Below are 144,179 nucleotides of genomic sequence, written 5' to 3' on the forward strand. Positions count from 1 at the left end.
GGTTCCTGAATTGTTGATCTACAGCTGATGGTCATGACAAAGCTTGTCCATCAGAGCAGGGAGTAAGCACAACCACGTTTTTAAAATTTATGAGCGTGGCCACATCATTTTGATTTAACAGATACATTCTATGATGAATATATGTTGTCTGATCTATGTCCTGTATCTTCAGGTAGACATAGGCTCCTTGAAGGTAGGCTGGTCATCTGAAGAGCTAATTCTGTATCTCCAGCACCAGGTTTTAAAGGAATGAAAGGAATTCAGAGCTGGAAAGGGGCCAAAAAGGTAATCCAAACTCTTCTTTTCAAAGCAAGGAAATTCTTTCTAAACACCAAACTGGTAAAGACCTAATGGTAGCTAGGAGTGCCCAGCAGTCCCATGGGATGCTCCTACGGAGCGGGGTCCCTGCCTTAACTTCTCAGTGACACAACCTACCACTTCCCCACAGTGCCCGGCAAGAGAAGGTTCTCAATAAATATCTGTTGGATAAAATGTCTGGTTATCTGCAGAATTGTTAAAACAAACTTTTTGATCAATCTTTGTTAGAAGCCGAATATTATACATTTAGAAAAGAAGGTACCAGTAATTTGGAAAACGAGACATTCCTTCTCTCTCCACCATCTGTCATTCATCTCTGCTTGCCCTGCCTTTTGTTCTGATTGATTATAAAACCTGCTCCTGTCTTATAGGGGCATAAATTAGTGGAATTACTGTGCTAAACATTACTCCTGGTAAATGGTCCTTGTATCTATAAGGTTTTCTCCTTTATTGTTCTTATGAGTGATTTCGACAATTCTCAGATTTTCCACAATTAGCTAATTAATCAATTAATCTGCCCATCAGGAACATAATTCCGACTAACACTGAGCACCTCCTACAGTATATCACTACCAGAGTTCAAAATAGTTGCTGAACAGCAACCCAAGATTTGGCGACATCTAGTTTATTTATCAGAACTGAGCTGAAAAAATAAGTCGGCACTGTCAAATGATGCTTTTAAAAGGCAGAAGCAGAACTTTGAAACCTCTGCCTTTAGCATTGGCTGGGTCCCTCTCCCTCATCCCTGAAAAATGACAATGACTATGAGACTACAGATCCAAATAATAGACATACAAGAGCATTGGGGAAGTAGCAAATCCCAAGGAGAGATTGTCCAGAATCCTCAGGACCACTCATATGTGTTGACTCTTTTTTCCTCAAAGAGAAATATTATTTGTTCCTCTGTCTGTTTTACAGATTCAAGGCCTATTTCTGAGTGTTGGATCAGGACATGTATTAGGGAGCTATATACAGCTCCCAACAGGGATGGCATCTGTCTCATGGGTGCACGAATCTTCAAGGTCTTTACTGAAGCACTGCTTTATCACTTCTCTGAACCAGTGAACATGGAGATATCGATAGGAGCACATGTACTATCTTTGAATGACTATACTGCAAAGCTACCTGGATATTAAAACAGCTATCAAAGAATTGATTAAGTTCTTAGCAACAACAGATGATCTGGGGAGTTTCGCAAATGGAGCCCTTCATAATCCTGACACACATCTTTCGCTGTGTGTCAGAAAAGCAGATTCCATTCTCCAAATTCAATGAGCAACTTCTGTAACAACATGGTCTTTTGGAGTATACAGAAAGATGTGAATATTATAAAGGAATTGTATTGATTAAAAGGATCAAACTTCTCTATCTTATAGAGTAAGAAGTATTTTATGCCTTCTGGAATTACAAAAACCACAAATTCATGTATCCATAAGGATAGCTTATAAATGTATCTGCTTTAATATTTTGACATCACATACCAACATTAACACTTAACAATTTAAAAATATGTCAGTTCTGTGTCTAGCATATTTCCTTGTATTAACTCATGACTTTCATACCCATTTAGTAATTCCTTTGGTTCATCTTACATTTCTCATCTCTACTGGAAACACAATGATAATTTCATGTTCAAAAGAGCCAAGAGGCCTGACCATTATACAAAGTTTCAAAAACATTTTTCACAAGACAGGGAAATGACACATATCACCATTTCTCTTGGTAGAGACAATGTGTTTATGATTTTGACAGCCCAAGTAACCAATAAATATATGGATAAGTAAATAAATAATTCCAAAGAAAATAAATCTTAGAAAGAGAACTTATCTCTAACCATGTTTATTCTAGAAGGAAAGAGATCAACATAAGTTGTCATCTTTCTCTCTTCAATAAAATCCTGCCTTAGGAAAGTTAATTACAAGATCCCACTGAGTCTGACAAGTAGTAGGGTAATGAAAACATTTTGGTTCTAGAGAATTACAGTACAGTACACAGTGCTCACAAACAGAATGAATAATTGAAATCCAGAGCTTTTATGCTTTAATGAAAAAGAAACAATATTTCATGGCACATAAACTTATTCAGTTTATTTGCATTAAGATTGAATGATCAAAGCACTGTCCACAGGAAAATAGTGATGGTACCTTGATTTAAGTGAGATGAGCGTTCATAAATATTCTTAGGAAGCAAGATGTACCTACATTTAATCAGCACTTATTAAAATTTTATTCACTATAGTTATTCAACAGGATCTGTGGTATAAAAACATAATTACAAAAATCAGATTTGAGCTCATTTGACAACAGAAGGGTTTTATGGTGACCTATCTCCAAATGTTCCTATTTGTAATTAAATGCAGCGATCAGCAGTAAGGATTTTGAAGCTGTTTTAGTAGTTCCGCTATTCTGCTTAACATGTGGCACCCGTAATAATTAAAATGATACTAACACATGCACAATTTTATGGCCCTTATGGTGCAACCCATTATGCCAAATAAGGGCCTCTGTTTTCACAGCATACTGCACATGGTCTCATTACACCCACTTTTCTTTTCCTGTCTTCACACTAACAACTGTTAAAGTGAATCAACACACGAAACGTACTATAACAGCTTAGTGTTTATGATATGTGTGCTGTTAGTCAGTGAACAGGAAAATCTAAACATTTACTGTTTATGTAAAGAATAGCGTTAGTGTTAGCGAATTGCTCGGGTCTGCTTACTTTATTATCTAGATCACAAACGTAATGATGGGTTTCAATGGCATCTATATTTTCACTTTGTTTTGTTTTTCAATGCAGATGTCCATAAAAAAAACAGAAGAATTTAGCATTTACATATTTTGGAATATTTCTTCTGAACCGTAAAATAATTTAGGGATTGCTTAAAATAAGAGATAAATCAATAGGAGTGGCATTGCCTTTAAAAAAAAAGAAAGAAAAGAAAGAAGGGGAAAAAAAGAAAAGGAAGAATGAAAGATTTACACCTATTTGGAGATGATTTACCCCACAACATTCCTAGGCTGGATCTGGATTATCTAAGGTGTTAAAAAGCTATAAGCCATTTTTATGTGGTACCATACTAAAATTTACAAGAAACTGGGAATTTGAGATTAGTGCCATTTTATCATGAATAATTTTGTAATTAGGAAGCTCCTCAAAGACCTCCTACACTCATTTTACAGTCATCAGTTCCGAATGGTGTTCAGTCTTTTTGTTCTGGGACACAGTCCAAAGTAGGTCCCATTGGTAGAACACCAACGGATTGGGCAAGATCTCATGTCTGCATTTTACATTACCATTTTCCTGAACATTAGCCGAAACTTCAGATAAAGAATAACAACCTTTCTTCATGTTTTTCCTCTGGAGTCAAACTCGAGCCTGTCCATTTTAGGATTTTTGCTATATCGGCGCTAACGAGAGTAAGCTGAGCTGAGTAGGCCTTGAATGTTACTGGCTTAATAGCTCAATTGATTGCAAAGATACAAAAGAAAAATGCTCACAGATTGCAGCTTTCACATGGTTTGGCTCTGAGATCTCATAAACAGTGTGACGTCGACCAGGAGAGAACCATGTGGATGCTGTATGAGGACCATGCGCTCGTTATGGAACTGTGAAAATTTGTGGGACCGCAAAATGAAAATTATCAGCCAGGGGAAAAAAAAAAAAAGCCAAGACAAGAAATGATAGGAAGAAAGCAGCTTGTGAAAGATCTAACACATTCTTCTATTCAAACCTCTTAGTAGAAAGACAAGCAACATTTAACGTTATGTAAATATCATCACAGGTCCAACAAACAGCAAGAACCCCAGCCACCTGGGCTCGGAGCGTCTCATTCTGAGACACTACTTGGGGAAGATTTCATCTTTGTTTGGACGCATTCTCCACCTCTGCTGCTTGCAAAAACAGAAAATCCATGCTCTCCAACAACTAAAGAAGGAATAAAGCTTTCTATCTGAACATGAAGAAAGTTGCATTCCGCGATCCCTATTCTTTGATTAAAATAGGCGTTTGTGATCAGTATTAGTATTTACTACCCTATGATCAAAAACAAATAACCCACTTTGTTTGTTTCTTACTGCAAATGAATTAAATTAGAAGCCATTAGGAGGACTCGCTGTTTATATCCTTGTTTCATCGGTGGTAGTATTTGAAGTTTCCTGCGGTAAGTTCATTACTCGTATTTTGTCCAGAATTAGTGAAGCGTGCTGAAAATTGCTAATGACAGATGTTTCTCCACTCTGTCACACTTCTTGTATCATTTGATTTGGAAAGCAACATACGGTGTTCTGCTCTATCAGTATGTCACAGACTGTCTGTAAACAGCTGGTCATAACTCAGTTCAGTGAAAACCATTACTTTCCAATGAAGGGCTGGACACCCTCCAAATTGCATTTTGGCATGGCCTCGGCTGCATAATGCACAAAGTTCCTCTGTTCTGAGGCTACCTAAGGAAGATTTCTCACTTTCCCTACTTGCTTTTTCTGTTGCAGAAAATAAGAGGGTTTTCTTAGCAATAGATAGAAGATCGAGAAAATATGAAAAAATACATTTTAATGATTTTATCAAGCCCTCAGAAAATCTGTGAATAGTGCATTGCAAAAGACAACACAAACCCCACCCAAAATGTATATCTTACCATTTCTACGTATGTCTTCAGTCGAAGGGAGCATGCTTTCTTAGGGTCAGGACCCACAAAAATGATATATTTAAATGTCTCCTATAAAATAGCCATGGCATATAAGCATGACCAAGTGGCTATTCCGTAATATCTAGTCATAGTGAGAAATACTAAAATTGTTCCCCTGTCATTTATTTGATGGTGAAATTCAAAGAAAATGGACTTGCTGTTTTTATCTGAAACTTATCAAGCCAAAACACCAATTGTAAAAATCATGTAAGTACAAGGCCACATGTGCTATTTTTTAACATGACATTTTAAAACATTCTAACAATTACATTAACAATGCCAAGTTATTTAAATAGTCACCCTATATTTGATACAGACAAATCATTAGCAACAACTTTCAGAAGGTTTGGGGTATAGTCTCTCCATGGAAATAAAATTTCTCACTAAAAACCTCTGGAGAAAGCAGAATGATAAATAGATACTGAATGTCTTTAAAGTTACATGACACTTCCAGATCCATAGAGGCTTTCCAATATTTATGAAGGGACCTAAACAGAAGGAATTGAGCCTATGTGAGGGACGGAATGATAGAGGAACGTGTCCATCTCAGTTCAGCACTTGTTCAGTCAACTATCCACCAACAAATATCAAATACTTGCATAAGCCAGATCATTGCTGGAATTACTTTGGTGGGATTCTTTTCCACACATGAGGACAGAGGCTTATAAACAATGAACTTTGAAGTACTCTCTTTTTCACCAGGCAAACCACACTTCATTTTATATTAGGCTTACATGTCAATTCTGACGCTGCCCCCAACTCCCCCAGGTAAAACTGGCCCACATCCAGGCCTTTCCCACACACTTCTGTTAACTGTACTGTAGTATTACAGATAAAGTGGAGCTGGAGCCTGGTAGAGAGAGTCATTCACTCTGTGAGAGTCAGGGGAGACTTCAAAAGAGGTGACATTTTGACTGGGACTTAGAGTAACTCACATAAGCAAAGTAGACAACACTTTGGAACATCCCAATTAAGAGATACGTCCTCAACTCATGAAAAAAATGCAACACTCTGCAGATTAAATGACATTAGAGTAGAAGCTAAAGGTGTGAGGAAATTCCAAGAAATAAAAACTATATACACCATGAAGAATCTTTTTATACTTGATCTTAGCCAAAAGGCTGAGAAGTGATGAAGAATCTTTTTAAAACAGGATATTTTACCTGGATCTAATGTTTTCTCATTTTCTTCTAGGCCAGGGTCTTAGAAATAGGTACCCTTTTCTCTCATAGATAAAAATCAATAGATTCTGTGTATGAAAAGAGAGCACAACAGAGGGAGGATTCAACAATTGGACAAAGATAATTTTTAAGTGCAAACACACATACTTTAAAAGTCATTTTACTCATTATACCACGGAGTACAATTGGTTTCCCAAAATTTTAGTATTTTAGTAAGAGATCTTTCCATATGATTCCTAATGTGTAACCATTTATATCAGTCTTGTTTTCATTAAAACATAAAAAATAAAAATCTCTGCCTGTAGTGGGATGTGTTCAGCCTTATGAAGAAAAGGCTCTTTGCAGTTGCTGTAATGTAAGTTTCTTGGCTTAGTGTTTATTTGCCCAACTGAACTGGGCTGAGCCACAAAAGAATTTTGTTATCTGTAAATGCAGTAGCAGAAGAAGTTAAAAAGGTTCCTGTTTGTCAGTTGCAGAGGGCTTTACCTTTTTAAGGAATATAGCCAGCTAAGAAAACATGGGTTGATGACCTTAGATGCCCAAAGCTAATGAAAGAAAATTAGAAATAGAGAAATGTTTTTATTACTGTTATCTTTTCCCCATCCCTCAATGCTGTCTTTCCTTCTTTGGATATTTGCCCCTATTTATGGTGAATCCCCTTCTGTAGCTCGTCTCACTCCTTTGTTTCCGCTAACATACTTAGTGAAGGGCTACTGCTTTTCTGTTCTAGAGAAATATGCTCCCCTATCATTAAAAGTAACTGCCTTCTCATTTTTTCAAAAGGTTGTACAGGAGCCCCTGTAGATTGATGATGCCAGGTGGCTATAATATAAAATTAGGACTTTTGCATGAATATTACAAAGTGACTTGTCCTCCTTGTTATTGTGGCTGTATTTGCTGTTATTTCAATGATGGTCTTTTATTCTCTTTCTACTTCTGCTGATGGTCTTTTTTCCTTCACTGTAAGTAGTGCTACTTCTAAATAGGAGCTATGGCTCCAAGAGCAGATGGGTGAGAAGAGAAATAATTTCCACCCTATAACTTGTTAGAAGAGCTTAGTGCCTTGCCAATTGGCCAGGAGCTTTAGTACTCAGATACAAAATACACAGATTCTCAAAGATTGGTCCTCTATGTGGTTCTTATGTGAGTGTCTTGAAATCTCAATAGGGCCAAAAAATTGTTCATTGAATTTTTACTAATGAAAATTGCAAGTTAAGGCCAACATCCTATTGGTAGTCCCCTGTTATCCTTCTGGTCAAAACCCTGGCCAATAAAAAAAAAAAAAAAAAAAAAAGATACCCTTTCTATCCAATATATCCAGAGAAATCAAGGCCACTTGTAGGCATATTTCTTAAGAAAAAAAATTATTTTAACCATTTCAGGGAAGAAATATTTTGCAATAATACACAACTAGAGCTTTGAAGGAAACAGCAGTGCAAGTATAAGAAGGCATAAAACTTAACTTAGTCTGCCAAACATGTAAATTTATAATGACATACTGGCTCCTCCTAGTTTGTGAACTGGAAGATAAGCTCACACAAATTATCCCTGATGGAACAACTTAACAATTTTATTTTATTTTATTAAATTATATTCAACAATTATTTATTGAATTCTACTAAGTGGAAAATCCCTTCAAGGCTTTGAGAGAAAATAAAGAGGACTGTATTCTCAACTATAGAAGAGTGCTCTTAAAGAGGTCAATGGAAATAAGTGTACAAATAGCTTGAACGCAAGACAGTATTATAAAATTGTCTTACATATGTGTGGGTGCATAACCTCTAAAAAGGTGTTAATACATTTTATAATTGCCAATTTAAGTAACTAGATCCTCATCTTCCAACAAAACAGTATTTAAAAACCCTAAGTTCCTGCAATTAGACTGCAAATAGCTTTTGATTATCTAGGGCCTGATTAATAGAGCGCCTATATAATTTATCATCCAAACAAGGACACTTTGAAAGTGAGATGTGGTGCTATTAATAATTATGCCAAGTCACTAGGAATAAACTGGGACTGTCCCAGTCAAATCAGGACTTACGGTCACCCTATTGATTACCTAATTACAGTATTATTAAGACAATATTGTTTTCCTTTTTCTGCTTCTTACTGCTCCCTGCCTTTACTAGATCATTTTATTTCTTATTAGATAGTAGTCCATGAGAGACTAGCCAGGAATAAAATGAGACCATGTCCTTCAGATCCATCAGTTTTACAACAAAATAAAGACTGGATGGGAGATCGTTTAATGAACACTTATTGGGTTAGATACTACCAGGTACTTGTAACACAAAGATACAAACAAATAAATTTCTGCTCCTGTTTTGCTCCAACAAAATTGGAAGAACTTATCTAAATTAGTAAAATTTTAAGATATTTTATAATTATTCCTAAATATTTTTATTTTATTTTATTTTAAATATTGTTATAAAATATTTTTATAAATAAATGCTTTTTTAAAAAAAAGTTGAAGGGCATATGGTAAGATAAGGAGAGAAAGAAGTAGTAAAATAAATTTTCTGCAAATGACTTTAATTCAATTTTCCCATTCATGAGTTATGATAAATTCCTCCCAATGTCTCTACTTACTTCCTGCCTCCTTTCCCCTTCTCTTTTTACTTTTCCTCTCCAAGTTTACTATAGAGGATTATGGACAGAGGAAGAAACATAGCTATGCAATGAAGGTTACAAGGGCATCATCAAGGTTTGTAGGAAAGGAAGCAGTCCAGTGTCTTTGCACCCCATCTCAAATCTAGGTTAAAATGGCATGTGTGTGTGTGTGTGTGTGTGTGTGTGTGTGTGTGTGTGTGTGTGTGTGTGCAACGAGCTAAGTTAAACTGAAAAGAAACAAAAATCAGTTCTTTAGGAAACCCTTAAGGAGATTTTAAAAATTACATCCATAATAAAATGATATTTAAGGAAGGAAAATATTCAATTAAAAACAGAAAAAGCAGAAAGGCGGAGCTCCAGGGAGCACCAAGTCATAGGGTGGGGAGCACACACACACAGAACAGAGCACAGATAACAAACTCAAAGGCCTACAGGGGCTGAGCAGTTGATGTGAATGAGTGAAGTGATCGAGGCACAAGATGATGAGGGACACATCACAGAATGGTGTGGACTGAGGCTAATTGTAGAGTTGTGCTCTAGCTAAAGGTGGCAGCACCCACTCAGCAGCAGCCTATCATATGAAACTGTGGATCCTGTGTAGCCAGTTCAGCTGACTTTTAAGAAAAACTAGAAAACAAAAGTTTTGTAAATATTATTGAATGTTGGCAATGAAATCAAATGGAAAGCTCTATGAACAAAACCTGGTCCTCAGGGCTGCCAGTCTGGGACTTCAACAAGAAAACCTTTTACTGGCACATGGCTGCACAGAAACACAGGGCTTTTCCTCCCAGATCCAGGCATATTTATTTTTGCCTTACATCTGATCCTTTCAAAAAGGAAAACTTTTACGAGTGTTGTGTGTATGTGTGAGTGTGCAGGCTGTGAAATATTTTAAGCATGTAATATTTTAATACATGTTTATCATGTATTTTTTTAAAAGTATATAAGATTTCAATGTGTAAAATTGCCCTATTAACAAAGTTAAATTGAATGTTACTTAAAAGTGAAGTTCACTTCAAGTCAAGAATTCAATATTTCTATCAATCTTTCTCCACTCTACTTTCTGCTAACAAAATCCATTTCCCATTTATTCATTTGTTCATTCAACAAACATTTATGGAGCACTCTATGTGCTAGACTTTGTTCTAGATGTTGGGAATACAATAAGACAGACAACTTCCGGCCTTCATGGAACTTACACTCTAGTGGGGAGGAGAGAAAATAATTAAACTTAAAAAGCAAATTATACCAAAACGTTGGCATGTGGGTGGGATTCAGATTCAGCAGTTTCAGGGCAAATGTGAAGAATGTCTAAAACGAAAATATAATCCGACTGGTGTTTTGAGAAATCTTCAAATATCAAATGCCAAAAAAGGAGCCTGATCAATTGCCAGCCCTGCTTAGGAAGTGATGTAAAACGTTGAGATCACTAGAATAAGGAAGTGAATTACTGAGTGTGTGACAAGAGAGCAAGGGCTTATGGCAATCATTATATTATTATTTTTCATTGGTTTATTACAATAGTTAATCATTTTGTAAAGTCAATAAAATATTGTCCTTTAAAATTCAAGCAGTACAGAAAAGTATAAAGAAAAAAAATTCATCCAGAAATAGCTATCGTTAGTATTAGATGAACTTCTTCTCTACATATGTAAGGTGGAAGGATGAATGAATGCAAAAATTAACTTCTAATTGTTGGGATCAAACTACATGTGTGTAGTGTTAGAGAATAAATTTAGGGCTAACGTCTTGCCTCGGCCACTTTCTAGAGAATACACTATGACTTAACTACACTGTGTCTCAGTTTCCTCATTTGATAGTGAAGATACTACTCACCCATAGCATGTTTGTAGGAATTAAAGGAAGTAATGCACATACAGCACTTAGAACAGCGTGTAGAACTTACCAAACGTTCAATAAATGTTAGCTGCTATTATTATTTGAGTTACTAGATCATGAATGATATCAGTTTGATTCTAAAATTATTTTCTCAGGCTGGCTGGTTAGCACAGTTGGTTAGAGCACAGCCTTGTAACACTGAGGTCAAGGGTTCAGATCACCATACCGGTCAGCCACCAAAAAAAAGAAAAAAAATATATATTTTCTTATTTCTGTTGGCCCCCTTTCCATCTCATTCTGTTGTTTCATCATCATTTTTGAGCTATTTATATTTTTATAAGGTTGTTCCAAAGTGAGGAATGCTCATGAGGGATTGTCTTTGATTCTTGGACAGAATGCGTTCAGGAAATGTCTCGTTCCTTCTCCTCCGCGGCCCGCTCCTCCCCTTCCTCTTATTCCTTCTTCCTGTCCCCTCGCCTGCTTGCCTTGCTTTTCCCTTTCGCTTTGCTCGGACGTAACTGTTCATCTCTATTCTCTGCTGTCTCTGTGTGGCACGAATGACCTTCCTTTCACATGTCTCTGCACTGTACCTGTGTTCGTTCCTTTCCCTCACACCGATAACTTAGTGCTGAGTATTTACTGTCCCATGCACCATTTCACAGCCTGAGGGGAGGACACCCCTGGGCGAGGGGGACAGCTGATCCCAGGCTCTGTTCAGGCCTGGAGGGGGGACTTGCTCTCTGTCGCCCTTCCTAGACTTTGGGAAATGATCTGGACCACTTGGGTTCACTCTACTTAGTGGCAGGAGGGGAGGATCCCATTCCTATAGGAACACTCCTTGAGTTACGTTATTTCCACATTCAGTGTGCAGCCTGGGGGTCTTCGCCACCACCTGACTCTGCCTCTGGTTTTTACTCCCTCCCCATTATTCACTCTCATTTTCCCAGGCGCTCCCCACAGTTATTTTCTTAGTTCCCCCCACCAGTCAGAAGTGAGAAAAGACAAAATAAGCACTTGCTTTGCCTCCCTCCTATTTGCAGCTATTAGTGAAGAATCTCAGGCCATTGTCAGCTCACCAATCTGATTTTGCATGGCTGGAGGGAGGGCGTGCTTAGCTTTACATAATGCCAGAATCTTTTTTTTTTTTTCTTAGCTTGCTTTTCCACTTTTTAGATTCAGTAGAACTTGATTATGATCTTTTCTTTGTTCATTTACATTTTTATTATTTCTTATTGTGGGTACTGTTTTGTTAGGTACTGGAGGAGGGAGAGTGTGCTCTGGCTTCATTCTTCCACCTTACCTGGAACTCTTTACTCATGGCATCTCCATTCACATGCTAGCACGTGGCAGAATTGATTCCTACTAAGGAGCTAAGATGCAGCTTTTGTGTCCTACCCAAACTGTGCCTCATATGACACGTGCTAGCAATTGAATGAGTGAATGAACTATTCAACTAACAAAAACCTTCCATTTTAATTCTTTGTCTTCCTATCACTTGAGCCCAAACCAAATAATCAGGTAGGTTAGAATAAACATTAACCCAGATAATCTTTGAGGTAAAATCATCAACGTAGGTAAGATAGCCATAAAACCAAAGAATTTCAGCTCAGCACTATTACTGTAAGATTCTAAATAGTACTTTAACTGATCAAGGTGACCTTCACTCGCTTTTCTAACAAATTTTGCCTCTGCAAAAAAAAGGTTCCTCTGCAAAGAATAGTCTTGCAAGAAAAAGGATGATTTGCCTTACTTGTCAGCGCGTTGAAAACAAACTTAGAAACCAAATGCCAATGATAGGGAATAGTTAAAAAGGAGTGGAACATCCTCTCAATAGGATATATGCAACTATTAAGAACTACATTGGCCTTCTGCACCCAGGCCAGCGATGACAGAGCCACTGCCAGCAGCCGCTGTCGCCTGAGCTGTGGTGGGGGGCCTCGGGCCTCAGCCCCGTCTCTCTCCTCCCTACCCTTTCCCCCTCCTACCCTTCCACAACATCTTAAAATGTAAAAAACTTTAATTTAATTTAATTTAAATTAAAAATGCAAATTGATGTTCTGACTAATAAACACATTCACTGGGCCGAGCCCGTGGCGCACTTGGTAGAGTGCTGCGCTGGCAGCACTGCGACGCTCCCGCCGCGGGTTCGGATCCTATATAGGACTGACCGGTGCACTCACTGGCTGAGTGCCGGTCACGAAAAAACAACAACAACAACAACAACAACAACAAAAAAAAACCACATTCACTTAGGATCCCATTCCTATGGGAACCTAAATATAAAAAATATAAAAAAGAATTATATTTACAGCATAATAATATGGTGTAAACTATGTAAAGTTATGTTTATAACATTTACTTATTTATTCATAGTATAGAAAAATAAAGCAAAATATTTTAATATTATCTTTAGATCATGGTATTATGGAGGATTTTTTCTAAATTTTCTACATTTTTCAAAATTTCTAGATTATATTACTTATGCAATTAATAAACAGAATTTGTAAAACACCATTTAAAGTGAAAGTAACTTTGTTCAGTGGAGCATTTTCAAATGCAAAGTGAGACAGAAAGATACAATTTTAAAAGAACAACACTCTCATATACCAAGGCTGAAAATCTTACTTATTTCTCTTATGACACATAGATTTATTTGGACATTTATTTCTTACTAACATTGGCATTGTAACCCACCAAATATGAATAAGAAAAACCTTTTGTTTGACAAAGTCGATTCTGTGAAATTGTTTGATGATGACTTGGGTAAGAACTAACAGATCTGCCAGTATAACCTCCTCTCCATTTGTCATTCAGCTGGCTATTTGTTCTTTCAAAGAATCATTTTTACCCTAAAGGCCAATTTCAATTTAAAAAAAAAAAAAAGAAGAAGAAAGTATGCAGATGGCTTTTATGATTTTCATGCCTTTTTCCACCTTCTAAAAATCAAACCATGCCATGCAATCAATGTTCTATCTTTTAGGGGTAAATGCAGGTGGCCCCACAAAAATGAAAATCTTAGACTCTGCCTGGTCTTGAAGAAAGTTCCTGCTTATCCAAAGAAAGGCACGAAATCAGGAGTTGACAGAGATTCTCATTCAGGAAAGAATTGTCACCATTTTTGCTGTGCTCTGGCCAGAACAACATATGGCAGCCCAGCTGACAAATATAATCTTTTCCTCTTTTTTCCCATTTCACATGCACATTTCATTTGTGGAATATTAAAACTTCACACAAAGTGCCTGTTAACCCCTTGGCACCACAGCATCCCTTGTCTAGGATGTGCTATTTACCAGAATCCTCACGTCCAGCTGTGAGAGGGTTAAGGCCAACAGAGAGAGACCCAATGGTCAGAGGCCATCTGACTCTTCCCGGCCTCGTTAGGAAGGGCTGACTCTCAGCATTTTAGAGTTGTCTTTATGTTAGAAAATTTATAGCTTCCTGGCTTCAGTGTAAACTGCCTTATTCCCCTGCATCCCAGAGCCTTTCAGTTTCCTAGATCAGAGGTATTTTCAGAAGCAGCTGTCCTTTCATTCTATTGCCCATGGGGACCCAAAATCCAGCCCACTCTTCACTCCACAAGCACACTGCTGGCTCTGGGCCTGAAAGAAGAAAGCCTGCTCACGTGATTTAAATAGGAAAAGCAACTTTGTCAAGTTCTCCATCTTCCTCCCTAGATAGAATATTGGGTTCAGGTTTAGGTATCTTTGTTGACAGAGACAGTGTAGGAGGCCTGCTCAAATCCTACTACGTTATACTGCAGAGCCACACTGGAAACAGGGGCAGCCCCAACATGCTTCCAGTGAGATGTTTCTAGGTATGTGTCAATGTATGATTCTCTAGCTTCTTTCCACTCCACTCCTTCATGTTTGGTTTTCAGTGAGGAAAATTGACCGGCATAAAATAAGACAGTCAATATATATTTGGTGAATTAATTTCAAAAACACCAAAAATGAAAATAATATATGAAACATACCCATGGATTCACCACTAAGACTAAGCACAATTTTGCCATATTTGCATCAAACAACTCTCTTTTTAAAATATGAAATGTTTCAGGAACATCTGACCCCATTCCACATTCATCCTCCACATGCCTAACCACTATTCTGAAATCGGCGTGCATCGTTGCCTTGCAAGTGTCCATAATATGCATGCATGTACTTATAAAAGAAGTATACACTAGTGCTTTGTCTTTTTAAAATTTCCATGAATAATATCATGCTGTACATAACACTTAGATATTTTTTTGCACTTAACATTATGTTTCTTTTTGCAACTTATTCATGTTGATATGTACAGATCCAGGTCACAAATTTTAATTGCTGTATACTTTCTCATTATTTCAATAAACAAAACTTCACATATTTCCCTCATAATGGACATTTGAGTTATTCCACGTTTTTGCTACTACAAACAATCCTGCTTTGAACATCCTCAATCGTGTGTCCTTATGTACACATGCCAGATATTCTCTAGGGTGGGCATTAGGAAGTAAAACTTCTGTGTACTAAACTCTGAGCATCTTCACTTTTACTAGATTGACAAATTGTTTTCCAAAGTGATTATAACACTTCTTGCTTTCACCATCAATTATAAAAGTTTCTGTTTCCCACATTCTTGTCAATATTTGGTGCAATCAAACATTAATTTTGGCCAAATTGGTACTCAGGTGGTAGTTTATTGTTGATTTAGTTTTCAGCTCTCTAATTATTAATAGGATAAAGCAGCTTTCTTATGCTTATTAAACATTTGTTTTATCTTCTTCGTAAATTGCCTTTTCGGATTCTTTGCCTTTTTCTTATTGATTTCTCAAAGTTCCTTACAAATGCAAGTATTACAACCATTTCTCCAAATCAGTCAATAGTTTATCCTTTTACTTTGTTTTCAGTTTCATTTTTGCTATATGGAAAGTTTTTATTATCATTACTTAATATAGTTAAATTTACCCGTGTTTTATAGTTTGTACTTCCTGTGTCTTATTTGGAGTTTCTTCCCATACCTCAATGCTAAAAAAAATACACTGTATTTTTCATATCCAGTCAGTTATGCTGCAGTGCTTGTTTTGAAAATGTAAATTTGTTCCAAGACTATTATATAACCAGAAGAAATATGAGCAGAACACAAAGTTCCAGTTTGTTTCTGTGCTGTTTCATCAGTGAGAAACACTAGGTGGATGCAGAGAATTGCATGAGCTTTATCAAGCCACGTAGGAAGACGCAAAATGCATGTGTTTTTAATATGTTAAATGGGGGCAAAGTACACAAATTCTACAACAAATATGACACTCTACCTTGAAAACAACTGAAAGGTTGCTTGTGAGAGCGAATGTCAGAGGGTTTCAACTGCTGAGTTATTGTGAAGCAGAGGAAGGTAGGTTATCTAAAATCTAATGGAAAGTTGTGACTCCAGATATGAATGAGGGGGGATCATAACATCCTGGGAAAGAGAAATACCACATGTTCTCACTTATTTGTGGGAGCTGAAAATATATAAATAAATACACAAACAAACCGGGAGCGGGGGGTGGAGGGCAGGGACAAAGATACAACAAACACAATTCCTTGAACCTGTTAAGACAAGTGAACAGATATGATGTTGATGGGGGCAGGTGGGAGGGGGACGGAGGAATTGGTAAAGGGACAGGAAAATCAACTACATTGTATATTGATAAAATTAAATTAAATTAAAAAGAAAAAATTGTGCTTCCGGTTACTTTTTTCCTATACCTTTTTAAAAATATCATTAGTAAAGTTTTTGAGTGTAGTCCTCCCAAACCCCACTTCTCCCCTAAGGCCTGTGCTTTCTACTGTGAGATTTTGCACAGTGGAGTGATTTTTAGGAACACATAGGGCATGTTGTGGTACAGCAAACTGATCATAGGGGATTTACTGATCATAGTCTTGTGCTTTACATTAGGTCTTTAATTCATTTGCAATTTACTTTCATGAATATTGTACAACTGAGATTTTTTTTCAAGGAAAAAAAAAGCTACTTAGCCTCCATTTTAATTATTCCATGTTTCTTTTACTTGTTTCATTTCACTACCTAGGACCTCTAGTAGAAAATTTCATTAGAGAAGAAATCAATGCTTTCATTTACTTGTTTGTGAATTTGAATGTTTCTCAAGTTTCATGGTTTAAAATTATTTTTACTGTAGGTTTTTGGTAGATGCATTTTCTCAGGATAAAGAAACTCCCTTTCATTTAGAGTTTACTAAATGAGATTATCATGAATCATTGTTAAATTTTTTGAAAACTTTCTCTGCCTATGGAGATAATCATATTATTTTCATTTTTAATCTCTTAATGCATTGATATATAATAATGGCTTTGTTTAAAGTTAAACTATCTTTGTTTTATTGGGATAAATCCCAATTGACTGTGAAATAGATATACATGATTTGTGTGTGTGATATGCATATTGTGTATTTTTCTATAGTTTTATTTCAGTATAATTTACTTAAAATAAAACTCACTCATTTTACCTGTACAGTTTGGTGAGTTTGGGAGGCTGCATATAGTAATGTGACCACCATGATGATTAAAAAAAATTTCAAAACCTAAATTTTTGTCTTCCTGCAGTTTTACTGTGAGATGTCCAGCTGTGGTTTTCTTGGAGTTTATCATACATGAGGTTCATTGCACTTCTGGGAGCTGTCAATAAATGTCCTTCACCAAATTCAGGAAATTTTCAGCCTTTATTTTATCAAATAATTTTTCTGCATAATTCTCTCTTCTCTTTCTGGGACTCCAGTAACATGTATATTGGAATTATTAATATTAGCTCAGAGATCTCTGAGACTCTATTCACTTTAATTTTTTTTTCTCTTTGTTTTTGGGATTGGATAATTTGTATTAAACTATCTTCAGGTTCATTTATTCCTTTCTGTGATATCTCTAGTATGTTTTTAGTCTGTCTGATGAATTTTTTATTTCAATTTTTACAGTTTCCGCTCTGAAATTTTTGTTTCTTTTCACAGTTTCTATTTTGCTGCTGTGATTCCCTATTAGTTCTCTCATTTTTATCAAATTTTGCTTTAACTCTTTAAGCACATTTTAATCTATTTCTTTAAATATTTCTAAATATACTTTGACATTTTTGTCTGCTACATCCAATATCTGGGCCCAATCAGAGTAAGTTTCTATTGATTGTACTTTTTTCCCCTGAGTAAAGATCACAATTTCCTGTTTCTTTGAATGTCTAAAAAGTTTAGTCAAAACTTGAAATTGCAAATAATACATTGGAGAGACTATGAATTCTCATTTGTTCTTCTGACAATTTACAATTAGCTTCCTGGATTCAAACTGAAGCATTTATCCCTCCCATGGTATGCAGTCACTAAAGTCTCTGCTCAGGTTTTTTTCTTCCAGCTTCTGATTTTTAGCCTGGTACTCTAATGATGCCCTCTACTTCTGAGTAATTCAGTGATAAGCCAAAGATTTGGGAAGAGATAAAGTAGTCCTCCACCCCTTATCCATGGTTTTGCTTTCCATGTTTTCAGTTACCTGCAGGAAAATTCCAGAAATAAACAATTCGTAAGTTTTAAATTGTGAACCATTCTAAGTAGCATGATGAAATCTTGTACCATTTGGTTTCATCCTGCTTAGGGCTTGAATTATCCCCTTGTCCAGCATATCCATGCTGTAGACACTAGCCACCCATTAGTCACTCAGTAGCCCCTCAGTGATCAGATCTACTGTCTCGCAGTGCTTGTGTTCAAGTATGTTACTTAATAATGGACCCAAAGCTCAAAAGGAGTGATGCTGGCAATTCAGATATGCCCAAGAGAAGCCATAAAGTGCTTCCTTTAAGTGAAAAGGTGAAAGCTTTTGACTGAATAAGGAAAAAAATGTATGCTGAGGTTTCTAAGACCTAAGGCAAAAATGAGCCTTGTATCTGTGAGACTGTGAATAAGGAAAAAGAAATTTGTGCATAGTATATATAGGGTTTGAGGTTTCAGGCATCCACTAAGGGTCTTGGAACATATACCCCAGAGATAAGGGAGCCTACTGTATACTCAGCCTGAGTTTTGTGCTGGTTAGGGAATGCAATCTTTCAATGTCCCAGCAAACTCCCATCCTCATTAGGAGCAGTCTTGTCTTTCAAGGACAGACCTCTGTTTGCCTGCTTTTTCCCATTTACATGTGTATCTTAGTAATCCACTGGAGACTTGGGCAGAGCTTTCTCTTAGGTTTTGGATCTAAGTTTTACTGAAATACCTTTATTTTACCCTCAATCTTGTTTTATAGTTTAGGTATTTATTAGATTCTAAGCTGACAATTTTTTCCCCAGTGTTCTCAAGATGATACTCCATTGTTGTCTACTTTCTACTGTTACTAATTTAAAATCTGCTATCAGTTTTTTTCTTCCATTTTAGAAAATCTGTCTTTTCTCTCTGGATACTTTTATAGTCTTCTCTTTGTCTTTGGTGTTCTGTAGATTCATTATGATATTCCTGTATGGATGTCTTTTTATTTACTTTGCTTGGAATATGTTCTGTTTCCTGAATTAGTGGGTTCATGTCTTTGTATTATAACTGGGAAATTCTCAGCCATTGCCTTTTTAAATATTGTCTCTTCCTTTTTAATCTCTTTTTCTGGAACTCCTATTAAATGCATATTGATCTTTCTAATTCTATCCTCCACATTTTTGAAACTTCCTATCATATTTGAACCTATTTGTATCTCCAGATCACATTTGGGGTAACTGAATTATTTCTTTGCTTTCTATTTCAGATGTCTTTTAATTTGCTAATTCTTTCTTCAACTTTGTTTAGTTGTTTTACTAGCTTATCAAGGGATTAACCAATTATTTGTGTTTTTCTGGTGATTTGAATTAGGCCATTATCCCCTAAAAGACTATAGGCTCCAAGAGAGTGGGGACAGGGTCTGACAATTATATCTCCATTACACAGTACAGAGTTTTTCATTTGCAGATGCAAATCAACTGATTAGCTAACAGTTGAGTTTCTAATTTAACAGACTAATTTTCATTTCTATAAACTCTGGTTCATTTTCTTTTTATCTGCTTACTGATTTCTCATAGTGTTCTTTTTCTTAAATTTTAAGCTCCCTCTTTTATATCTTTAATTATTATACATATAAGGTCTTCATCAAATTGTTCAACTGTTTAAAGCTCTAATCTTCCTGTTTATATGTGAGTATGTATGCATGTGTGTTGGCTGAGTCTAGTTCATGATGGATTATTTTCTTATATGTTTTATAATTTTGGTTTATGAGCTCATCTACACTGAGGCTTTATCCATGGAAACTCTGTGTGATGTGGGTTGAGGAAATGTCCCTCCAGAGTTTTATGTTTGCTGCATCCTGGTTCCAAATTTCATGTTGACTTCTTGGCTTAAAAGATCATGAATAATGCCAATAGTATAATTATTAACACTACCCCTCATGAAGTTCAATCTTGGGGTTTTAAATTCTTATGAATACATTATTAGTATTTCAACCAAAGCCTAAGCATGTAAGCATGTGAAATAAACTTCTTCAACTTCTTTTTCTTTTCTTTTATTTATTTATTTTTTTCTATATCTAGGCAATAACAAGTAGTTTTTTTTTTTTTTTCTTGTTTTCATTTTCACTGATGGTGCAGTCTGAACTTTACGCAGACACTTTAGTTCCAACTCCCCACTTCATGTAGTCTTAAGTTTCAAATTAAAACTTAGTTGTCTCATCTTCTGTTCCCACGAAGTTATTAAAACTAAAGCCATTAGATGACTAAAAAGGATAACTCCTCCTACAATAGCCATATCATCAGTTCACATGCTTACTATCTTATTTTAATTCTCATACAAATTTCTAGCACTTGGGAATTTCCATTTTATTTATTAAAAGCTCTGTCACACATATAAATAAAGGTTGTTGCAGTCTATCGAGCATACAAAAATGTTTTTAGCAGGTAAGTTTTCTGGTGATTTTGGACTGTCGTCTTACTAGAACCAGAATTCTCATTTACTCTTCAACTCACTTCAATTTGCTTTTCATCCATATCAACCACTGAAACCACTCTTGTTGGAGACACTATTGACATTCATGTTGCCAAATCCAGTGGACAGTTTTTTGTCCCCTTGCTCAGTTTTTTAGCATTACTTAACAAATTTAACTATTCCCTCCTTTTAAACATTCTCTTGTCTTGGCTTCTGTGACCAAAAAAATCTCTTCTAGTTTTGTAATTTTTATTAACTGCTCTTCTTTGCCTCTGTGTCATACTCTTCTCTTCTGCCTGGCTCAGTTTTAGGAACTCTTCTCTTTATGTACTTTCTCCCTGGGCAATCTCTTCCATTCTCATAGATTTAAATAAGTGTGTTCATGCCAATGATGCCCAAGTATTAACTTCTAGTTCAAACTTCTTTAAACTCTGTACTCATATGTCTAAAGTGTTTCTTTAGGAGTAAACTTAGATGTCTCACAAGCATGTCAAACCTGTTTATAACTGAAATCTTGATCCTCATACAAACAAATTAATTCCTCCCCTAATATTTTTCATTTTAGTCAATGTTCCTTCCCTCCACCTTATGAAAGCAACATACAGAATTATTCTTAATTCCTAATCTCTCTTACCATCTCTCCACATCAAATATATCATCAAGTCCTAGCAATTCTTAATTCTGTGCACTTCTCTTTTTCTTCAGTACCATCACTCCGGTCCAAACAACCATCTCTTCTTTGAACTCCTGTAATCGTCTTTTATCTTGTCTTCCTCCTCTAATTCATTCTCTGCTTAACAGTTGCAGTGCTCATGAAAATTTTAAATTAAATTATGTTACTCCCATGGTTAGAACTCTTCAGTGGCTTCTCCCTGCATGTAGATGACGTGCAAATACCTCCCATGGCCACAACCCTGTGTAATGTGTCTCCTGCTGCCCTCCTACATGCCTTTCATGTTGTTCTCTGCTATGCTTCCTCACTATGCTACAGCATACCAACCAGCTCGAGCTCCTTGAATCACCAAGTGCCTTTCTACATTTAAACAAGGTGTCCCTATGCCCCAAATTCTTTTATTCCTCTTCTACTCATGACTTTCTTCTTTTCATCTTTTAGATCTGTTCATCATCCATGAAAATGCACCTCTTCCACTGTTGAAATATAACCTCTAAGGAGAGATCTTCTCTGTCACGCTACCTCAATGAGGGTTTTCTTCATTATTATCTATTACTGTACCCTGTTGTTTTTCTTTATAGCAATTTCCACACTTTTTTAATGATATGTGTTATACTTTTCTTCATTTTCTCACTCATTTTTGGCTTCCCCAATTAACTCTTACTTTCACGAAGACAGGGACCATATTATTTTGTTCATCTAATAACTATCACAGTGATTGGCACTTAGTTGTCCTCAATAAATATTTGTGGAATAATGAAGATACTTGCTGAGAAAAAAAAGAGAAAGAAATGCATTTGTAATAGTGGTGTTCAAAGCCAGAGGAAAAAAATGTTCCATTAGATTATTAGTTCTCAATGTTTGTTTGCAAATGTACTTGATGAATGAAAGAAAATAGCATTTCTCTGAGTCTCCATAATGAGCCGGGTTCTTGCACTTATGTTATCCCATTTAATCCTCAATTGTTCAAAATGAATATTATTTTACTTAATTCATAGAAGTATCTTGAACAAGAAGTATAAAGATAAAAAGGGGAAGTTCTAGACTTGAAATTAGTTTTCTTGGGTCTCCTGATTCTAAGCATAGACTTCTTTCCATAAGGCAATGCTCCCTTTTGAAAAAAATGGTTGAATTGAAAGAAGCGCTTCATGGGATCTAGAAACTGAAAACACATGACACATTCTTCTGATTGTCACCTTCATGGGCTCCCACAGTTTCCAGTGAAGTTCATCAGCATAGCATGTGAGCCTATTCCTAGACCTGAAATGCAGCATTGAAACAAACTTGTGAAAGAAACATTTTCTAATAGTTCAATATTTCTGGTTAACCCTCTGATTCATTATTAACTTGCATACATTTTCTAAGTTCTTAATATTGTTCATTTTATAGATGTCTTAGAAGCACTAAAGAATTTACAAGATTTTTGATGAAGGAGCTGAGAGAATTTTGACATTGCATGAAGCAACGCTTTTGAGGCAGAGCCTAGAGTGGTAAGACAAGAAGTCATGTTATGTCTTGTTCAAGTCCAGCCATATTCCATGATAGAAAACTGACACAAAGAACACAAATTGAGTTAATAATAAAAAAAAAAAAACTAGATCCTATTTTCAGCAAATTAGGAAATTTATTTATTTGAATGTATTTGACCTATATTGTGCATTGCTTTCTTGCATGGGCGAAAAAAAAAGAAAATGACAACTTAATTTAAAACCAATGGTTATGATGATCACAAAGCTGTTCAAACACCTTGAGAGCCAAATCACTATCTCCCATCAGTAAATTCATCTCCAGGATTCTGGATTAACAAAATCACAAGGATTCTTCTATGGGGAAATAGATTAAAATTCTGGTCTCTTCTTTTTTTAGGTTCAATCACATTATACTTCTCTAATGGGTTAAAATGTTTCTAGCTGAAGTTTTTTGGCAGAAAAGGAAACTAAGTGTCCCAAAGAGGAATATTCCATAAAGAGGCAAGGAATCTAGATTGGGAACCTAGAATCAAAGCCAAGGCTTAGAAGTTCATGAGTGAAAGTGTAGCTGCCAAACATTAACTGATGTTTGTACTCTAGGAACAGTAACAGAAGCTGTAAAGTGTAAATTGAGGCCTTTAACCATGAAAACCTGAAAAGGCAGCGGATGAAGCTAGACTAAACTAAGCCACATCAGCTTTCAGTAGCCAGCCTAAAATCAAGAGCCACCTAAAACAGAGACCAACTGATAAACAACAATTTCCAGTTCTCTTCTTACCTAGAATTTGGAAGCACAAGTCACCTCTTGAGACTGAATAAATGCCTATGGTTATTGGATAATTCAAAGTCAAAAAAAATCACAAGAGGCAGAAAATGAACTTCCTGCTAATATAAGCGGATGAAGGGGATTTCATGATTAACTGGGAAAATAGCAGGGATATGACTGTATTGTTTCCCAGGAAAAAAAATATACAACTCCAAACCATCATTATTCTTATATAAGACAGAGAATTTTCAAATGTTTAAATAATAGCAAGTTAGTTTTGAGGAATAGAGGAATCCTCTCATACGTGGTCTCTGGAGCAGAAAAGCTGTTATTCTAACCAGCCTCCTTAACCCCCAGCTCTACCTCATTGAAGTCCCAGGGACAGTCTGACATACAGGCAGCCATATGGAGAAAGAAAGCCAGTTATAGAGACATTTTCAACTCTGACAAGAAACCTGCTTCGTGGAAGAAAATAAACAGGGAAGGGCTAATTAGTAAGTGTAACACTGGCTCCTTAATTAAAATCTCCCTTTAGATTCAATCTATCCCATGGAATGACATTTAGTAACATTGAGTTATAGTTATGAATGAGTTTGCTGAAATGTTTTCATCTTTGATTAAGATAAGCATTGCCCGTAGAGAAAAAACCTTCCCAAGTTAAGTCATCTATGATTGGAGCTTAGCGCATCTTTTTATTCTGAAGCTCAGATGTCCTGTGAGTATTGCCTACCAAAGGGTACCCTGAGTACACACTTTTCAGAAAGCTACCAAGTGAGACCAGGTGTCCAACACTATTGCCATATACTTTAACAATAAGAATATACATATACATATATTCACATGTATACATGCATATATAGCAACAGAAGATATTCCTCCTTTTAGAGAGCTACAAGAGAATGAGAAAGAATAACTTTTTATTGTAACTTGGTATTTAATAAGATAAGATATATGACAACACTGCCATTTGCCTATGGCATCCTCTGAAACCATGATAGCCAACCTGCCCTTGCATCTACTGAAGTCACTCTGTTGAGGGCAGGCAAAAGGACAAAGAGAGGAAAGAAGTAGTGACAAGTCTTTAGGTCAAAAGTATTTTCTTTCTCTGGAATCAGTTGCTTTGGCAAATAATATTAATGCTCAGATCTTTGTATCTGCACCTCAGTTTCACTTCACTTCCACTGTTATTCATGGTGAACCACTTTCCAGAGGAACCACAGACCCTCTGGGACCACAGGAACAACTGCTATTTCCTATCTGTATTATGGGATCCAATGATATTCCACCAGACACATCAGAAAGTGTCTGATTTTCTGACACATTCAAGACTGGTCAGGTTTTGTTCATTTGGGCTAAAATGTGGCATCAAGGATGATTTTATTTTGATGGGATTCTAGTTAGTTGTGAATTTGTCTAGTTAATGTTCAGGATTAAGAACCATGTTTTATTAATTATTGTATTCCAAAATAAACATCTGTGGAACTGAAATTGGACTATTACCATGATCTTCTAACTAGTCTTCAGTCGCAAGTGACAGAAAATCTAACCCCAAATGGATTATGCAAAGAGGCAATTTATTGGTTCATAAAATTAATAAGGTCCATAATAGTATTAGTTTCAGGGATGGCTCATGTCAGGAACTCGAAGGCTGTCATCAGAACTTGATCTCTTGACTTAATTTTCTTTCCTCTGTGTTTTGGGCATTACTCTCAGCAAGTTCTAGGCTTTTGACCACAAGATGACTCCTGTACTTTTAGTTTCCTGCCCTCTCTGGTTCAAGTACAACAAAACAGAGAAAGCCTGTTTTCTAGTGTCCCATGAAAATCCCTGAGACTTATTCTAATTGAATGAGATTAGGACTGATATTCATCCCTGCATTAATGGTAGCAGGCACGTGAGCACATCCACCGCCCAGCCAGGGCAATGCCCTACCCAGGGGCGTCAGATGATCTTTCAGCAATTTAGCACCATTTTCCCTCTTCTGTGCTCTTCCCCTCACAGGTTTGGAAGCCTGGGAGCTCTGTTGCCTGCAGGGTTCCAGGTTAGATTTTGCCAACCAGAAAACTAGCCTGAGATTTGGAAGTCAGAGGAAATGCTAAATAAAGCCTTTGCTGTTCCTGGGGCAGTATCAGGCAGGTGTGTAGGCTTTGGCAGAGGCTGGCTGTAAGATTTTGATGGCAGCTTCCAGGCATCCTCCTGCAAATCATTAAACTTTGGGGTTTTAAGTACTGAGATCATTGCCAGACGCTCTGTGATTGCAGCACTTCTTGATTTTCTTTCCACTGGGACAGTTCCTGACACTCACATTCCCTGTCCTTCCAATGGTTTCATAAGCCTTGTATTCCTATCTGAAATCCTCTCTTCTTGAAGTCCCTAGAGTGGTTTCTGGTTTCTGTGTGAACCCTAACTGATCCATGTCTTCCCTCATGTCATTCCCCCGACCTACCCTCTCTGGCTTAAGATTTCCACAAGCCCCATATCTTCCTTTCACGTGTCCCTCAAACCTCATGTCATCTTTTCAAATCCTCCTTGCTATGGGTTGAATGTGTCCCCCAGAAGTTCATGTATTGGAAACTTGATCTTCATTGTAACAGTGTTAGGATGGGAAATCCTATCATGGTAATTGAAAGATGGGCCTTTCAGAGGTGATTAGACTGTGAAGATTGTACCCTGGTTAATGGATTAATCTATCAATGGTTTAATGGTGGGCATGGTTCTGATGGCTTTATAAGGAGAGCTAGTGAGCAGGTTAGCTCTCTCTTGCTCAGCCATTCTCGCTATGTGACACCCTTTTCCTTCTCCTTTCTACTTCTTATCAGCACCCACCATGTGTCAGACACAGTGCAGTATTTCAGTTATTTCTCACAAAATTCTGCCATTCACCCCAACCTGTACCTGAAGAGCTGGGCTGGCTTATTATCCCTGCCTCCATATCCCACAGCAAGTGACAAAGCTACTGCTCAGATCCAGGCCCATACCTCCTAGTCAAAAGACGTTCAATCTTTGGTGAAGTGTCTGTGGAACTTACATTCTATCTAGATACGGAAAAAAGGTAAGTCAGTAAGTTTCCCCAGGTCTTTTCCCCAAAGAGACTTATAAACACCCCTCTACCTGTCCCCACTGCAAGGCTCAGACACCTGCCACACATGACTGCCTATCACTAAGGAATTTCTCATTCATGATTTTTCAGCCTGCTCTGCATCTCTAAGGAACCTGTTTTCTTCCACCTTGTCTCTTCTCCTTCCATATCCATCATTTTAAGATATATAATGCTTTCTTCAAATAAAAATTTTATATAAAACTTACAGAAATGCAGTTTGTTACTAATTGTTTAACAGACAGCTTATCTGAACTAAACACTGCCAGGTAAATTCACTGCATTGATACTGACCAAGGACTTACACTCAACATAATTATCACGTCAGGTGTTTGGCAGAGGCTTCTGTGGGCTTAAAAATTCAAAGTAAGTTCTAAGAATGGGTCAGCACTACATTATTAAGACTGCCATTATCACTGTTGTGTTGTTACTAGTATTGTTGTTATTGCTACCTCGTGGCTTTAAAATAAATGATGTCATTAAGTAAAGCTAATGCAATACAATGTTATTCTTAGACAGTTATTTGAACATCAAAATCCACTTGACACTTCTGCCTAAATGCATGGCTTCTGCTGTGGATTGATTGAATTGTGTCCCCAAAGTTCATATATTAGAAGCATAATTCCCCCTGTAACTGTTGAGGGTGGGAAATCTTATAATGACAATTGAAAGGTGGGGCCTTGAAGAGGTGATTAGACTGTAGGACCCTGCCGTAGTGAGTGGATTAATAACATTGGTCAGGGGCTTGGTTCTGAGGGCTTTAAAAGCAGAGTGCGTGAGGAATTGTCTCTCTCTGCTCTACCATTTCCTGCCATGTGAGACCCCTGGGTCACTGTCACCACCACCAAGGCCTTCACCAAATGTGTTCCCTGGACTTTGGACTTCCTAGCGTCTGAAACTGTAAGCAATAAATTTTGTTTTCTTTATAAATCACCCAGTTCTGGGTATTTTTGTTATAAGCAACAGAAATGGACTAATACAGCTTCTCCATGAGAAATACATTTCCTAGCCTGCTTTTTGGTAAATTAAGATGTGAGTGGAAGTAGTGTGTGCAGTGTCCCTATCACTTTCTGAACAAGGGATCCCTTGTCGTGGACATACTGTCCTTCCCCTTCCTATGAGCTGGAACGCAGGAGCGCCTGCAACCTGGGGGTAGAGAAGCAAGCTATTCACCAGCCAGGACAGCTCACTTTGAGACATTTACATGAGCTTACCAGAGAAGGAAAAAACTCTCTTTTTTCTTTAATCTACTTTAATCCAGGTCCTCTTTGTCACAGGAGGGTAGGCATCACCCAAACTAATAATACACATGGACTTCAAACTATAAAGAATTGAATGCCCTTAAACTATAACCCAGTGTAATCTCATATAACATACAGTTGGTCCTCATCATTTAGATTCCATATTTGCAAATTCACCTGTTTGCTAAAGTTTACTTGTAAGCCCAAAATTGATATTTGTGGCACTTTCACCATCATCTTTGGATATGTTCAGAGCAGAGGTGAAAACTCTGAGCTGCCAGCTATGCGTGCTCCCAGCTGAGGCTGAGCAAGACAACGCTCTTCCTGTTTCAGCTCTCATACTGTAAGCAAGTGCTCCTTTCTTTATTTTTTTTTTTAAATTTTATTTTGTCGATATACATTTTGGCTGATTATTGCTCCCCATCACCAAAACCTCCCTCCCTTCTCCCTCCCCCCCTCCTCTCCAACAATGTCCTTTCTGTTTGCTTGTCGTATCAACTTCAAATAATTGTGGTTGTTATATCTTCTCCCCCCCCGGTTTTGTGTGTGTGTGTGTGTGTGTGTGTGTGTGTGGTGTGTGTGTGTGTGTGTGTGTATGAATTTATATATTAAATTCTCTCGAGGTCCATCCATGTTGTTGCAAATGGCAGTATTTCATTCGTTTTTATAGCTGAGTAGTATTCCATTGTGTAGATGTACCACATTTTCCGTATCCACTCATCTCATGATAGACATTTGGGCTGGTTCCAACTCTTGGCTATTGTAAAGAGTGCTGCAATGAAATCCAAAAGACTCTGAACGATAAATGCTGGCAAGGTTGCGGAGAAAAAGGAACTCTCATACATTGTTAGTGGGACTGCAAAATGGTGCGGCCTCTATGGAAAATGGTATGGAGGTTCCTCAAACAATTGCAGATAGATCTACCATACGACCCAGCTATCCCACTGTTGGGAATATACCCAGAGGAATGGAAATCAGCAAGTGCTCCTTTCATGGTATATTCAGTGCCCCATTTTCCCCATTTTTGTGCTTTTTTCATTGGTAATTCCAGTGTTTAAAATGGCTCCCACAATTAGCACTGAAGTGCTTCCTAGGAGGCTGTGAGGTACCTCCTGGAGGAAATGCTGTGTTAGGTAAGCCTCATCCAGGCAGGGGTTATAGTGCTGTTGGCCACGAGTTCGGTTTTAGGGGATCAATTATATACATATTAAATAAAGGGTTATCGAACAGAAACACACACAATCCAACGTTATGTACTGACTGGGTGACAAAAATGTGACCAGAGGCTTGCAGGAAACAAACCCTGTATTTCACCTAGGAGTAATGGTTCAGTTGCTAATTCATGGTGACATTATAGCACATGACTACACAGAATAAACTGTCTTTAATAGACTTGCCCCCTACATCGGTATTTTCATGAGGACCCATTCTAAGTGACACTACCTAGGTAAAGGAAAAACATAAAAACTACCAGCTTTACTTAAACACTTGGGGGTGAGGGAAGCACTGAATAAACAGTAAATAAAAACCTGATTTCCCTGTCTCATAGATGTTTTTAGGCAATAAGTCTGATACTACAACTATAAATCAATCACAGCCATCCCTCTCTCTCCATCATACTCACAGTACAGAAGTGTAAATGGAAGCAGACTCCAGAAGGCATCCAGCCAATCCTTTCTTTACGCAGATGAGGAAGCCAATGCTCAGGGGTCTAGGGCCATACACACAGCAAAAACCCAGGCCTCCCAGCTCCCCAGCCAGGTCTGCACAAGATATGCTCACGGGAATAGAACAATTTCTTTTTGTGGGTGCAATGAGAGGAAGCAGTGAACTGAGCAGTGGGGGGAAGGAGAGTAGGATGCAGAGCCAGGACTACCAGCTACGCTGGCCTCTCTCGGCCAGAGCTGCAGTCCTTTTCCCACCTTGCTGAATGTCAGATTGAGACACTGACTTTCTTGTCACCGTAATTCTAGGTTCTTACAGACAACCCTGACAGAGTTGACAGTCAATGTCTAACCTTCTATTTGAAATTGATAAACAGTTCTGACTACATGCAAGACCCTATACTAGTGCAACGTCCCTGAATGTGTCTATTTCTGAGCAGGTGAGTTTATTTCTCTGAAGGGCAAATGCTCAGTGTTTGAATTGAGTTCGACTCCCTGACCCTGAGCTCAGCCTGCTGCCCTATTTTCCTCATCAGATTCTGGCTTTATTAGGTGGCCTGGCATTAAGGAACCAAACCTCTTCCTCCAACATTACCATTTGCCTCATCAGCACTAGGTGCTTATCCTTCTAAACAGTAATTTCTTGATTGCAGAATATTCGATATATTTTTTTTAACTTCTGAAACATTGTTATTTGGTATATGGATTTTTCCCAGGTGACTCTCTTTCAGGATGTGTAAGGAGACTAATGCCACTAATAGAAATAGAAACGCATTCCTAGAGATCACACTCAGACTCCCAGCAGCAGGACCTGCGGTGAGAGGGTGGCTCGGGAAGGTTAGAAAGTAAGTTCCTGGAGGACAAGGATGTACCTGACAAGTTTCAGCCACACACAACTAATATAGAGTGGGGATTTGTAAAAATGTTAGCTTAAACCATGACTGCAGCACTCTGCAACAACATCTGCACAATGCTAGAAACATCCAGATGGAGGTGAAGAACTCGGCTGCTAATGCGTGCTTCATCTGCACGGTGTCTCGTGGGGACAGCCAGCACGGGGCTCTGGGGCCGGGAGGCGTTGCCAGGCAAGAAGCCAGTGGGGAGAAATAGTGCCAGTATAGGTTTGAATTAAATGAACTAATATTTATAGAGCTCTGTACCTGGTATAAGTAAGTTCTATCAAACATAGTGTCTCATTTAATCAGAACAACCACCCTGTAAATTAGGTATCATTATTTACCCAATTTTACACATAAAAAAATGTAAGGCTCAAAGAAATTTAGATCACACAGCTAGTAAAGAGCAGAGTGCAGGCTTGAACCCTGGTCTTCTCATGTAGTCAACGATAATGGTTAAAGACTTACTTGTGTCAAGAACGTCTAACTCTAGTGAAAACTTGTCCTTGTACTGTAATTGATGTCCTCTGCATAGATGGGACGTGTTACAGAGAGGGAAGGCCAACAGAAATGGTTCATAGTGCCTCATCTACCTTGATGTTCACACATATTTATATTCATTTCCTGTGTCCCTACGAAGAACTAGGAAGCAAAAAAAGAAAAGTAGTACAAGTGATGGGGTAAGTTAGATCTATTTAAAATTCAGTAGATTTTGTTCTGTGAGAGTCTCATACTGCAAGCATGAGCCCAGACAGGTTCTCCATACCTTCTTGGACTAACCAGACCTAACAAGGCATATGCTTCAGAGAAGACAGGCGATAATAATCCAATATGTTTCTAAGATTCACAAGTTGACAACGTAGGGCAAGTTGCCAATTTTGCATTCCTGAAAATTATTCTAAGTAATGGGCCTAGTTTATTGGTATTATGCTTCAGAATGAGAGTTCTGAGTTTACTTTTATTTCTAGAACCGTCCAGATCAATGCAATTCTGTTTGCCTTTTTTTTTTTACCAATATATTTTTATTCACCTTTCAGATCCTTACCTTGGCCATAGGTATCCACTATACTAGCTTGATTTAAAGAGCAAAAGATGTGCATAGACACAGAACACTGAACTTGAGTTCTACAGTTTCTACAGTTTGAAAAGAGGGGAGACAAAGTTCCCTTCAGAAAGGAAAGGAAAGAGATAGATGAAAGACATCACAGCCATGTGCAGACAGTTTCTGAAGTTTCACAGCAACCTGGAGATAAAAATCGGCAGATATATGAAGGGTATAGCCACTTACTCATGCTGGGGCAAATGCAACTTCCTGAAGCCTCATGCTTGAAACCAAATCTCATACCCAGGGCACACAGATTTTTCTAGAACATTAGTCACCTTTCCACAACAACTTATGCTTCCACCCACTGGAAGATGATTTTTGACATCAACAGATATTCACAGATGTCTATACTCAAATCCTTCCAGGGCTTCCAAATTCCACCTATTCATCAGGTTCAGAAAGATCAAGATTGTAAGTTGTATCCAAACAGACAAATTCGGGAGTGATCATGTACTGCCTGAATTACAAACTATATAATCCACTTAGAACATATAATTCATGCCCTATTTACACAGGGATTATATTTTGAGCATCCAATGTAACATGAATTATACATATTAGAATTTCATAACTTTACATAATCATGCACATGAAATAGGTACCCTGTACCCTTCGAAGAATGAAAAGGTTTTTCTAACAAAGGTTTCTATGGTAAACACTATCATTTTCTTTACATACTTTAAAACCACAATGTTTTAAATCAGGGGTCAACAAACTACGGCCACTGGGCCCAATACAACCTGCAGCTCGTTTTTGTATAGCCCATGAGTTAAGAATAGTTTTTACAGTTTTAAGTAATTGCTTTTTAAACAAACAAGGAAACAAAAAACAAAGAACACTATGCAACAGAGACTGTACATGGCCTGCAAAGCCTGAAATATTTACTATCTGGCCCTTTACAGAAAACGTTTGTTGACTTGTTTTAAATGATGAGTTGCAAATAAAATGATTTTGTTCTATTTAATGAGGTGTAACATCCTTTAGCTCAGAGACGGAAGCTTTTACCTCTTGTGATTGATAGTGGCTGCCTGAAGTACCATGCAGAGAACTGACAGGCCACACCCAAGTGTGCCAAAAGGATGCTGTTATCCACTGGTGAGGCTCCATAGACGTAGGAGGGGGAGATGGGGGTGTGAGCCCCACACATTGCCCTCCAGCCTTAGCTCTCAGGGGAAGATTTTTTAAGTGTGGTTATATTTATCTATGCAATTAATTATGCAAGAGTAAGAAACAAACATGTTAACAATGCAAGACTACATGAGCAAAAAGCCAGCGCTGGCCTGGAATATATCATGCCACGTGGTCACTGGGTGACTAAAATTAGCTAAGCTATGTAAATAAAACACTTATATACCCGGAAAATTCAGGTCATTTTTCAATTCTCCATAAGCGTGAGAGTATAGCTTGAGTGCTCTGGAACCCCAGAGACTCTACACCTGAGCTTTACAACCAAGTATTCAGATGATTTTAGCAAATATTCATAAATAATAAAAGAGAGCTACCATACCCAAGGCTGGCCTGGCAGGCTACTTCCCCATAGCAGATCAGATATTTTCATGTGCCCATCCTCTTCCCCAACCCATGAAGGAAGAGGAACCAGTCTCTGAAGAGGAAGGCCACTTCGTGGGCCTGCAGTTTCTAGGATGAGACCAGTAAGTGGATTCTTTCAGCTCTGGTGAGGACCTAAGCCAGAAGCACAACATCCCTGTTGTACTGCAGTTTCAAAAGCACAGCATGGTATATTTCTGTGGCATTGCTTCAAAATGTATTACCTCATCAATTCATTTCTGAAAAAGTCAAAATAGTGGAGGCAGTCTATTTTGCCAACATTTTGAATCAAAGCTGTTTTGAGCTCTTCAGGCACCAGAAAGCGGCGTTACTTAATGAGCTGCGTCCTCTCCGAGCGTTGGTGCAGCTTCTGGGTTCAATACTGAACACAAGGTATCTCACGTGTTCGTTCATTCCACAAATACTAATCCAGGGTGGACTGGCTGTCAGATTATTCTAGAGGCACAGGAGTGATCAAAACATAACCCCTGGACACAAAATCTAGAAGAGGCAGAAAAGTAAGTAACCAAATTAGGGGCCAGATGTTAAGGGCTATGACAGGGAAAGCTTGGTGTGGTGAGATTGTAGAGGAAGGGCACTTCACCCAGACATATGGGGACAGGGAGTCAAGAAAGGCTCCTGGAGGGGTCGAAGGCTGTGCTAAACCCCAAAGGATGAGCGGCTGGACAATATGACTTGACTTGCACCACACCTGTGTACTCGGGGCAGAAAATGGATAGGATGCTCTGGGTCTCCACATTACACATGAGATGGCTGTGGTAGGACTGCAGACCCCTGTGGAACAGCAGGGATGGGGCCACAGCTTGCCATTTAGTGCCAATCAACTTCAGGTTCATGTGTGAATCCTCTCCTATCCTATTTTTCAGGACTGGTCATGAAGACTACAATGTAACAAGCTCTGGGAGAGGGTGTCCCTCCTTCAGTGTATTCGATGGACCCACTCCTAGCAGGCAGACTGAGGGAACTTTCTTCCTGCTTCTCTCTACAAATCAACAGTGATGATCTAACGAGGGGTCCAGCCCTCAGAGTTAGGCCTACGTGGTGCCAGGTTGGCATGGATGGGGAGCAATGGGAAACAGCCTAGCATTCTGATTAAAATCTCCCCCATTACATTTTCTTTACCTTGCCATTTTACATGTCCCAGTCACTAGGCCACAAAAGAAAGAATGAGGCTCCGTCAGGTGAGTAGGTTCTCGATGCACCCTGCACCCTGCAATGTCGGGGAGACCTCCTTTACCTGCACAGCCAGCTCATTGTGGGTGTCAGGTCAGGAGGTACAGAGCAGAATGCAGGAAGCAGAACTTCAAGGCTGTGATGAGGATGGGAAAGGAGGACAGAGGGTGAGGGGAGAAGAGGTCACCTGTTAGTGTCCTGTTGGAGAGTCTGGAGCCCACGGCTGAATGCTATTTTAGAATTTGGAATGTTACAGCAGCACAGCATTCCTGCCTGCAGTCACTCCCCTACCAGGGAGGGAACTAGGCTAATTATATCTGCAGGCAGGTATTCCCCTAGTTAGAGGAACATTGAATAAGTGGGAAAGTCGCTGTGGAAAGAGAACTGTGGGCCATGACAGGGCAGCAGGTGAGCCTTTGAGTTCACATTTCAGAATGAACTATGAGAAGCAGGACAAAGCGGACTTTAATGGAGTCAGTTAGGAGGCTCGCACATTACAGGTGTCAGAGCCGGAAGGAATTGTGGTCAGCTCGGCTCGTCCAGTCCCCACCTCCTTAATTTACTGGTGAGAAAACTGAAGACTCAAGACATGGAGACGTGCCTATGGTCTCCTGGTGGGAGAAGAATCATAGACACTCTTAGCAAACTTTCTTTTTTTTTTTTTTTTCTTTTTGTCTTTTTCGTGACTGACACTCAGCCAGTGAGTGCACCGGCCATTCCTATATAGGATCCGAACTCACGGTGGGAGCGTCACCGCGCTCCCAGCGCTACACTCTCATGAGTGCGCCACAGGCTCGGCCCAGCAAACTTTCTATTCAAAGCTCTTTCACGGCATCTTTCTGCCTCAAATGGCGTCCACCCTATATTCGTTTGCTAGGGCTGCCATGACAAAGTACCACAGACCAGGGGGCTTAAATAACAGAAATTTATTTCCTCCCAGTTCTGGAGGCTGGAAGTCTCAGATCAAAACATCAGCAGGCTTGGTGTCTCCTGAGGCCTCTCTCCTTGGCTTGTAGATGACCTTCCTCTCCCTGGGTCTCCACATGGTCTTTTCCCTGTGCGTGCCTGTGACCAAAGTTCCTCTTCGTATTGAAGACGCCCATTACACTGGGTTAGGCCCACCCTACTAACCTCCTTCTAACTCTAATCACTTCTCTTAATCTCCAAATACAGGCATATTCTGAAACGCTAAGGATTAGGATTCCAATAAATGGATTTTGGGGGGACAGAATTCAGCCCCTAACACTCCCCCACAGCCTTTTCAGGAGTTCCTTCTCCATCACTTACTTTGCTGGCACCACACGACCCTGTCACTCAATGAAAGCCTGTTGGACAGGGGCCAATGAGCTCCTGGTGGCCCATAAAGTTGTTTGTTGCAACCGCCTTGCCCAGTAGGGACTATGGGCTGGATCGATCCAGGTGCTTTCTTGGGTAGTTTGAACCCAAGGCTTGGGGAAAATCCTAAGCAGGACTTTAATGAAGCAGAAGCAACAGGAACAGAGCAAGGAGGAGCTGAGTCCACAGGACAGTGAGCTCAGGAGCAGAACCACAGCCCTGCTGCTGATGAAGACAGAAAACACCTGCAACCACACTGCTCAGCCTCGGTGAGGCCATGAACAGTGACCATTTAGTGCCAATCAACTTCATGGCACTAAAGCTGCAGATGTATGATCTTCCTTATTCCTGGGAGTATCTCGATTTTAAAACCAAGCAACAAATCAGTGAACCCAGTACTTGGAATAACCATGGTAAACCAGAAGATCCCTGTTCCAGACAACTCTTTGGTTTTCTCTACCCAGGAAATGCATGTTTCCTGGGACAAAAAAAAAAAATCTTGAGCATAGGCTTTCTCTTTTCTCTGAGACTGTGAAATTTATGAGAGATTGAAACAGCTGAAATTGCCCTGCTGCTCCTTAAAATAAGAATAAATGAGGAGCAAGAGCCTGGGGAAGTGAGGTCTACAACAGCCACACAGTCATGGACTGCATTCTTCCTAGGAGTACACCGAGTTGTGTATGAAATGCCTGACTTCAAATGCACTGGAAAGAAGGAAGAATGGTGATCCATTCAGCAAATCCTCCGTGAATGCCCTCCCTGTAATTGTATTCCCCACTTCCCTTTGGAGAATATTTCAAAACAGAGAAGTTTCAACAGTTTTACATCATTTATCTCATTGTTCCTACTTCACCCCTTGTATTAGTCAGGGTTCTCCAGAGAAAAACAGAGACAGTAGGAGACAGATATATATGAGGAGATTTAATATGGGAATTAGCTCACATGATTATGGAGGTCAAGAAGTCCCACAATATGCCATCTGCAACCTAGAAAACCAGGAAAGCCAGTGGTGCATTCGGTCTGAGTCCAAAGGCCTGAGAAACAGGGGAGCCGATGTCTGAAGGCAGGAGAAAATGAGTGTCCCAGCTCAAACAGAGAGAAATGCCCTTCCTCCACCTTTTTGTTCTATTCAGGCCATCAGCTGATGAGATGATGCCTACCTGCATTGATGAGAGTGGATCTGGTTTACTCAATCGACTGACTCAAATGTGAATCTTCCAGGAACACCCTCATAGACACACCCAGAAATAATGTTCTATCAGCTCCCTGGGTACCCAGAAATAATGTTCTATCAGCTCCCTGGGTACCCTTAGCCGAGTCAAACTGACACATAAAAGTAAATATCACACTCCTTTACCTGGCAATTAATCACCTCTCTTGCCTTTTCATAGTTGTACCTTTAAGTTTTTAAGCAGTTAGATTCCATCCTTTGCCATTTCATTTGAAGAAATAGTCTTTTAAAAAAAAAATTCTTGATCTTTTTCCCCTTTAGATCAAACTCTCTGTTCCCTTGCCTATCTCAGTCATTCCACTCTAGACTTACTTGAATTTGTTTTTCTCTTCCCAATAGCCACAATCCCCAAATACACTACAAGATTTCAGAGTCATTCGTTGCAAGTCCCTCTGAGATAGAAATCAGGTCTCTGACTTTTGTTCTATTTCTCCACATGCTCAGTGCAGTGCCCCTCCCACAGGAGGCAGGGAACAAATGTTTCCTGACTCATCCCTTTATTCAGGTTATTTGTGGCAGGAGGGCCATTTCTCCCCCTGGGCAGTGGGACTGTTCACATATCTCACACAGAAACACTAAGATTCTGGACTTCTCTTACCTTCTAAATGATAGTTAGTTACATCACTGTCTCTTTCAATAGCTTCTTTGTGACTCTCTAAGGAACATTGAGACTACCAATTTACTTCTCATCCCTGTCCATCAGCTATGGAAAAACCCGAATATGTAACATGGGTCCCTCTCTGACCCAAAACTTGCTCAATTGCCAATGGAAAAATTGGAAGTTGGTCAGAAAAACATCTTAACCTTGGCACTATTTCTCCTAGCATCTTAGAGGTCCCTGGACCAAGTCTTCCCTTTTAGGATTAACAATTTCTTGCCAAGAAATGCCCCAAAAGTTTTCAGAGGCAAAACCCTGGTGACAATAGCTGATGAGGAAGATTAGCTGCACAAATACACACTGTACCTTCTACGGGAAAGGGCCAGGGGAAGGGGAATAAGCCTGTGTGGATAAAGAAAGAAAATAAGGTGACTTTTTTCTAATCATGCCTAAGTATCCCTTTTTTGTAAAAGAGTTGAGCTGTTAACTTCTATGCTAAGGCACGTATGCACTTTGGAAAGGTAATTTGAAAGCGAGTTGAGCCATGACAAATAGGGACAGCTGGCCTAATTGAATCATTTGATCTAAGACAGCTCAACTTGGTTATCCTCACTGCAGCCCGCACTGATATTAGGGAGTGAATCATTAGCCATGAAATCATGTCGACTTTCCCGACGGTAGCGTTCTTGACATGACAGCGATCGCAGCCTGCCTTTCACTGCAGTTCTTCAGTCTACTGGAAAACAACAGAGCAGCTTGGGAAACTTTTAGGCTCAGCCTCGGAAAGTCATTTGCTTCCACATGCCACATAGAGCATTTCAAAGAAAGGCAGGGTAAGAGTTGGCTACAGAAACAGCATGCTCACCCAGGCCAGGTGCATCCGAGCTCCTCGGACACCTGCTATTGCAATGTGAGAGCAGCTTTATTTTGTAAGAAACAGTTTGAGGTCACTTGAGAAAGTGGGCTCTCCATGGGATAATGATAAAATACTTTAACACTTGACCTACAGACATCCCTAATAGGAGTTTTCATGTATGTAGGACATTCCTGTCATCTTTAATTTGGTTTTTTCAGAAGGAATTAAAGGGGCAAGTTCCTCTTTTCACTAGGTTTGTCAAAGGCATTTAAGAAAGTTCAAGTGGAGGGGCTGGTCTGCTGAAATGTAGAATGAGCCCCTGGGTCCCACAGCACTAAGCTTTAGGGAAATTACTACATCCTTATCTTTCTCCCTCAGGAGTGGAGGTCTTCTTAGGGCCAGCTCTCAAAACTGCACCTAAGTGAGAGGCATTAGCCTAATTTCCCGGCAAGCAGAGCCTGGACAAAGGATTGTGAGGACCAAGAGAGGAAAGACAAGGAGGGAGGGGAAGCCAACATGAGGCACATTAGCCCCTGCCTTGAGCAACTCAGCTTAATCGTGCTGGAGTCTTCTGAGGGCCATGAAGGCGTCTGGAACTGCCGACAGGGGAGAAAGGAGGAAGCGCTCATTCACTTGCTCCTGCTCCTGGTTGCTCAGGGATGGCTCCACAGGGCTTAAGTCTTTGCACTTCTAGGTTACATACATGAGCATCCCACACTGGGTGTGGCCCAGGGCAAGGCCCTGTCCTGCTGTTGTTCCACAAGCCTGGCCAAAGCCTGCTGAGAGTTGGTCCCTTGGCATAAGAGGTGGACCAGTATGATTTCAAAGAAATTTTACTGATAATGGTTATTAGAAACAGAAAGTGTAACTTGGATGCAGCTCATGGCAGGTAAAATGTAGACAAATCAGTATATGCAGAGATTTGAAAAAAGTCATAATAATGACATTTGCAAATACCATTTATGCTAAAAATACCATCAAATTTAGGATGGAATATAGCCAAGATGGAGAAACAAAAACTGATACAGCTCACTTTCACAGCCATCTGAATAGTAGGTGAATCTGAAAAGCAATGATAGAAATTCCTTACAATGAATGTTGAGTTGGAAAGCCTGCCAAGCATGTGTGTGTGTGCTCATGTGCGCATGTATGTACATGCATGTGTGTACACACCTTTGTGGGTACAATAATCAGTCTGAATCACAAAATTTCAGAGCTGGAAAATAACTTGGAAGTCATCTCTTCCAAACCCACCAATATTACAAATGAGAAAATCAAGCAACTTCAGATTTCACTTCTTTGTGGTGGCAGAGTCTATTCCCGAACCTAGACCACACTTGCCTGCAACTGAACTTGAACCACATGACGAGTTTCACTACTTGATGGGAGCTGTGGCAAATGGAGTGATTTTACATTGAGGAGCTGGTCATTTTGTAACACTCCACACCTCTATAGGACAAAGTTATTTTCATAGTAATCATGACATGAAACAAAGATAGCAGCCAGAAAAGAATTACAGCTAATGAAGAAAATTTAATATACTGCCTATGTAGAGTTGTGCCAGTAAAAACACTAAAAATTTTAAATTGAAGGGCTTCCAGTCAAGATGGCAGAATAGATTGTCCCTAGCATCACTCTCTCCCCAAAATCAACCAATTTACAACTATAAAAAAGCCACAACAGCCAAACCGGGGCTGCTAGAGCTCGGGGGAAGAGGAGGAGAGACCTATAGAGTTCATGAAGGTGGGAGAAGCCATGATGAAAGAAAGAAAAACTGCTTGGAGTATTTCGGGCAGTGGCTGCTTTAAGGCTGGAGCTGCTGAGCACATGGAACAGGAGCTGGCAGAAGCCACAGCTGTGCCCTTCAGATAGAGTTGCTTGGAGGAAGCAGGGAAGAAGGGGGCCTTGGTGGCCCCCAGGACAGCAAGACCACTAATAGTGTTCCCGTGGACCCACACAGGAGCAAGGAGCCATGACAACTGAAAAAAAGGAGCCATTCAGAGGCTTGTGGGCCATCGCAAGGGACTGACATGGCCCATTCTATGGGAAGTGTTAGTAGCATGGGTGGTGGGGAGATGGGATCACCAGGGGAAAACTGAGACATAGCAAGAACGGCCAATCTGCCCCCCAATCAGCACAGGACCACTCAGAGGAGACTGGTCAGAAATATAGAATCACATGGGGTGCAGTTTGATGAAAAGACTAAGGCCCAGAACAGAGTTTCTATGCAACCCAGGTGCCCTGGGTCTCTGAAGAGCCAGAAGTACCTATAAGGCCAACCAGTAAACCCTGAGCTGCACAAAAACCCTTCCTTAGGGAAACAGCAGCACAGCAGCAATTTAGCTCAATTACACAGCTCAAGTACTGGCTCCCACAGGAAGTTCCCCCATTTTAGAAGTAAGCAAAGGACAAAAAGGTAGTTCTGGCCCAGGCACACCACTAGTGCCTCAGGGCCTGACCAGGGACCCAAGATATGGAGCTGGAGACTGGACTACCCCATCCACAACCAGGCACATTGCCAGCACCTTGGGGTCTACCCAGGGACCTGAGGTATGGAACTAGGGACCAAACCCCCCCAACCAGGCACACTACCAGTGCCAAGGAGCATGCCAAAAACATCACCTCCATGTGGGTGGCCCAGCTCAGCCACCACAGTAACCATGGCTGCCACAAAAGTGGCTAGACGTCACAACCACCATGCAGATGGTCCACCAGCCAGTGCAGTGACACAAGGACAGTCACCAGCATGGACCAAAGAAAAGAAGAGGATGTCTTTCTCCACAAAGCCCATCCCAGAGTAACAGAAGAAGCATCTGCTCTACGATAATATCGGGGGACCTGAACACACCTCTCAGCATTGGACAGATCATCTAGGCAACAAATCAACAGAGTAACCATTACTCTTTCAGGGGGAGAGAAGAAATCTAGGGTTATCAGTGGTGGGATGGGGGAGGGAGAGGGGGATAAGGAGAGATTGGACAAAGGGCATAAAGAATAAGTACAATTTGTAACAATATACATACTAGTAATATTGATTTGATCGACTTATGTCAACATTAAACCCCCAAAATATGCATAATCAATTATGATTCAAAAACATTTTTAAAAAATTTTTTTAAATTTTAAATTGAAATAAATATTATGGTAGAATAAAAGGAAAAAAGCAGAAATACATAATCAACAGCTTTTAAATATACCTAATAGTTTGAACTTTGATCCACTGGTTTCAGTTTGATATAACAATATTTTATGTAAATCATTGTCCAGTAGCTAATTTGTAAATTTTAATAAAGCCAAAGTGTCTGTAAAAGGTAAAATTCAGGAATTATTAAATAGTATTGCTTATGGAACTTTATTTTCTCTATTTTTATGGTTTTAAAGCAATTAATAATTTTAAAAGAATAAATTCTAATTTAAAATGAATATTCAAATTTAGTAAAATATTTCATGCAGAATTAAATTTGCCCTTACCAACAAAAATCTTATACTCACCATTAGCACTCTGTTTTATTGCCTTAAACTGTAAATACAAAAACTTCAAGTAGTCGCATAGAAGTATGGAATTGGAGAAACTCACGATCTCTTTCTTCATCTTGACAATCACTATGCTATCATCATTTATTTCAAATCTGTTGTTTAAACTCAGGGAAATGTCATACCCCAGGGATTGGCACACAAACCACCCCCACAACAACCCAGAGCAATTCTGAACATAGGAACTTTCTCCTAAAATGAACACACTACAAAGTGTTGGGGGCCGACTGTATAGCCAGGAATTCTTTACTTCCACGTAGAACCATGTTTAATAATAGTAAGTAATAACAATATGTTAACTTAATTATCATTTAAACGCAACACTAACTCCAACAATTGTTTAGAACTTAGACCACAAAATGTTGTTTTCAGAGCGTACTTTGTCACTGACATTGTTTAGAATTGCTGGTACATGGTGATGATAAAAAGCAGACCAGCTTTTAGTCAGTTTTATAATTTTTTTTTACTTCTCTACAGACAATTCACCCCTCGACGCATGCACCTGGGCGGGCCACTCTGTTTTATGAGTGACGTCCTTGAACACAGTCATTGAGTATTTGACATCAAGGTGGCTCTGGTTTAAGAGCATGATTTAACAGCCTAGGATATGCCAAGAGTTTGTTGTCAGGACAGACGACTGTTCCTGTCATGCTGTCTTTCTTCTCTGTGCTCATGTTCTGAGATACTAAGAGTGTTATTTCTCTGCCACATACTTCTGACCCTTGGCTACAGCCTTTTTTTTTTTTTTTAATCAATAAATTTCTTTCATAAAGTGTTTTGATCCTTAAGCATGTGACCAGTAAGTACAGTGACAAAGAAACCAACCAAGACTTAAGACTGTAATATTGAAACCATGACTTTTTAAAAATCATATGCATACATACACGTAAAAATCATAACTTCAATGCTTCATAGTCCCACTCGTGTTCAAAAAAACTGATTGGTATGAACCAGGTTGACTCAACCATGTTCATTAGGTGATGAACTAGGTAAAGCATGGCAAAACAGTACTTTCTAAATGATTAAAGCACACACACACACACACACACACACACACACACACACACACACACACACACATTTCTGGGGGGTTTTTGTTTGTCTGTTTTGCTTTTGCTAAAAAACAAAGCAGAGAGGTTAAAAGACTTTCCTGTGGTCCCACAGTAATTAGTTATAGACCCAGTTTTCTCATCCTCTGCTTAGATCCTTGTCCACTTAAAAGCCATGTTCCTTGCATATATTATCTAGAACCTGGAGTGGAAAAATGCCATGGAAATACAGGAAACTCCTCAAACTTGACAGCGCATAGTCAAAGGCTACAATGAGACCCTGGGAGATTTAGGGAGCTGAAAGCTGGCTAGAGAAGTCAAGAAAGGCTGGTAGGTGAGATGAGGCTTGAGGCTGGCATAGAAGCTCTTCAGGATAAGAGAAAATCGAGAAGGACTGGATTTCTCCAGAGGAACCATAAGCACGGACAGAGGTGCTGGGCACATGAGGAAACCACAACCAGCAGTCACCTCACCTCTTTGGGCATGTTTTATTCTCTCCTAATTGGAAATCAGCACAGTTGAAACGTCATGGAGAAATTTTATTCATCAGAATCCTCCAAAAGATGAGTCTGTATTTATTAGAAAGAAATACCTTGATAAGCAAGGACATCCTCAAGTACCAAAGGTATTTTTTTAGTGCTAGGTGTAACACAGAAAAAGAATTTACCTTTTTCTTTCTTTTTTCTGAGAGGAAGGGGACAGGAGTGTAAGAAGAGGAAATGGGGAGGGAGAGAGGTGAAAATAAATGATGGGACATGGTGTGGGCCACAATGGGACCCCCTTCTGATGACCTCCAATGTTCATTAAAGCGTGCCAAAAAATCTCAATGTGCTTAGTGTGGGGGATGGCGTTCTGCACCCCAGGTGGTCCGCAGGGTGGAAGCAGGCGTGCACTAAGGATGCACGGGCCCCCGACATCCGCGTTACACTGTGTGAAGGCCCTCGGCTGGCATCCTCTGGCTTCCCTAAAAAAACAAGTGGCTTAAAACAAGAGACATTTATTCTCTCACAGTCCTGGGGACCAGAAGTCCAAAATCAAAGTGTCAGCAGGGCCATGCTCCAACTGAGGCTTCTAGGGAAAAACCTTCCCTGCCTCTTCTGGCATCCGGAGGCTGCCCACAGTTCTTGGCATTCTTTGACTTGTAGCTGTATCTCCCCCATCTCTGCCTCCATGGTCAAACGGCCTCCTTCCCTGTCCATCTCTATGTGTCTGCGAATCTTTCTCTCCTCAGGGCACCAGTCATTGGATTTAGGCCCATTCCAATCTAGTATGACCTCATCTGAAAAGACTTTGTTTCCAAATAAGGTCACATTCACAGGCACCAGGGGTTAGGATCTCAACATGGCTTTTTTGAAGGAAAAATTCAACCCACAGCAGGCCCCAATTTGTCCCGGAATACTTGGTATGTGCTTTCCTGTAAGAAGCTCAAAGTAGCTATATAATAATTGAGCCATCAACTGATATGAGCACAGATAAGAAAAATCCATTTTAATCTATTTCCATCCGCAAGCCTTTGGCTCCTCTTTGCTGGTTCAGAGGGATGGGTTTCTCAGGGTGGAAGGACAGAGTTAATGGATCCTTACAGTCTCCCCATTTTTACAATATTTCAGAGAAGCATTAGGTTCAAGTGATGGTTTTCAGGGACGATTCATCCTGTCAACAGGCACACCATGGACGAGCCAACTGTGCCTGCTCTGGCCTCAGAACTCCCCAGATATCTCTATGGGCACATGGTGTACACAAAGGGTTTCTCGCTCCAGGTCACTACTGCACTTTCTCCCATGCTCACTCCAAGAACAGTTGGTACTTTCTTTTTATACTACAAAACCATCCACTTCGTTATTATACAATTTTAACACCAAGGTTGATCACATTTTTCTCAGCTGTAATTATTAAAAATCGTAATCAAGGCCTTTTATAGAACTCCAACTTTAATATGCTGTCTGATGGATTTGATACGGAACTCAAAAGTCCAGCTGCCTGCCCCCAGACAAAAGCAAACCACTCGAGTCAAATGTTGGTGTAAATGGAAGTCAGCTTTTATTCAGGAATACTGGTGACCCAAGGAGAGATGTTAGGCTAACCCATCTCTAAGGTAAAACAGGGGAACGGCCAGAATGAAGCCATCTCCTTTCTTTTTTTACATACTTTTTTTTAAATCAACAATATTAAATTAGTCTTATTTATTTAAAAATTGCGTAAAAAAAGATCATTTTGTTTTAGGCTGGGTTTATGACTTTAACTCCAAAAACCTTTAGGAAACCTCTATATAACAGTTCTAGGTCATATGCCTTTCTCCTTGGCCTTAAAACTTTTCCAGTTTTCTTCTTCTGGCCTTGAGAAAGTCTGATGAGTTTTAAGTGGTCTCAGAGAACCTGTCTGTTTTCCCACACACCCTTCTACCTCTGTCACTAATACACTTCGCTGATCCACTCCTCTTGCCCACTTCTATTTAGGCTACACTGGAGTATTCTCGGCACCCCCTTGTTTGGTATTTGCATTGTACTCCTGTAACTTGCTGTTTCGGCCAATGCTATTCCCTTTATCACACACACATATTATCTCAACTGGATTGTCAAACCCTTGAGGGCAAGATCCATGCCTGTTCTCCTCTGCATGTTCTCCCCTGCATGTTCTCCCCTCCATTCATCACATCCAGCACAGTATCTTACATGGGATAGGTGTTCAAAAAGTACAAGGATCATTAAAGTGAACTTAGGAGACTTACCTTCCACCTTTTCAGGACCTAGGCTCCCCTGACTCACAACAGTCTAAAGGCAGTGAAGCTCACCGAGAGGCATGAATTTTATCTCTGGCTTATCCAGATGCACAAGCATAGCATGGTATTTGTCTCTAAAGAAGAGAATGTGCTGACTGGTACAGTGTAATTCTTCCAGGAATAGGCCAAAATCGTGCTAAAGATCTGGTGGTAAAAGAAATAACACAGCAAGTTTCTGCCCTGAAGAAATCAGGCTTAAGGAAGAAACCCTCTTCAAGGCTAATCTTAAAATGTGGCAGCAGAGACCAAGCCCTGTCCAAAGCAAGACTCAAGCTGTTGCAATTGCAATGAAGTTGGAAAATCCTCCCCAGGCTGACTTCCTCTTTCATATTTGAAAGGGGACTAGTGTGCTCCCACTGTACTTTCTAGGTTCTCTGGTTGGCCTCCTCTTGCCTGGTAACAGGTCTGTTTGCAAAAGCCAACTTTTGAACCAAGGAGAGCAATGAGTCCTTCACACAAGCCCCTTTAAATGCCATGTCACTAACCAAAACTTAGGAATAATAGAAACCTTGGCAAACAGGATCACCTGCTTTCAAATTTGTGATTTTGTTTCCATATTTCACAATGCAAATCCCCCTCTGATTTTCAGGGTTAATTGAACAGTTTGGAAGAGAATATGTCCACCTTTTCAAAGATGTCCATTGTTTTCCCCAAATATTTTCATTCTTTATTCTTCCATGATTTGCACATCATTTTCTCCTGAACAGAAAGCACCTTGCACACCAGCTGGACCTGGATTATCATTGTTATATAGTGGGAGGTGAAAAAAATTTTAAAGTGAAATATTAATGCAAATATCCTATATCTATAGAATTTTTTTATCCTTTTTTTTTAATTGAAACGTAATTGATTACACGTATCTGTGGGATAGAGAGTTTACTATCAGTATTTGTGTACTATATGTGATGTTAAAATCAGGATAGTTAGCATATTATTCATTATAAAACATATTCTGCATGTCCATTAACCAATTTCTCCCTAAACCCCTCCCCCTCTCCCCCAATAACTACAGTTCTGCTCTCTCTTTCTGAAAGTTCATCATATTATTGTGTTTGCTGTTTCTTCTTTTTTCCTTTCTTTCTTTCTTAGCTCCCACTCTTTCTGTGCCTGCCTTATTTCCTTTAACATAATTTTCTCCAAGTTCATCCATGTTGCTCTGAATGGCAGAATTTCATTCTTTTTTGTGGTTGAATGATATTCCATTGTGCATATATACCACATTTTCTTTATCCAGTCATTTGTTGAGGGATGTTTATGTTGGTTTCATATATCTTGGCTATTGTAAATAGAGCTGCAATAAACATGAGAGTGCAGGTGTCCCTTCAACATGATGATTTTTACTCCTTTGGGTATATACCCAGGAGTGAGATTGCTGGATCATATGGCAGTTCTATCTATAGTTGTTTGAGGAACCTACATACGGTTTTCCATAACAGCTGCACTAATTCACAGTCCCACCAGCAGTGCAGAGGATTCCTCTTTCTCCACATCCTTGCCAGCATTTGTCATTCTCTGTCTTCTTGATAACAGCCAGTCTGACTGGGGTGAGATGATATCTCAATGTGGTTTTGGTTTGCATTTCCCTGATGATTAGTGATGTTGAGCATTTTTTCATATACTTGTTGGCCATTTGCATGTCTTTCTTTGAGAAATGTCTATTCAGCTCTTTTGCCCATTTTTTAATCAGATTATTTGTTGTTTTTACTGTTGTTTGAGTTCCTTGTACATTGTGGACATTAATACCTTGTCAGATGCACAGTTTGCAAGTACTTTCTCTCATTCTTTAGGTTATCTTTTCATTTTGTTGATTGTTTCCTTTGTTGTGCAGAAGATTTTTAGTTAATATAATCCAGTCTAGTATTCCCATACCTCCATCTCCTTACTCCCTACCACCTCCCAAAATGGAAGGAAGGAAGGAAAGAAGGAAATATAAAGAGAACAAGAGAGAAAGGAATGAGTTTATTTGCAATAATTTAAGTAAGACCACGTAGTTCTAGTTAGACCTCAAATCTTTACAGAATGTTATAATCATCACTAACTGCTTTGTGATTAATAATATAGGAATTTGCCCCAACCAACAGCACAAAATACTCCAAAGTACTCCAATTTAAAAGCAAGGCACTTTTAAATTATCTGCTGCCTAAGTCCTATCAAAACTCCTGCTGCTCAGTTACGTAAGCAAGCGAGCAAGAAGCCCGTCTGCGCTTGAGCAGCACATCTGCTCATCTGTTCTCCATTCGGCCACTGGGAACTGTGTTATGAAGTCCCTCCTAGACTTGCTCTGCTGAGCTGCAGTTTCCAAGGGGAAACCTCATGACTATCTGTTATTAAAATCGAGTGGGTGAAGGGCATTGCCGATTGTAAGACGTGGGCCCCCTGACTAGTCTCATGTAGGTGATTTGCTTTAGAATTCAAGGCAGAAACAAGCTTCCTTTTATCTGGGGAAGTGGACTGGCCACTGTAATGCGGAGTCTGTCTCCATGTTTGAGCTTGGCTGGAAGATTTTAAGCCTCCCCACCCTCCTCCCTTGTGGCCCACATCTGGGCCTGCTGATAACAAAGCCCCTCCTTTGGCATCTGCAAGAGAGTCAGACCACACCACCCCCCACCATGCTCTGGAACCTTCTCCTGGCCCCACCCCTAACCACGATGAAAGCGCAGGCCAGTCTCTTTCCTTGTTCACTCTGTCATTTCAGACCTGCTTGAGAGGTCTGCCTTCCTCTCCCCAAAGACCTTAATTTATAAAAGTAACAAATCTTTTCATACCCTCTTGGTGTGTGTGTGGCTTCATCAGTCTTGACATCCAACCAAATTTGGGGATGTAGAGGTGTCTCTCCTGCTTTGGCAAAGTAACTGTAACAGTTACTTTCTTTCTAAAGTGAGAACCAGGTAATGTCCATCTCTCTTTTGATTTTGACCAATTTAAATGCCAAGTAATTACAGCAGGCCAATGTAGTCTGTATATCTGTGGACACCTCCAACTCAGGCAGATGGGGCCTCATAGTTATGGAAATCAACTCCCAGACCTCACCGAGGCCCCTCTTTGTGCAACTCCTAGCACCCTGCACTCTCTGGTCATGGGAGGGTCTCCCAGTCTGACTCTCATGAGACCATAATCTTCACAAGGCAGGCATCTGCTCATCCTGTCCTCCACAACATCCCCAGCACTTAGCGCAGGGCAAGCACTTAGCAAACATTTGATCAATGAATGATTGAAAGAAAGAAATTTAGGTAGACAAGTAATGTGCATAAAAGCAGGGCAAAGATTAATAAATGTCACCAAAAAAAAAAGAAAGAAAAAAAGAGGTTTCTTCTCTAGCATACAAAGTGAGAGGTACCTAGTAGAAATCCTAACCTACCGCATCCTAATACGTGTCTGATTGCCTGGGCCCCATGCTACCCTACACTATCCCAGCCACCTGCATTGAAATACGAGAGCAAATCACAATTTACTTCCCCAAAGTTAAACTCCATTAAATATTAGTTTAATTTAATGTTTTACAGATTAATTTAAGATTAATTTATATCCAGGCGTTTGCATAGCCCAAGCAGTATCTCTCCTTTCTGTCATTTCTATCATCTCACAGACAACAGGAAAGGGAAAATGTATGGTTAAGAAGCACCAGGACAGAGTAAGTAGGGGGGGATTTAATTAAACGTTAAAGATATGTGTTACATATCTTTTCCTCAGATGTGAAAAAAAAAAGAAACCCATAAAATTTGCCAGTGAGTTGAGTTGTATGTATATCAGGAAATTCGATAAACAAAACTTTGCAGATATGAAAAATGGTACTTACAAACGGCTTGCACTAAAAATCTAATACTGTACTTAACCTAACATTTCCTTCCTAAGGCTAATAATGTGTACTTATGCCAAAGGAATTTTCTATCCCTTAATTTGTTTTCACAGAGAATAAAGAAAAAAAAGATTGTTTATTCATATTCAATACGTCTCTTTTTGTGCATGATCGTCTTTTCCAACATCATAGGATTTTAGAGTCCAGAAGACCTTAGGAGAGTGTCTACTCCCATGGAATTCACCCCCTTTTAACACAGTGCCCTTCTCTCAAATGAGATCTAATATAAAAATCAATGCTTAAAACAGCAAAACAATGTTAAACACACCAGCTTTTGGAGGATGGGAAATCTGGGCCATCTTCCAAGCACCCTCATTCTCAGGAGCTTCCCCCAACCAAGTACTTTGCCACCAGTCCCAAAGTTCTGCAAACACAGTGTGAAATTCACCAATTTAATTTACCCTCCTCATTTTACAGGTGAAAAAATTGAGGCAGGCAGGGCCAAGAGACAATCAGGTTGCACTGATAAACTAATAAAACCGAGAGTTAGACGCCCCCGCAACCTCCCCACAACTCACTGCTCCTCAGCTGCCCTGCACCACACCACTCAGGCTTCCTCATCCCGGAGACGTGACAACCAAACTGACCTTTGAGGCCTGGGAGAGGGTCTGACCAGGGGAAATGGCTACGAAACATGACCCTGTGAGCAGAGGAGCTCTGCATAATGGGACTGCCCGTTGGTGATTCTTTTCTAATCAGTAGCACCTTTGCATAGTTTTTTAAAAAAATCAAATCTTACCAAACTCTAAAGAACAAAGAAAAGTCTCCCTCCCCCCATCCCACAAAGGCCACATCTTAGAGATAATCACTTTAATCTTCACTGAACATATATAGAATTCTACTTCTGAATTTATCAATATTAGAATGAAAGATGAGAAATTTAAAACTTGCACTATATTGCACTTCTTTTCCCCTTGTAGAATGTTCTACATCAGCAGGGTTTTCAACATTTTTTCGTTTCTGTGATTGTGATTATAGTTACATTTTCTGTGCTCTGTTGATTCTTATGCATTTTCAGGGAACCTGTTTCTGTTTGTTTGCTTGGTTGGTTGGTTTTGTTTCTTTTTTCTCCCTCTTTTCTGGAAGCAATCAGGTGTTCTCTGTTCCCTTCCTGTTCTCAACTTTCACAGGTATATTTAGTTTTATGACTTTTATTTATTCATTATTTCTATACTTTTAATCAACAGATATGCTTTTCTGCCGTTCATTGAAATTGTCTTCCAGTTTTCTATTATCATTATCATTATTTTCCCAAATCTAATTAGGAACTCTAAGTAGTAGGCAGGATGCTGAACCTCTTAGGTCTACTTTTTATGTCTCATACCTTTTTTCTTATAATTTTCATCACATTGTCCTTTTTGTTCTATATCCTGGGAGAGATTTCTTTGATTTTGTCCTTCAGATTATCCGCTCAATCTTTACTCAATCATTTATTGAAATTGTTATTTCCTCAACCATTATTCTTCCCCAAATATCTCTACATTATAATAAACTGTTTGTTCTCTTTATGTATGTGCATCTTCTTAAATTTGTTAAGAATCCTCAGTTTTTAAAGTTGTTTTCTCTACCTTGAATTATCTCTTTTTCCCAGGTCAGAATTTTTCTATTCATCCTGATCCTCTCTGATGGTAGTGGTCTTAATTAAAAGCACAATGATCCTCAATTGCCAATGCATACCTGTGGTATCACGGTGCAGATGGAGCAATTATGGGAGCCGTCATTACTCCTGACTTGCCCTTCTCTCATGGAAGGGTGACTGCAGACTCTGTAAGTGGGTAACTGTGTCCAGAGGGAAGCTTCTCTGAGGAATGCCTCACAGGCACCCAAATAAGGAGAGTTTTCCCCAAGGCTGGAGAACCTTAGTGTCCTTCACTTTAGGTGGAGTTACCCTTTCTGCTTAATTTTTCTAGTGTCTGGCATGGCTGTCCTGACTTGCCCCAACTCTATTCTGCCTCCTACTGAAGTCCTCTTACCCACTCATAGATCCTTCTCAGGCAGATCACCCCATGTCTTTATGGTATGCTAGTCTGCTGCTAAAGCCACCACTCCACATGCTCAGTAAGTTCACAAAGTTAGAAGAGCCCTGTCACCCAGCTGTTTGGGATGCAATCCTTTCACTAAATACCCTGCAGACTGTTCCATGCTCCATTCCTGGTCCTGTTTCTGAGCTTCACTCTTCTCTGGAATGTCCTCAACTCTGGCTCTTACCTCCTCCAGTAAGCAGATCTTCCCTGTTATTCGCTCTCGATCTGATCTCATCTATTTTTGATCTGCCAGTATCTCCCCAAATGTTCTGGTTTGCTATCAGTTCCCTTTCCTTGGTTTCCAATATTCTTATAACTTTATTTACTTTTACTGATTATTTTTAAATGTCTTTCCAGTCACTTCAAGTGGACTTAGGAAAGGAGGGGGAAAGGATGTCTGTGCTCAGCTGCCCATCTTGAACCCTGTCTCAGTATTCTGAAATTCTCTGCTGGAATACAAAAAGCTTTCACAATTTTATGTAAAAATAACAAATGTGCCCAGGTACATGAAGTCAGGTACCTAGTGACTGGCCAGCTCTGGTGACAGGCGAGGAAGTCCGCCTGCAAACTATCATCAAGCAAACAGTCTTGATCACTCAGCAACCCCTCTACCTCCATACAGCTAAATTTCTCATCAAATGTGCCCCCTATAAAAATAAGGAAACCTGGCAAAATAAGGAGGAAGACCTAGAGGCTACAGCCTGACCAAAGTTCATGGAAACCAAAATACAATCACAAGGAAGCCTTACAAGAGGTAGAAATGGTATTGGCTAGATCAATATCTCATGTTGGCCCATGAGCCACATGAGGCTCTCAGAGCTGAAGTTATTCCCTTAAGGCTACACAGTATTCGGCCATATACTCAGGACTCGAATCCAGATTTTATTCTGTCCAGCTTATGGCTTTTCTACACTTCTAGTTGCTGCTGCTACTGCTCCTAGTGAACCAATAACGCAGAATATATCCTCTCTTTTTACCTTCAGCAATAAGTCTCTGTGCTTCCATTCATCCCTTTGTCACATAATTGCTCTCCACATAACACTCAACAAGGAGAGTTTACCTTGTCCTTGAAGTCTGAGATACCAGTTTTACCTTTTGCAATGAAAGAAAGTAATATTACCACTGATTACAGTTCAAGTGAATTCAACAAATATTAACCAGCTAGAAAATGGAAAGCATTGTACTAAACATTACAGGAAATGCCAGAATGAGTAGAGACAGTGAAGAGAATCCAAAGAGGGACAAAGAAGAATGGCCAGGTATGGCCACTTATACAATTCCTTTAGAGAACAGTGGAGGAAGAAGTGTGGAAGACATTGCAAGTGTCCAGCAGTATCCAGTCTTCTCCCGCTTCAGGCACTTCTCCCCACCTTGCAGTTAGGTAGACCCAGGTGACTAGCTCTAACCAATGGACTACAGATACAAATGGCATTTGTCACAAGAGAAGAAAGGACCACAAGTGATTCTCCTGATTTCTTTTCCTGCTGTGGCAATGAAGGGACCACGTGTTCCAACAGTTCACCTACAAAGTGTGGGAGCCTCTCTGAGCCTGGGGTCCCCAGGACTGGGTGGAGCACAGCCTCCTGTCAACTCACATGGGACATGTAGCATGAGCCAGAAATAAATGTTTGTTCTGTTAAGCCATTGAATTTTAATAACCAGAGCATAATCTAGTCTATCCCAATCAACAAAAAGAGCCAGTTAAAGAAGCTGAAAATGAGAAGAGAGAGAAATGAGAAGATAGCATGGATTTTGGATGTGGCCGGCGCCTGTGCACACAATAAGCACCAGCATGAAATAGCTGCTGGCCTGGTCTTCCAGTCCAGCACCAAGCCCCTCCCCGCTTCCCTTTACAAGAAGCCTCCTGACTTAGAAACAACTTTCCGGCTTCTGCATCGGCGCAGTTCTCTACCCACTTACATCAATCTAATGGTTCCTCCCCGCTGTACATTTCGTGCCCAACAACTAATTTAAACTCTCGCAAACCCTTTGTTGCTGCTGTCCCCCATTTTCAGGGCTGCCCCGGGCTGTTCCCCACTTTGAGTGCAGCCCAGCAGATTCTTTTCCTTTAATAAAGCCTGGACAGTACCCAGCATCTCAGCTCACTTTCTTTCAGATAGCAAGAAAAGGCGTCATGTGATCATGGAAGTCAAAGAAGAGGGAGTAGAGAGGGATTTGTTGCAAACATAAGAAAAACTCACTAGGACTTTGAACCTCGATGACAGTCATTTCATCAACCCTTCGTTCTTAAATACAGCTTTGCTCTGCTTCAACAATTTCCTTGGATCAGAAAAGCACGTAGAGAAACAGCTCATCACAAAAGTATAAATCTGAAATGTAAAAACCAAATGCATTTTACAATCAGACCACAATATTTACATGATGTAAAATATTAAATAAACAAACCATTAGAATAGTCCTATTGAATTGAGCAAATGGAATCCAATAGAACAGCTGTTAATCTCCCCCATAAAGAGAAACCTTGATGACTCATTTAGAGCTTCATAAATTGTAGCCTTTCTCCTGTTTCTTATAAATAGGATTTTTCCATACAGTCTGTTATTTAGTGTATATTGTTAGACTTCATATTTACTCATATATTGTTAACAGTGCAAGATCCTACCTGCCCATTCTGTCTCCTAGATATGGAAGCTTCCCTGACTCCCTAAGTGCCATGCATCTAATCCAAGCAAATCCACTAAAAGTAGGCTGCAAAATGCAGGCATATTAGTGACAATCAATCTAATTCCTCCTATTTATTTCTTCATAGGCCCAAATCCAGGATAGCATGCTTTTTAAAAATATATTTATTATGCATTACAGAAGAATCATAAGAATGTTATTTTTAAGAAATAAAACATTACCAAAACAGTTGAAAGATTGTGTGTATTCCTCTGCAATTGCATCCTTCTCCTTTCCTTTGCTTGAGATAATTGCTTCTTCATATTAGCTTTATCTGTTTAATTCCTTATCTTAGTGACAATTCAGAAGAAACACCTTCTGCCCTTGTTCTCCAGCACCCTGAAGGGTTCACTGGATTGCTCCTTCCTCTGATTTGGACTTTCCAAGGAGTCTTAAGTGAGAGAGTCCTTGTTTTATTCCCAGACTTGTGATACCTCTACCAACCAGGCAGGCACCTTGCCAAGAGGAAGAAGAGGATTTGTACACTGTCCTTCTCTTTATTACAACATAAATAATATGGTAAAGGTTGAAGGTCAGTAATACTTCTGAGTCTTTTAATTAATCTGAAATTGAGTGGAAAGAAAAGAGAAAAGAAAAATATCTGTAGCAGGTCTACCATACCCTCATTATTCATTTTAGAGCTTGTAGATAGACTCCAGAAAGATTTACAGTGTTTTCAGGGATTCAGAGTTGAAAAATCCAACCCACTGCCACAAAACCATAAAGAACTTTTGCTATTTAGACCAGAATAAGAACTGGAAAGTGAGATGTTAAAGATCTCATGCTGAAACTTCTATATCTAGATCTTTAAAACTTTTGAGTTTTTCACTCTAACCACATGCAGCCAAGGCAGGAACACAGTTCTTTAAGAAGGCGTTGACCAGATGAATGCAAACAGAATCGTGCCTCCTCCAATCTCCCATGTTTTTCCTAGAGATGTGTGTAATGATAGAGTTAGAATCAGTGAAATTAACAGAATTTCTTATATTTTTCAATTGATACAAACACATTGGGGGGAAATTGGCATCAGCTAGTAAATTTGAACTTGCACATACAACCCAGTAATTCTAACCCTATACCTAGGGGTATACCCTGGTATGTACCCAAAGTGTATATACATAACTTTTGCACAACTAGGAGATATTTGCAAAAATGTTCATGGCAGCATTGTTTGTGAGAGCAAAAACTTGAAACTACTAAAATCCACAAACAGGAAACTGAATAAATTTTGGAATATTCGTACCTAGATTGTAATACACATAAAAATGAATAAACCATAGTTATACATGTGAACATGGATCATTTCATAAGCAAACAAAAAAAAAGACAGGTAAAAAAATAATACATAGAGGGTAATTTTATTTATATAAAGGTCAAACCCGGGAAAAAACAAGCAATACATTGTTTGAGGTTACATACGATCACATAGAGGAAAACAATAAAGAGAAGCAGGAGAATAATTCACACAAAATTCATTACAGTGGCTAATTAGGAAATGAGGAAAGAGAAGAATGGGATTTTGGAGGGGGAGAGAATAGGCTTCAAAAGAACTGCTAATTTTCTATTTCTTACTTTGGGTAATGGGCATATTCGTTATTAGTCCTTAGCCATACATATGTTACGTCTACAGTCATGTGTCACTAAAGGACAGGGATACATTCTGAAGAATGTGTTGTTAAGCAATTTCATTTCTGTGTAAACATCATAGAATGTACTTGCACAAACCTAGATGGTGCAGCCTAATACACACCTCCAGCTCCATTATCATCTTAGGGGACGACCATCGATATGTGGTCTATCATTGACTGAAACATGGTTAAGCGGCATATGACAGTACTATAAAAATTACTAAATTTAGTGGCATAAGAATTCCTGTTTAAAATGTATATTCACAAGCCTAACTCTCAGGGAATCTGTTTCAGTGTGTCTTTCGGGCAAGGGGGGACCTCAGGTTCAACTTTTTTTAATGAACATTCTGGGTGAACCTGCAAGTGGTCCATGCAGGTGCATGGACTACTCTATGACAAGCACTAGATTATTCTTCCTAAGTTATTGAGTTTTTATATCAGAGGTTTACAGGCTTTCTTTTTCAAGTGAAATCTTGTATCAAACCCCAGTGTGTCAAAAGGATCAGAACAAAGGAATTCTGGTTAAAGTTGGAGAGGAGGCTCCAAGACTTGTTTATCAGGCCTCCTTCTCCCAACCTGCAACAGCAGGCTTGGAAGCTACTCCAGAAGTCCATAACTTTACAATCAATGTCAAAGAAACCCCCAGTGTCAATCCCATTGAATATATTTCAAAACAAAAAAGAAATAACTATGTAGGATTTACTATAAGGCAAAGGAAAGCTGGGATATAAACCGTGGATACATTTTAACTAGAATTTGTAAATGTGTATGCTAGCGTGACTTGAATATGCACACATAATTTGCATATGTAAAAATACAATGTCTAGCACATAGTAGGTATGTAATGTAGTTTAAGTACCTGATTCATTCAGACTATGCATAAAATTTGGATAAAATGGGATATAAGGCAGAGTCTTGCTACTCCGTGATTCTAAGTTTCGAGTGCAATTCACAACATAGTAATAGCCGCAATTTTTTCCACTGGAATGCTTCAAGACAACAAAAGTAATGGATTTGTTAAGTTACCCATAGCAAACCACAGCACCCTGAACACCTGCTGAAAGAAAGAATTTTCTAGTTACAAATGTAGTTTGAACATGCTGTCTGGAGCAGATCTCCTCTGCATGAAGCATGTAGCCAAAGTGAGAATGGAATGGAATGGAATATTCAAATAGGAAAAAAATAGGTGGGTGGCTACATATTGGTGTAAACGGAACATCATGTAGAGAAATGTGTTCTTTCTTTCTGATTTACATTTTATACACAAATTCTATAATTAATACTACGCCATAAGCAAGATTTCATGAAATGGCTTTGAGAACAATTAGCTAAATTTTTGTCACATACAGAGCTCCTCCCCACTAAATAGTGGCCAATACTCATAGTATCCACAATGGCAAAAGAGCACAAAAGTTGGTATTCTGGGTGAAAACTCTTCTCCTCATATGCTCATTGGTTTCTGATGATTCTCTTGGCTTTCATTCAAGAGAAGCTGGCATGGGCTGTTGCCTAGCAACAGCAGGCGGTACACGTTCCTACTAGCCCATAGCAACACTGTCTCTCTGGACATCATGCCATTCAGCATCAGGGTTTTGTAAATGATGACAATCTCTCAAGAACTTTTCTTCCTGCCCTCTAAATAAGTGCTTGAAGAAGGCTATCTTAATACTCAGCTCTTATCAGAAACATTGCACTTGGCTTTACAAAGACCAGGGAAATAAGAAGAGACATTCATTGTCAACATCCAGTGTCTCTGACCACTGGCAGAGAAAGCAATATAATCGTACATCTTATTGAGAACGGCAATGTATTTTCTTTGAATGAACTGTGGCTATTTAATGACATCTATACATTCAACAAATATTTAATTAATGTCTTCTATGTGCTGACATAATACACATAAAACACATAAGTGTTTGGGATATGGTATTTTAAACAAGACAGCCACTGTCCGTATTTTCATGGAACTTACATGCCTGTTCTTTAATCTCCCTGCAGACTAAATGTTCATCCATGAAAACACACTCCAAATCCTGGTGTTTTCCAGCTGAAAGAGAGGTCCTACTTTTTTTAACCAATAAATAATTTCAAGCCTAATTTAGATGACTAAAGTCATCTAGTTGGTCAGGGCCAGCAGAATCCAAGTTAGTAAGCCCAAAAAATCAAGTGAGATGACCAGGAATCCTATCTGTGTGAGATATCATGCCCAATAGAAACGATAGGATTTATTATGTCACAGGATTAAGATTCTTTGAATCAAAAATGGGGGATGAAGCTTTTCAAAGAAAGTGTCTTCAGAAGTCCAGAAACTAACTAGGAGGGTAAAAGAGAGTTAAAGAGCTGTGCCCGTTCCAGGATACAGGTTCAAAGATGCCTATTGAATGCACTGGGAGTTTCTTCAAACATCCTCTAACCCATCCAGTGAGGAATGTGTTCTAAAATCCTCAACATAAGTAGGACCAAGAGAGCATGACAATTGTTCTAAAGTCCAAAAGAGCTCTAGCTACTTAAGTCTCCCTAGTGAGCCATATCACTTAGGGATAAAACTCCTCCAACTTGAGGAAAAGCACGACGAAGCTACCAGCAAATGTTTGGGAGTAGAAAATAGTGATAATACGAAAGAATCAACAATAATTGAATAAAAGCATGAGTTACAACCATAGTAAAAGGGCAGGGGCCACTGGGTGGGTCGAAGAGAATTAAGGCCAAACACCTAGTGATTGTTTTAGCTTATGTGACCTGATTTTCACTGGAAATACATAGACAGAACTTGAGAAAGTAGCATGGTCCCCAAGTTAATCTAAATATGAACCATCCACTATTTAAATTTTTTCACAAAGGAAACCTAAATCCAAAGAGCCCACCCGCTCATGAAAGTCAGAAAGGCATTTTTAGGGCCCTTTGACTATGTCAGACCAGAAATGGAGGAGATATCTTTTAAAAGTTTCAGAAAAGGGGGACAGAGAGAATTTCACCAGAAAATTGTACCATGAAGAGATTTCTTTGGACACATCCTAACCTGATTTCTCATCTTGCTCAATCCCTGCTGGATGCTCTCTCCCCCAAATGTTTTTAACTGGAAAATAAAAATGCAATACAAAGTTCTCAATCTTTTTTTCCCCTTCAGAAAGAAGACATAGTAGTGATAGAAAAACAGTCTCATCCTTATGCTTACATGATGAACAATTCCTAAAAAAAAAAAGAGAGAAAGATATTGAAAAAGAGAGAAAAAAGTCAAGGAGAACACTAGTTTTCATGGCTTACATATACTCAGCTTTACCCCCTCTCATGGCTCCCATTGCTTATGCCACCTCAGGCTGAAAGTAAAACCAAGACAACGCAAACATTCATTATTTTTTGTAGTGACTTACTTCAAACAAACTCTCAAGAATACAACATGTCCCTATGCCAAACTGGTAATCCACTTCAAATGAAATTTGCCCAATTTGGTGGGTCACCATTACATTGAGTGCTCTGAATTTTCTTTTTTCAAATCCTATGTTAAAATCACATGCTTAGACAACACTCCACATTAACCTTATCATAGAAATGCCTGGTCCTGATCAACCACATGGATCCAGGACAAAGGACACAGGTCAGTGCAGTCATGATCAACGCTGCAGACCAAGCCATCACCAGTCCTCCCTCAACCTCCTCCTGGGCAGCCCAACCCTACTTACATTTCTCTGGATGGCAAGCAACAGATACTAATTTGGGTTCTATTAAGCTATATTAAGCACTAACAAAAAAGGAAATAGAATGTACTACAAGGATATTGGGGTTTCTCACAGAATTGAAGGAAGAGTCACAGGAAAGGAGGGATCCAGATCAGGGCCCAGGCCTCGGTCGCAGAAGTTTGGGAAGTTTGTCTCTAACAAGCAGCCATAAAGAAGAAAACACTTCCCAGGCTGCAATTCTTTCTACTCAGCCAGCATGGTCAGCTGTCCATTGCTTAAGTTACTGGCTACCACCACAAAAACTGCAAAATTCTCATCTCCAACACACCCTACGTCACTCATCACCCTCTAGCTACAGGACACATCAGCAGAGAATTTCTTAGTTTTAAGGCCCCTGTGCATCTGTCTCCCTCATCCCCCTCACTGATGGAGCAGTCTTCTGTATACTGGACTGCCTGAAACCACAGGGTTCTGTGGGGTGTGACAGCCAAATCGCTCTTGCTAACTGAAAGCAAGAGGCCTCTTCCAGCAGGAGGGGCCACTGGGTCACCCTCTCAAACCCCCCCAGCTCTGAACACTCCTGCCAGGCCAGGCCCTGATGTAGCCCAGCCTTTGCTCTCTATGGAATTTTGTGGTTTTCTAACACACTTACAATGGCTATCGCATTTTTAAGAAATATTTCCCACTGATGTGACCTCATTGGTGAGGCATTTTCCCGCCCCACAGCCCAGACCCCCATGAGGCTGGGGTTGAGAAGAGAGCTGAGAGAAGGCACCTCCAGAGCGAAGAACAAATGGGAGGAGACCCCACTGTCCCAGCCCAGGAGGGGGTGGGGACAGGGAGGAGCTTGGGGGAGGGACGATTCGCGAGTGTCCTGACTCATGTCCAATGCCACTCTGGTTAGTAAAGGCAAAAATCAGAACAGGAGGCAATTTCCATTTTCTGTTTAGGACTTTGAGAGGAGACAGCACCACTGGGTAAGGAGAAAATCAGTGAGGGTGTAATGGGTTGAATTATGTCTCCCCAAAACTCCCTGAAGCTTGAATTGTGTCCCCCAAGTTTTGCATATTAGAAACTTAGCCCCCACTGTGACTGTTAAGAAGGTGGGAAATCCTATTATGGTAACTGAAAGGTGGAGCCTTTAAGAGGTGATTGGACTGTAGGACCATTCAGTAGTGAATGGATTAATAATGGTGATCAGTGGCATGGTTCTGAGGGCTTTAAAAGAAGAGGAGAGTCTGTCTTTCTCTCTCTCTGCTCTCTTTGCTTCCACCATCTTGGAATGTGAGACCCCTGAGTCACTGTCACCACCACCAGATGGACTTTGGACTTCCCAGCCTCAGAAACTGTAAGCAATAAATTTCATTTTCTTTGTAATTATCCAGTTGTGTGTATTTTGTTTTAAGCAACAAAAATGGACTAATACAGAGGGCCTGGCTCTCATGGCTGCCCACAGCTGCTGTGCTCTGAGGAGGCAGTCAGAAGTTAGCAGATAGCACTGTGTGACAAGCTTGTGGAGGGGAGCAACAGGAAGATGAGTGGGCCATGACTGAAGGGAGGGAGAGGCAGAGCTCCAGAGAACACCGAGAGGTGCAGGGGGCCTGAGTTGGCAGGGGCAGCCCCAGGCCCTGACCAGCCAGGGGGACAGACTGTGAGTTCAGCCACTGATGCCAGAGGATATGACTGCCACAAAGGCTGGCATAGGAGTGCACCTGCTGGAGGGCACACACTCACACCCCTTCTGATCTGATCCTGCCTAACTATACAACCTGGACCCCACCCACTGACAACCAGAGGCCCGTGTACTCTATGCTCCAGCCATAACGGACCTGTTGACCACTTGCAGTTCCCCAAAGGTGACAGTTTGCACTGCAGTTGTGCTTTGTGTATTCTTTATCCTCTCATCCTCATGGTAAACTCAATTCTACAAGACCTAACCTGAACATCTGTGTCCCTGCAAAATTCTTATGTTGAAGCCCTGATATGATGGTGTGAGGAGGTGAGGCTGTGGAGAAGTAATTAGGTCATGAGGTTGGAGACCCCATGATGGGATTAGTGCCCTTATAAGAGGAAGACGTTCTCTCTGTTCTCCACCAAGTGAGGATACAAGGAGATGATGGCTGTCTGCAAACCAGGAAGCCAGCCCTCACCAGATAGTGGATCTGCTGGCACCTTGATCTTGGACTTCCCAGCCTCCAGACCTGTGAGAAAAAAGTCTCTATGGTAATTTGGTATTGCAGCCCAGATGGACTAAAAACTAACCCTAGCCTCTCCATCCATGAAGACATGGAGGCACTGATTCCCAGGCCTCTGTATTTTCACTCCATCTTGTGTATCTCTATGGTAGTACTCATCAGGTTTTGGTTTTTTGTCTTTACCCCCCATCAGACTGAAAACCTCATCTTATTCATTTCTGCACTTCCAGCTATGGGCACAGTGCCTAGTTAAGAGTAGGCACTCAATAGCCATTTGTTAAGTGAAAATGTAGAAACTGACATATTGAAACAGTAACTTTTCTGTTAAATAGTACAAAAAATGCTTTTGTTAAGACTTACTTTATGCCAGGCACTATACTACAGACTTTTATATACACAATCTCATTTCATCCTCTCCCCAATCCTGCAGAGCGTATGTTGTCATTGTCACTGTACAAATGAGTAATCCAAGGCTCAAGAAAGATGAAAGGACTCACCCAAGATCACATGTCTAAAAAGTGAAGGGCCAGGGCTAGAATCCATGTCTTACAACTCCACCAGGATTTCACAATACGAGAATTTCTAAAGAGCATTCTATAATGTACTCTACTCCCTGTAGAGAGGTTAATATGCAGTAAAAAATGACACCACATACACTATGATTTATATTTTACTTTAACATCTTTTCATATGTTGTAACTTAACAGCATCAATTCACATTAGTCACTTAAATTTTCTCTCCTAGTGGGTAGCTGATGGGGTAAGGAAGGGATCTGAAGGCATGGCGTTAATATCCCCTACCTTGTCACCAGCATTCGATACTATGCAATAGTTGTTGGGTCTCCACATGACCGTGCTCAAAAGAAGAAATGTTGTAGGAGTCAACTGCAAGGCAGCAGCTACAAGGAGTGAGAACAGGAGGGTGACTTGAGCAAAACCAAGAGAAGTGTTTTAATGATGGATACATTTTTAAATGAGACGAGCTTTCCTCAAGCCCTAATGGGTGTTTCTTTGAGCTATCACCGTGAGTTATGGGTTTGACAAAGTCTTTCCCCACAACATTGAAGCATTAGGAGGTTGTCAGAAAATGCACACTTGTGGTGGAGATCTGCTTTTGAAGTTGTACAGAATTACCAATTAATGAGTTCTCACATTATTCTTTTATAGCAGGGTGTATCTGGATGAGACTCTAGCACAAAGGAACCCTGATTTGTATATCATTAATTGAAACTTTCAGAGACATTTCTGGTCTCACAGTCACCTACTCTGTTTCACTTTGTATTCTGGAGAACAATTAACTTCAATTAATAGGCTGATTAGCAAAATTGTTTGTTCTTCTCAAGTGGCTTCCTTCGTTACTGCAGATGCATCACATCCTCTAGGCAGGGCCATAAAGCATGTGGGTGGGCTGTCTGTCTGTCTGTCATACCTCTGCCCACATGCCCAGCAATGGGCAGACAGAGTTGTAGAATGGATCATAAGTTCTGGAAATGAGTTTCTTGGTAGCAAAAAAGATCTCAGAAGAGAAAGACAGTGGTTAATACATAATAATCAGAGGATCAGCTTGGTATCTGACACATAGTAGATGCTTTAAAAATATTTTTCAAATAAATAATGCTGTTAGTAAATCCTCCACCTTGACAACAGTTACAGTACTCTTCAATTTATTGTGCAGTTCTCACATGAGACAGATTATAGAGAATGATTCACTATTGTTCGGAAAAACTTTTTAATTTGCCTTAAAGTACAGAGTATAATATAACAAATATCCATAGTCCCACCACTTATAATTAATCAGTGTTAATAGTTTGTCACAATTAATATTTTTAATAAAAGAAAGAATGGTAACTAACATTTAGTTAGTTAGAAGATTAACCATGTATGGGCAGTATTCCAAGTCCTTTACATACATTAATTGGATTAAATCTTACAAAACCCAATGAGACAGGTTATTATCCCAATTTTACAGAGAGGAATCTGAGGTATAGAATTTTAAACATGTGCCAAGTCACAGCTTTAAAGAGCTGCATTAGTTTTCTAAAGCTGCCATAACAAAGTACCACAGACTAGGTGACTTACACAACAGAATTTATTTTCTCACAATTCTGCAGGCTATAAGTTTGAGATAAAGATATTGGCAGGGTTGGTTTCTTCCAAGGCCTCTCTTCCTGGTATGTAAATGGCTGTCTTCTCCCTGTGTCTTTATGTTTTCTTCCCTCTGTACCAGTCTGTGTCCTAATCTCCTCTCCTTATAAGAACACCAGTCATCTTGGATTAGGGCCCACCCAATGACCTCATTGTAACTTCACTAGAGCATTATTCACAGTAGCCAAGGTATGGAAACAACCTAAATGCCCACTAACAGAAGAATGGATAAAAAAATCATGATACACACACACACACACACACACACACACACACACACACAATGGAATGAATATTATTCAGCCTTATAGAAGAAGGAGATCCTGCCATTTGTGACAACATGATAAACCTGGAAGACATTATGCCAAGTGAAATAAGCCAAACGTACAAAAATAGTAATCTCACTTATATGTGGAATCTGAAAAAGTTGACTACACAGAAACAAAGCAAAACAGTGTTTTCAGGAGTGGTGAGGTGGGGAAATGGGGAGATGTTGGTCAAAGGGTACAAAGTTGCAGTCACGTGGGATGGAAAAGGCTAGAGATCTGATGTACAGCATGAGGACTAGAGTTGCTAAGTCTGCATTTGTATAATTGAAATTTGCAAAGAGAGTAGATTTCAGGTGCTCTCACCACACACACACACACACACACACACACACACACACACACTCACACACACAAACGTAACTCTGTGAAGAAGTGGATATGTTAATTTGCTTGACTGCAGTAATCACTTCGCTAGGTATATGTACATCAAACGTTGTGTTGTAAACCTTAAATATACACAATTTTTAAAAAACTTTAAAAGAGAAGATTCTATCACCATATACTTTTATGTACTGAGGAACTGGGGACTTCAACATAGGAATTGTGGGGTGGGACACGGTTCAGCCCATTACAGAGGCAGAGCTGGCATTCAGGAAGCTGGGACCCAAAGCTGTGTCCTTGACATCCACAACAACTGCCTCTGATAACAGTAAAGTTCCCATAACCCCCTATCCCAAATCCAGTCTCCCCACCCACTCTGCGCAGAACCAACACCGTCACAAAGTTTATCTTTCTTTCAGACATTGCCCCTCATAAGCCTACATAACACACACTCTCAGTCTTATGTTTCTTTAACCAAGTACTAAGTTTAAACTATCTTTACCCTTCTCCCAAACAAGACAAGAATCTTAAAACATTTTAACTTCTCTCCAAATAGCATCACATGCTCACACATTTCATGCTATTGGTGTCTGGTATCTTAACTGTCATTTTAACCCCCACCCACTCCCCAACTAGTTAATAGTGCCACTGTTTATTAGCCAATATGTACTTAGGCTTACCACCATGTTTGATTGATTTCACTGCTCACAATTTCTTCCTGCATTTGAGTTCATTTCCTTCTTTGATAGAGTCTGGGTGACCATTTCTCTCAATGAGGGTCTGAAAGTAGGAATGCGCTTTGTCCGTATACATCTGGAAATGTCTGTATCACTCTTACTTGTTTTTAGTTTCAAGTTATTTTCCCTCAGTGCTTTGAGATAAGAATCAATTATTTTCTAGTGTCTATTGTTCCTGGCAATTACCCCCCAGTAATTCTAATAGTCATTTGTTTCCAAGTTCCAAATAACCGGTCTTTTCTCTTCTTGGCATCTTTCAACATTTTCCTCTTTTTCCTTAAAGTTCTGCAGCTTTACTGTGATGTGTCTACATGTGGATTTGTTTCTATGTACTCTGTTTGAGGTCTTCCTTCCATTTCAGAAAACTGTCAGTCATAACTTCCTCAAATACTGCCTCTCTTCCATCCTTTTGATTTTATCATTCCAGATGTCCTAATAGGAAAAGTTGTAGCTTTTCAAAGTGTCTTCCATATCTTCTCTGTCTCAATATCTTTGTTTTTTCCAACCCCTTATGTCTCAAAGGTGATTTCTGGGTGATTTTCCTGACTCTATTGCCTACTTTACTTCACTAGTCTTCCCTTTTCTTGTATCTAGACTATGACACGGTGAGGGTAGACTTTGTTGTTGTTATTGTTTTGATGACGATGACAACATTTTTCATTTACAGAATTTCTACTTTTTTCATGCCTGCTCTTTGTTTCTAATTGTAGTTCTTCACTTACAAATGTGACTACTTCCCTTATCTCCTTGAAAATTTTAATTGCTTAAGTTTCTTTCATATTGTCTTTCATTTGTAGTGCCTGGGATGTAACCATTTGTTGCTTCTTGCCACAGTCTCTCAATGTTAGCTTCCCTCATGCACTGAGACTTGTGGGCTTTGCTATTTTTTCCTCGGTGGATTCATCGCATTTGTTGGGAATTATCTTCTGCAAGAGTTAAACACTTGTCCTGGACTGTAGAGGTTATTTCATGATTTCCTCTGCTACAGCTCATGTGTTCAGGAGGGATTTTACTTTTGTTTCTGAATAAAGTTGTGGGTAGATTCTGGCCCACATTCTAAGGTTGCAGGAGTCTCAGTGTATCAGGGCTGTCTCAGTTCTACCCAAAGTCTGAGTTGAGGAGGCGGCTTCTTGTTTATACAGGGAGCCATGTTCAAGCTCCAACACTGCAAACAGGGCTCATAACCTGATTGCTTAGCCCTACATTGGAGTTCCAAGTACATGTTCAGCTTGACTTTTCCTGTATGCCGCACAGCATCAACTCCCTCTTAATGTTATTGGTTTCTGCCACCTGGAAATTTGCTTTGAATTTTGCTGCTGCTTCTTCTTATCATTATTATTACTATTATTTCTAGAGTGAAAGGAAGATTTTCTATGTTAGCCCAGATCATTGCCTTGTTGCTGAACCCATCCAAATTATATTATTAGAGAAAACAGGGGCATTATATGACAGTCAGGCAAAGTAGAAACTGGGAAGAAAAGGAGAAACCTTTAATAACGTGTATAAACAATGAATGTCTAAAAAAGATGCCACATGAAACTTTCATTTTACAAATGAAGCTCTGTGATCACATTTCCCAAACACAAAGAGAAAAAAAAGGTGGCTAAAACATTAGTTCAAGCACAAAGCTTTAAGTATACTGAAAAGCATATAAATAAAACAGGTTTCAACTATGGGAAATCCAGCAAGTCAATTAAGTTGATCTGGTAACCCTATTTAAGCATAGCATGAGTTTAGAAAGAATATAAATTTATGATATCAGAATAAAAAAGGACGTACAAATGGTATTTTGCTTTAAAACTAGGATAAAAGTTCATATTTTCTACAACATAGCTATCAACTCTAGGGCAGTTATGTTGCATTTTGCTTTGTTTTGTATTGCTTTTTTAGAAGTAATCTCATAGCACATTCAGAACACTAAGAAACAGTTCGTTCTTTTAACAAATATTTATTAAACTCCTCTGAGGTGCACACACCCTGCACACACTCTGGAGGCCTTGTACCCTGGAGGCCTAGGGCAGAAGACGAAATCTCTGACCTGCCAAAGCGTACAATCTATTGAGGTACAAGACATATAGACACGCCATATGAAAGTAAAAATAAAAAAATCACAAACTGTTAATCCCAATGTCAGTCCTTCTGACAAACTTGTGCTATGAGAATCTCTAGGAAGGAAAGCTCAATAGCTATTTCCTTGAAGAACTCAGACTTTGAAAGAAACCCTATATACCAGAAAACTTCTAAACCCCAAAAGAAAAAGACAAGGTGTTACACTCCACAGTTGTTTCTGACCCTCTTTCTCTGCCCCATGTCTCCCATAGCTCATGTTAAGAGAATAAAACAAGAATTTTCTTAAAAGGCACAAGTTCTTTCAAAACTCCTTACTTTCCAGCATCCTGTGCTAGGCTAACAACATTTCAAAGAGGTTCATTCATAAAGTCTATAACATTGTAGTGAAATGTTTTCCCCAGATGCAACAAGAACCACAAAAAAGTCCAATCTTTTTCAGGTGGTCATTTTTAAAGAAGCTCATAGATTATCTCTTGTATGCCTTGCGTTCACTGAGAATTTATACTAAGAATGGTGATACAGCAAAGCAAAGCATTTCCCCAAAATGGTAATGAAGTGCAGCCAAAATAGAGATAATTATTTTAATTAATGGTAATGATTTTAACGGTTGAACATTTTAACTAATTAATTATGATTGATTGCTTGTTACTAATCAAGGAATATGATTCAAAGTTGTAATTGAAAAACCAGGAGCAATAGGTTCCGCAGAGAGCATATCACAACCCTACTGAGATCAGGGCATTATTTTTGCCTTGAAAATTGCTTTCTGGATCATTCCAGTTCTTTTTCTTTCATATGTTTCTTTAGATAAACTGGTAGGACATTGGTTTTAATTTTACGTTTAGAATTCTTTATCCGAAATGGGAACAGAATGTAAAATGTGAATATATTTGAAGAAATGTATGCATTATTTTTATAGCTATAGCTTTTAACACTATATTATTCATCTAGATTTTATTCTTGTTCGCCTTCAAGTCTAAGCTTTCTCTCTTTAGATAAAGACTTTGGATACAAGAAGCTACTCAATTAGAATGTTCAGACAGTGTGAAATTTTTTATTTTAATAAGCATACTGACTGAGGATTAGTTACATAATTTACATGTAGTACTTTGGACATTGGATTGTTAAGCCTTTTAAAATATGACAAACTGAAAACATCTTATAGAGGACTCCCAAGACCAGTGAGATAAGCTTCTTTTCACTCTTTAGTCTATTCCTCTAATGGAGGCAAATCAGAATCTCAACTAACCCTTTAATTTATCTTGTGATTCTTTAGTAATTGGTTCTGCATCAGTAAGTGTTACCTTACAGTGGTAAGGTGGTCCTTTTCATCCTGGATAATCCTTTTACCATAAGGAAAATGCCACATTGTCCCACTTCTGTTTTGTAGACAGAGAGGAAGGGGCAGGGGGACAGAGTGATAACAAGGCATGTTGAGTTTGGAGGAGGGAAGAAAGTCAGCATAGCTGTGGGGCAGAGAGAGTGTGAAGATAGGACAGTGGCAAGAAATGAGGTCAGAGGGTAGACGGAAGCCAGTGGAAAGTCTCTTGTTTGTCACAGTAAATAATGGAGATCGCTAAGGATGCAATGGCATAATGAAATGTATTGTAAGGAACATCAATCTAGAGCACCACTGGAAGATTGATGGGAATGAGGAGAGAAACCAGGAAGAAAGTTGTTCTATGGTCTGGATGACAGACAATGAAAGCCTGGACAATGACAGGAGCCATTTCGAGAATTGAATTGCCTGGATTTGGTGAACAATAAACCGTGTGTATGCAATTAACAGTTAAAGGTATGATGATTATGGACCAAGTTCTAAATTGAGGGAGAAAACTAATCTCAGTTTGTGACATGTTAAAATCAAGATGCCGCAGACACTCTGGTTACTTCATGTTGTATTCACTTCTTTCCACCTACCCCACCCAACAACTGCATGCAGCCTGTTGTCCACAGCCATGGTCTCCAGAACATGTGTCTAGCTTTCAGACCAGACTTCACCCAAAGACACAGCCAGATTCTAACACTAGAGGAGGTAAGTCTAGGAGCAGAGTCTGTGCCACTGACTGGCATGAGAGCAAATGCACAGAAGGGTGCCAACATTGGACTATTTTTCTACATATCATGGTCTAATCACCAGCATGTTGAGGCCCAGAAGACTAAGCTCAGAGTTTCTGTAGTACTATAGACAGGATTGAACCTAGGGCCTCCGAGATCATGGAGTCTGCCGTTAGGAGTCAAGTGACTTAAATGGGAAGAGATGAGAGCTATAGAAGGTGGAAACCAGGTAATTCCCTCAAAATGTTTTGATCCTAGCAGCATTTGCAAACATTTCTCCTTTTCATAATCCTGTGCTGAAACTCCGGAGGCATAGTAATATCTATATTCCCCTCAGGTATTATCAAGGTTAATGTGCACTGTTTGTATTTCAGCCAAGGAAATTTTTTCAAAATCAAGGGGGAAGTGAACACAGAGATGAAGGAATAATAATATTCAGATCGTCAGGTCTTTTCATCTTATCTTATTGCAGATTGTCCACTCAGGAGCTTACCCTTGGACATTTTTCATCTCAGGTCAGACTTCCTTCTGCCATTTGGCATTCTCCCAGGCACCAATTCTTTCTATCAGTCAGTGGAAACATTCGCCAAGCATAATTAGGAAAGCAAATCTGCTGTAGAAATTGTCATGGCTTTATTTAGATTTAGCCAATGTTAAGCAATAAATAATTAATTTTCTTTTCCTTAAGTTTAAAAACAAATAGCAGACTAATCACATGCACACATCTAAACTGTGTCTAAATCAAACCACTGCAGCTTGTTTTTCTGATAATAACGCACTCAATTATGTTCTCATTTTAGTACTAAGAAATGAGCTTTAGGGTAGGAAGAAAGAAGGAGCACAAAGATTGAAGGGAAAAGCAGAAAAGAATAGCAACAGAGGCCACCGTGAATCACAAAATTCTCATATAATCTAAGTATTCAGCTGCAAAACAAAATTCACTGGTTGTATTGGTTTGCAGAATTGTCAAGTCTGTTTTGCCAGAATGATAACATTAGCAAGCAGCATCCTACTTTTCAGCTGTGGATTTAGGCTGGAGTCACAGAAGAGGATAATATGCTTATGAATAGCACCTCTCAGAGTGTGAAGTGTGCCTCCCGGGCTGACAATCTAACCCTGGTTCTGGCAGAGCTTCCTGCAAGGTGAAGGAAAGGGATGGAGAAATGAATGGATATTATTTCCTCTTTTACTCAGAACTTGCCAAAACTAGGATCTGGCATGGAATACTCAGAGCTCCACACGTAGTTCCTTTCATGGGCTGGATTGAAACTGATATGGTTTAGCAAAGTCGAAAAATGAGCACTAGAGGCCCTATCCATATGATGAAAGTAAAAGCCTGGCAACATCTCCTTCTCTTTGCCATCACCAACTTTTGAGTGTTCCTCATTAATTCTGCCTTCAGAATAGATCTGGATCTGAGATCTTAATCAATGAGTGTTGTTAAGTTCTTTTGGCAATGTCGTCAAGGTTATGATGAATGCTGAAGGTTCCCAGACAAGGCAAACAGTAGTATTCTCTTATGTACGAGTATACAAGGGGTCTTCAAAAAGTTCATGGAAAGATTCTTATTATCTTTTAATTCCATTTTTCCATGAACTTTTTGAAGAACCCTCATATATAAAGCTAGCCATACCCATTAACCATGATGAGTTAAGTATCTCACAGCAAATAATCCTGCTGAAATAAAAGTCTTAATTTTCTCAGCCCCAAATGAATTGTAAAAATAATCCATTTACCAATTACAAATGTGCCAGGCAGTAGCTATAATGGTGCAGCAAATGTATATCTTATACTCAAAGATGATGTTATTGTTATAGTCTGTGATAGGATTTTCTCTTTGGGTCATTTCTCCAGCAGTGGTAATGAGATCACATGCAGCTACTTACATACTTTCTTTTCTTGTCATCAGTAACCAAAATCTCCATTTGTTAGATTATTAGCCAGAATCGGCACCATCATAGCAAAATATATCATAGCTTACGGATTATAACTACTGTCAATGATATTTTTTACTACCACCAAAATTTGCATAGCCAATACAGAGCTTTATTTAAATGTTGTATGTGAAAGTGCTACTCTATAAAGTCAGTAAAGTACATTATTTGCATTATATCACATATGTATATTAAATTGCTTACTATTATTGTAAAGAATTTCTTATATCTGGGAGATAATTATACTGTTATAAAAAGAACAAATGAACTCTTTCTCTAGAGGTTTATTGATATCAAAATGTCCTAATTTTATTGTTTTAGAGCAAAAACTAGAACAAAACTTAGAAAACAAAGCATAGTCACAAAGCGATGTTCAATTAAATTACAAAAAATAAATAAAGTCAGAGTGCACTATTCAGCATTCATTTTGCAAAACAATTAACAATAAAACCATATCACCATCTTTTTTGAACTCTAAGTTTCAAATAACTTTAGCTCAGGCTTTTAAAGAAACCAATGCAAATAGTGTCTCCAAATTTTGAGTAATTGTGTCACTGTCAGATAGTAACTTAACAATCCTAATATTGCTCAAGAGTAAATGCTAATTAAAAATCTATTCGCACTTTTCCCATGATTTTAAACAAACAGACAAATAAAAGATAACAAAGAAGTTTTTCATCTTGCAAGCTCCAAATGTAGGCATTAGGTGATCTCCTGAGGACGTTTCTTCCAGCTTTGTGACTGTATATTTGGAAAAAAATCATTAGAAGAAAATGTAATGTCTTTGTAATATGATATTATTATTCCTCTCCTCCCCCATTAATAGGACATGAGCTTTGAAGTATCATGATGTAATAGATGAAAGCAAGGAGTTTGCAGTCAGAAAACACAGAATAAACTCTGCTCTGCCACTTACAAGTTTAATTTCTTTATAATTATAATGAAAATAATATTACTTTCCTTACATAACTCACACGGTGTATTTCAAATGACACATGAATATGAGAGCAATTTCTAAAACTTAAAGTCCTTTATAAAGGTTAAAGTTGTATGTTGATTTAGTTGTTTTTTTTAAATTGTCATAGACACTAAATCAGACTTTACTGAGATTGATGAAATGCACTTTCTCAACGGCTGGCAATAACTTAGAAATGTAATCTGCGACATTTAAAGAATTTGGAATTACTTAAAGCTAAGGGGCCAAAATAGAATATCTGAAATTTAAAAACTCACTGGGTAAGTTTATCAGCAGACTAGACAGACACATCAGAAGACAGGATTAGTATGCTCAAAGACAGAACAATAGAGAATATTCAGATTAAAGCACAGATAGAAAAAAAGAATAAGGAGGAAAAGCGTAGTAATTGTCAGACATGCTTAAAAGTTCTAGTATGCATGCAATTGAAGTCCCAACACAAGAGAAGGGAGAGAAAGGAGCAGAAGCAATATATGAAGAAATAACTGCTAAAAAGACTCTGAGGACATAAAGCTCAGTGAACCTCAAGCAGGATAAATATATAAGGAACCACAATACAGTCACAGAGAGACGATCAGACATAATGGGCCTCCTCCAGTAAGAACATTTACCTCTGAAGCCAAATTACACCTGAGTGAGACCAACCCTCGGGATCCAGCAACCAACCACCAGGAAATGCAGGGGACCATGGAACATGTTAAATGACACTACTGAGATGGAGCCAGCAAATCTAGACCTTGGGAAACTTTATGGGGTAAAGGGGAAAAAATTAGATGAAGGGGGAACTTATAGATTAAAAGAAACTTAAGATACAGCTGACATAACAACCAATGCAACAAGCAGAACTTGTTTGGATCCTGATGTAAATAAATCAATTGTGAGAAAGAAAGAGGGAGGGGAAGAGAATTGGAGAAATTTAAAGATATTTAATGTTCAATTATATTAAGGAATTATTACTGATTTTTAAAATGGTTACATACTGCAGTTACGTCTTTTATAAAAGAGCTCTTACGTTTTAGAGACACATACTGAAATACATACAGATGAACATGATGATACTAGGATTTGCTCAAAATAATCCAGGGGGAAGACAGAAAGTGGGTGGGGGTACAAATAAGATAAGATTGACCATGAGTTGTTAAAAAAAAAGTGGTGCAGAATATAGTGGATTGAATTATGTCCCCCCAAAACTCCCTGAAGCTTGAATTGTGTCCCTCAAATTTTATGTGTTAGAAACTTAGCCCCCACTGTGATTCTAAAGAGTGTGGGAAATCCTATTATGGTAATTTGAAGATGGAGCCTTGAAGAGGTGATTGGATTGTAGAACCGTGCAGTAGTGAATGGATTAAAAACAGTGGTCAGGGGCATGGTTCTGAGGGCTTTAAAAGAAGAGGAGAGTCTGACTCTCTCTTTGCTCTCTCTGCTTCCACCATCTTGCAATGTGAGACCCCTGAGTCACTGTCACCACCACCAGATGGACTTTGGACTTCCCAGCCTCAGAAACTGTTAGCAATAAATTTCATTTTCTTTATAAATTACCCAGTTCCACGTATTCTGTTATAGCAACACAAAAAGACAACACACTGGTCAAATGCTGAAAATCAAAGACAAAAAAAAATCTGAAAAGCAGTTGGAGAAAATTCTTCAAAGGAGCCTGCAAAGGATCAACATTTCACTATGCACAAAGTTGTTCTGTCCTGAATAGAAGGGGAGGGAGTTACAAAAGGCTGGTGTCATTGCCATGAAATAGAAGAAATTTTTAGATATTTAGAGTGAGATGTGGTATTTTAGAGTTAAAAAGCACCATATGGATCATATAATTTGACGTTTATGTCTTATGGATTAGGAAATTGAAACACAGAAAAGTCAAGGGATCTGCTCAAGGACAATGAGCAGGAAAACAGCACAGCTGAGATTAGAACTGAGGGGTCCTAGCTTAAGTCAAGTGGTCCCCTGCACTCTGATCTCTGCAGAAATACTTCTCAATATAGTCACTGTGAGTAAGGAGTTCTTTGGGCAAGGAGATATTATTAAATGGTGTTTATAATACTCTCTAGAGCAGTTTTGTCCAATAGAATGTTCTACAAAGATGGAATTGTGTCTAGTATGATATCCACTAGCCACGTGTATCTATCAAGTACTTGAAAAGAGGCTAGTGCAACTGAGGCACTGATTTTTTTATTTTATTTTATTTTAATGCATTTAAATTTAAACAGCTACATGTAGCTCTTAGCTACCATATTGGTTAATACAGCTCTAAAGCCTTACTATTCAGTGAGGTCTCAAAGCCCACAAGTAGCAGCATCACCTAGGAACTTATTAGAAATGCAGAATCTTGGGCTCCACCTCTACAGAATTAGAATCTGTGTGTTAATAAGATCCCCATAATAATTCATATGTATGTTAAAGTTGGACAAGTACTGCTTTAAAGAATTTGTCTTAAAAATAAGATTAAATTAAATAAGGTTACATTAATTGGTTGGAGTTTTGTTTGTTGTTTTGTTTTGTTTTAATGTTTTCTCATCCTGAAAGAATAAATCAGATGACTCTGTCTAAGCCTAGATCCAAGGAGCATAGGATTTTAAAAGTACAATGTCTTTGTGTCCCAGTTTCCATATATCACACATACAAATCTCAATTCCATAGCAACCTATGTCACAAGATTGTGCACGGTAATTTTTTAAGCACCATACAATTATAAAGTATAATTCACAATAGGAAATAATCATAATTTGAACTGCAGAATGTTATCTCTGAATGGCTATGCAAATAACAGAACTAAGAAAAGTCAGGCCTTCAAAAAGTCATTTTCCCTAATTTCATCCTTCCAGGTATCATGTCCCCACTCCCCACCTCTGCCTTTCAATGCCCCTTTGTTTCACATATAGACAACAACTTGCTTTTCCCAGGTGGGCTGTAATTGGCAGTGCAGGACCATGTGTCTGACTTTGCACGTGTGCTCACTGCATGGAATACCCTTCCCCTTCCCCAACTGACAAACTTCAACTCATCCTTCAAGATACTGTTCATTTTCTGTCCCTGGCCCTAAGCAAAGTGAATGAATCACTGCCTCCTCTAAAGCCCCATGGTTACTTGTGCCCAGTTCCATAGTGGTACATATGACACAGTGTTATATATATTTCCTTACTTATCTCTTCCCCTCACTTAACTATGAGCTCCTTGAAAAAATGGACTCTATATCCAATTTGTTTTTGTAATCTGCATGACCACTACAATATTGGCAGATATGGTAGTCCCCCCTTATCGGTGAGGGATATGTCCCAAGACCCTCAGTGGATGTCTGAAACCATGGATAGGACCCAGCCCTATATATACTGTGTTTTTTCCTATCCATACATACCTATGATAAAGTTTAACTTATAAATTAGGCACAGTAAAAGATTAACAACAATAACTAATAATAAAATAGAACAATTATAACAATATACTGTAATAAAAGTTAGGCAAATGTGATCTTTTTCTGAAAATGTCTTACTGTACTGTATTCACCATACTTAGGATGACAATGTGAGATGATAAAATGCCACCTGATGAGATAAGTGAGGCGAATGACAGTGTAGGCTACTGTTGACCTTCTGACAATGTCAGAAGGAGAATCAGCTGCTTCAGGTGATTCTGGATTATCAAGCCACGAGCAGATGACGTCAATGACTAATGGGCGGGAGCATGTACAGCATGGATAAGCTGAACAAACAAATGATTCACATCTTGTCCTGGGCAGGACAGGGAGGAACGGAGCTGAATGGCGTGAGATTTCATTATGCTACTCAGAACAGCACGCAATTATAAGTTGTTTATTTCTGGAAGTTTCCATTTAATAGTTTTGAATTTCGGTTGACCTGGGTAGCTGAAACTTCTGCAAGCAACACCACAGGTAAGGGAGAACTACTGTAGTCAGGGTTCAATGAACATACAATGAATAAAATGATTGGATGCTTCCCTGAGTTCACATGGTCTTGGTCAGAGCCAGAACTGAAATCTAGATTTTCCGATTCCCATCTGGGCCAGTGCTCTTTCTACCACCGGTTAGCACAGACAGCAGTCTTAGGACATTTGGAACAACCGTGAGAAAGAGAATGCCATCTTCTCAAGTGACACAGGCTGTAAGTGAAACAGAGCAATGCCACTTTAAATGGCATCCACTTCATCAGAAGCTCCCTCAGAGACTGTGTGACACATATACCTGGTGAAACTGAGCAATGAAAATCCAAAAACAGGATCAGATAAAGAACAAAAGCAGAGATTTTACACTCAGAAACATCCATCTGGACCCTAATAGACTTTGTGAAAAGACAGCAGACAGTTCCAGGAAGTCACTGCAGGGAGGAAAGTCTGGGTCTCATCTCCCGTTCAGAGTTCTCAAACTGCATTGCAGTCTTATACTGCTTGAGTTTTCTGGGTAAACTGCCCAAGCGTAACTAAGATGAGCCCAGGAGTCAGTGAGAGTAGAACAAGAGAATCACAAAGACAGAGCGAATGTGTGTAGGTGGCAGGGAGAAGGTGGAGGAGTAGGGATAAGGAGTTTGGATGAATAGTAGACTGAAGATTTTAAAACTAAATTAATGGCAGAACTTACTTAAGATATGCATATTAACAAAGGGCACCTATCCCCCTTTCTTTTACCAGCTATGAAGCAGCATCCCCTTCCTCCTCCTCTTCTTGTTGACTTTTACTTGGCTTGCTCTGCAAGGAATAGGTGAGCACAATGAGGAGCCACCAAATGAGAGAATCTCACACTCTAAAATAGCTCTAGACTCTGTATCAGTTTTCTATTGCTACTGGAGCAAACTATGCAAACTTAATTGCTTAGAACAATAGGAATTTATTACCTTACAGTTCTGTAGGTCAGAAGTCCACCATGGGTCTCACTGGGCTAAGATCAAGGTGTCAGCAGCTCTGTGCTCCTTTCTGGAAGCTTTAGGAGAGAATTCATTTTCTGCTCATTTAGGTTGTTAACTGAATTTAGTTCCTTGTACTTTAGGACCAAGGTCCTGAGGTTCCCATTTTCTTACTGACTGTCACTTGAGACCTGTTGTCAGGTTCTATAGGCTGCCCACAGTCCTTGGTTCATGGCCCCCTTCCTCCATCTTCCAAGCCCAGCCCCTCTTCCACTTCCCATCTGTCCTGCCCATTCTTCCATTGCATCTGCCTTCCTTCCACCTCCTTTTTCCACTGCTGAGGACCCTTGTGATTACATTTGGCCCCAATAATCCAGGATAATCTCCTCATTTTAAGGTCCATAACGTTAACTCAATCTCAAAGTTCCCTTTGACATGCGGGATACTGTAGTCACAGGTTTCAGGGATTAGGGCATGGACATCTTTGGGGCCATTATTCTGCTGACCACAAGACAGAGGTCATGTGCACATCCAAAATGGACCTGGGCTCTGCCCGTGGGAAAGATACCAGCTATGAAACAGGCTGTAGACAAGACTAGGAGTAGATTTAACAGTAACTGTGTACACACCACCAAGATGTCTCAGGCTTTCACTCACATGTTTATTAACAAAGGTTTATCAAATACTCACTGAGGACCAAAGTCGTATGGTAAGTACTAAAACAAAAGAGGGCCACGTCCTGATCACTGCCCTTCAGAAGGTCACAGTGAGGTAGCAAGAAGTACAGTTTCTGGGGCTCAGAAAATGATACCCCAAAACTCTAGTCCTTTATCATGCTAAGCACTTTGAACTAAAATAGGAATACCCTTAGAAGCTGCCTCAGAATCCAGGACTTTCTGAGCCCTCCAGTCTTTCCTGATCTGTCTTAAGATGGGATCTGCCAAAGAGAACATGATAGCCTTCCATTTCCTCCCTAAAATTTCATTATCTATCACAGGAGAAGAGACTGACGAATGTAACCCCACCTGAACAGACTTTGTTACAAGATACTGTCTGTCTTTCGAGCTAATTCAAACTCCAAAGAAAATCATTTACAAGCTAATGTTTGTCTCCCAGGCCCATTCATCTTCTCCAGTATCATTTACTACCCCTCTAAAAATTGCCAGCAGTCCCCTTTCCCCATCTCTCTCTCCCTCTATGAAGAGGGTATTCAAGCTTCAACCACCGGCCCCTCTGAGTCTTCATATTTCGTGTGGCTCCCATGCTCATACACGTTAACACTTTTGCTATAGTTCTTCTCCTATGAATCTATCATCAACTCATTTCAGCGGACTTATATTCAAATCTTCAAAGGGAGAGTTTGAATCTCCCCACACAGCTAGCCAACTACAATGCCACGTGCTAAGTGTGTGGAGAAGGTATGTCTGAGGGCAGGGAGGAGGTGGGACAGATGGAGAAGGGGAAGCATAGGCTGCTTCTAGAAGGAAGTGCAGCCTGAATCATGGAGGATCATGCACACAAAAGCTGTGCGGGGTCTGCTGTGATGAAGTCCAGGACAGAGATCAGCAGGAGAGGAGAGCAGGAGACAGGTCACCCGCATCATGTACGTGCCTCCTAGTAAGGAGTCCGGATGGTACCTCAGAGGCAATGAGAATCCGCTAAAGGTTTTTAAGCAGAGATGTAATCAGATTTTCTTTTTTAAAAGATCACTCATGAAGCAGGTAAGAAAGAACTGAAACAGTGAGCTTGAAAATAATTTCCAATCCACTCAGGAGTGAAAGAAATCTATACAGGCATGTATAAAATTAAGTCATGTATAAAATTAAGCTATAAATACAACTTCCTCTTCCAGTCCTCGTTTTTTATTTCTTTGTGACAATTATATAGGGACAATCTGAAGGCACATTTTTTTCCTCAAATAAGCTGTTGTGAGAATGTTCTAAGGAGATGTAGAAACTGGCGTGGCAGAACCCGGAATGCAGGGTTTCCTTCCCCACACGCTTGTCCCTGCTTTCTTCAGCCCACTGCCTCCTTCCAAGGCCCACTCGACTCGCTCTGTGGACAGTCTCCTGGGAAATTGCATCACATTTTAAACCCAGCAAAAGAGATGTCTATTTAAAGAAAGTCTGTACTTTTATAACATGTTTTCTGAATATAAAAGTAATACATTTCATAGTTGAAAATTATTTAAAATAGCAGTAATTTCTCTACTTCTTTACTGATATAAATACTTTAATCTTTTTTTTCTATGAGAAGGAAAACTTCAAAAGTGTGATTATAGTACCATTTTTTTTTGTCAATTATACTTCAATAAAGTAAAAAATGAATATATTCTACTACCTTTTTATTTCCCTTTAACTTAATATATTAGGAGAATTACTTTGTCTTAAATACCAAAACATCATTTTAATGACTACATAGAAGTCAATTGTATGAAAGTGCCGTAATTTACTTAACTATAATTTATTCATTTCCTAGTATTGGCTCTTTCTTTTTTTCTTTTGCTTTTTTTGACACTATAATTAGCCAATATATTTTAAGCATTTTTGATTTTCTGAGATATGAATTCCTTCTAATTTTTTTTTCTTTTGCTTTCACATGCATCCAAGAATCAATTCAAAAAACAAACAAAAAAAAGTTACAGTGTACTTGTGGCCTAGTGTTTCATAGTTTCCTCTAAAGGAAAACAAAGAAAAAATAATGTGGAAATGTTGCCATGATTCTTTCTAGTGGAAGGACAGCCAGGACACAGGCAATGACAGAAATCTGCAGGGAGAAAACCGGAGACTAGCAATATAGAGAGGGATACAAATATTTATTAAGTGCCTAGGTGGAACAGCCCTAAGCTGAGCCCTGGGGATATAACTGTAGCAAGGTAGACACAGCCTCACCTTGCCAGAGTTCGCAGTCTAACCGGGTAGAAATACTCATAGAATGACACGGGAGAAATAATGCTAGAATGAATGCAAAAAATTGCAGCTATAAAGTTGCAAACCTCATTGTCTACTATTAATTCCTAATCTTTCACAAATATTAATCAAAGATACTCGCACATTTGGACTAGTTTATTTTACTAGATCCTAGACCCTCATGCATCCGAGAATATTTTGCCTTTGCTGGGACTGTAATATCTTGTCTTGAATTTTGAAAAATAGCTCCTTTCTCTGATGGAAAGTCATTCAGCACCTATTAGCTATACCCTGGTGACATTTTTAGATCACAATTTACAGGCTCTGAATTTGAAGAACACAGAGGTGTCAGTCCCTGGTCATCATCTTCCAGGCAACCACGATGTTATTCGTTTTTTTAATGGTTCCCAAACTTATGTTTCTTAATATAAAACATACCACTAATTATCTGGATGATCCGCTTATTTTTTAAAACTTAAATGCAATGCTTTTCTTTTCTATTTGCACAAACCTAGACACTTTTTATTTCAAAATTCTCCATCTGAAAACAATATTTGCCAATCAAAGGGCAAATGGTGGGGGAGGGGAGATGGAGTAAACTTTTTCTGAAGAATGTGCTAAACTCTTTCACTATTTAATAGATAAGAATGAATACTGCTGTTTAACTAGATCCAGTCTCTGAAATATCTAATTAAAACTGATGTGCTTATTTAGTTTCCAATTCATCACAGGTGGGCCCACATTAATGTGAAAATGAGAGTAAATTACCAACATTTGGCAATCTCACTGAATGTCATTCACATTATTAGCTCAAAGCTCAAAACGCATTTTAAAATGTGGTTCGTAGGTAGAGCACTGTCTCTCCACACAAATAAAAATCTTCTCTGGTGGGCTTATGGAATTTTACTTTTATGCAAGCGGTTCCCACTGGCACAAGTCCACCTCAAAGCACTTCACTTGTGATCTAATAAGTGTGACACATAGAAGGTGCCAGAGGGATGCTACCTGTCTTCCCGGGCATTAATGTCTCCTGGGAATGACTGTTTAGTTTGGCCCAGCTTTCTTCTAGCTTAACAACCAGAACTTCATAAAAAATGTCCATTCATTTTACCTTATGGAGGGGTTCTTTTCTAGTAGTCCACATGCAGGACCAGAAGAGAATAGCAGCTCCAATTCCCTCTCAGTGGACAGCCATATCCCTGCAGCAAACGGGCCCTGAGCCATCCTTCCTCTTTTCACATCTACAAAATGGAAAGTCATCTTCCGTCTAATTTTTCTTTGAAAGGCTCTTTACAATTGTGTGCTGAAATGTACTCTGAAAATGCATAGATGAGAATCTTCTAATCTGTGGCCAACCTGTGACGACAGGACAACTTTCAACTGTTCAGTCCACACAGCATACACAGTGACTCATCACTATCTCCAATTGCTTTTCTCTCCCACTTTTTGCAAAGCCTCCAAATCCACGTGGAAGATAATTTCTTTTAAAGCACCCCCTGTTAAAGACTAATTTATAAGCAGAATAAATTATCCCAGGGCACAGAAAGAAGGCCAAGAAAACTCCCACTTTAAACACACACTGACACATCATATCTCCTCTACTTGCTTTTAATGCTCAAAGTCCTAAATGGAAATTTATTCTCTTAACTTAAGGTTCTGAACCCTTCAGACTGAAACATCAGATTTTGGAGCACAGAATGTGAATGACCAATAAACAGATGCTGTGGTGAAGAATTTCATTAGGGGTCACGGAAATCAAAGGAAAGCAACAGCAAGGTAAGCATGCTCACCCACCCACTTGATAAAACTTTACAAAATCAATAACATGCTGTGTGGTGAGGAAGTGGACAGACCCCTTCTCATACATTGGTGTTGGGAGTGTGAATTTCTACAAACTTTTTATAAAAACAATCTAGCAAATTTTATGTGTATTTTACCACAATCAAAATTTTAAAAAATAATAATCTAGCAGTATCTTTATAATTAAATAAATCTGTATAAGTCAGAGTTTTCCAAGACAGACAGAACAAATAGGATATGTATATAAATATATGAGAGGGGACTTATTAGTGGAAGTGGATCAAGTGATTGTGATGGCTGAGAAGTCCCAGGACAGGCCATCTGCAAACTGGATGCTGGTAGCCTGGCTCAGTCCAAGTCTGAAGGCCTCAGAATGAAGTAAGCCAGTGGTGTAATTCTCAGTCCAAGGCCAAAGGCCTGAGAGCCTGGAGGGGCCACTGGTGTAAAACCTGGAACCCAAAGGCTGAAGGATCTCAAGTTCTGCTGTCCATGGACAGGAAAGCAGAGTGCATCCCAGCTGTAGCAGATAAGAGAGAGAGAGATTTGCCTTTTCCTCTGTTTTTGTTCTTTCTGGGCCCCCCGTGGATTGGATGGTTCCTGCTCATATTGAGGATGGATATTTCCCACCCAGTCCACTCAAGCTTACATGTTAATCTCCTTTGGAAACAGCCTCACAGACATACACCAAAATAATGCTTTATGAGTTTTCTAGGTATTCCTTAAAATAGTCAAGTTCACACCTAAAATTAACCATCACAATATTCCAACTCTCTGGCTCATCCCCACCTTTGGGAACCCATCTGAGCAATGGAAAGCAATACACTAGTATGTAAGGATATATGTAAAAAAATTAATTGCAGCATTGTGTGTCGCAGGGTGGGAGGAGGGATAGCCACATGTATTGATGTCCATCTGTACTATGGAATATTATGCAGAGTTTTTAGTTTTGAGTCATCTATTCTTTATTAACCTGGAGAGATATCCATGATGTATAGTTAAGTGAGAAAATCAAGTTGCAGAGTGTAATAAATAAGAGGCAATAGAGTGTAGTGGTTTAGAGCATGGGTAGCTTGGGAACCTAGTTTTGAGCAGTTTTACCCTAGATAAAGTACTTAATCTCTCCAGGCTCAGTCTCCTCATCTGTAAAATGGGTATGGGGAAAAAAATGGTAATAACATCATCTAGCTCACAGGGTCTGAGTCAATATTAACTAAAAAAGGATGTGTAAGGGGTACTGTATGCCACAAAATAGGCATTTAATTAATGTTAATTCCCTTACTCTCATACATATAAAGTGAATGAGTTTTACAGCCCTTTTGGCAAGGAGAAAGCTTGGGAATCATCGATAATAGCTTGGTTTGATAGAAATGGCATAGCCTTGAGGTTAGAAAGATGTGAGTTCAAATCTCGATTCAGCTGCTTGACTGTGTGACCTGGGATAAATCTGTGATGGTTTGATGCTTCAGTCCCAAACCTAATAGTGTTTTCTGTGAGAATTAAGTCAGACATACGAGGGTGGGTGTGTGTGGGTGGGTGGGTGTGTGTGTTCACATACTTTGCCCTAGAAATTATGTTCAAAGTGTTAACACTTGATATTGCATACCAAACCACTGAAATGAGCCCTGGCTCCTGGCACATAACAGGTGCTCAAGAAATATGTCTTCATTCCTTTCCTTATTTCATTTAATAAACAATTATTTTGAGTATTTAATATGAGCTCAGTACTATGCCTTCTTTGATGGGATAATTCTGGTATTCAGGTAGGTAAAAGCTAAAGAATTTTTATGCAAAGTTAGTACAACCAATTTTTACTGCTTTGTGATCATTCCTAAGGTCAGTTTCACACAGAACCCTCAAATTCTTAATCTCAGTGTTGTTTTATTTATGCAGGTCCTACAATAAGGTGTCACAGAAACACTTAACAAGGAAATCCAGAGAGAGAGGACCTGTAAGTTGAAGTTCATAAGCAGAGACTGGGCAGGATCCCCTGACTCAGCACAGCTGTGTGCAGTAGGATGGAACTGCAGGCTGCAGGCTGCAGGCAGGAAAGGCAGCAGCGTGCATTACAGAGAGTGAACAGGAACTCACTGGGGCAGGTCCCCCTACCTCTTCTCTTCTCCAGATTTCTGTGTCCTCATCAGTAAATGAGGGCCCACATCACCTGTAAGGCCTTTCTCTCCAAACACCAAGCTTCTCTCAAATCTGTCTCAGGGCTTTTTTGAGAGTAAATGTTAAAAAGATGGGGGACAATGGAGTCAGCTGAATTTGCAAATAGAGAGAGTCTGGAATGTGACAAATTGGTTTTGAACCATTTCCTAGAGGTTAAAATCATTTCTCTCCAAGGAACTGAATGTGCTTCAGCCAGGAGGGGTGTCTTTACTCCACACAGGCGTAACAGGGCTGCTTGACCAAGTCAACACCAAGGGAATTTGTGGTAGTTTAGTGTACCAAGAACAGAGTTTAGTTGCCAAAAAAAGGACCACTCCACTCCAAAATACATATATACATATATACATACATACATACATACATATATATATATATATATATATATATAGTTTCATTACTTTTTTCTCATGTACTGAGAAATCTAGGGCAGGTACAGTGGACCCAGGCTCCTCTTACCTAGCCACCCTTAGCTGAGTGTGTCACCTCATAGTCATGAGGTAGCTGCTAGAACTCCAACCATCACACCTTCATTCTGCTAGCAAAAAGGGAAACTGGGTGACCAACTCATTCAGTTTGCCTAGGATTGTCTGGATTTTAAGACTGAAAGTCGCATTTCTCTTGAACCCCTACAATCAGAGGCAAACCAAGAAGGCTGGACACCCCAAAAGGAGAGCAAAAGCCAAAATGACACTGCCAGTCAAGTCTGTCAGATTGTTTTAAGGATCTTACCCAGAAGTTCTATCCAAACAGTTTCTGCTCATACTTATTGGCCAGAACTTAGTCACATGGTCCCCAACTGCAAATGGGGCTGGGAAGCACACATGACCCCCAGACAAACTGCGTGTCCTCCTAAAGAAAGAAGAGAATGTATATTAAACAGACAGTCTCTTTCACACTCAGTGAGCCTGGAACCACAGATCCTTGGGATCCCATATCCTTTCTTAACCCTGAAAACTCAGCTCTGAGCCTCTGCCCAAGAGCCTTCTTAGAGTTCAGTTGTAAATACCTGCCACCCACAGAGGTGATAATGACTCAAGAATTCAGCAAATCGGAGCACCACTCAGTTTAGAAGAACTGGGATGGGCTATCACAGACTGTAACCACCTACAGGCTCCCTGTGGGCTTTGATCCCAGGGTCCCCTGTAAGATGGCCCAGTGAGGGGGTAGGGACTGGCTTCCAGTGACACCCTCAGTGAGTGCTAATCTCTGTCTTGTATCTAAGCTCCAGCAAGCAGAAGAAGGAAGAAAGATGCTCTCTACTACCGGCACTGACAGGGCCCTGATTAGGGATTAAGCTTTCTCCAATCCCATCTCCATCCAACCACAGAGTGTCATTTTGAAGAATCATTTGTGGTAAATGAAGGGAGAGGAGCTATAAGGGCAAGAAATTGGTAGAAAATAATAGGAAAGAAGTGCTATCGTTTGATGAGAGTAATAACCTTTCTAAACTAGTGTCCTACTGCATTAGATTTTCCATGAAATTATTTAAAACAGCAGGGAATCAAACATCCCCACATTATTAACCTCTAGTGTGTGCTTACTGAAGAAAATCCAAAGGATATTTATGCGTCTCGTGCAGAGGTTGAACCTTAATGTCCCAGGCTGAAGAGTGAAGCTATGGAATTCTGCCTGTATTGTCCTTGGTTGGTAACAGGGATCGCAGCTGTGTTTCTTGCCTGGCGAACATGCAAAGTCGTTCTTCATCCTATTGCGATAAGCAGAATGTCAGTCATCACTTTCTAGCTTTTGTCAGCACGTTGCTTAAAAGGACAAGGCTTCTTTACAGCTGGTCCCCACTTTTCAGGAAGTCTTGCTTATGAGAAACACAGAAAGGTTGATATACCAATTAGTATATTTGTTTGAGATTCTTTCCTAGGAGAAAAAACTATGGTATGAAAGCTTTGCTACCATAGCCCTGATACTGTTATAATAAACATTATACCACAAATACTCATGAGAACAACCAGCCACAGCTTATCACATTACCTGAGAGTAAATCTGTCACAAGGCAAGTCATTACAGAAATGCTATGGTCAAACATGTTGAATTACAGCTAGATTTTAGCATTAATTATAGTAATTCTATCATAACCATCATTCCATCCTAAAAAATAGTTTCATTATGGCATTTTGTCCTTTGTTCCAGGACTTGCAAAATTCCCAAACTGCAATAGAGTTTAAAAATAATGTTTGGTCACAGTTACAAAATGTAAGTTTTTCCAGATTTATGGGTTCTTAAAACAGTATTCAAATAAATGATAATTAATATACAGGAAAGCTTGCTAGAACTGATTGGATTCCATACTCCCTATAATTTAGAAGGATTTACTCTTTACATTTTGTGAAGAGCTCTGCATGTATAAATTATAGGTCGTTGTGAACACAAAGCTATAAATATACTTGGAGGACCCTGGTGGTATCATAGTGAACAGCTGTTTGCAGAGAATGTGCCTCTTCAGTACTCTGAGGAAGGCACAGAATATTGAAATGTTGGCTGAGTGTTCAAATCATTCAAAGAATGAATACCTATGGGGAAAAAGGGAATGGTGAATGATGTCCCTGGGTTTGTGGCTTGGTCTGAGTAAGCTCTGTCAAAAGCTGTTTCCATTCTTCCCCTTCCCTTTCCTTTGTTCCCCATTATTCTCCTTCTAGGCTCTTCCAGAGCACTTTAGTTCAAAAGCTATTAGCTAGAGCCAAACCAGATAGGTATCAGCAGTGGGGGAAGAAAGGAGCAGCCACAGGAGCCAAGAACCCAGTGCTGGAGCCCGGCTAGGCAGGAGGCTTCCATGGAGACAGTGATGGCCTGGCCCAGGGTGTCAGAGCCCAAGTGGGGTGCAGAGAAGGTAGAACAATGGAGAGCCGAGGGTCTGAGCCAGTGCAGAGTGTGGAAGTCATCCTGTGGGTGTCAGGCGTGAGTGAAGTGGGAGGACAACCTGCAGGCAAGGGCGGGGGTCACAGTCCAGCTGCAGTGCCTGATCCTGGAAGGACAAAGAGGGCATCCACATTAGGGCTTGGCAGTGCCTGTGTAGCATGTGGTCCTTGCAGAGGGGTGGCCTGGCCAAGGGAAGGGCAGGAGGGTGTCTGTGTGGGAGGGCAGCTCAGTGCAAGGGGCTGGAGCCTGAAGGCTTAACAAGGCATCCACTCAGGGAGGGGATGGCAGCAGTGGCCCCGTGGGGGGTGTCTGAGCCCAAGACAGGTGAGGTAGGCATCCCAGGGAGGGCACCTGAGCACAGGTGTCTGAGCCCGAGCTGGATGAGGACAGCACTCAAGCAAGCCAGGGTGTCCAGCATGAGGCATCAGAGCTCAAGCAGGGTGAGGAGGACACTTAGGTAGAAGGGTCCCAGGACGGAGGGTCAGAGCCCACCAGGGTGAGGAGGATATCCTGCAAAGGTGAGGGCATCCTGGCATGAGCTGAGGAGCCCAGGCTGGGTAAGGAAGTCATCCCTGTACCAGGGCAGCCCAACAAGGGGTGTCAGAACCTGAGTCAGGTGAGGAGGGTGTCCAGATGAGGGGTGAGCAGCCCAGCAGGGGAGTCAGGGCTGAGCAGGGGTTCAGCATCCACGTTGAGGGGTGGTCTAATGCAGCCTATCACAGCCTGATTGGGGGAGGAGAGGGCAGGGGACAGTGGTGGTGACCATCATGGAATTTCAGAGCTAAAGCCAGATGAAAAGGGTGTCTAATATGAGGGGTGGCCTAGCATAAGGCGTCTGAGCCCAAGCAGGGGAAAGAGATTGGATCCACAGAGCCTGAGGAGGGCTGTAGGAGTAGGAGGAGGATCCATAGGATGGGGCGAGGGTGGCAGCAGCACAGCATGGAATTTTGGAGCCAAATGGGATGAAGTGGTGTGGTCATGGAAAGGCTGGGAAATACAGTGTCCACACAGAGAGTGGGGGTGCCCATATGGTGCTGAGGGAGGAAGGCTGCAGCAGTTGTGATAGGATTTTGGCTGCAGATAGAGGGATTGATCAAATACGAGGAGTCTTCAAGAAGTTCATGGAAAGGTTTGTATTACCTTTAAATTCCATTTTTCCACAAACTTTTGAAGATGCTTGTGTGATGCCTAATTCTAGGTGTCAACTTGATTAGATTAAGGGATACCGAGAAACCTGGTAAAGCTATCTTTTTATGTGTGTCCATGACGGTTTCCAGAAGAGATTAGCATGACAGCCTGAATGGACTGGGTGGGAAAGACCTGCCCTCAATACACATGGAAACCAGCCAATCCACTGGGGGCCAAAGAGAATAAAAAAATAGAGAAAGAAGGCAAATTGCTCTCTCTATCCACTGCAGCTGGGATACCCTCTTCTCTCCAGTCCATGGTCATCAGAGCTAGAGACTCTTCTGCTTTTGGATTCCAGGACTTACACCAATGACACCATTGGCTTCCCTAGTTCTGAGGCCTTTGGACTTACACTGAGCCACGCTACTGGCATCCAGTTTGCAGATGGCCTATTGTGGGACAACTCAGTCTTCACAATCACATAAGCTAATTCTCCTAATAAATCCCCTCTCATATATTTATAACATATCCTATTGATTCTGTCTCTCTGGAGAACCTGACTAATACAACTTGTAAGTGTATACTTTAAGAATAATGGAAGTCAGGTTTCTCACTATCAAGGAAGAGAATTTCAAATATAAAAAGGGAGAAAGAATGAACCCTGTGATGTTAGATGGGATCTAGAAGTATTGATATAAACTCTTAACTTTGAATATATTTAGAGAGATATGGAAACTCAAACAGATGCAAATAAGTATGTATACCCACATCTATTACCTAGCCCAGTTCAGTGGTACAACCCCTGAGAGTTGTACCACTCAACTGCAGTGAGCTCAGCCAGTGCCCATCCTGGTTTCTAAACACCATTTTCCAATTAAAAGAACCTGGATTCCTTGCAGAAATGGCTGATTTGCTGGAACAAAGATATTACAGAATGAGGCAGAACATCTTTGTGTGTCAGAAAGAAAGTGCTCAAAAAAATGATGGGGACATGTCAAAAAAAAGGCATGTCAAAGAAAGGGCAAAATGTCAACTTGATGGGGTTCCTGCTGACCAAATTTGGGACAATTTGAGCATCAAAACAAATAACAATAGTAATAAAATTTGTAACTCGTTCAATAATACAGGAATCCAGGAGTCCATACCTATAATAATAAATGAACAATAAGTAAATATGTAAGTAATTAAATAAATAAACATACAAACAAGAATTTGATGAGAATCACGATATTACATCGTCTCAAAGTACCTCACCACAAAACACTAATTAATCACAATGGGGGAAGGGGAGTAACTTCACAGTGAAGGTGCCAGAAGATACTACCTTAATCAAGTGATCAAAATAAACATCATCATTAGCAATGGGATAAATCAAAGTCGTGTGTGACCTGATAGAATGCAATAATATTGCAGCATTGTTTCTGTGATATTTCGGCCAAAGATGCATAGCCTGAATCTAATACCAAAGGTACATCAGACAAACCCCAAATGAAGAACATATAACAAAACAAATGAACTTTCATCCTCAAAAATAAAATGGTCTTAGAAGTCAAGGAAAGGCAGAGGAACCACTCCAGATTGAAAGAGACTCAAGAGGACATGATCATTAAATGCAATGCATGTTCTACCCTGGATCCTTCTGCCTACAATGGATATTACTGGAACAACTCCCTAAACTGAATGGAGTCTGAGAATTATATAGTAGTAATACATCTTTCTTATATTCCTGATTTAGTCACATAGAATATCCTGGTTCATAGAAAATATACTCTAAAGTACTCAGGATAATGGGCTATCATGTCAGCAATTTACTCCCAAATAGTTCTGGAAAAACAAAAATTTTTTATACTGTATTTTCAGTTTTTCTTTAAATTTGAGATTATTATAAATGCATTTTAAAGGAAAAAGTACTTAGTTCCTAGTCTGATTTTTTTCTTTATGAAGAATGACTGATCTGTATATTAGTACATTTTCTGTCACTTTGAATTCCTGAAACTGGGTAATTTACAAAGAAACAAAATTTATTTCTTACAATTTTGGAGGCTGGGAAGTCCAAGGTCAAGGGGTGCATCTGGTGAGGGCCTTCTTCCTGGTGGGGCAGTCCCGAGGGAGTGCAGGGAATCACATGGTCGGGGAGAGTGCATGCTTCTTCCTTGCCTTCTAAAGCTGCTAGTGCCACTCCTGTGATAATCGACTCCTCCATTAACCCATTAGTCCATGAATGGATTAATCCACTCATGAAGGCATAGCCCTCATGGTTCAATCACCTCCTAAAGTCTCCACCTTTCAAATACCATATTAAGGATTAATCTCCAACATGAGTTTGGGGAAAATTCAAACCACAGCAATCCGTAGACTAAAATAGGTGGAATAAAAATGAAAAGAGAATTGAACTCTAAGAGGGAAGAAAACATTGAGATTGAATAAACCCTGTTAAGAATTTAAAGAATTCAGGCCTGGTTGGATTGTATTCTAAAGCACAACAGAAATTTCATATGCATCATAGAACTGCAATTGGTAATATTCAACGAATTATGAAAATGGGAGTCTAGAGGATTTGCAAAAGAACAAACACCCTGTTATCAGAAAAGAGGAAAAATACATCTCTGGCACTCTCTGTTAAATGTATTAGTCACCAATGGCCCCATTCTTAATGCATTGGTGAATTAACAATTCTTTAGAAAAAATGGAGGTGTTCATTACAGTGTACCATAAGTCCATTACAAACCAATATGCCAAACTAATCTCATTTCCTTTTATCATAGTGAACCAGACAGATACAACAGGACTTGTCTGAAGATGATAACGTATCCTTATTTTTATCAGGATCTATTTCACAAACCATAATATCATGGTTAAAAAGATAACAGCCAACATAATGAAGCTGCCATTTACTGAGTTATTATGTGACAGTTGCCATGCCACGTGTTTAATCCTCCTAACAACCCTAGGTAGTAAACATTATTATTCCTTATAACTGGCAGAGTGGGGACTCAAACTCAGGACTATCTCACTCCAAACATTCTCTTAACTCCTGTCATGGATACTAGAGTTAAGTGTAATCATAGCTGGTTGAATCATTATCCCAAACAGCCCATATTAATTAATCAATGTCAACTTAGAAAGAGTTCCCTAACTATGGGCCAATTATACTTGAAACATTGGTTAAATTTTTAAGTTATTTGTTCTCTGCCCATAGTGAGCAGGTTAATGGAGTTAAGAGTCTAGCTGAGCAACAACACAAGGCCGAGCACTGAAAGGCTGAATGGAGGACAGACAAGGTAAAAAGAAGACTAAGACATGGTCCCTCCTTCCAGGAGCTTACAAACAGCAATTATAAAGCCAAACGTATGTGCCAAAGGATGGGAGGAAACAGCACTGGACTTTCCAAAGATGGAGACTAGTTAAATACATCAGTAAAGCATCATTGGAAAAGATGACTTCACAGGTGGGTAGCCAGGGATGAGAGGTATTTTACAGTTGCTCGGGGGAGAAAAATCCAGATGAATGAAAGAGCTTGAGCAAGCAAAAGAGGAAGAATGTGTGAGGCTTCTTTGCAGAAGAACAAGAAATCCAAGTTCATAGAATAGAATGCACAGAGCAGCACTGTAACAGATAGAGGCAGAAAAGCAGAAATTAGATCATACTGTAAATTTCCATCTCAGAGGTGTGTAATTTTGTTCAGACACTGCTATCAAAGTTAGTCTTAAGAAGATAAAGCATTCCATTAGTGCCCACTGGATGAATAATTGGCAACAATTTTGAGGAGAGAATAGGAAGGGGAGAGAGTGGAATCTGAGGAGAGACAGCTTGAGGTACAGTATGGTGTCTATTATTCATAGTCCTTATTGACCTGTGGACTCAAATCTGAATTATGGAAGAGAGTTGCCATAAAGATCTAGTACAAACTACATTGAGTTTTACTGTAATTTCTACAAACAATTCAGAATCCAAAGTAGGTTGTTTTTTAAACCATACAATGGTGTCTATAACAAGTTGATGTGAAGGGTACCTCCCAGGTGCAGCTGCTGTTAGAATGTGTAGGAGCATTGCTCAGCAGCTGGAGCAATGCGGCCCATATCTGGCTTAAAGAAGAGTCTAAAGAGAACATTGCCCCAGATCTTGCGAGGCAGCTTTACAGATGGCTGGACCACAGGCTGCAGCAACAACAGGACAAGCATGGAGAGAAATAACCCCAGAGCAAGCCACAGCAGGCCAGAGAAAAAGGCAGATGCTCTGCTGGAGACAACACGAGTAGTTTATGAACCTACCTGAGATGCACTGGGAACATTTGGGCTAAAGGAAATTGATGTCACCAGATCTGAGGAGTCATTGTGACATTGGTATTCTGTCCATTTATCTGTTCTTACTTCATCTGTTACTTTTATACCCAACTATTAGTAACTATTCTAAGATACAACAGTAGAATTTGTACAACCACCATCACAATCAACATGCAGACCATGGCATCACCACAAAGATCTCCCTCATGCTACCCCATTATAATCACATTCCCCTCCCACCCCAAGACTGTCTTTAACACCTGGCAACCACTAATCTGTTCCCCCATTTATACAAAAGTCACTTTGAGAATGTTATGTTAATTAAATCATACAGAATGTGGTTTGCTTTTTTTCACTCAGCATACTATCCTAGATGTTTATCCAAGTTGTTGCAGGTATCACTAATTCATTCCTTTTTACTGCTCGGTAGTATTTCAGGGTATGAATGTACCACAGTTTCTCTAATTACTCACCTATAGTGGGATATTTTGATTGTTCCTGTTTTGACTATTGCACATAAAGCTGCTATGAACATTTGAGTAGAGAAGGGGAGGGAGGAAAAATAGCTATAAAGAACATTATTCAGATAATTGACAAAATTTGAATATGGACTGTGGATTAGATATTAGCAGCACATCAATGTGAAATCTTTTAATTTTGATGATTTTACTGATTGTGTTAGAGAATGTTCTTGTTTTCAGGAAATACACACTGAAATATTTAGAGATAAAGAGGCATTTTACCTTTTTGTTTCAAATGGTTCTAGAGGTGGGGGTGGAGAGAGAGAAAACAAATGAGGCAAAATGTAAACAATTCATAAACATAGGTAAAGACATACAAAAGTTCTTAGAACTATCCTGAAAACTTCCGTAAGTTTGAAAACTTATTAAAATAAAAAGTTTCAGAATGACAATCTGCTTTGCATATTTTAAGATTCATAAAAGTTGAAAAGAATATTAGAGATGTGTGCGGTATAGAGAACCTTCAACTATCTTCGATCGAAACATGTAAAATGATTTCTCTTTCTTGTCCTCCACTCTTTCCAAGTACTACTATCAAGAAAAAAGATACAGTCAAGGAGATTTTTAGGATTGATGTTAATGATATAAAGTTAATGTAGACTCAAACTGCTCTATTTTTGATAACATCCTCTTAAGGGCCAGGTGACCAAGAAGCTTGGGAATATGACCTCTGGAACCTTGAGGTCTTAGTTTAAATCCTGGCTCTGCCACTTACTAGCTGTGTGACCTTAGGCAAATTGGTGAACCTCTCTGTGACTCAGTTTCTGCATCTATAAAATAGAAATTAAAATAGCACCTACTTCTAGGAGTTCCTTGTGCACTAAAAGTGTTTATATCTAAAGTGCTTAGAAGAGTGCCTGGGATATATCAAGTGTTGTATAGGAGTGTGCCGTTACTGAATAAGGGAATTAAAGCAAGTTCTGGACAGACACAAACATGGCCTGCGGCTTTTCTCTAGGCACTTTTTTCTTTGCCTCATACTCCCCTCCAAATTTGTACCAAACTCCATCTACTTTTAGACTATTTTTATTTCCCTGCTCTTTGACAAAATGTTTCTTAATCTTCAGCAGTAATATATCAATATGGAGTGACAGTTTGACAATATGGTTCTCACTTTTCATAGTATAAATTCAAAGACAAATTGTGAACTAGTCAAGTGAAACTTGTAATTCACAGCTGTGAGGTCACACTAGTGAATTATAAGCTTTTCATTATGTCAGGGCTGTGAATTACGAAGATTTTTTTTCTATATCTTCTGTCAAATAATTTATTAGCTATCTCTCTATCACAAGATTTTGCAGCATGCAGAACCAGAAAACACAGGGGCTGAACCGTAGCATTTCCAGATAAAACAATAAGAATTCAGACATAGAAGAACAGTGTTAAAAAGAAAACAGTGATGATCTTTAACGTTTTCTTGCCAAGTTTAGAGTCATTCCTGATGAGCAGTTAGTTTTCTCTAAATTGGAGACACTTCCATTCATACTTAAGGGAATTTATCTTTTTATTGTCTACCCCTTACTGTCACCATCAATTATCATTTCTCAAAAAGCCACCGAGGGTATAATTCCATAATGTTTAAAAAATTAAAAGATTTTCTTGTTAACATTAACCTCACTCTTATTATTGCTGTCATGAAACTCTGAATAATCATTTGTAATTTGCATAGCACTTTTACGTCTTATTTATAACTCACATTGACCCCATGCAACATGTAGGACAGGTTCTATATCCCCATGCAATTATGAGGACGTTGATATATAGAAAGGCTCCAAGAAATGATAGGCACTAATCCAAAATCATGCTACTACTAGGTGTCAAACACATGTGTAGTGTACCTCTGATGCCCACTCTCACCACTTCTATTTAACATAGTATTGGAGGTACTAGCCAGAGCAATCAGGGAAGAGAAAAAATAAATGGCATTCAGATTGGAAAAGATGAAGTCAAACTGTCCCTATTTGCAGATGACATGACATGATACTATATAGAAAAAATTTAATGACTCTATCAAAAAACTCCTAGAGGGCCAACCCCATGGCTCACTCGGCTGAGTGTGGTGCTGGGAGTGCTGCGGTGCTGGGAGCGCTGAGGCCGCGGGTTCAGATACTACATAGGGATGGCCGGTGTGCTCACTGGCTGAGCACGGTGCGGGCAACACCAAGCCAAGGGTTACTATCCCCTTACCAGTCACACACACACACAAAAAAAAACTCCTAGAGCTGGTTAATAATTTCAGTAATGTTGCAGGATACAAAATAAATGCCCCCAAATCAACTTCATTTATATTCTCCAATAATGAGCTAACAGAAAGAGAAATCAAGAAGGTAAGGCCATTTACAACAGTCAAAAAATAAAATAAAATACCTAGGAATTAATTTAACCAAGGAGGTGAAAGATACCTACAATGAGAGCTGCTAACCACTACTGAAAGAAATTAAAGAAGACACAAAAAGATGGAAAGATGTTCCATGCTCTTGAATGAAAGAATTAACATAGTGAAAATGTCTATACTACCCAAAGCTATCTACAGATTCAATGCAATCCCCATCAAAATACCAATATGACATTCTTCACAGAAATGGAAAAAACAATCTTAACATTCATATGGAACAACAAAAGACACCAAATAGCCAAAGCAATCCTGAACAACAACAACAAAAAAGCTGGAGGCATAACACTACCTGACTTCAAATTATACTAAAAAGCTATAGTAACCAAAACAGCATGGCACTGGCATAAAAATAGACACTTAGACCAGTGGAGCAGAATAGAGAACCCAGAAATCACCCCTCAGGCTTGCAGCCATCTGATATTGAACAAAGGTGACAAAAACCTACACTGGGGAGAAGACTGCCTCTTCAACAAGTGGTGCTGGGAAAATTGGATATCCATATGCAGAAGAATGAAACCAGACGTGCACCTCTCACCATATACTAAAATCAACTCAAAATGGATTAAAGACCTAAGTATAAGACCTGAAACTGTAACATTACTAAGGGAAAATATAGGAGAAACACTTCAGGAACTAGGTCTGGGCACAGACTTTATGAACATGAGCCCAAAAGCACAAGCAACAAAAGAAAAAATAAACAAATGAGACTATATCAAACTATAAAGTTTCTGCACCACAAAGGAAACAATCAACAGAGTGAAACAGCAACCTCCAGAGTGGGAGAAAATTTTGCTAACTATGCATCCAACAAGGGATTAATATCCAGAATATACAAGGAACTCAAGCAATTATACACTAAAAAAACAAATTACCCAACTAAAAAATGGGCAAAGGAGCTGAATAGACATTTTTCAGAGGAAGACATACAAATGGCCAATAGGTACGTGAAAAATGCTCAACATCACTAGTCATCAGGGAAATGCAAATTAAAACCACATTGAGATATCATCTCACCCCAGTTAGACTAACTATAATCAAAAAGACAGAGAATATCAAATGCTGGTGAGGATTTGGAGAGAAGGGAACGCTCCTACACTGCTGGTGGGAGTGTAAATTAGTACAACCACTACGGAAAACAGTATGGAGTTTTCTCAAACAACTACAGATAAATCTTCTGTACAATCCAGCAATCCCACTTCTGGGTATATACCCAAAGGAATGGAAATCATCATGTCAAAGGGATACCTACACTCCCACATTCATCACAGCTCTGTTCACAACAGCCAAGACATGGAACCAACCTAAATGTCCATCGACGGGTGATTGGATGTGGTATATATACACCATGGAATACTACTCTGCTATAAAAAAGAATGAAATTCTCCCATTCGCAACAACATGGATGAGCTTGAAGAAATTTATGTTGAGTGAAATAAAGAACAGAGGGATAAATACCACATGTCCTCTCTCATAAGTGGGAGCTAAGAGAGAAAGAAGGAAGGAAAGAAAGACCACAGTGGTGTGTTGGACTCACAGAGTGGGAGAACATACCTAGGGACCCAAACTGCAGTGGAGAAAAGGGGGATGGGGAGTGAAGTCAGGGATAACTGGGTGGAGGACACGGGGTATAATCACAATTAGTGGTAATAGGCATGCTGCCAGCATGGATCTGGCCATCACATCTTGGGCGTGAACGGTGACAGTCAGCTTTGTACCCCATGAATATTCATAACCAATAAAAAAAATACTGGTGCTTCATAGAACCCAGTGCCTGCTCAGTGCTGTATTTGAAGAATCTAATTTTAGAAAAATTTTAAAGTAATTTTTAAGAGAATTCCAAAATTCATACCTGCAAATCTTAAAGAAAAATTACTTAATTTCACTTTATACCCCACAGCCAAATCAAGTCCTATTTTCAGGGCCATTGCCATTTGGTCTCTGCCCCTTTCCTTTGGTCTCCCTAATCCTGTCCCTTTGTCAGTAGTCCCCTGACTCTACACCATAAGAGCCCAGAAACCAAGCACACAGCCAAATTCTCCCTGAAATCCAGGGTGGTGGATGTACAAAGAAGGAAAAAATAAAATTATTTTTCATAAATGGTAACATATTAGTAAATCTTACCTTCATTCCTGTAGTTTCTGATCTTGCTAGCTTGAAGGTTATACTGACAACAATATTGTTTTGTACACTTTTAAGCATGATGGGTAAGACCAATAGCCAATACTCAGCCAGCATCCTTCCCTACACCTTATATAGTTGAACGTTTGTGCAATTCCCTAAATTTTCTAAATTTCCAGCTTCTAGACCAGTGCCTCCCAATCTTTTCACATTATGAGACACTGGGATGAACAGCATAAGTTGGTGTAAGGACGCGTGTCAGTGTCTTTGCACACCCATAACACTCCAGTTTGTCAAGATACATAGTTTGGGGCACTCAGTTCTCTGTCTTTGAACATGCTGTTTTTCTTCTTCACAGAGAATATTCTTCCTCTTCCCTACCTCCCATTTCTTTGTCTAATCGGCTCCCCCTCATCCTTCAAGAAACCAATTAGGTGATCCATCTCCCAGAACATCTCCCCACGGATCTCCTACGGCTGAGGAAGGTGATGTTCCCACGGCATTTCTGGGCTTATCATCATCTTAGCACCCCACTTTGTAACTTTTTACTTAGTCATATCTCCCACTAGACTGTAAACACCTTCAGAGAAAGAATGTATCCTGCTCTCTTTGATATTTTTAGCACTTATATGGTATCTAGCAAATGTTCGGCACCCAATAACTACGAATAAATGAATTGATGAACTAATAGACTCCTCCTAGGTATATGCTTCTAGTTGTCATTGACGGGGCTTGCAACTTTACTCCTAAGAAAGAACTCACCTCTGATAGTTCTAGCAGCTGGCAGTCTGATCAATTTCTAGGTCTCTGCCATAGAAAAGAGCCCAGTCAAGCTGTCAGGTATCATGTTGTTCTTTCTGATAGCACCCTGTTCTTTGCCTGTATGATAATTTGTAATAATTAATGTGTTTACTTGTTTAATGTCTACTCTACTAAACTGTGATCTCAGTTAGGGCAGGGGCTATTTAAACTTGCTCATACAGCATACCCAGCTCTTGGAACGGTACCTGACTCAATGGGATTAAAGAATGCATGAATAAATGAATGAAGAAATTAAATCACTTTCCCTAACAACTGAGATTGTTTGCTGTCACTTCTTTTGATGGCAATTCCTACTATAAGCTCTGCCAGTATAAGGGCTATGTACATTATCAAAAATTGAATGGATCTTTTTCTTTTGTCTTGGAATTTCCATTAAAACACCAAAGCTAAGAGCAACAGAAGATAAGCAATGTCAAATACTAAAGAGAGATGCCAAATATATCCACATAGGACTTGCTAAAAGACAGCAAAACTGATCCAAAGAGCAATATCCCATTAGCCTTTATAAGCCAAAAACTAGGGTTCTCTGGGGGAAACTTGTAGTATTATTGTGTTGCGGACTTAGTGCAAAGTGTAATGACATTTCTTCTCTCTACCCCATGAGAGAGAGGGAGTGGGTAGTGGGTGTTTCCCCTTTCTTTTGCTGAAGGCAATTGGAGGATGTTCCAAGGGACTCATTCATATGGAAAAAAAGGATACCCTTAAGAAGGGGACAGTGGCATGTCCCTCCCCAGCTGGGTAATTACTGAGATGTAGAATGAAGGGTCCCAATGCTACTAAAAGACCCAAGTGAAAGCAGCTAAGAAAAACCTTGGATAAAATTGATATACAACTCCTGGAACTAAGGGGTATATATGAACACTGAGGCTGGCACCTGCTTCCTGCTGGAGAACTCTATGAGTAAGGAATACTGAAGACAGTTGAGTTCAGGGAGCAGCCCAAAACAATGGAGCACAGAAAGAGGCAATAGTGGGGCAAGCCTACAATGCTATTTATTGTTTGTCATGACATGGATGAATGAATTCCCCAAGGACCAAGTGCATACCAAGGAAGATAGGATTGTATCATTTTGCTGGAACCGTGATAGCCAGTAGGAGCCAATCAGGGTGGGGAGACCCTATTATTAAGAGGCCGTAGAGTGGACAACTGGGGACAGGAACTAAAGTGAGTTACAAGAATTCCCCCAATAGAGTGCATTATTCACACGAGGGGGCTTCTTGGGTCCTTCAAAGAGAATACAAATATCAGAATCAGTATGTTCAGCTACAAATACCACAAACCATGTAAGAACATTTCTTACCCTTTTCTTCTGTGCAACCTCCCTCTCCCACTGCATCCCAAAAGAAACAGAAGGAGGAAAAAGAGGAGTGGAAGCATCCAAGGTGTGACAAGGCAAAGCATGTTCCCTTTCCCTGAGCTCCAGGCCATGCTGTGGGCAGGAGAGAATCTTGGAACTAGATGTAAGACTGAGTTTTAAGTCAGACTGGACTAGGCTTAATATCTGAAAGTGACCAGAAAGCTACGGAAATCTGCTTGAAGTGTGAAGATGTTGACAAAGACAACAGGAGGAAGCATCAAGAGAGACGTTTAGAGACAATGACTGGAGAAATATTTAGCCATTTCCTGATTGTAGCATCACTGACTACAGCTCAACCAATAATGCAGTCATGGCTGCTGTGGTCTCGTCTCGGTCACCAAGTCAGCATCTTAAGTTCTGTTTTTAAACGTCCTCATGCTTTAAAAAAATGTATAATAAATCTTTAATTTGGGGTAAGAATAGACATATATTTATGCCCCACTCCATGCTGCCTCCTTCTCCACACCCTCCATGCTACCTCCACAAACTTGCTGCTTCTACATGGAATCCAAGCGGTGGGGTCAGGCAGGGTGCAGGATGGAGATGCCTTTATAAGCAAAGGACTAAAGCAAGGATAACGTGATCATATTTACAACCTTCCTCTTCATGGATTCTAATCCCTCAGGTAAATTTAAAAGAGGTTTATTCTTATAAAATAAAGCAGATCTTGTCGCTCACCCACCTGGAAACTTTCATGAATAATCTGTTGCCTACTGCAGTACTGTAAGCACTAAATCTCACATACTCCAATCCCTCAGTGATCTGATCCCATACCATCTTCCCAACATAGTCACAAATATCCTGTATATTTTAGATAAATAGAACAACTTACTTTACTTTTATTTATTCAACAATCTCAGTTACAAATGGATGAAAGCAAGCCATTCATTCCACACATATTGAGCACCAGGTGTGTACCGCACAATATGCTTGGTATAGAGTGATAAACGGAACCTACCCAGTCCTTTCCCTCACAAAGCTCAAATGTGCAATAAACACAGACATTTAAGAAGTAATTAAGCAAATAACTGATCACTGCCATTGTGAAATGTGCTGCACTTTTTTCAGAGTGCTATGAGAACAGAAAATGACAGATCTGAGTATGACACTGAGGACATCCTATCTCCTCACTTCTTTTGTCAGCCAGTTGCTTCCAAAGGGCATCCCTGACACGACCATGAGTCTCTGGGCAAGAGCTGCGGGGAAAGCAATGCTTCGTTCAAGGAACTCATCTACTGGGACTCTACGCGTGGGAAACGTTCCATCCAAGAGGATCCAGCCAAGAACTCAAGTCATGCCCGTACTTCCCCTTGCGGGTTTTTCACTTTTGTTCAGCATGTTCTTATTTTATTTTTCAGAACATCCTTTATTTACTCTGCAAATATTTAAACAGCAAACCACATGTCTCTGCACATACTGGAAAGCCTTCCTCTGATCTCTCTGTGCCTAAATCCTCTAACTCAAGGTTGTCTCAGGTAGCAAATCCCCCTGCTTTCCGGCAAGCCAGGTGTGTCTTCTGACCTCTCATGACACTTAACTGTGCCTCTCATGTAGCCCATCATTTTCTACTGGGCTTTCTATCTATCGCAACTTGTAAGAAAGAGAGGAAGAGAGGAAACAGGGAGAGTAAGAGAGTATTAAGACTGATGACCTGGAGAATGGCCAGTCACCCCTTACTTCTTTGTAGTGTCCCCACGTATTCAATATTATACTAACCGGGATGGGGACTGCACAGATGTTTAAACTGCAGCCCCTGTCTCCAGTAGGTCACGTGGCGAGGGTGGGGTGGGGAGGGTGGGAATAGTATTGTAATCTTGCTGGACATAATTTATAAAGAATGTAAGAAAACCAAGTTAATTGAGCCACCTCTAAAATTCACAGGAGATTTCAACTGGTTAAATATATATTTTGATGGTATATGATCCAACTTAGTATTTTTAAATTGGACAGTATTGACTTTAAAGCATTTTTCTCCAAGTTTTCAAAATAGTCAATTCTGAAATAGCACCCGTCAAAATGTGTCCTGCGACTGTTATAACAAGCTTGTCCTAGATACAAGGAAATTAATTGCAGTTTCTGTTTTTCTCCCTTTTCTATAAATACGTTCTAAACAAAGGGTTATGAGTTTAATTAAATAAATATTAACATATTCCTTGAAAAAAATGTCTTTCATAAGATTTCACTCTCTTGGCATCATCTCTGCAATAGCCAGAGCAATAAAGGATTTAATCTTGTCCAAAATATAAAATTTTAGTGGCACTAGGATTTCTGGAAAGCAGCCATTACAAACAGCTTGTTGAAAGAATGTCTTTTACCTGAGAACTTGACTCGGTCTTCTAATGAAAAAGATATACACACTGAAGTTTGTGTAGTGGTAAACTGATCTTTTAAACAGTTAAATTGCAGTCATTTATTTTCTAACTCCTGAGAGTAACCAGTCTTCAAGAAAATTGCAAAAGCTGAGTTAGAATCACAGAACCAATCCCATTACAAAGATGAATAATTTGGGGTTAACTAAAAAGATACTTAGAGTCCTGAATTTGAATATTTTTTATTGCTAAATCTGCTTGTTACTTTAGAGCTAAAATTAGATAAAAGGAACCACTTCACAATTTCTTTCCTATGGATCCTCGCCATATTTTGACAACTAGTGGAAGTGACATAATCAGTCTACGGTCTGGCCATCAGGAGCATGGATTCAGGGGTCACACTGACATGGATTTACATCCTACTTCTGCCACTCATTGCTTGTGTGACTTTGAGAGAGTTACTAAATCTCTCCAACTCTTAATTTCCTTACCTATAAAATGGTGATAATATCTGCTATATTGTAAGAATTTTGTGAAGATGAAGTGAAGATGTGTAGAGCATTTAGCACAGTGTCTGGCATATAGTAAGTGTTCAGTAAATGTTATTTATTATTTATTATATTACTGTTATTTATTACAGTATATATGATTATGATTCCAGTGTTCATCCATTATCCATGATCAAGGCTACCTTTCATTACCCATCCAGCTCCTTGCATCTTGTGAGAGATCCAAGCCAACAGAAGATCCTTGTGGATGAAGGTCAGTGAGGTGGTGTTGTGCTAGATGAGGAGCTCACCTGAATGGAATCTTGTGGGGAAACAAAAGTATGCATTATCCTGTCAACCCTTTTATCTACTCACAAAACTGCAGTAATACACACATGCTTTTGAGAAATTTAAATCGGGAATTAAGTCGTTCAGTAAACATGCATCAAGTTCAAACTATGTACTCGCCGTGAATAAGATTGACACAGTCTCTGCCTTCATGGAGCTTATTCTACAGGAGACACAAACTTTATACAACTAATTATTTCCTTACAGTGGTGATTCAATTAACAAAGAATAAAAAGATATGCTCAAAAGAGCACGGAAGGAGAAAGTGACTTTTCTGGTCACAAACTGTAGGGGTCAGAGAAGGCTGCTGTGAGAAAGTGGTACCTAGACTGAGATCTTAGAGAGAAACTGTCAATAACGTGAGTTCAGGGAAGGCAGTCTTGGCAAGGGAGACAGCATTTGCTCAAGCTCTGAAGGATTGTGGCACATTTGGAAACTGAAAGAAGGCCTGTGCAATGGGACATAGAGGGTGAAGGTAAGAATGCCGGGAAATGAAGCCAGTGATGTAGGCAGGGGCCACACATGCAAGGGTTGTAGGTTGCCTGACATTGAGACAATGAATGGAGAGCTGCACTGTGCTCAAACGTACTGGCCTCATGGAGCTTCAAACTAAAGCAACTTGATATGAAGAATGTTTGTCAGTGGGACAGTGGCGTTGGATATAAGTCAGGAATCTGTTTATTTCTTCATTTAAAATAGAGAATGCAATATCCTACTTTTTGAATATTTTAAGTGAGAGTCCAAATTCTTTAAGAAAGAGAAAGGAAATAAACTTATAAATGACTTTAAGATGGATGGAAGAATAAAATGACAAGAATATGTGCTGAGACAATTCTCCAAGGATTTCTCATGCTTCTGCACATTTGGCAAGTGAAGCACTGATTCCCCTTTTTCTGGACCATCATTTTGAGGATGTTTGTATTTAAACAGCCTGTGAAGATAAGAGCAGAGTCTCCCTCCAGAGAAAAGAGCAGCCGTGCTTACTGCCCATTAAAAAAGATTAGAGCTCCCTAATCTCAGGGCTGCTCTCCTTTAACACAATGCACCGCATGTGGAGGCACCAGCTGGCCCTCTTCATGTCTCCCTGTGGGAATTGGGGCTCAGGGTATACATATCAAGAAAGAGGGAGAACTGGGGGCTCAGTCTAAAGCCCCAGAGGGAAGTGCCCACAGGCCTGAGCAGCCACTGAGGTGAGCCAAGACCCATGTGACACCAGGGGCTCAGTCTAAGGCCACAGAAAGCCAGAACAGGAGTCAAGGTGGTGTAATATAGCCACCACCACACCTACTGTCACTGCAAGGACAGTTCACCACCACATTAGCAGCCAGGACCACTCTACAGGTAACTTGCCACTCACTCAATTATATTGATATAAGAAGAATCACAAGTAGAGCCAGCAAATAGAGGAGGAAATCTTTATCCTCATAGCTAACCCCAGAGTAATAGAAGCATGTCCTCTACCAGATGGCCAAACATAAATGAAAAAATACTAGAACTGCAAACAAACAAGAAGATATGACACCACCAAAGGAATACAGTAATGCTCAAATACCAGACCCCACAGAACAAGGAATCCTTGAGATGTCTGAAAAGGAATCCCAAGCAATAATCTTAAGAAAATTCAAGGAGATAAGAGAAGACTCAACTAGAGAACACAATGAAACAAGAAAAAATATCCAGAATATGAAGGAGGAAATTTACAAAGAGATTAACCTTAAAAAAGAACGTAGCAGAACTCCCCAGAAATGAAAGATACACTCAATGAAATTAAAAACTCAACAGAGAGTTTGAGTAGCAGGCTAGAGCAAGCAGAAGAAAGAATTTCAGATCTCAAAGATGGTCTTTTCAAAATAACCCAGGCAGACAAAAAAAAAAGGAAAAAAGAATTAGAAATAATAAAGAAAATGTAAGAGAGACAGCAGACAACCTCAAGCACTCTAACATCCAAATTGTAGGTATTCCAGAAGGGGAGGAGAAAGGAAAAGGCATTGCAAACCTATTCAAGGAAATAATAACAGAAAACTTCCCAGGTGTAGGGAAAGATACAGACCTTCAGATCCAGGAAGCTCAAAGGTCCCCAAACAGATTCAATCCAAAAAGATCTTTTCCAAGACACATTATAGTCAAACTTGCAAAGCTCAAAGATAAAGAGAGAATTCTAAAAGCAGCAAGAGAAAAACATCAAGTCACCTATAAGGGAACCCTGTCAGACTAACGGCAGACTTCTCAACTAAAACCCTACAGGCCAGAAGAAAGTAGAATGATACATTCAAAATACTAAAAGAAAAAAATTGCCAGCCAAGAATTCTTTACCCAGCAAGGCTCTCCTTCAGAAATGAGGGAGAAATAGTGTATTTCCCAGACAAACAAAAATTGTGAGGGTTCACCACCACATGACCAGACCTGTAAGAAATTGTCAAGGGAGTCATTCATCTGGAATCTGGATAATGATGATCACTACCACTTATACACAAGAAAGATCAAAACCCACCATTAAAACAAAAAATCCAATGAGAAAGAGGAAGAAGCTAAATCATGCCACCTCAGATTTCCAACTAATATTGAAGAAGAGAAATAAAAGGGGAAGTAATGACCAAAAGATATTTAAAACATCTAAACAGAAAGCAATTAAATGACAGTAATTAAACAATACCTGTCAATAACTACCCTAAATGTAAATCGATTAAACTCCGCATTCAAAAGCCACAGACTGACTGATGGGATTAAAAAGCTAGACCCAAGTATATGCTGTCTTCGGGAGACCCACCTCACCTGTAAAGACACACACAGACTAAAAGTGAAGGGATGGAAAAAGATATGCCATGCAAATGGAAACCAAAAACAAGTAGGAGTAGCTATTCTTTTATCAGATAAAATAGACTTTAAACCAAAAAACATAAAAAGAGACAAAGCCAGTATATAATGATAAAGGTATCTATCCAGCTAGAAGACATAACAATCACAAATATGTATGCACCCAATACTGGAGCACCCGGATATATAAAGCAAACACTCTTAGACCCAAAGAAAGAAATAGGCCCTAAAATGTTAATAGTGGATGACCAGAACACTCCTCTCTCACTATGGGACAGACCTTCCAGGCAACAAATCAACAAAGAGACACAGGATTTAAACTACACATTAGACAAACTGGACCTGGCAGATATTTACAGAACGTTTCACCCAACAACTAAAGAATATATTTTCTTCTCATCAGCACATGGAACATTCACCAGGATAGAACACATATTGTGTCACAAATCAAGTCTCAGCAAATTTCAGTGGTACATTGGACTTATAGAGGGAGAGAGCATATCTAGAGATCCAAACTGGAGTGGGCGAAAGGGGGTAGGGAGGGAGGTCAGGGATAATTGGGTTGGGGACACAGGATATAATCACAATTTGTGGTAATGGGCATGCTGCCAGTATGGATCTAGCCATCACGTCTTGGGCATGAGTGGTGACAGTGAGCTTTGTGCGCCATGAATATTCATAACCAATTAAAATAAATAAATAAAGCTTACTCTCATAGCTACAAAAAAAAAAAGAAAGAAGGAGAGAAAAAGAAAGAGGGAGAGATAGACAGGGAGGGAAGAAGGAAGCAATTAAGAGGTAAGTCCACATAGCATTATAATTAAAAGCAAAATAGACTTTGCAGTCAGGCTGCCTGGTTTGAATTCCAACTATGCCACTTGTTAAAGGTTTGCCATTCTCTTTCATGGAATAAAGTAAAAGGAAACACTCCCCTCTTGTTTTATGAGAATAAAATAAGCTTAACAAAAAACCTGACAACGACATTACAAGAAGGAAAAAATACAGATTAATATATTCCATGAACATAAATGCAAAAGTTCTATGGAAAAATTCTACTAAAAATTCTATAGTAGATGACAATACTACTAAGTTGTATCCAGATACATAAAAGAAGATAATTCATAATTATTAAGTTGGATTTATTCTAGGAATACAAAGTTGAGTTGACATTTCTTAAAAACCAATCATTATAACTCAACATATTAACAAAGTAAAAGGAAAGAATCATGTAATCATCCAAATAGATGCAGAAAGAACACTGATAAAATGTAATTTCTATTGATAAAAAAAGTTCTCAGCAAACTAGGAATAGAAGGGAACTTGAGAACTTCCTTAAAATGATGCAAGGTACCTTTAAAAACCTACAATAAACATCATAGTTAATGGTAAAATGTTGAACTCTTTCTCTCTGAGACTGGAAATGAAACAAGAATGTTTGCTATCACCACTAATCAAGATGATGGTAGTGATTCTAGCTAGTGCAACAAAAGCAAGAAAAATAATTCACAGATAGGAGATTTAGAAAGGAAGATGCAAAATATATAAACCATATATTATAAATTCCAGAAGAATCTATGATAAACTATTACTTACTAATTTTAATAATTTACCATAGATTCTTTTGCCATCTGTAATTGCTGAATAAAAAGTCAATATTAGAAATAAATTTTATTTCCACATAGAAGATACAGGGAATTACAAAATAAAATTTTTAAAAGACACCGTATATATTATCAAAAATATCAAACACCTAAGAAGAAATCTTGGTAGTATTTTTATCTACTATAGAATTTTTAGTAGAATTTTTCCATAGAATTTTTGCATTTATGTTCATGGAAGTTTAATAAAACTACACAGAAACTTTAAAGTGCCATTGAAGATCTAAATAAGTGGAACAATATGTCAAGTTCAGTTTTTGAAAGTCTCAATAATGTAAAGAAGTCAACTCACCCAAATTGATCTATAGATTTTAATTTAATTGAAATTCTGATAAAAACTCAATTATGTCCTTTGGAGGAAATTGACAAACTTAATCTCAAATTCAGATTTTAGAATATTTCTGGAAACAGGTAGTAGACATAATTTTTCCTATTCCTTCAATTAAGTACAACTAAAAACCCTAGACATTATGTATAAAGCAAACATAAGAAGACACTGAAAGGTGCAGAGGAGAAAACAGAGTGGCAGGAAACATCAGGATCCCATTAACAACACAGTAGTAAGAGCCCTGGGTTTTCTTTTGGCCTCATATATATCCCAACCGAGTGCTAGAAAAGCAGCAACTCAGAAATGGCAATGGGTACAGACAAATTTAAAAAAATAAAAAAAGTCTGCATTCTAGCCTAAGGACAAGGAAACAGGAAGACAAGCACGACCAAAAAACTGTTGGACAATAACTGCTCTATTACAGCAAAACATCACAAGAGAAAAAAAAAAAAACAGTGGCTCCTACCCCTCCCCCCACCAGCAAAGGTCAAGCAGACAGCCTAAACTTCCACAATTTCAAGGTTGCAACCAGACCCTCCAATCTCTTGGCGTCAGAAAAAGTCAAGCAGGAAACTGGAACTTTCATCCCTGCTGGGCAGTAAGGAGCCCTCCCCCCACCAACACTTCAGCAAAGACCAGATGGAAGTCTGGCTTTTCCATCCCCACCTAGCAGTAATGAGGTAACTTAAACACTCATCCTTCACTCTCAGAAAACATAGCAATTCCAAATATGTATGTGCCAAACCACAGAGCTGCCAAATACATGAGGCAAACAAAATAACTGAAAGGAGAAATAGACAAATCCACAATTATGGTTGGAGACTACAATTCAGCACCCCTGCCTCAACAATTGATAGAAAAAGACAGAAAACCCGCAAAAACACAGAACTCAACAACATCATCAGCCAACAAGACCTAAAAGACATTTATAGAATGTTCAGCCCAGCAACATAGAATACACATTCATTTCAAGGTCCCACAGAAGATATATCAAGATAACTATATCCTGCTTCATAAAACAAACCATCCAAAACTTAAAAGGATTTAAATCATACACAGTGTGTTCTTCCACCCCAGTGGAATCAAACTAGAAAATCAAAAACAGAAAGGTGGCAGGAAAATCTTCAAATGCTTGGAAACAAAACAATCTACTTGTACCAATCTACTTTGACCCATCCATGGGTCAAAGGGGAAGTCTCCAGGGAAATTTTTAAAAATACATTGAACTGAATGAAAATGAAAATACAACTTAAAATTTCCGGGACATAGCTTAAGCAGTGCTGATAGGGAAGTTTATAGCACTAAAGGCACGCAGTAGGAGATAGGGCAAGTCTCAAATCAGTAATCTTAACTCCTACCTGACGAACTTGAAAAAGAAGGGCAAAATAAACCCAAAGCAAGCAGGAGGAAGGAATTAAAGACAAGGGCAGAAATCAATGAAACTGAAAACAAAAAAACTATAAAAAATTTAATAAAACAAAAATCTGGTTCTTTGAAAAGATAGCAAAATGACAAATCTCTAGCAAAAATAACAAAAAAATAAATAAATAAAAGAGAGAGAGAGAAGAGAAAGAAAGAAAGAAAAATTACCAATATCAGAAAACAAGCAGGGATTATCATACAGACCTTGCATAGATCAAATGAATAATAAAATACTATGGGCAACTCTACACACATAAATTTAACAAATTAGATGAAATAGACTAATTCCTTGAAAAGCAGAAACTACCATTACTCATCTAATATAAAACTAATTCTTTGAGTAACCTTATAACTATTAAAAAATTGAATTCATAATTTTAAAACCCCTCAAAAATAAATTTCTGGACCCAGATGTTTTCACTGGATAATTCTACCAAATTTAAAGAATTAACAGCAATTCTACAAAATCCCTTACAAAAAATAGAAAGAGAGTGAACACTTCTGTGTTACAATTCTCCAGAGAGACAGAACAAATAGGATGTATGTGTACCTATATACATGAGGATATGTCAAAAAGTTCACTGAAAGATTCATATTATCTTTTAATTCTGTTTTCCCACATTCTTTTTGTACCCTTGTGTGTATGTGTAGAGAGAGACAGAAAGGAAAATTGATTTATTTTAGGAAACTAGCTCAGGTGATTGTGGAGCTAGAAAGTCTGGAATCCGCAGGGCAGGCAGGCAGGCAATCTTGAGCCCCAGACAAGAGCAGATGTTGCCATCTTGAGTCCAAAGGCAGCCTGGAGGCATAATGCTCTCTTCCTCCAGGGACCTCTGTCTTTCCTCTTAAGACCTCTAACTAATTAGATGGGGCCCACCCACATTATGGTGGGTAATCTGCTTTACTCAGAGTCTACTGATTTCAATGTTAATTGCATCTTTAAAAATACCTTCGCAGCAAAGTCTGGATTGGTGTTTGACAAAACAACATAGCCAAGTTGACACATAAAATTAACACCACAACTTTCTAATTCATTTTGTGAAGCTAGAATTACCCTGATATCCAAACCAGATGAAAACAGTACAAATATATATCTGCAGACAAATATGCTTCATATCAATGCAAAAATCCTTTTTAAATATTAGCAAATACAATCCTGCAGTATGTAAAGATTTTATACAACATGACCAAGGGGAATTCATTCCAAGGACACAAGTTTGGTTCAATGTTTGAAAAGCTCTCAAGGAAATCCACAATATAATGCTAAAAAAGAAAATTCTCATGATTATATAGGTTAATGAAGTAAAAGCATTTGACAACATTTAACTTACAGAAAAAAATAGAAACAGAGAACTTCCTCAAATTGATAAAGAGAAGCTTCAAAACACCTACAGTCAACAATATGCTTAGTCGTGAAAAACTGAATGCATTTCCTGTAAGCCTGGGAATGAGGCAAGGGTGTTCGTTTTGGTTTTTTGGTTTTTTCACTCCTCTTATTCAGCATTGTACTGGGATCTCAGCCAGTACAATGAGGTAAGAAAAGGAAGGAAAAGCCTCACAGATTGAAAAAGGAAGAAATAAGCTGTCCCTCTTTGCACATGATGTAATTGTCTAAGTGGACAATCACAAAGAATCTACAAAAAGCTCCTAGAACTAATAATTAAGATCAATAAATTCACAGGATACAAGATCAACATACAAAAATTAATTATATTTCTGCATACTTAGCAATGAGCACACACAAAAAAATTAAAAATACATTACCATTCACAATTGCTCAAAAAAAAAAAAAGAAAGTACTGAGGTATACGTCTAACAAAACCTGTACAGGACTTGTATGCTGAAAACTACAAAACACTAATGAGAGAAATCAAAGATCTAAATAAATGGAAAGAGATGCTATGTTCATGGATTGGAAAACTCAATATAGTATGGATGCCAATTCTCCCCAAATTGATATACACTTTAATACAATTCCTATTAAAATTCAATCAAGATTTTTTGTGGCTACAAACAAAATTATTCTAAAATATATTTGGAAAGACAAAAGGACTTAAATAGCTATGATGGTTTTGATAAAAAAGGAATAAAGTGGAAAGAACCACTTTTTCTGATCTCAAGATGTGTGATACAGCTACAGTAGTGAAGACTGTGGCACTGATGGAAGGACAGACTCACAGATTAGAGGAGCAGAACAGAGAACCTAGAAATAGTCCCACACAAGTACAGCCAACTGGTTTTTTTACAAAGACGCAAAAACAAATTAATGAAGAAAGGATAGTGTTTTCAGCAAATGGTCCTGTTGCTATTAGATATCCATAGGCCAAATAAATAAATAAATAACTCAACCTAAACATCACACATTATACAAAAAAAACTCAAAATGGAACATAGATTTAAATGTAAAACAATACTATAAAATTTTTCAAAGAAAACATAGTAGACATAACATGGTGATTATAGTTACTAACAATGTATTGTGTTCTTGAAAATTGCTGAGAGTAGATTTTAAGTGTTCTCACCACAAAAAATAAGTATGTGAGGTAGTGCATATGTTAATTAGTTCAATTTAGCCATTCCACAGTGTATACGTATAACAAAACAACACGTTATATGTAATAAATATACACAATTTTTATTTGTCATTACAGTTAACTAAAAAAATGAAAACATAGGATACAATATTTGAGACCTAGGTCTGGTGAACGGTTCTTAAATATGATCACAAAAACATAATCCATAAAAGAAAAAATTATACACTGAATTTCATCAAAATTAAAAACTTTCTGAGAAAGATCCTGTTAAGACAGACAAGCTACAAACTAGGAGACAATATATACAAACCAAAATCTGATAAAGGACTTATATTTGAATACAATTTAAAAACTCTCAAACTCAACAGTAAAAAAAAAAAAAATCCTATTTTAAAACAGGCAAAAACATAAAAAGACATTTCACTGAGGGTATTTGGAGGGCAAATAAACACATGAAAAGACGTTCAACATCACTGGACATTAGTGGAGTGCAAATTATGACCACAATGAAATATCACTACACACCTGTTAAAATAGCTAAAATTTAAAATGGCAATATCATTCTAGTTACCCCCTATCCCATCCCATTAGTGAGGGAGAGTTTCCTGCCCTAGAGTTACCGTGATGGCCAAATACATGACGCCCAGCACCTGACATATGAGACCAAGGGCAGTTTGTTAATCACATTTACTCACATCTGTGAGGAGCACACCATGTGCTATGAGCCACACCAGGGATGCACTCAGGAAATGAGTGAACAAGAAGGGCCATGGTAAATAGACATTGTAGTAGCAAAAGAGTGAGATGCTCCCTGGGTCCTGCAGGAGAATGTGGTCAGTTTGTTTGAATAATTCCATGGGATGGCAGGGGACTGAAACCTGCCTCTCAGAGAGAAGCAGGAACTGAGCCTGGTCCCCTTGAGAAGGTGGGTTGTTTGGCTTAGGGGACCTTATCTACTGGAGCAGAGTGGGGAGGGGAACTGTGGTTAAGCTGTTCAGAGACCTTCCAATTTCACCAATGTTAAGGCAGCACATAATATCAGGCCTTAGTTTTAGGCCTTACACCATAACCCAATTGACTCCTTGAGGCCTTGGCATCAACTTAAACCTTGGTAATGACTGAGATTTCTAGGGATTAAGAGAAGTGATGCCCTAGGAAGCAAAGTAGGCACTTGTCTAGTAGAGAGAGGGTCATAATTGTCATCATGCCTCTTATTAGGGTTTGAAAACCTGTGCAGAGCCATTGGCTCCATAGAGAACAGATCTTCAGTTTCCACGATTATTGGCATGTATGTTTCTGAATATTTATGTAACCTTATGCATTGTTTTAAGGTCAGTTTTATTTCCTTGAGATGCTGTTGCACTTGCCTAGTATTGTTGGTCCACATATGACAAGAAGTTGCCTACAATGAACACAAGCCTCCTCAGGCAGCTATAAACAGTCCAAAGCTAGGTGGTTGTCTAATACCCTCTGGGCTAGACAATCAACTCTGAGTTAAGAGGTGTAGGTGATTGAAGGTTTTGTGCACATATGCTGATAGGCCTGTGGGTATTTGCTGGTTGGCAATAATGATTTTTGATTGTTGGGCTAAGCTGTAGTGCCTAGTGCTGTGCCTGAGGTGCCCAGTGTGGTGGTGGTCCCAGTGAACAGAGAGGACGGATTTAAGGGGGGTTGTACAAACTTATAGGTAAGCCCAAAGCAACTGGTTTGCATTTACAGTGGGTGAAACAGGGCAGGGGAGGAAACAGAGCATAGCACAGATGCCTCCCTTCTTTGTCTGGACTGCAATACACCACTATCATCATGCTAGAGGGGTCACGAGCAGACAATTTCCTAGCCAGAGATAACTTATGTGTCAGAATTAGAAGGTCATGAGCCAAATGACTTGCTTATTAGGGAACAGGAGGAAGGTGTAATATCTCTTCCCTGTCTTGTTTAGTTACACCATGCATGTAGATCAGGGGTACGCAAAATTGGGCTGCACCATGGTAGCACAGAACAGGAAGAGAGGCTAAGGATAGCATATTTGGTCCCATCTGACAAAGGACTAGGTGATTTTCAGGCCAGGAATAGCTCTGTGGTCTAGGCCTGTATAGCAAGGGTCTTGAGGAGGGGGCTTGTATGGTAGGCCCAACACTTGAGGGCTGGTAGCATCTGGGATGAAATTTCTGTGGGATAGATATACATGTAAGAGGTGACTAAAGGGGGCTGTCATCATCCAGATGATGTTATGGGAGGTTACAGACATCCCCTTGCAGGGTTCCAGGTAAATGTCACCATACTGGTGGAGACCTAGCTTAGTTTTAGAATGCAGGTCACTGAACCCAACAGATAGTAGTTCCATTATATATTTAGGAGGGTGCAAAAGATTGAGATATCCTATAAGTGGCCTTTTAGGCAGGGGAGGAGGCCTCAGAGGAAGTGTCAGGAGTTATTTAGCAACCAGCGTCTGTTGGCCCAGGGTACCCTCCAGGTGGCTCAGGATGGTGTTACACTCATGTGGTTTTTGTATCCACAGTTTGACAGAAGGCTCATATGCAAGGGGAAGTTGGACTTGAGATTAGACATGCTGCATATTCCAGGAAGAGGAAAGAGTCCAGGATATCAAACTCCTGGAGTCATGCACAGTCAGGGTCCAGTGTAGGTGGTGGTTTGGTGCTCAGACTGGCTGGGGGATGGGAACAAGAGGCAGGCTGAAGAGTCTGGTGATGGCTTCACGGGGTGAGGGTGATGCTATTTTTCCAGCACTATCAGTGAAGTACACCACTCCTTTTCTGTCTCAGACAGTTGGACCTAAAGGGCTCCCCACCTGGCAAGGGGTGGAAGTGGTGGAGGGGCCATTGGCATCATCCCATTATCAGTGAGCAAGGGGTTAAATACAGGGGAGGCCACTTCCTTTAGTAGCCTGTTAGCCTCTCCTGAAGGTCCCATTTCCATTTTAGCAAAATGGATTCAGTAGCCATGTCAAGCTGCATGATAAGCTTTCTTCACTCTGGTCTTGGTGAGTACTTGGGTTCTCAGAGCCTAATATGATTTGAATGTTTATCCCCAGCAAAGCTCATGTTGAAGCTTCATCCTCAATGTGATATTTGAAAGGTGGGGCCTTTAAGAAGTGATTGGACCATGAGACCTATGCCTTCACAAATAGGTGAATGGACGAATGGGTTATCGTGGGAGTACCGTGGTGGCTTTATAAGGAGAGGAAGAGAGCACATGGACACGCTCACTCCTTCTTGCTATGCAAGACGCTGCGCTGACTCAGGGCTCTGCAGGGAATCCCCACCAGGAGGAAGGCCCTCACCAGATGTACCCCTCAACTTTGGACTTCCCAGCCTCCAAAACTGTAAGAAATAAATTCTGTTTCTTTATAAATTACCCAATTTTAGGTATTCTGTTGTAAGTGACAGGAAACAGACTAATATAGCACCTGTAACAGTCCTGGACTCTAATAATGCTCAATAGGCCACCAGAAGTTGACAATTTAAAAGCATAGAGCAGGAGGCCATGAGAAATAGGCATCTGGATGCGAACCCCACGGGCAGTCAGTGAGCAGTATGCTTGATCCATAAGCCCAAGAGACATGTTTCCCAGTGTCAAGGACCTTAACTCAGAAGTCGGTACTGGGTGGCAGTAGAGAAGAGCCTGTTCTATGGCCAATTGCACCAGCTCCAGGGCATGTTGCTGTCACCCTGGTGAAGGTGACAGGTTTACAGGTGGCCTCATCTATTGGCTCTAAGAAAAATGACAGATGCAATATGTGCTGGCACCAGAACCCAAAGAGAACCAATATGTACTGGGTCTTCCTGAGTGTTTACGGAGTTTTCACAAGAAGCTGCTGTTTGGCTGCATCAGGAATTTGACTACTCTCAGAGCACCAGACAGTGCCCAGAAATTTAACTGAAATAGCAGCATCCTGAAAACTCATGTGGGGCAATAGCCCACCCTCTACTTTGAAGACCAGCAATTAAGGTGACCAAGGCTTGCAGAAGTGAATCTTGGAGCTGTATCCAGGGTAATCACACCATCACCATAGAGATAAAACTCAGCCACTTTCTTTGGAGAAATTTGGTAGATTGGCCCAATGAGACCTGTAAGCACAGAATATGGCTTTGAGCAATATCGATTATTTATTTGGAAATTGGAGGGACCAAGGTCAGTACTTCATAAGAAACTTCTCTAGTAAGAATAAAATGTGGGTGCCATGATTCTGGGGACTTTTAGTTTTTTCCTGTTTTGTTTCCTGTGTTTCCTCCATGCCTAGCACATAGTTAGTACTCAGTAATTGTTCTTCAAATAAGTAAACTCACAGCTTCCAATTCATGAGTCACTGGCATTTAGTTTTCTCAGATTAACTATCTCCCTAAAGGCTAGCATTACTAGAAGTTTCCAATTTGCCGGTTCAGTTAACACCTGATGAGACATAGCTCCTTGGCCTCCTGTTTTTGCATTTAAGCAGGTTATTCCGCTGTCACTCATAAAGAACCAAATGTCTTCCAGGGACTTTGACACCAAAAAGACCTTCGTCACACCCTCATTCTTTTTCTTATCCTTACTCCTTTTTCTTATCCTTTCCATCAAGCCTCTGTAGACTTTCTCCCTTATTCAGTGATTGCCTCATTCAGCTCACTCTGGGCTGTGCCTGGAAAGATAGTGCTTGCTCCCTTCTGCACTAGGAAGAGGGCCTGGTCAGCTGGAGGCCTGAGGCTGCTTGCACTCTTCTATGCCAGCTCAAAGCACAAGGCCATCCCACTGCTTACTTGTCTCCTACCATCCAATCACACATGCCTGACTCAAGAGTACTAATATTTAGCTAAGAAACTATACTGACTTTCCCCACTCCAATATAATAAATTTTCCCTCACCTTAATACTGTCCAGTTAACATTGTTTAACTTATGAAATAGCTGACATTCTCCAGCATTTTCCCACTTCCAATACTACCCATTTCTGTGCCAAGATAAAGTGGTTCAAAAAAACTACTTGCATGTTGCATGAAAACACACTTTCCAGACTCATCCCTTATCTGTCAGACCCTGACCTGACCCACTAACCAGCTGACATTGTGCAGAACCAACTGGCATCATGATCCCAACTTGGGCAGCTCACATCTGCAGCAGAGGCCACTGGATACTAGAATTCCAAGGGAGTTTCTTGTCTACAGCACTCCACCTCCAGTTGATCCAGGCCTTACCTAATACATCAGCCCAGATATCCCCTGCCAATTAAAACACTCAGGTAATTTGCCCTCCTACTATGGAATAAAGACTGTTTATGGCCTTTTGTTTTAAAAGCCTTACCCCACTTCTCTTCCCTGGAACCTCATCACCCAGAGACTAGACTGTGTTCTGGAAAAGATTTCCTACTTGTCAGCAAAACTTTTATTACATGGGTTGATCTCTGGTCTCTCAGTCTATTTCATATCTCCTTTGGCTCCAGCACTTAAAGATTATCTTCTTTCCTCAACAAAATAATGTCTACAACAAAGAAGTTAATCACTCAGCACTATATTTAATACTATAGTTGAATTACTTTGAGACAGCTTCAATGAAACATCTTGTGACTTTCAGTTTAGTAGGGGCTGGAGGAGGTTTTCCAGGCCTGCCTCATCCTCTTGAATTTTCAACAGGCTTAGGTGTTTTCAATCATTTCTGTCACCTTGGTTATGCAATTAGGAGAAGCCAGAAAACTAACTTGGGCCGCCTTGCCCTTGGCTGTGCCCTCTTTAGTGTCCCCTGAGCCCATCCAGTCAAAGGTAGGGAACAGAAGACAAATTCCACCAATTTGACTCTCCCAAATAACTTCTTTCAAAGACACTACACTCTCATGCCTCAGTTATTTGACAACCACCTAGCCATCTTCAGTTCACCAGTCCCATGTTTAGCTTCTCAACATTCTTTCCAAAATCTAACTATGGTGGGGTGGTATCTTCATGCCAATCCCATTTCTATTGCCAATTTCAGGGTTCCTCATCCTTCTGACCCTGTAGCATTCTGGATAGCTTGCAGAAAGCGAGGAATGGTCCACATCCTCCACGTGTCTACACGCTTACAGGTTACATTAAGTTCCTGTTTTAATGAGCCAAATCTACCAAATCTCAGAAGCAAAGAGACAACACACTTTAGTGTAACTTGTCTTAACCTCAAGATTCCCTATCAGAAATGCAGACGTACCATAACATTGTCCAGATAATGCAGGGTCTCACCAAATCTGAAAAGCTCAATTCTTGATAGACCACTGATGTTTTTAGTACTTGGGACTTATATGAGCATTGCAGAAGAGCTTATACTAATAACCAATGTGCTTCCCTTCTAAGGGAATGTTTATATAACCTTACATATAGGGTTTTCTTGATCTTTGAATTAAACTCAGTATCAAAAAGTCCATACACTCATTTGAAAAATAAATTAGTATCAGTAATTAAGTATCACTTAATAATATCTTTGCTCCCATCTTTCCACTTTTTTGAAAGCCCATTTCTTGCACCACTTCACACAAACCCCCAGCCGTCCATAACCGGATTAGGTATCCCTCCCTGTATTTCCTCCATCATACCACATACCATCTTATGTTGTAATTTTCTTTACCTATTTGCTATTTCTACCTGACCATAAGCTATCTAAGGACAGGGGCAATGTCTCTTTGCTGTTCTATGCCCTAATGTTTAGCCATAATCCTGGCACAAAGGAGGGGTGTATTTGTCTGCTCAAGCTATTACAAAATGCCGTAGACTGGGTGGCTTAAACAGAAATTTATTTCTCACAGTTACAGTGGTTAGGAAGTACAAGATCAAGGTGCCAGGCAATTTCATTCCTGGTGAGGGCTCTCTCCATGGCTTGTAGATACCTTCTTTGTTCTCACATGGCCTTTCATCTGAGTGCCCACAGAGAGAAAGCACTCTGGTGTCTCTTCTTTCTATAAGGGCACAAGTCTTACTGGATTAGGAACCCATCCTAATGGCCCTATTTAACTTTTGTCATCTTCTCACAGACCTAACAGTCACATTGGATGTTAGAAATTCAATATATAAATTTTGGGGGGGACACAAACATTCAGCCGATAACAAGGGATTTAATTCGTTGAATGAATGAATGAATATAAATAATGGTAAACATATCATGAATGTGATTCAAAATCTCAGAATTCAGAAGATATTTTAGTTTATTATGTATTTTTATCCAGAAGGCCTCAGGAAGGCTCATTCTTTTATTAATGGAAAAGAAAGGTGTATAATTAATTCAATAATAAAACACAGTTCAATTTGATAGATAATAAAGTATTATCTTGGGTTCCTCTAATATCCCATAATTACATTGCATAACTTAATAACTGTGGTGGGCAACCCTTTAAAATGGATCTCATTGCTCCCCTCTTGTTGGTGTTCACCCCCTTATGTAACTCCCTCCCCTTGAATATGGACTGAACCTAGACACTTGCTTCTAATAAACAGTATATGGCAAAAGTGATGGCATGTTAGTTTCTTTTTGCTGTTGTAACAAATTACCACAATGGCTTAAAACAACTCAAATTTATTATCTTACACTTCTGGAGGTCAGAAGTCCAAAACAGTTCCCACTAGGCAAAAGTCAAACTGTTGGCAGGGCTGTGTTCTCTTCTGGAGGCTGTAGGGGATGATCTGTTTTCTTGCCTTTTCCAGCTTCTAGAGGCTGCCCGCATTCCTTGGCTCATGGCCCACTTCCATCTTCAAAGCCAGAAGTTTTTCCAGTCAAGTCCTCCTCATATTTAATCACTCTGACACTGACTCTTCTGCTTCCCACATCTAAAGGACCCTTCTAACTAAACTGGGTTGACACAGAAAAGCCAGCATAATCTTTTCATTTTAAGGTCAGCTGGTTATCAACCAAAGCTCATCTACACACTTTATTCCTCTTTGCCATGTCATGTAACATATTCACAGGTTCTGGGGATCAGGATGTGGGCACCTTCGGCAGGGGAAAAAAGGGGGGTAGAATTATTCTGCCTACCATAGATGGGATGTCACTTCTGTGATAATGTTATAAAAGATTGTGACTCCCAAAATGTTTGCATACTCTTGCTACCACTCTCTCTTGTCCTCTTGCTTGCTCACTCTAATAAAGCAAGCTGCCATGTTGTGAGTTCCTCTGTGGATGTCTCCACAGTGCAAGGAACTGAGCAAGTCTCCCACCAACAGCTCATGAGGAATCAAAGCTTTAGTACAACAATCTGCAAGGAACTGAAACCTACTGACAACCACATGGGTGAGCTGGGAAGCAGATCCTTCCCAGTTGAGCCTGGAGATTACTGCAGCCTTGTGAGAGACCAGTGCCAGGGGACCACAGCTAAGCCATGCCCAGATTCCTGACCTACAGAAACTCCATGTGAAGAACTGCTATTGGTTTAAGCCACCAAGTTTTGGTATAATTTGATCAAAAAACTAACCTATGGATCCAAGAAGTTCAGTGAATCTCAAGGAAGATAAATGCAAAGAAAACTACACCTGGTCATGTCATAATCAAACTGCTTAAAGCCAAAGATAAAAATAAAAATGACATATCACATAAGAGGTGACAACAATGATAATAATATATAACTTCTCAATAAAATTAACGGGGGTCATAGGCAATAGAAGAATATCTTTTCAATGCTCAAAGAAAGCAATGGTCAATTTTATGTCCAATGAAAATCCTTTAAAAATTAGAATAAAATAAAGACACTTTCAGATAAACAAAAGCCAAGAACATTTTTCAACAGTAGACCTGCATTACCAGAAAACCTAAAAAAGCAAACAAACAAACAAACAAACATGTAAATAAAGAAATCTTCAGGTTCAAGAAAAATACTAGATGGAAACCTGGATCTATATGAAGGCATAAGAGGTATCACATATGGTAAATATGTAGGTAACTATAAAGACCTATTTTTTTTTTCTTATCTTAATTTTCTTAAAGGGCAGCATTTTGTTTAAAACAAAGTAATAACATAATAGCATGAGGACTTATGTGTAAAGCAAAACATATAACAGCAAAGTATAAAAGATAGAGGTATAAGTGGATTTATAGTATTGAAGTTTCTCACATTTTATTTGAAGTGATTCACTATTAATTCTAAGTAGACTGTGATAAGTTAAGGATGTATATTGTAACTGCTAGAGCAACCACCAAAAAAATAAATCAATAGATTAGCTAAAAATAGTACAGCCATTATGGAAATACCATGGAGTTTCCTCAAATAATCAAAAATAGAATTACCATACGATCCAGCAATCCCACTCCTGGGTATGCATCCAAAGGGAATGAAATCCGTATGTCAAAGAGATATCTGCACTGTCATGTTTATTGCAGCACTGTTCACAACAGTATTATGCATGTTTGTTGATGAATAAATGATTAAAGAAAATGTGGTATATATATGCAATGGAATACTATTCTCTCTTAAAAAAGAAGGAAATCCTGTCATTTGCAAGGACATAGATGAACTTGGAGAATACTATGCTAAGTGAAAGAAGCCTGGCACAGAAAGACAAATACTTCGTGATCTCACTTATATATGGAATCTTAAAAAAAATCACACTCATAGAAGCAGAGAGTAGAATGGTAGTTGCCAGGGTCTGGGGGTGCAGGGGCACTATAAGGAGATGTTGATTAAAGGGTACAAAGTTTCAGTTAAATGAATGAATAAGTTCTAGAAATCTGTACAGCATTATAACTATAATTGGTAATAATGTATTGTATACTTGAAAATTGCTAAGAGATTAGATCTTAAATGTTCTCACCACAAATAAAGGGAGGTGATATGAGGTGATGAATATGTTAATTAGCTTGTTTTAATCATTTCACAGTGTATGCATACATCAAAATATCGCCTTATACAAAGTAAATATATACAATTTTTATTTGTCGATTGTATCTAAATAAAGCTGGGGAAATTTTTTTAAATAAGTAAATAAATAATAAAAAGAAAATAAATAAATAAATCCTAAATAAATGAATAAGTTAGCTGAAAAGCCAAGAAACAATATAAAAATAAAACTGAATACTAAAAATATAATTGATTAACCAAAAAGAAGGAAGGAAACAAGAAACAGAGAAACAAAAAGATGAGACACATAGAAAATGAACAGCAAGATGGTAGACATAAACTAAACCATATTAATAAGTACATCAACGTAAATTAATTAAACTCTCCAACTAAGAAGAGACTCAGAGTGACTAAGAAACAAGACCTAACGTTTTGTTGTTGACAAGAGACATACTTTAAATGTAAAGTATACACATAGGTTGAGAGTTTAAAACATTGACAGTGACAGTGCAAACACTAAGCCAATGTGCTGGATTAATGTCAAAGCAAACTTGGAAACAGTAAGTATTTCCGGAGACAAGTAGGAGGACAAATTTCATAACGAGAAAAGGGCCAATTAATCATAAAGACATTACAATTCTAAATCTATACACACCTAAATACATAGAGAGCAAATATTTATAAAACTAAAAGGAGAAACAAATCCACCATTATGATTAGATATTTTATCATTACTCCTTCAGTAACTGATAGAACAAATAGATTTTTAAAAAGCTAATAAAGATGCAGAAGATCTGAACATTATCAATCAACTTGACCTAAGAACCAACAATATCCAGAAAGTTCAAATGCACATGGAATAGCCTTCAAATAGAGTATATGCTGAGCCTTAAAATAAGTATCAATAAATTTCAAAACATTGAAATATTTCAGAATATATTCTTGGAATAAACAGAATTAAATTAAATAAAATAATAATAATAAAATAACTAGAAAATCCCCCCAAAATGAAAATCAAACAATATACTTTCAAACAACCCATGGACCAAAGAAAAATGACAAGGGAAATTAGAAAATATTTCCAGGTGAATAATAACGAACACATAATCCATCAAAATTCATAGGATACAACAAAAGCAGTGCTTAAAAGTAAATTTATCATTTTAAATTCTTTTTTTAGGAAAAAACCATCACTGAGAAAAAAATTATATAAAAGCTAATTAAGTTGAAAGATATAATTTGGAAGATTTAATACTATTAAAATGCCATTCTTCCTCAAATTAATCATTAGATTCAATACGAAATTTGAGCAGACTTTTTTGAAATGAAAGGCTGATTTTAAAATTTATACAGAGGAGGCTTCTGATCAAGATGGCAGAATAGACAGTCCCCAGCATCATCCTCTCCCACAATCAACCAATTTACAAATATTATAAAGCAATGACTGCCAAGCTGGGGCCACGAGAGCTCAGGGGAACAGAAAGAGAGACCTACAGAGTTCATGAAAGCAGGAGAAGCCATGATGAGGGAAAGAAAGGATCACTCCAACCATTTCGATCCCTGGCCATTTCAAGGCTGGCCCTGGTGAGCACAAGGAGCAAGAGCTGGCAAAAGCCACAGCTGTGCCCTTCATATGAAGTTGCTTAGAGGCTGCAGGGGAGAAGAAGGCCTTGATGGCCCCCAGGCGAGCCAAACCACTAACAGGATTTCCATGGACCCTCATAGAAGTGAGAGGCTACAGACAACTGCAAAAAGGAGCCACTGAGAGGATGGTGAGTCATCGCAAGGGACCAGTTTGTGGCCCCCTAAATGGGAAATGTTTGGAGTGTGGGGGGTGGGGAGGACTGGCCCACAAGGGGAACACTGGGGCACAGCACGGACAGCTGATCTGCCCTCCAATCAGCACAGGCCCACTCGGTAGAGACTGGTCAGGAATATAGAACTGCAGGGGATGCAGTTTGCTGAAAAGAGTCAGGCCCAAACCAGAGTTCCCACATGACCAAGGTGTATCAGTCCTCACAAGACCCAGAAGTGCTTACAAGGTCAACAACTAAAACCTGAGCTGCACAAAAAGCCTTCCCCACAGAATCAGCAGCAAAGCACTAATTTAGCTCAACCACAGGGCTCAAGTGCCGGTTCCCACACGAAGTTCTCTCATTTTAGAAGAAAGCAAAGGCAACAAATTAATTCCAGTGTAGAGTTCAAGTGGTGGGAATAGCAAATAATCCAATGCAGAATTGAAAGAAAAAACAAAAACCCACAGATCAAAGTTCCAATATTAACCAGTAAAGGTCTAACACCACCAAAGAACACCACCAAAGAACACCTGGTTCTAGAAGCACCAGAACTTCCCAGACTCCCAAGCCAGGGTTGGAGGAGGGCAAAGGGCCTCAACTATGCCCTTCTGACGTCTACATCCAGCCCTGCAACAACCACCGAGCTGCTGCCAGAAGCATCCCAGGCTCCCAAGCCAGGACGATTGGGATCCAAGGGCCTCAGCCACATACCCCCAACGTCTGCATCCAGCCCAACAATGACTGAGCCACCACTGGAAGCACTCAAGGCTCCTGGTTGGGGTCTGGCCAAGGGCCTCAGCCATGCACCCCCAAAGTCTGCATCCAGCCCAGCCATGAATCCCCTGCTGGAATGAGGGGGGCGCCGTGGTCCCTGACCATGCCCACCTCTGTTCTTCCTCCTCCTCCCACCTTCGTCCCCCTCCCCCCCCTCCAATTACTCTGCAACAACATCTCAGAATGTAAAAAAATAATAATAAATAAATAGATTTTTAAAAATTCAGTAAAACTCTGTGAAAATGCATCTCATGATAAGGCAGATTAATATATAATATAATTGGCATAAAAAAATAAAAAAGAAATTGGAGGCTGGAAAAAATAAGTAAATAAAATAAAATTTATATGGAAATGCAAATTACCAAAAGTAGCCAAAACAATTTTGGAAAATAAGAACACTGTTGGAAAACTTAAACTACCTAATTTCAGTTCCCACTATAAAGTCATAGTAATCAAGATAATGTGGTATTGGTGGAAGTATAGATAAATAAATAATACAAAAGAATACAGAGCCTACAATAGACCCACAGATATATGTCCAATTGATTTTGACAAAGGCATCAAGGTAACTGAGTGGGGAAATAATCAGGTGTGGTTTTTGGTTTGTTTGTTTTCCAAAAATGGGGTTGGAACTATATATCCCTGTGAGAAAAAGAAATTATTTCAATTCTTATCTCACATCATACATATAAACTGATTGAAATGAATCAAAGACATAAACATAAAAATTAAAACTTCAAAAAAATTTACCTTGGGGATAAGCAAGGATTTTTTAAATAGGACACAAAATGTTCAACCATAAAAGAAAAAATTGGTTGATTGGATTTCCTCAAAATTAAAACTTCTGCTCATCTAAAGACATGATGAAGAAAATAAAAAGGCAAGCCACAGACTGGGAGAAAACTCATGTATCTGAAAAAGGACTTGTATCTGAAGTCTATATTTAAAATAAAAACAAAAACAAAACAAATAAACAAGCAAACTCTTATAATCCTATAAAAACAAAATAAAAACAACAAAATGAGCAAAAGACTTGAACAGACATTTCACAGAATAAGTTAAATAAATGACCAAAAAGCACATGATATGTGCAACAGCAGTAGTCTTCAGGCAAACAAAAATAAAAATCACAGTGAGATACCACTTCGTTTCTACCAAAATGGCTAAAATTAAAAAGACTGAAAATATCAAGTGTGGATATATAAGATAAAATATTTTATACAGAGCAATTGGAATCCTCACACATTTTGGTGGGAATGTCAAATGGTACAACCACTTTATAAATGAGTTTGGCAATTTGTTATGACACTGAACATATATTTACCATATGTCCCAGCAATTTCATTACTAGTTATTTATCCAAGAAAAATAAGAACGTATATCTACAGAATTACTTGTACAAGAATGCTCATAGCAGATTTGTTCATAAAAGGCAAATTTGTAAGCCCAAATGTCCAACAACAGATAAATAAATGAACATATTTCAGTGTATTTATACAGTGGAATACTACTCATCAGTAAAAAAAAAAAAAAAAAATGAATGAATTGATGATACACCCTACAACATGAATGAATTTCACAGGCCCAGTATGGAAAGAAAGAAATCAGGCACAAAAGAGTACATACTGTAATCCCATGTGGTGGTAAAAATCAGAACAGTGTTTACCCAGGTGTTGGTAAGACAGTAATGACTTCAAAGAACAGAAGGGAACTTTCCGCTGCATTGGAAATGTTTTATGTATTGACTAAGGCAAACGTGTATACATTTGTCCAATCTCATCAAACAGCACTTAAAATTTGCATTTTATTATATATAAATTATATCTTAATAAAGTTGATTTTTAAAATACCAGTACTATCAGTTTACTTTATTAGTGCTATTTGTGAGACTGTTAATAGTGTCACAAAATCCTATGTTTAGCATCTATGCATTAAGTGCCTGATAGACTGAAGCAAAAACATATCCAGGTATTCCTTTAATAAACATTCATTAAACAACATTCACGTGTATCCTATAATGCTGAGCAGTGACATAACCAAATGGGTGTTTTGAAAAGACTGTTCTGGCAGCTGTGTGGAGGATAGACTGGAAGGGGCTCAGAAAGGATGCAAAGAGAACACATTGTACTAGAGGAAGACTGGAAGGACCTGGAGAGAGGTCCATGAGAGAACTGGTGGAGGCTGGGACCAGGGCAAAGAGAACTGGACAAATTATGATAGAATTAGGGGATAAATTGGATCTGACTCAACAATGATTTGCATATGAAGCATGAAAGTGAGGGAATCATCAAGGATGACTCCACTTCTCAGCCAGGGCAGCAGATGCTATTTTCTGAGAAAGGAAACAAAAGGAGAGGACCAGGTTTGGGGAGAAGAGAAGATCACAACTTCGTTTTTGGATGTGTTGAGTTTGGTGTGAGATACCTAAGTGGAGATGTCAAATAAAGAGTGATTGAAGACCCTCGTGAACCACTGGTGTACAGGTGGCATCTGGACTGGCATTTGTACGTGGATGAAGTTGATTAGAAAAGGAAGTAGGATAAAAATAAATAAAGATCTGAGACTTGAGGAATTCCAACATTTAATGGCTTGTTTTAGAAGTTTCAACCTGCAAAAGAGAATTAAAGTGTGCAGCCCAAGAAGTAGGGGGACAGCAGGAGAGTGGTATGATAAGCAAAAGGAAAAGACGAGAAGGAAGGATAAGCAACAGTCTCTGGTTGCAAGAAGCCAGGTGAGGTAAAGACGGAGATACTTTTCTTTGCATTCAGTAATGTGGAAGACATTAATTACTGTCATAAGAGCTGGGGGGGGGGTTGTTTTTTTGTTTTTTAGTTACATGATGGTGGGACACAAGCAAGAGAGATTGGAGCAGATTGGGGACCGCATCTTAAAATGACAGGGAATGTGTCCAGAGCAAGTCAAAATGGTATTGCTTTGATTATAAAACTATTTCAAAACTGACAGAGCAAGGAGATGCCTCCATCGAAAATAACGATTTAAGATATTAACCTGTGATTTAAAATTAATTATAAAACTCAAAGCAGGAAGAGTTATATGGAGCTTGAGCATCAATACAGGTAACTTTTTTTAACTATTATCATGAGATGAATCATGAGACTAATATTGCTCTGTCATATTAACTGTGTTGCCTAAAGTAGGTTTTGCTGTTATTTTTTATTCATTCGAATAATAATTGCTTGTGTAGTGCATTGCTTCAGAGGATTTTCACAGAATTTTGCCATATAAATTTGACAACATATAACAAGGGGATAACATGAAAAATCCTTGCATCGGACACCTCTCAGGTAACACTTCAAATCCACCTGGCTGCATCTCTTGCTCCAGCCTCTGCTGGGGAACAGATTTGCCCAGCTTTGATCAGCTTCACTCAGATGCGATCTGACAGCACCTTGCCTCGGGCGGCCTGCATGAAACTCTTCCTTCATAAGTGGGACTTCCCTGATGCTACAGCTTGACACAACCGAGAGAACCCACCTGGCACTCACACATGTGCACCCACAACTCCAGGGCTCACTATTGTCTCCAATAGGAGACAGGAGCTGATGGAGAAATGCTCACTCCTTTTCTCTCCTGGGAGGACATTTCTGAGACTCATTTCCTAAGGCTCTTTCTTAGGAAACCCCAAGCCACAGTCCAGGCAATGACTACTTACCAGCACCTTCTAAACTGGCTTCCCCTTTGTCCTTGTTCTTCATTTCTGCTCCCTGGGATCACATTTCAAAATATCCACACAAATGCCTTTTATCTGAGGCTCTGTTTTCAAGGAATTCTAGACTAAGCCAGTATTCATTCCACTGCAGAAGCTACAAATGAAGGCCCTTTGGCTACAGGGGAAGGGACACTAACCTTTCCTGAGCACGCAGTATAGGCCACATGCTCCACATTTGCTCTTTCACTTAACGCGAGAACTACAAACTGGACCAACTGGAAAACTGGGGTCCAAGTTATTCACAGCTGCACAGATTGGGCTTGGCCAGGGCTGCAAATACAGGTTTCTCTGACTTTCCTTTATAAATTTTCTTATTCCCCATGCTGCCTCCAGTGATGTCTACCTTTGATGGTGGTCACAGATACATTTTTGGAAGTGAATAGTCATGATAAATAGCATTAGCGATTATTATGCATTGAGTGCCTGTTTGCACCAGACAATTGGCTAAGCATTTGACATTTAATCCTCACTGTAACTCTACAAGCTATCACCTTGTAGATTTTATTCTGTTTAAAAATTGAAGTTAACTTTTTTATTTTATTTTATTCTGTTAAAAATTAAAGTTAACTTTTCCAAGGTCCCTCTGCTGGTAAAATGCTAGCTAATACTGTGCTTACTCTGTACCCCTAAATTGATGATATCATTTAATCCTTACATCCAGCCTAAAACAGGCTCCTCATTTTCATCACACTACAGAGCCAGATGCTCCAAAGCCCAGAGGTGCCTTTCCCCCTGCCATGCTGCCTCTTAGTACAGGAAAGAAGGGGAGAAAAACACGACCAAAAAAAAATGATCTACCATGATGACCTTCTGTCAAAGTGCTTTGACCAGAGCAACAGTCGTATCCACATGTGCCTCCTAAAAATATGACCTATGACTTGTTTAAGGAAGGGTTTCTTAACCTTAACACTATAGATATTTTGGGCTGGATAATTCTTTGTAGTGGGGGACTGTCCTGTGTATCACTAGATGGTTAGCCACATTCCTGACTGCTAGCCACTAGATGCCAATAGCACCTCCCCTCAATTTTGACAACCAAAAACATCTTTAGACTTTTCCAAAATTGCTCCCATTTGAGAACCACTGGCTTATGATATTTTAAACAAATATTTTAAGTTATGAAGCTGAACAAAGCATTTCAGTGCAATGGTTCTCAGGAGTATGTCCAGTTTTTCTGGAATTCAGTTATGGACATATGAACAGCTCTTTAACTCAGGATTCTCATCTTTTCCTCCCTACTCTTATCCTCTCCCTTCCACTGTTTTTCCCCCAACTACCAAGGATGCCATCCACCCAATAAAAACAAACTAACGCACAGGAAGAGAACTTGCTCTTGAACCATGGGTTCATTCATTCTCAACATATGTTTCACTTTCAAGTCAAGTTTTTTGCCTACCCCTGATTAGTATGCCATCCTCAGACTAAGAACAACACGTATGTAATTGGTCCTGCTTCTAAATGACAAGCACATCATGTTAAGAACATTGTTTCTATATTTATAAATCCAAGACATGATTAAAGTGTCACGCTCTCAGCATAGGAAAAATATTCCCATATTCAGACATCCAAAGCAAATCGTATGATTATTTACATTATCCAGGATTTCCAGGCTCTGTTTCAGGGCAGAAAGGCCAAGTAGAAACATGCCAACTTATTCAGCAGCTTACTTTCTCCTTCTTACACAAATAAAACTATTGTTTACAATATTTTGTCCAAAATTTTGATGTGAATTCTCCTATAAATTTATGGATCACAAATAAATATTACTAAGTCAAAACTATAAGTAAGAGACATAACTAGCCTAAAAGACTCAAACATTTCTAAAGATTCTCCTAAACTATCAGTTCTTTCTAACATATGTCATGCAAACAGTATGATATAGACATGATATATAAGACTGCAAACACTTGCCAGCCAAGAATACTCTACCCTGCAAGGCTATCCTTCTGAAATGAAGGGCAAATAGTATATTTCTCAGACAAACAAAAACTGCAGGAGTTCACTACCACACGACCACCCTTACAAGAAATCCTCAAGGGAGTACTGGGTTTGGTTCCTGAAAAATAACTACCACTGCCATAAAAACCCAAGAAAAATCAAAACCCACTAGTATAATAAAAATGGCATTCATGAAGAGAAAACAAACAAACAAAAACACTATCTACAACCTAAGGAACCAACAAACACAGAAACCAAACAGTAAATCAGAAAGCAAGGAACAAAAGACACCTAAGACAACCAAACAACCAATAAAATGCTAGGAATAAATCAACACCTTTCAATAACAACTCTTAATGTAAAAGGCTTGAATTCCCCAATCAAAAGACACAAACTGGCTGACTGGATCAAAAAGGAGGACCCAACTATATGCTGCCTTCAAGAGACCCACCTCACCCATAAAGATTCACATAGACTAAGAGTGAAAGGATGGAAAAAGATTTACCATGCAAAAAGAAAAGAAAAACGAGCTGGAGTAGCTATTCTTATATCTGACAAAATAGACTTTAAACTAAAAACCATAAAAAGAGACAATGAGGGACACTACTTAATGATAAAAGGACTGATCCATCAAGAAGACATAACAATCATAAATATGTATGCACCCAATGTTGGAGCAGCCAGATTTATAAAACAAACTCTATTAGACCTAAAGAAGGAAATAGACACTAATACCATAATAGCAGGGGACCTGAACACCCCACTATCAATATTAGACAGATCATCTAGGCAAAGAATCAGTAGAGAAACACAAGATCTAAACAAGACTCTAGACCAATTGGAATTGGCAGATATCTACAGAACATTCCACCCAACAACCTCAGAATATTCATTCTTCTCATCAGCACATGGATCATTCTCCAGGATAGATCACATATTAGGTCACAAATCAAGTCTCAACAACTTCAAAAAAATTGGAATTATCCCATGTATTTGCTCAGACCACAATGGATTAAAACTAGAAATTAATAACAAACGAAACTCTGGAAACTATACAAACACATAGAAATTAAAAAGCATTCTACTTAATGACATATGGCTCCAAGAAGAAATCAAACAGGAAATCAAAAAATTTATTGAAACTAATGAAAACAATGATACATCATACCAAAACCTGTGGGATACTGCAAAAGCAGTATTAAGGGGGAAATTTATTGCATTAAATGCTCACCTCAGAAGAATGGAAAGATGGCAAGTGAACAACCTAACACTTCACCTTAAAGAACTAGAAAAACAAGAACAATCCAAACCTAAAGTTAGCAGACGGAAAGAAATCGTTAAGATCAGAGCAGAACTGAATGAAATTGAAACCCAAAAAACAATACAAAAGATTAATGAATCAAAAAGTTGGTTTTTTGAAAAGATAAATAAAATTGACAAACCATTAGCATGGCTAACAAAAAAAGAAGAGAGAAGACTCAAATAACAAAAATTAGAAATGAAAAAGGCGATATTACAACTGATTCATCTGAAATACAAGGAATCATGAGCGACTACTATAAACAACTATACGCCAACAAATTTGAAAATCTGGAGGAAATGGATAGATTTCTGGACACACACAAGCTCCCAAAACTGAACCATGAAGATGTAGAAAATTTGAACAGACCAATAACAATAAAGGAGATTGAAGCTGTTATCAGAAGGCTCCCAACAGAGAAAAGCCCAGGACCGGATGGATTCACAGCAGAATTTTCCCAAACATTCAAAGAGGAATTGACACCAATACTTTACAAACTATTCCAAAAGATTGAAACAGATGCAAATCTCCCAAACTCATTCTGTGAAGCAAACATCATCCTGATACCAAAACCAGGTAAAGATATAACCAAAAAAGAAAACTACAGGCCGATATCCTTGATGAATATAGATGCAAAAATCCTCACTAAAATACTAGCAAACAGAATACAGCAACACATATGTAAAATTATTCACCACGATCAAGTGGGATTCATCCCAGGGATGCAAGGTTGGTTCAACATACACAAATCAATAAATGGGATACACCATATTAATAAACTCAAACACAAGGACCATATGATCATCTCTATAGATGCTGGAAAAGCATTTGATAAAGTTCAACACTAATTCATGACAAAGACCCTCTATAAGTTAGGTATACAGGGAAAGTATCTCAATATAATTAAAGCCATAAATGACAAACCCACTGCCAATATCATCCTGAATAGGGAAAAGCTGAAAGCTTTTCCTTTAAGAACAGGAACTAGACAAGGATGCCCACTCTCACCACTCCTATTCAACATAGTGTTGGAAGTACTAGCCAGAGCAATCAGAGAAGAGAAGGAAATAAAGGGCATCCAGATTGGAAAAGATGAAGTCAAACTGTCCCTGTTTGCAGATGACATGATCCTATATATCAAACAGCCTAAAGCCTCTACAAAAACACTCTTGGAATTGATAAATGATTTCAGCACAGTAGCAGGATAGAAAATCAACACACAAAAATCAGTATCATTTCTTTTCTCCAATAGTGAACATGCAGAACGAGAAATCAAGAAAGCCTGCCCATTTACAATAGCCACCAAAAAAAAAAAAAAATACTTAGGAATTGAGTTAACCAAGGAGGTAAAAAATCTCTATAATGAGAACTACAAACCACTGCTGAGAGAAATTAGAGAGGATACAAGAAGATGGAAAGATATCCCATGTTCTTGGATTGGAAGAATCAACATAATGAAAATGTCCATACCACCCAAAGTGATATACAAATCCAATTCAATCCCCATCAAAATTCCAAAGACATTTTTCTCAGAAATGGAAAGAACTATCCAGACATTTATATGGAATAATAAAAGACCACGTGTAGCCAAAGCAATGCTGAGCAAAAAAAATACAGCTGGAGGCATAACACTACCTGACTTTAAGCTATACTACAAAGTTATAATAACCAAAACAGTATGGTACTTGCATAAAAACAGACACACTGATCAATGAAATAGAATAGAGAATCCAGAAATCAACCCACACACTTACTGCCACCTGGTCTTTGACAAAGGCACCAAGTCTATTCACTGGGGAAGGGACTGCCTCTTCAGCAAATGGTGCTGGGATAACTGGATAGCCACATGCAGGAGAATGAAACTAGACCCATACCTCTCACCATATACTAAAATCAACTCAAAATGGATTAAGGATTTAAATATACACCCTGAAACAATAAAACTTCTTAAAGAAAACATAGGAGAAACACTTCAGGAAATAGGACTGGACACAGACTTCATGAATACGACCCCAAAAGCATGGGCAACCAAAAGAAAAATAAACAAATGGGATTATGTCAAACTAAAAAGCTTCTGCACAGCAAAAGAAACAATTAACAGAGTTAAAAGACAACCAACAGAGTGGGAGAAAATATTTGCAAAATATACATCACACCTAGACTCTTATGATGCTCTCAATAACACGGAGAAAGGAGCTTTTCCTTATTAATTTACTTTTTACCTAAAAGTTTGTTTTCCTTTTCCATTGCATCCGCCAAAGGCCTCTTTGCCCATTGCCCCCTTGGCCCTTTCCCATTTTGTGACTCAGTATTACAAAGGTGCTATCAAAGTTGTTAATGTTTGACCTCTATTTTTAACAGTTTGAAATGCTGTGGAACAAAAAGCAAATATTAGTCCTGTGGCTGAGGCTGCTGGCTTTCAGGTCAGTTTTGGGTTTAAATACAAGAGGACAGTCTTACATATGAGCAAAAGTGCCTTCACTGTGAAGAGCTCCCAGAGAACAAAAGTAGAACTGACATGAATAACGATAATAATAACTAAAAGTTTCAACACGACTCTGTACCAGGCATATGTGAAGTGCTTTACATGCCTAACCCATTTGATCTTCAGAACAACTCAGTGAAGCAGAGTATAAAATGCCAGCCAAAGGCAGTGCCAGCACGTGACCGAACAGGTAGGCCTTCCTGCCGCCATACTCCATCCCTAGCCGAGCCAAGTACACAATGACCAGAGAAGTGCCTCCCTGGAGAGGTCGAAACCTGAGGCGACCACGCACCCGAGGTGTCAGTGGGCAACTGAGCACACACTAAGGCAGCTGTGCCAAATTGGTAGCACCAGCAGCACTCTAGCCAGAAAATAGTGTCAAACCAGTGGACCATGAAAACCCTTGCCACAATGACTAAACATCAAAGGAAAGATACCAGGAATATGAAAAATCAAGAAAGTACACCAACAAAGGATAATAACTTTCAAGCTCTAGGTCCTGTAGACAAGAAGCCCTTGAAATGGCTGACAAGGAATATTGAGTGATAATTCTAAGGAAACCAAATAATATACAAGAAAACTCAGCTAGACAACACAATGAAATGAGGAAAAGTATACAGGACGTGAAAGAAGAAATGTAAAAGGAAATCAAGGCCCTGAAAAAGAATGTAGCACAGCTTGCTGAGCTGAAGAATTCATTCAGCAAAATAAAAAAACACAACAGAGTTTAACCAGCAGGCTTGCAGAAGCAGAAGAGAGAACTTCTGATCTTGAAGATGGGCTGTTTGAAATAACACATGGAGACAAAAAAAAAAAAAAGAAAAAAGAAAAAAGAATTAAAAACATTGAAGAAAATCTAAGAGAGATATCAGACAACCTTAAGTGCGCAAATATCCAAGTCATGGGTATTCCAGAAGGGGAGGAAAAAGGAGATTGCATTGAAAACACATTCAACAAATTAGTGGCAGAAAACTTCCCAGGTATAGGAAAAGACACAGATCTTCAGATTAAGGAAGCTCAAAGATCCCCAAATGTATTCAACCCAAAATGGTCTTCTCCACGACATGTTATAATCAAACTGGAAAAACTCAAAGACAAAGGGAGAATCTTAAAAGCTGCAAGAGAGAAGCGTCATCACCTATAAGGGAGCCCCAATCAGACTAACATCAGACTTTTCATCACAAACCCTAAAAGCCAGAAAGGAATGGGATGATATATTCAAAATACTAAAAGACAGAGATTGCCAGCCAAGAATACTCTACCCCACAAGACTATCCTTCTGAAATGAAGGGCAAATAGTGTATTTCTCAAACAAACAAAAACTCTGGGAGTTCACTACCACACAACCACCCTTACAAGAAATTCTCAAGGGAGTACTGGGTTTGGTACCTGAAAAATAACTACCACTGCCATAAATACTCAAGAAAAATGAAAGCCCACTAGTAAAATAAAAATGCCAACAATGAAGAGAAAAACAAAAGTTTATCTACAACTCATGGAACCAACAAATCAGAAGACAAACAATAAATCAGAAAGAAAGGAACAAAAGACACTTAAGACATCCAAACAAAAATCAATAAAATGCTAGGAGTAAATCAACACTTTTCAGTAACAAGTCGTAATGTAAAAGAATTAAATTCCCCAATCAAAAGCACAGAGTGACTGACTGGATTAAAAAGGAGGACCCAACTATATGCTGCCTTCAAGAGACCCACCTCACCTCTAAAGACACACATAGACGAAGAGTGAAAGGATGGGAAAAATTTACCATGTAAACAGAAATGAAAAACAAGCTAGAGAAGATATTCTTACATCTTTTAAACTAAAAGCCAAAAAAGAGATAATGAGGGCCACTCATAATGATAAAAGGATTGACCCATCAAGAAGACATAACAATCATGAATATATACACAACCAATGTTGGACCAGCCAGATTTAGAAAGCAAACTTTATTAGACCTAAAGAAGGAAATAGACACTAATACCATAATAGCAGGGGACCTGAACACCCTACTATCAGTATTGGACAGGTCATCTAGGCGAAGAATCTAAACAACACTCTAGACCAATTGGACTGGCAGATAGCTACAGAACATTTCATCCAACAACCTCAGAATATTCATTCTTCTCATCAGCACATGGATCATTCACCAGGATAAATCACATGTTAGGTCACAAATCAAGACTCAACAAATTCAAAAAAATTGGAATTATCCCATGTATTTTCTCAGACCACAATGGATTAAAATTAGAAATCAATAACAAACGAAATTCCGGAAACTATACAAACACATGGAAATTAAAAAGCATTCTACTTAATGACATATGGGTCCAAGAAGAAATCAAACAGGAAATCAAAAAATTTATTGAAACTAATGAAAACAATGATATATCATACCAAAACCTGTGGGATACTACAAAAGCAGTAATAAGGGGGAAATTTATCACATTAAATGCTTACTTCAGAAGAATGGAAAGATGGCAAGTGAACAACTTAATACTTCACCTTAAAGAACTAGAAAAACAAGGGCCGAACCAGTGGCTCACTCGGGAGAGTGAGGCGCTGGGAGCACAGAGGGGCTGGGAGCGCCAAAGCCTCAGGTTCAGATCCTATATAGGGATGGCCGGTGCACTCACTAGCTGAGCGCGGTGTGGGCGACACCACCCCAAGGGATATGATCCCCTTACCAGTCACAAAAAATCAAAACAAAACAAAAAAAGAACTAGAAAAACAAGAACAATCGAAACCCAAAGTTGGCAGACGGAAAGAAATCATTAAGATCAGAGCAGAACTTAATGAAATTGAAACCCAAAAAATGATACAAAAGATCAATGAATCAAAAGTTGGTTTTTTTAAAGATAAATAAAATTTGTGACAAACCATTAGCACGGCTAATTAATAAGAGAAGAGAGAAGACCCAAATAACAAAAATTAGAAATGAAAAAGGTGATATGACAACTGATACCTCTGAAATACAAGGAATCATTAGAGACTACAATAAACAACTATATGCCAACAAATTTCAAAATCTGGAGGAAATGGATAAATTTCTGGACACACACAACCTACCAAAATCGAGCCAAGATGATGCAGAAAATCTGAACAGACCAATAACAAGAAAAGAGATTGATGCTGTTATCAGAAGGCTCCCAGTAAAGAAAAGCCCAGGACCAGATTGGTTCACAGCAGAATTCGACCAAACATTCAAAGAGGAATTGACACCAATTCTCTACAAACTGTTCCAAAAGACTGAAACAGAGGCAATTCTCCCAAACTCATTCTATGAAGCAAACAACACCCTCATACCAAAACCAGGAAAAGATACAACTAAAAAACAAAATTACAGGCCAATATCCTTCATGAATATAGACACAAAAATCCTCACTAAAATACTAGCTAACAGAATACAGCAACACATATGCAAAATTACACACCATGATCAAGTGGGATTCATCCCAGGGATGCAAGGTTGGCTCATCGTATGCAAATCAATAAATGTGATACAGCATATCAATAAAATTAAACACAAGGACCATATGATCATCTCTATAGATGCTGAAAAAGCATTTGATAAAATTCAACACTCATTCTTGATAAAGACTATCTACAAGTCAGGTATAGATGGAAAGTATCTTGACATAATTAAAGCCATATATGATAAGCCCACTGCCAATATCATCCTGAATGGGGAAAAGCTGAAAGCTTTTCCTTTAAGAACAGGAACTAGACAAGGATGCCCACTCTCACCACTCTTATTCAACATGGTGTTGGAAGCACTAGCCAGAGCAATCAGAGAAGAGAAGGAAATAAAGGGCATCCAGATTGGAAAAGATGAAGTCAAACTGTCCCTGTTTGCAGATGACATGATCCTATGTATCAAACAGCCTAAAGCCTCTACAAAAAAACTCTTCGAGTTGATAAATGATTTCAGCAAAATTGCAGGATACAAAATCAATACAGAAAAATCAGTAGTATTTCTATTCTCCAAAAGTGAATATGCAGAAAGAGAAATCAAGAAAGCCTGTCCATTTACAATAGCCACCAAACAAATAAAATACTTAGGAATAGAGTTAACCAAGGATGTGAAAAATCTCTATAATGAGAACTGCAAACCACTGTTGAGAGAAATTAAAGAGGACACAGGAAGATGGAAAGATATCCCATGCTCTTGGATTGGAAGAATCAACATTGTGAAAATGTCCATACTACCAAAAGTGATATACAAATTCAATGCAATCCCCATCAAAATTCCAATGACATTTTTCTCGGAAATGGAAAAAACTATCCAACATTTACATGGAATAACAAAAGACCATGCATAGCCAAAGCAATTCTGAGCACAAAAAATAAAGCTGGAGGCATAATACTACCTGACTTTAAACTATACTACAAAGCTATAATAACCAAAGAAACAGCATGGTACTGGCATAAAAACAGACACACGGATCAATGGAATAGCACATAGAATCCAGAAATCAACCCACACACCTACAGACATCTGATCTTTGACAAAGGCACCAAGCCTATACACTGGGGAAGAGCCTGCCCCTTCAGCAAATGGTGCTGGGGTAAGTGGATATCCATATGCAGGAGAATGAAACTAGACCTACACCTCTCACTATATACTAACATCAATGCAAAATGGATTAAAGAATTAAATATACACCCTGAAGCAATAAAACTTCTTAAAGAAAACATAGGAGAAACACTTCAGGAAGTAGGACTGGGCACAGACTTCATGAATACAACCCCTAAAGCATGGGCAACCAAAGGAAAAATAAACAAATAGGATTATATCAAACTAAAAAGCTTCTGCACAGCAAAAGATACAATTAACAGAGTTAAAAGTCAACCAACAGAGTGGGAGTAAATATTTGTAAAATATACATCTGACAAAGGACTGATATCCAGAATATACAAGGAACTGAAACAACTTCACAACAAAAAACAAATAACCCAATTAAAAAATGGGCAAAAGAGCTAAATAGGCATTTCTCAAAGGAATATATATGAATGGCCAACAGACACATGAAAAATGCTCAATATCACTCAGCATTTGGGAAATGAAAATCAAAACCACACAGAGATACCATCTCAACCCAGTTAGGATAGCTAATATCCAAAAGACCGTGAATGATAAATGCTGGTGAGGTTGCGGAGAAAAAAGAACTCTCATACATAGTTGGTGGGACTGCAAAATGGTGCAGCCTCTATGGAAAATCGTATGGAGGTTCCTCAAACAATTGCACATAGATCTGCCATATGACCCAGCTATCCCACTGCTGGGAATACACCCAGAGGAATGGAAATCATCAAGTCGAATGTTCATCGCAGCACTCTTTACAATAGCCAAGAGTAGGAACCAGCCCAAATGTGCATCATCAGATGAGTGGATATGGGAAATGTGGTATATCTACATAATGGAATACTACTCTGCTGTAAAAAAGAATGAAATACTGCCATTTGCAACAACATGGATGGAGCTAGAGAGAATTATACTAAGTGAAACGAGTCAGGCACAGGAAGAGAAATATCACATTTTTTCACTTATTTGTGGGAGCTAAAAATAAATAAATAAATACACAAATAAGCTGGGGGGGAGGGAAGAAGACACAACAATTACAATTTATTGAAGCTGATACGACAAGTGAACAGAAAGGACATTGTTGAGAGGGAGGGGGGAGAAGGTGGAGGTAGGGAGGTTTCGGTAATGGGCCACAATAATCAACCACATTGTATATTGACAAAATAAAATAAAATTTAAATAATAAAATTAAAATAAAAACAACAATAACAAATGATTATATATTAACATAAATGACTTGTTTTTATAAAAAGTAATTATATTTCCCAAAACAATAAAATATTTAATGAGAAGAATGGCATAGTTTTACACTTTTTGCAGATCTTGTTAACATCTGTGTTGATAGAAGTCAGCTATATTCTCATATCTGCTCCTGCATTCAACTGGTTGCCATAACACATCTCACATAGTCCCTGGACAACTCCACTGTACAATTGTGTTAAAATGAGAGTAAAAAACATTATCTTGGTATAATTATGAAAATACTACTATGTGGATCTCTTGAAAGGATCTTGGTGATACACAGAGGTTCCAGACCCCATTTTGTGCATGGTTGTCCTAGGCGATCTCTTCTGTGTCCTTAAATACTATCTGTGTGTTATCTCAGCGCAGATGACTTCTCTGAATGCCAGACTCATATATGAAATGTTCTATTTAGCATCTCCTCTTGGTCTAAGAGACAGTTCAAATTTAACACGTCCCAACCCAAACTCAGTCTGCCCCCAAATGGCTTCCAATTTGAGCCAAAAAGTTGTGCCACTCTTAATTTCTCTCTTTTATATTCCACATTGAATCCATTAGCAAATCCTGTCAGCTCTATTTTGGAAATACTTCCCAAATCCGACTTCTTCTCATGATGTCTATTACCACCCATCGTACTCCAAGCCACCAAATCCATTGCCAAGATTATCGCAATCAACTCCTAACTACTTCCCTGCTTCTACATTTCATTATGTACCCTCCCCACCCTGTCTCTTCTTCACAGAAAGCCCAAGGGATATTTCCGAAATTTGAGTCAGCTGCTTCCAATGGCTTTCTATCTGAATCAGAGTAAAATCCAAAGCCTTTCCCATGGCCTGCAGGACTTCATCTCCTGCCACTCTTCTTTGCTCTTGATCTCTTGGAACAGGAAGAGCCTCTTTGTTGTGCTCAAATGCACCAAATACTCTCCTGCCTCAAGGTCTTTGAACTTAGTTCTCTTTACCAGGAATGCTTTTTCCCTGTACATACCCATGGCTCAGTCCCTTGCTTCTTTCAGGTCACTGTTCAGATACTACCTTAATAGAGCAATTGGTGCTGACTCCCCTGTGTACCCCTGTGATCACCCTATCTCCTTCCACTGGTTTATTATTCCTTTTATCACTTACCACCACTTAGTACATTATCTACTTATTTGTTTGTTGGCTCTCTCTCTTCCCAGGAGAATGTAAGCTTGAGGGCAGAGACTTTCTGTTTTGTTTACTCTAGTGTCTCCAGTGCCTGATTTATTGTTGGTACTTATGCATCAAGGGCCAATGGCCAAGCCACACATGCACCAGGCCTGCTGCAGCAGTGTTTATGGGAAAAACCCATGGAGACAGGAGCAATAACAGGTCTCCTGTTGCTCATTGCATTACAGGGCATTGAATAGAGATCTAGCAAGTGCAAATGTTAGACTTCAGGAGAGGTTCCCTGACCCTTAGGCTATGGGCCTTTTAAACTGCATGATTAGATAAACATCATCCCTTTCTCTGGATATAAATGCATTACAAAGTGGCATAACCTTGGCTCCCATCCTGTCCTGGCAGCTCTGTTTCGTGTTTGGGGTAACATCAACCCTTTTCTTGCTCAGATGAGGGGCTTGGAATCTATGCAGTGACAAGGCAGTGGCACAACTCACCACATAAGGCTTCAAGATTAAAAATGCAGGACTGCTACTTGTGGCATCATGGGGGGCTGTGGTCAAAGCCTTGTGTTTAACCAGGAACCATTGTCTTAAGCACTGGGCCATGATTAAACTTTGTAGAAGGCCAACTCCTTTTCTGGTCTGCTAGACTTCAGGACAAGGTCACCTTTACCTGTCAGCATTTAATAAATATTTATGGAATGAATTAATACCCCCTCGTGTGTGTGCGTGTGTGTGTGTGTGTGTGCGCACATGCACGCAATCTAAAATCATTCCCCAACTTATGACCATGATTTATGACTGCCTACATAAAACCTGGAGAAACAGTGTTAGGGAAGGGGAGAACTTTGAGGTTTATAACAAGGGCCTCTTGTGGCCCTATTAAATATGGTACAACTAGGCTATAGAGTTACCCTCTTAAGCAAATACAGTAAAATATTTTCCCTTATGCCAATGTATAGGGCTGGTTTGTCTAATACAAAAGTCATTCGTGACTCCAGAGTATGTATTCTCAACCTCCATAATTTATTTTGGAGTAATAATTACCACAGAGAGAGAATAAAAACTCATCATATCTTTGTTTAAAAAATGATGTTCTAGATAATATTATAGATATATTTGAAATAAACTTCTATTTTTAGTTCATTAGGATTTAAATAAGTTTGGAGGACTACTTAGGTCTAGAAACTTAATTACAATTTGTAACTTTTTTTCTTCTCTCAGGAAAGCATTTTTTAATACCATATTACTTAAATTAATATTTGGAAGGTAACCTGTTTATAACTTAGACATTGATTCTTTATGTAACCTATATTTTCCCCAGTGAATTATTTTTTGATTATTGATCACATTTAAAAGGTATCATGCAGATACAGTGAAGTAGCAACTCTAAAGAAAAGGAAAGTCAAGAATCTGTACAACATGAAATTATCTTAATATTTCCATCTGTGATGGTTAATTTTATGTGTCAACTTGACTGGGCTAAGGGATGCCCAGATAGCTGGTAAAACATTATTTCTAGGTGCGTCTGAGGTATTTCTGTAAGAGGTTAGCATTTGTATAAGTAGACTGAGTAAAGAAGGTACACCCTCACTAATGTGGACAGGAATCATCCAATCTGTTAAGGGTCCAAATAGAACAAAAGGTGGAGGAAAGGTGAATTTTCTTTTTTTGAGTGGAGACATTCTTCTCCTTGGATATTGGAACTCATGGTTCTTGGGCCTTTAAACTCCAGGACTGCCCCTACCCCCACCCCCAACCCAGAGTGGGAATTACACCATCAGATGGCAGATTGTGGGACTTGACCTCCATAATTGTGTAAGTCAATTCCCATAATAAATCTCTATCTCCCTCTCTCTGTCCACTATAAATATATGGAGATATACAAACATACATACACACTCAGAAAGGTTGGGGATGAGAGAATTGATAGTTATTTTTACACATACACACACACATATGTATGTATAGCTCCATATATTTATATATATATATATATACATACAAACATACAAAATTGGTTCTCTTTTTCTGGAGGACTCTGGCTAATACACTGTCACATGTCACAACAAGCCTCACCACTTTCTCATCAGCCACTTTGAACCCCTGTAATTTCTCCTGTGTCCCGACCACATTACATAAACTGATCACTCAGAGCCAGTGATCAAACCATCTCTTTGTTGCCAAGGTCAATGATTTGTCTTTAGTCCTCATTTTCCCCAGTTGTTCTGTAGCATTTCACCTCTTGTACTCTCTAACATAGCACTGTTTTGATTCTCTTTCCAATCCCCTTCCATTTTCTTTGTTTGCTTCCATTTTCCTCTTGTCAACTAAATGAAGGAGTTCCTTAAAATTCTGACCTTGGGCCTCTTGTTTGACCTTTTCTCTCTCTTATGTCCTTAGGCACCATCACTAACCTCTTGCAAATCATTCTCTTTAGATGTCATTTTTATCCTGTGCTCTGAAATGTCCAGCAACTGTTTAACATCTCTCATTTGCACCTTGTTATGTCCAAAAATAATTATTAGTCCTCATCCCCGAACCTTTCTAACTGAGTTTCCTTTTTCTATGTAGAATCAAATCTAGGTAATCATTTTTGATTTCTTTACTCCACATATTCATTCTATATAGTTACTTGCCAAGAAATGTGGATTTTATATTCCAAGTAGTTTGTAAACCCAACTCCTAGTGCTACCTCATTACAACTTAGTTGCATTATTGTAAAAGATTTCCAACTAATCTTCCTTCCTCTTATTTTTTCCCATTCCAATTCCTTCTGACTTTGCTTTCTGATTAATCACAGTCAAGTATAGCTGAAGCCAGCTCCTCATTACATAACAAATTCAATATGAATTCCTTACACAGGTCTTCATGGGATGTTACAACCATAAGCTCCAATCTGTTTTACGATCTATTTCTCATCTCTTTCCTGCTGATATCCTATACCTAACTGGACTGTTCCTTAGCTGTCCTCAGTGTTTTCTGGGAGTTGTTCTCTAGCCTCTCATGCTGAAACCCTAAGTGTTCTTTATATTTCACCTCAGATGCTGATCTGTGTGATCTTTCTTTTTCTGCTCAGTTGAATGTAATTTCTTGCACTTCAAAGCCCCAAAGCATTTTATATATAGTCTTTTCATGAGGCCTTTCTTTTCCATGTTCTTTTAAGTCATGTGTAAATTTATCTTATTTATTTCACTATGTGTGTTAATGTAAGAGATATTTACTGAGTTCCTATTATGTGCCAGATATTGGACTTGGCTTGAAATTTCCACTATGAATAAGACAGATAGAGCTCTTGTCCTCACAGAACTTAACATTCTAGATGTAATATTAACTATCTCTGGAGTCATCCCCTACAGCAGGGTTTCTCAAGCTTGGTATTATTGACATTTTGAGATAGGTAATTCCTTGATGGGGGTGGGCATCCTCTGCATTGTAGAATTCTTAGTGCTGTCTCTGGCCTCTACCCACTAGATACCAATAGTACCTTCTTACCAATTGTGACAACCAAAAATGTTTCTAGACATTGCCAAATGTCCCCTAGGAATAAGGTCACACTGGTTGAGATCCACTGCTCTACAGTGCCTATCACAATTCTTTTTTATATAGACTCTCAATAAATGTTGGTTGAAATGATACTTTTTGTTTTCCCACTAGGCACAGCCCACTGTTAGGCAATATTATAGTGGCAAAGAGAACATAAAATAAGGGATGGCTTTGAAAGGCATTTTGGATGTCTCTTCTACTTACTGAAGTTTTAAACTGTAGCAAGTACAGAGAGTGACTCATTTACTGGCATGAGCAACAAATGAATTAATACACACAAAGCACTAGCACGTTATATGGCACACACAAAGTGCAAAGTAACCATTCAATAAGGCTTCACCGTAAGTGACTCAGGGGGTGAAGTCTTTTCCTTTTGTTAGCTTGCAACGAGAACATTTGCAGGCTGAGAGACACATGCACCTGACACCAGGTCAGTATTTTACATTAGTAGAACACCGATTAAACACATAAAGTTGAATGGGTTTTGAAGA

The sequence above is a fragment of the Cynocephalus volans genome, chromosome 15 (genome assembly GCF_027409185.1).
Source record: "Cynocephalus volans isolate mCynVol1 chromosome 15, mCynVol1.pri, whole genome shotgun sequence".
Taxonomy (NCBI): Eukaryota; Metazoa; Chordata; class Mammalia; order Dermoptera; family Cynocephalidae; genus Cynocephalus; species Cynocephalus volans.